The 144,179-nt window shown below is 45.8% G+C and overlaps 1 protein-coding gene across 1 annotated transcript; it reads right to left on the minus strand.

Annotated features, from left to right (window-relative positions):
• Positions 1-22,936: 22,936 nt before the first annotated feature.
• Cdhr3 (cadherin related family member 3) lies at positions 22,937-82,211 on the minus strand. The gene is made up of 20 exons (XM_051175134.1): positions 82,147-82,211; positions 76,031-76,233; positions 72,226-72,391; positions 70,713-70,810; positions 59,950-60,044; positions 59,136-59,240; positions 53,770-53,918; positions 50,773-50,962; positions 43,716-43,887; positions 42,391-42,493; positions 41,392-41,490; positions 38,904-39,130; positions 36,107-36,278; positions 34,003-34,253; positions 30,691-30,872; positions 28,618-28,631; positions 27,283-27,314; positions 25,019-25,067; positions 23,478-23,608; positions 22,937-23,254 (listed from the first exon to the last, which is right to left on the minus strand). Exons 1-19 carry the CDS (start codon positions 82,190-82,192, stop codon positions 23,481-23,483), a joined length of 2,481 nt encoding a protein of 826 aa, XP_051031091.1. The 5' UTR covers positions 82,193-82,211; the 3' UTR covers positions 22,937-23,254; positions 23,478-23,480.
• Between the last annotated feature and the right edge of the window lie 61,968 nt (positions 82,212-144,179).

Below are 144,179 nucleotides of genomic sequence, written 5' to 3' on the forward strand. Positions count from 1 at the left end.
AGCCTTGGTCTCTTTTTGGTTTCCACTTGGTCAGCCCCACACTCTCACTTCTGCCTTCCTGCTGCGTCTTGGCCCACCTCAGCTTCCTGCCCATCATGTATTTCCCTTCCCTAGAGACCATCAGACTTCACGCTCTTCTGTCTCCCCTCTCCCCACAGGCAGTGGTTCTAACCACTTTAAATATAAAGTTTCCCATTTAGCTCAAAATACTTAACAGACTCCATCCCGCCCACTATGTTAGACTTACTATAGACTCCAAGATATATTGTATTTCTAGCAAACTAATTACATAGTTGTACAGAATATCCAGTGAGTAGAAACTTGCCAGTGAACAAAGTGATCATGAATTAGGAACCATATTAAACGCAACAGTGTCTTACACAGGTGCAGCCATATGCTTTGAAAATCACCAGATCTAGAAGTCAAAGGCCTGTCAGCTTCTCAAGGCTGGAGACAATGGAGAGATGGTGGGTGTGTGCTGGCTACCCAAAGCACTCTCTGCCTGAAGGGCACTAGAGTCTTGGCAGGCCTGTCTTCCACCGGGTTTTCCCACTCAGGGCTCCCAGCTCTAGGACCTTAGTGGTCCTGATGTGGCTGTGACCCAGGCTGCCTGCTACTGAGGAAGGCCAAGACCCACCAGAATGGGAACACTGTTTGCAGTTAGAAGGTCCTTCAGCATTGGGGGGGTGGAGAGAAACAAACTCCTGTGAAGGGAAAGCCTTGGAGTCCCTCCCCAAAGGGCATTTGACAGTCAGAGGAGCCACAGAGTTCCAGAGGTGAGACACAGGCACCATGGTCCCACAGGCCATGTCATAGATGACGACATTTTCCAAGTTGTCCCAGTTCTGACTTTTTTTTTCTTTTTTTTTAATGGAGCTATATTTGTCCCCATTCCCCTTCCACCCTTCCCCCTGCCACCCATGCTCCCAATTTACTCAGGAGATCTTGTCTTTTTCCCTTTCCTAGGCCAACCCATGTATGTCTTTCTTAGGGTCCTCTTTGTTACCAAGGCTCTGTGGGGTTATAGTCTGTATGCTGTTTATCCTTTGCTTTATGTCTAATATCCACTTATGAGTGAATACATATTATAATTGTCTTTCTGGGTCTGGGTTACCTCACTCAGCATGGCTTTTTCTAGTTCTGTCCATTTTCCTGCAAGTTTCAAGATGTCATTGTTTTTTACTGCTGAATCATGCTTTGTTGTATAAATGTATCACATTTTCCTTATCTATTCTTCAGCCAAGGGGCATCTAGGTTGTTTCCAGGTTCTGGCTATTACTAATAATGCTCCTATAAGCACAGTTGAGCATAAGTCCTTGTGCTGTGAGTGTCTGTCCTTTGGGTATGAGCCCAAGAGTCATATTGCTGGGTCTTCAGCTAGGTTGATTCCCAATTTTCTGAGAAACCACCATGCTAATTTCCAAAGTGGCTATATAAGTTTGCACTCCCATCAGCAGTGGAGGAGTGTTTACCTTCCTCCATATCCTCTCTAGCATAAGCTGTCATCAGCATTTTTTGATCTTGGCCATTCTGACCAAGATGGTATCTTAGAATTGTTTTGATTCATATTTCTTTGATAACTAAGGATGATGAGTGTTTTCTTAAGTGTCTTGGTCATTTGAGATTCCTTTGTTGAGAGTTCTCTGTTTAGATCTGTATACCATGTTTTATTGAATTATTTGTTCTTTTGACGTCTAGATCCTTGAGTTCTTTGTATATTTTGGAGATCAGTCCTCTGTCAGTTGTGGGGTTGGTGAAGATTCATTTCCCATTCTGGAGGCTGCTGTTTATCTTGTTGACTGTACTTTGCTTTACAGAAGTTTCTCAGTTTCAGGAGGTCCCATTTAGTCATTGTTGCTCTCAGTGTCTGTGCTACTGTTGTTATATTTAGGGGGTGGTCTCCTGTACCAATGTGTTCAAGGATACTTCCAACTTTCTCTTCTATGAGGTTCAGTGTGGTTGGTTTTTATAGTGAAGTCTTTGATCCATTTGGACTTGAGTTTTATGCATGTGGATCTATCTGCAATCTTCTACAAGTAGGCCTCCAGTTATGCCAGCACCATTTGTTGAAGATGCTTTCTTTTTTTCCATTTTATAATTTGAGCTTCTTTGTCAAAAATCAGGTGCTTGTAGGTGTGTGGATTTATATTAGGGTCTTCGATTTGATTCCATTGGTCTACCTGTCTGTTTTATGCCAATACCAAGCTATTTTTGTTAGTATAGCTCTATAATAGGGTTTGAAGTCAGGTATGGTGATGCGTCTGGAAGTTCCTTTATTGTACAGGGTTGTCTTAGCTCTCCTGGGTTTTTTGGTTTTCCATATGAAGTTGAGTATTGTCTGTGAAGAATAGTGCTGGGATTTTGATGGGGATTGCATTGAATCTGTAGATTGCTTTTGTCAAGACTGCCATTTTTACTTTGTTGATTCTACCTATCCAAGAGCATGAGAGATCTTTCCACTTGCTATTGTCCTCTTCAATTTCTTTCTTGAAAGACTTTAAGTTCTGGTCATACCGGTCATTCACTTGTTTGGTTAGAGTTACCCAAGTTATTTTATGATATTTGTGGCTATTATAAAGGGTAATGCTTCTTTGATTTCTTTCTCATCCTGATGTTTATTACTTGTATATAGAAGGTCTGCTTTTTTTTCCCCTTGTGTCCTGTCACATTGCTGAAGGTGTTTATCAGCTGTAGAAGTTCCCTGGCAGAATTTTTGGGATCACTTATGTAAACTATCATATCATCAGCAAATAGCAAAAGTTTGACTTCTTCTTTTCCAATTTATATCCCCTTAATTTCCTTTTGTTGTCCCACTTCTGACTCTTATGGTTTGCTTCACAGACAGACTTCAGAAGTGAGATGTGTCACCCTTAAGTAGTCTTTGTGGGCCTTAATGCCCATGAAGGGTGTCATGGCGCCACCTTCTGCTCCCATCCTGAAATTGCATCTTTACTGGAGCTCTTGCCCCTTGGGGTTGCACCATACCTACCTTTACTCAACCCCGGCTCCTTATATTCTGCCTCTGGGCCTTTGCTTGAACTGTTGCTTTCTTGGAGGTCTAGTTTCAGAGGTATTTATGGAAGCCCAATTTTCACAGCCATATTATGAGTCAAGAAAAACAAGTTTTAATGAAGATGGTTTTATTTTCATTTACCCTAATATTTAGAAAATATCATAGGAGTACATGAAGGATTTCTTTTTAATTTGAGGTGGAGAGTTTGGGGGGAGAGTTTGATGATTACAGGGCATACTAGTCAGCTCTCAAGTTTTGTTGCAGTAACAAGCAACCTCAAAAATCTCAGTAACAAACAGCAACAAAAAGACCTATCATCTGTCACTTTTTCAAGTAGTCAGTGGTGGCTCTGCTTCATTGAAGGATAGAGGACTAATGAATAGTCAGGAAATCTTCTCCCCATCCTTCCCTTAAAGAATAGACAGGCCCTGTCCACTACAGAGAGCCCTGATGGGTGAAAGGAAGTTGAAGACTGCAGACGTTGTAAATTGCCTGTCCTGTCCAGAGCAGGCTAGACTGCAAGTATCATAGTCCCCATGCAGGTGCAGCTCAGCCACTGGGGAGGGGACAGGAGATGATGGGCACTGAGTCCTTGGCCAACACACACATGCAGTCTCTAAAGTCACCTCAGACTCTGCAGGAATCAAATTGCCCCAAACATTCCAATTCCATCTACCTTGGAGGAGGCAAGAGGGCTTCTGGGCTCATGAGACAACTTGAGCTCCTAGTGAAAAGGAGAAAGGGGATTAGGATGGAAATGCAGGAGGAACTGGTAGGGTGTGGCAGCTCACCTGGAACCATTCATGTTGCCTCTCAGCTGAGCCTCCTTCCTCAACACAGAGTGTAACAGCTCAGCTGAGAAACAGGTGATTGGATTCCTTTCTTCAAAAGATCTCTTAACCCTGGGAAACAAGACTCAAAGTTGACTGGGAAAGGGGAAGGTGGGGTTCAGATATGGAAAGAATAAAGAGGGAACAGATGGTGGTTGGTACAGAGACCAGATTCCCACCCCCCACCTTAGTTAATCTGGGAATGGCCTAATTTACATAGTATTTGCATTAATTTCCATTTCAAATTAAAGCTAACTTCAAACATATAGAAGAAAATAAATGAGATAGAGCAATCTTCTGTAACTGAGCTGAAAGGATGTATGACATGCAGTTCTAGCCACTAAGCCCTGATCCCCTAGCAAGAGAGAAGCCTTCTACAGTCTCCCACTACCACCTGAGGGTCCTGGGGCTGGTGGTCTGGAAAGAGTAAGGAAAGGCCAGCTCGCCTATGTCCCACTGGGAGTAGTGCAGAAAGGGCAGGAAGTTTCTATCCCAGAGCCCGCACATCAACATGAGAGCAAGTGGGAAGCCAGCATCAGCTGCAGCCTCTCCACATACACAGCGAGTGAGAGCCAAGTGCCTGGGACACTGGGCACACACTCTTGTGATGGGGATCATTTCTGACTTCTGTCTGCCAACAGCTCTGTCCCCTCATTCTTATCCTCCATCAAGACCCAGATTCCATCACAGCATCTCAAACACATGTGAGCACCCAGCAACATACATGCTGGGAGTTGCCACCAGCCTGGCTGCCCAGGGGCAATCCAGTGATGGGAACTGTGCCAACCTAGGACATGCCGCTCACCATGTTTACTAAACACTCATGCTTTCCCCTACTTCCTGGTCTGATTCAGATCTGGGGAGACCATGGGGGCAGACTAGATGGGCACAGAGCCCCAGCTGGAGGCTAGGAGGTCACCCAGGCAAGTGCTGGCTGTGGGCCTGTCACCCAAGGCGAGCTAGCTTTAGTGAGAGCTGACTGTTCCGTGTCCATCACAGAATGTCTTCCCTGGTAACCATCACCTGTCTTGGAATCGAATCCCTCCCATGTGACTCTCTCACATGTAGCACCCCTCCCCTCACCCCAATTCCTTAGCAGAGAGATGCAGGGGTCAAGAAAGCCTCATTCTGTGCGCTCATGTTCCCTGGAGCAGTTTCTGTTGAGAGTCCTGGGGCATCTCTCCCTATACCTGTAGATAAAGCCAAAAGCTCCCCACTCCCACCCCTCCCCACTCACTCCCCACTCCCGTCCCCCACTCCTTTGCTCCAAGAAAGAAAAGCCTACAACAATATAGCCATTTCCTTAGGTGGGAAGAAATTTGAAGACACATGGGTGTGGGGGAGCCCCACAGATGAGCATGTTCATTAACATTATAAACATTTACTTGTCTTTATACTTTGCTAGAAAATAACAACCCATCTTATCACAAACCAACAAAAAGATGCCTGAGGGAGAAGGGAGATGAGGAAAAAGTTGGTAGCAAGACAGAGGAGGCAAAGATAGGTAATGAGAATCCAGCACTGAGGAAGAGTCCGTTTGTTTGTTTTGTGGGTTTGTTTGTTTTTATTACCTTTTTCATGTGTGTGATTGTTTTCCTTGTATGTATGTCTGTGCAGCAACCCTGTGCCTGGTGCCCAAAGAGGTTAGAAGAGAGAGTCGGGTCCTTTGAAGCTGGAGTCACAGACAATTGTGAACCACATATGGGTACTGGGAATTGAACCCAGGTCCCCTGGAAGGGCAGAGAGTGCTCTTAACACAGAGCCACTTCTCCAGCTCCTGGTGCTGGTGAGTGTTTCCAAGGCTGTACACTGAGTCCTCCTCACCCACTAGTCCCCCCGCCAGGCTTCGTAGTGCTTGAGAGGGGGCAGGAGCCTATGGTCAGATGTTGAAGATCAACTGGCCCATCTTGAGGTTACAGGCATTCACTGTACAGCAGGACCAGTGGATGCTCTTACTGGCCAGAGAGAAGGATCTGGAAAGCCAGATGTTCCCATTGCACCCAACCTCTATATAAGAGCATTTCAAGCCATATCGTTTCTCTTCAGGTCATCTTATCCTGACCTAGGAGACACAGGAAATACAGACACTCCTTCCTTATGTCAGGGGTATGATGACCATCTTAGTATTTGGGGACCACACTACTCAAATGCAACAAGTCTGCTCAACCATTGTGTGATAGCAGCCAGAATATGCAAATGAGGAGGTATGGCTGTAAGCCAGTATGTGAAGACACAGAAATGTGATTTTCCTTCCTTGTAAAAATGACTCCTCTTTGGGGTGGTTTTCATTTAAAATCATTCTTAGCTTACAGGCCACAAAAGAAAGCAAAAAGAACCAGACCGCAAACTTTAAGTGGGCATTGACTTTAAGCCAATTCTAAAGCGGAGGGTGATCTTTCGAATTGGAGGCGGGCTGGAGCAGATGGTCTAGGAGTCGACTCTGGTGATGTGAATGGGCATCCAAGTGCATCTGGAGCAGTTGACTTCTCCTCAAGTGGTTCCTCTCTCCCTTCCCTCTCTTTTCACCTTGCACATTCCCCAAGTGACTTCTTCCATAGTCATGGGTGGGATGTAAATTCACAAACATCATTTTTGACAAAGTGGAATAGAAAGGACTTCAGGGTTCACACGCCAAAGTTGAGTATAGTCTGCATCTTGCCAGGTGCATACTTGTGTGCACAGACATTCTTATATCTAAGAGTGTGCTGAATTCCAGTGTGACAGGTGCGCAATTGTGTGCACAGACACTCATATCGAAGAGTGTGCTATTCCAGTGTGTCAGGCATTCTTACAGTGGTTCATGGTAAAAAGTTGGACAGGCATTGCTGTGGTGAATATTAAGGGAGGAGCTGTGTCTCCAGCCTTTGTTAATTGTCCTCACTCCCATTGCCCTCTAAACCCCGAGCCTCTGAATGTTTCTTTACTGATTGGCCTTGAGAAGCACTGGTTAAATATCTTCATGGTGATACTGAGGCAGAGTGCCAATGAGGGATGGAGAAGGGCCAGGCCATACCCAGTCCTCAATCTCTATATCCCCATACCTATGTCTTTATTTATATCCTAGTAATTAATACTCTTTACTTGATAATACCAGCTCATGCTGCTAACCTGACCACAGATGAAAGCAAAACACACCTCAAGTCTAGAAGGTGATGGCCATGAAAGTTTTCAGTCCCGCCATCCAGCCTGTGCAGTCTACACTGATTTTTTTTCTCTTTTCTGAAACTGCACAGCACTCACAACTTTGTGGCCTGAAGATTTAGAGGCTCTCCCCATATGCGAATCTGCATGGCACAGTGACATTGCTTGAAAAGAACACAGAGGAGGTCCATTTCTGTTAAATTCCACACTTCAGAAAGCTTAGAGCTAACCCCTAGAACTTGGGCATGCTTCTCAGTTTTAAATTTCATGTATGTGGCTGTTTTGCTTGCATACATGCCTAGTGCCCAAGGGGCCAAAAAGGAGTTCAGATTCCCTGGGTCTGGAGGCAGACAGCCATGAGCTGCTGGAGATTGAACCTGGGTCCCCTGAAGAAACAGACAGTGCTCTTAATCACTGAGCCATGTCTTTAGCTCCTAGTTTAGCACAGCTTACTTTGAAGCAATTTTGTGCCATTTACAGACTTCAGGAGCAATGTCTTGATTTCTTTAAATTCCTGTTTTTTCTTTTCAAATGTCTTGAAATATTTTCATTGAAAAATACAAATGTTTTATTGAAAATAATTTTCCCTCCCATGTCTTATTGTCTACTCGGAACCTTGTAATAGCTGATGTGGGAGAAATGCATGACGACAGAGTAAGAGAATCCCAGACACTGGGTTGCAGGTACAAAATCTGAGGGAGTAGAACACAGCTGTGGAATTGGATGAACCCAGCGAGAAGCATATGAGTGTTGGCCTCTAACTACACCAGCCAGCTTAATCTTATATACAATATTCAGTGAGAGCCTGGGAAGATTTTTAGCAAAAGTACTCTCCTGCCCTCTTGGTCAGGTAATAAAAAAGCTTGTTTTACCAGAAATACAAGCTACACACAAATACTAAGAAGCATTCACTTGGTGTTGACATTGCAGCATGGGAATAACAGTTACTCTCCCATCACTGGCTTCTGGAAGACACCGACCTGCTTTAGGGCAAGGCAGCACAGAGACCAACGTCTAGGCAAAGTGGACAGTGATGGCGTGAGTGCTGAGGTCACACGGGGTGGAGTGTGAGAACCACAGTGAGGACTGAGCCGGGGACACAGGCAGAAGAGGATCTCTGGCCGCCTTCCTTGCAAAAGTCCTCTTCCATGGAATGCCCCAGCAGTCCTTCAAGATGCCTATACTTCCATTGGCCTTGCTTCTCGGGGCTGAACGATGCGTAAATGACTATGAAGTGTCCAGTTCCCTGGCTCAGACAGGATGGTTTCAGCACTACTTCTGATCTAGTCTTTCAAGTAGGGTCATTTTGAGTTTCTTTCTAGATGTAAGAAAATGCTACAGAATTATATAATATGGGTTAAGGATTGGGCTTTGGTAGGGTGGGGTGGGAATGTGTTGAGTCACAAGACTAGAGGAGAAGAAAAAGCAAAGCAGGATTTTGAAGAGCTGGGCCCTGAGTGTGGATGACACTTCTCCTGGTTCATGAGAACAGGTAGGATACTTGGCTTCAAGTGGAGGAGCTACACAAGCTCCAGGTAGTGGGATGTCTGGAGAAGGGTGGGTGAGTGAGAAAACTGTGGTCCTATAAGAAGATAAACTTCTGCCAAGCATTGGTGTTGCATGCCTTTAATCCTAGCTCTCCAGAGGTAGAGGCAGTTGGATCTCTGTGAGTTCCAGGCTAGCCTGGTCTACAGAGCAAGTTCCAGAACAGGCTCCAAAGCAATACAGAGAAACCCTGTCTCAAACAAACAAATAGATAAACTTCTAGGCAGCCTTTTCTGCCAGAAGCAAACTGAACTCTGGTGGCTGTAATTCAGACAGATGCTTCTGTTTGCTTGGTAGTCGCACAAGGGCATCTGTCCCTTAGCACTCAAGTCTGCCTCTGACCTAGCTCTGCAATCAGCATGCTAAGCACTCAAGGCCCTCTGAGTGTGAGTCAGTCATTCAAGGTCCATGTTGTGTGTCCACTAATTGCCCTATTCAATGCTAGCTTACTTCAATGAACAGGGATTCCATGGTTATCTAGCCACTCTTGACAAGCAGTAACTTTCCAACTGGAACCCAAGAAAGAAATGAGAGATTCCAGAGTCATCATCTGCCCACCCCCTTTCAGAGATAGAATTTTGTATTTAGCATTTTGTCTCATCACTTTACTTTATTTTATGTAGGTGAGACAAGCATCTGGTACCCAGATCTTCATCCATTTTTCATGCCTTGCTAGCTCCTTCAGGTGTTGTAACCTTCCTCCCCATCCTGCCAGAGTGCAGGCAGCCCCAGAGATCTTGGAGAAAGAGGCCTGAAGCTTCCTCAGAAAATCCAGGAAAATAGTGGCTAATTCCCTATGTACTGGTCATGTACAGAATCTCACTGAATGTACACACTACTTTTTTGAAGGTGCGTTATTATCCTTATTTCCATTTCCCACAGGAGGAAACAGACCCTACCCACTGTTGTCAAGAGTTGGCTTTGACCAAGGAAGGGCAGAGTCCACTCCTTTAGGCAGCCATATCTTCTCCAGAGTGGCAACAGGTCACCTTGGGGTTACTCACCCAGACTAAGACCCATATATTGGGCTATGGAGTTAACCCAACAAATTGCTTGTCTTGAAAACACTGGATCCTGAGTTCAATTTCCAAAACCCACAAAAAAGCCAGATGTGGTGGTGTGTGCAATTAGGAGGTGGTAACAGGTGGCTTCTGGGCTTGTTGGCTTACTCAGCCATTCCTGGTCTTGTGTGAGATCTTGTCTCAAAAACAAAGTGGGTAGTATCTGAGGAAAAAATGTCCTCTGGCATTCACATGCACTTGCACACATGCACACACACACACACACATACACACACTCACATATGAACACACACCCACATGCACACATGTAGTCAGGCGCTCTTAGGCCTGCCAGCTTCTAAATAATGACATGGAGACTTCTTATGAAGTATGAAAGCTTGGCCTTCCCTTAGGCTTGTTCCCAACTAGCTCTTATAACAAATTAACCTGTGTGTATTAATCCACATTCTGGCACGTAGCTCATCACCTCTCCTCCACACTATAGCCAGACTCTTACTTTGCACCTCAATGGTGAATCCCTTCTCTCTTCTTCCCAGAGTTCCTATCTCTTCCTGTCCTACCTATCCTCTCTTGCCTAGTTATAGGCCATACAGCTCTTTATTAAACCAACCAGAAGGTACCTTGACAGAGACACATCTTCACAGTGTAAAAAAAAAGATTATCCCACAACACACACACATACGTATAGAAAAAGAGAGAGACAGAACAGACAGAGAGAGAGAGAGAGAGAGAGAGAGAGAGAGAGAGAGAGCAATGCATCTTTTGTGATACTCCTTTAAAGATTTATTTCATTTTAGGTGTATGTTTGTGAATGTTTTGCCTAAGTGTATATATGTGCACCATATGTGTGCCTGTGGAGGCCAGAAGAGGGCATTGAAAGCTTTGGACTGAAGTTATAAGAGGTTGTGAGCTTCCATGTGGATGATGGGTTTTCTGCGAGAGCAACAAGTGCTCTTAACCATTGAACCATCTCTCCAGCCTCTGTGATACTCCTTAAATGGGGGAGAGGAAACAAGTATCCAGAAGCAAGTGAAATAAAGTGCAAGCTAGGACTCTATAGCTGTGGAGAGAGAAGTCACAGGTTTGCAAAACTGTAACTCTGACTTTATAGGATCCTTTAAGTTTAGGAAGGAGTTGACTTCCATGATTATGCATTCCCCCAGGGGATGAAGTAGCCAGCTGCCTTAATACTGTGTCCATCTGAGGACACTTAGACAAGCAAATAGGACCTTTGATGCAGCCTGTGCTCCTATCAGATTCTCTCCTACTGTCAACAGTGATGGTTAAGGGTTTTATCTTCTAAAGGGGAATTAGCGTGTCTTCCCATTCATTAAGCTCACACACTAGGCTAATAGCAGCGCTTCCCACACCTCCACAGTGATGGGCCCAGACAAGTCTCTCTGGTGGAGCCTCCCAGGAATTTTATAGGCACTTTGGCTTGAGACTGGAGGTCTTGACATTTCTTTTGAGGTCAGGTGCAACACTACAGAATTTACTCAGATCAAGACCAAGGGCAGCAAGTGGATATTCACAGCCCTACCCCAAACCACAGAGGAAGAATATAAGGCAAATATAGCCTTACCCAGTCCTTCAAAAGAAACAGAGACTGCTTGACCCTCACTGCCATGCCGCATGCCCAGCTAGAGACTACTAGTCCCACAGTGAGGACCTTGATGCATGCTCGGTGTTCCAGAGGAGTATTGAGGTCCATGTATGTGTAGCACTTCTTCATCCCTGAAAGGCACTCAGGGATCACAAGCCAGCTCAGCCCTTTGACTTCTGAAACATAAAGTTTGACACCATTCAGAGAGACAGCCAATAAGTGCTGTGCAGGAAGAAGAGAGATGCTGGAAGGGGAAGCCATTCCTCCACCCTCACCTTCCCAAGATCACTACCATGATCTTCTGTTATCAATACACCAGTGAGTGTCCCAGGCCCATTAATCAGGGATGCTGTTGCACCCACCACTCCCCCTGAGGAAAATGGTCATGGCTCCTAAACTTCCCTCACCCAGTTTGTTGTGTTCTCGCCATGTGAGCCTGTGCAGAGACTGGCTGGCTGGTGTTGTCTGCTGGGCTCCAGCTCAGTCAATTCTGCCTAAATGAGAGACTTTAGGTAGAGAAGTCAAATGATCTTTTCCTCTCTGGAAACTGGTTTCAAGAATAAAAAGGGGAAGGGCTTGGTCCTGCCTCAACTTGCTATCCCAGACTTTGGTGACTCCCCAAGGGAGGCCTTATCCCCTCTGAGGAGTGGATGGGGGTGGGGTGGGATAAGGTGGGGGGCAGGGGAAAGGAAGGGAGGAAGAACTGGTGTTGGAATGTAAAATGAAGGAAAAATGTAATTAAATAAAACAAAAAGGAAACGAGTCAATCGGTGGTGTCAGAGAGGAGTCAAGGATCTGTGCTGAGGAGCTAAGTAGAGAATGCAGGCACTGAGGTATGCTAGTTCCCCAGCAGCACCACAGCAGCTGTGAACCCAAGTGCCCATGCCCATGTGCAGCATCGCGTCTGGCAGCCCGCCTGTCACAGGTGGGCCCCACACTGTGCATAAGGAGGGACAGGACCTGCTGCTACAGCGGAAGCACATATTGTTACAACAGTGTTTGTCAGAGAGCTGGGGGAGTGCCGCATGGCAACAGCAGAATCCCCAGTGTTTACACTGCAGGAAGGAGGCAGGCTTACCTGGATGAGTGTATGCCAACGTGGCCACATTTCCCAGGGCCTTAGTACAGAAGAGAGGATGGCTGGGGCCTGTCTCCGTTCTTTTGCTGCCATTGTGAGGTGGGCCGTTGCTGACAGGAGGAAGTTTATGTAGCCCGGAGTCCCAGAGGCAAGAAAATTTAAGAGAAAGGTGCAAGCTGGCAACTGCTTGGCTTCTGGTGAGGCCTCGAGCTTCTTCATTTGGTGGCAGAGAGCAGAAGGGCAAGTGGGTGTATGCAAAAGACAGAGAGCACAGGACAAGCCCCCTCCCTCAGAAGTCAGAGCATGGACCAAACCCCTCAGAAGTCAGAGCATGGACCAAACCCCTCAGTAGTTAGAGCATGGACCAAACCCCTCAGTAGTTAGAACGTCAGTCCATCCAAGAAGTTTCTGTTTCCTATGACCCCAACATCTCCCTGAGGCCCTACCTCCCAAAGTGACATAAGTTCCAACATAAATTTCAGAAGGGACAAACCTCATTCAACCTGGACCAGGTCCATACCAGTTATCTCCCAATGAAGGCATAGGCTGGAAGAGTAGACAAGTGAGTGTTACAGTAAGCCATGCAATTTAATCCCTTTAAACAATTGCCAAAAAAAAAAAAAAAATCTAGTATTTGATCATGTGCCATCATATTCAACAGAACCCTCTGGTTTCAAGTAACAGAAACCAACTCAAGTGAACTGATGTAGGAATTTGGTGACTTCCACAACAGGAAAGTGATCTAAGGCCAGACCCAGCCTCAGTAATGCTGGACACGTGTACTCAGCATCACTCAGGAACCAGCGTTTATCCTTTACTACTCTCCTCCAGCTGTGCCTATTCCACAGCCCACAAAGTCCTCAATACTGACTTTCCAGATTAGCAGTCTGTATCCACGGACTAGTCTCATTGGTCCACCTTGGGAAAAGTATCTACGAGTGAACCAATGATAGAGCTTGGGAGGAACAGCAATCTGAATGGCCTGGTGCAGGTCACACACTTAGTTGTGGGTCCAGCTAATGTCAGCCCCACAAGAACTAATAGAGAAAATGGTTGTTGCCTGAGAGATCCTGAGCATGTAGCAGTCATAACTTTCACCTCAAGCAGGTAGTTGGACAAAGATCCTTGAACTGTCTTTAACCAGCAAGTGATCTTTAATTTAGTGTATGTGTGTGTGTGTGTGTGTGTGTGTGTGTGTATGTGTGTCTATGTGCCTCTGTGTGTGCATCTGTGTGTGTGTCTGTGTGTGTGCATGTGCATACTCATGTGCCCACACAGCACTGGGGTTCAAAAGCCAGAGCTCTGTGCATGCTAGGCACAGCACAGCTTCCTGGTCTCAATCACTATGAAGTTTAACTTTACAGTGAATTTATCAGTTGAGGGTCTTACAGACATGTATGTCTCACTGCAATTGATTTAAAGAGAAGTCATATTTATGACAGCATATTAAGAGCTGACAGGGTCTCCAGGGCTCAGAGTGGGCTCTGAGTCCAGGAGCAAAGCTCAGCTTCCCACCCATTTAGTGACAGGCCTTTGTTGCATACTGCTGTGAGTATCTCTCTCCCTCTGCCACACCCTACCTCCATCACCAAGACTCAATCCCATGTTGAATCTGTCCCTTGCTTTCTTCTCTTCCAGACTGAAGTCTCATGATGCCTTGCTGATGGGTACAGCGTAGATCACATGCCTGAGGCCTCCCCACAACATCATTCATGACAGAGCTCTGATTATCTGCGCCAGTGAGATACCACCTATAACATAGCTGTGTTCACCAGCTTTCTGTTACTGTAATGAAGCACCCGAAGCAATTAATTTACAAAGGAAAAAGGCTTGCTTTGGCTTATAGTTCCAGAAGGCCTGGTCCAAGACTGGGACCATCTACTGCTTTGGGTTCCTGTTGGGGATGCTAGATGGGAATAGCAGGGAAAACTACTTACCCCAGAGGAAAAAATAGAAAGAGGATGTCCCACAATTCCCCTCAAGGACAAACCTCCAAGAACCTAAACACCTCCCACTAGGCCCCACTTCCTAATGGTTCCTCTGCCTCCCAACTGTACCACCCTGGAGGTGGGCATGCCTTTACCATAGCAGTGGTGCATTTCCTTGGTTTAGGAAAGCTATTAAAATGCTGTTGAGCCAGCATCCATAAGACCCATGCCCACTCTACCATCCCTGAAAGGTCAGATTGTCCATCTCTTCCTGGCTCTGGAGACACTGAGCGAGTGAGCCGAGGATCTTTGTTTCCACATGTGGTCCCCCAACTAGCCTGTGAACCTACGTCTAGGGTAAAGAAAGGAGCCTAGTTAACATAATTTGACCAATAAAACTTGAATAAAGTGTGGCTTGCAGCTATTTCTTTTCAGTGAGACTGGCTGACAGAAGCTCACAGTTTCATTATTAAGAAGGTCTCCAGTGGGTTGGTCATCAGAGCACGGCTAGGCCCCCACTCACTCCGGAACCCTGCAAGTTCCTGATAAGTTCTTCTGGGAGGTCTAGCCCGCTCTAGCTCCTCCCAGGAGACTAATTTATTTGGCTTTCCTCTTATGCCCGTGAACTGCTTCATCGGGAGCCAAAGTCCCTCAGCTAAGACATCATCATTTGCATAACAGCAATGTTGCAGACACTGAGCTAATGCTGAACATATCCTGCCCCCAGAAGCCCTCAGATTAGCCAGTGTAAGTGAAGGGAGGGGAGGCAAGGCAGGCACAGACTGATCACCCAGGTATTACTTTGAAAGACACTTCGAGCACGGTCTCTGATGTGATACGGGAGCATAATCACTCTATTTTCTGAACACATAATCCAACCATAAAGCATCTTCTGGTGGAAAATCCACTGGTGTCACCATCAAGTACACTTAGTTACATTTAATAAATGGTAAGAATAAGGCCAGAGGAGATAATGACCACCGCAGAACGTCTCAGCTTGGCCAGGCATAAACAGCTCCTGGTAAATGCCGGGAAAGGCAGTCTTGGACCTTCCCCCCACCCCTGGGAGTGTGTCATGTCCCACGAGGGTGGGGCATGTGCAGAATCCGGGCCTTGCCAGTACATCTATCTCCCTGTGATCCTCTGGCTTCTCCATTTCCAATGAGGTGGCAGGTGCCCCAAGACCACTAGGTGTCGCTGTGAACTTGTGTGAACAGGGCCTTCTGTTGAGACCAGGCATCAGCTAGGTCTGTTTTCAATCAACACGTTGTCAGTTTTTCTCCCCAAGGCCCCAGGGGTGTGCTAGGAATTTTCATTTCTTGAGAAATCCTGTGATTCAGCTGCCCTTTGTTGGCCCTGCTTGAGAGAACAAAGGTTGAGCTTGCTCCTGCAGCCCCACTCTGGGCGGGGGTGGAGTGGGGTGGGGGGAGGATGGGGGTGGTGATGGGTGCATCCTCCAGCAGGAGGCTCCAGGCCACCAACCACAGCCCCTGCCTCAGGTCTCTCCTCCCATCTTTCCTCCCCTTCACTCCCCTTGTATCGATCCTCTGTCTCCTGTCAGTGACACAGTGACCTAGCCCTGCCAAAGACTCCTTCAACCCTTAGGATTTTCAGGGCATCCAAAATAAAGCACGTGGGTCAGTATCCCCACTGCCCCTTCAGATCCTCGGCCACTTACCAGCTGAGAAGCCTCTGGCAGCTCGCTAGGCTAGTGGTTCTCAACCTTCTAATGCGTCGACCCTTTAATATAGTTCCTTTGGTGCTGTGGTGACCCTCCCCAGCCATAAAATTAATTTTTGCTACTTCATAACTGTAGTTTTGTTAGTTATGAATCATAATGTAAATATCTGATATGCAGGTGACCACCAAAGGGGTCATGACCCTCAGGTTAAGAACGGTTGCTAGCCTTCCCAAGCCTCAGTTTTTCACTATATAGTGCCTTCAGGTGCATAGAGTGCGCAGAAGATCAACTCAGAGGCTTCCAGGTATCTCAGCATGTGATTTAGATTATTACCATAGAAACAGTCACATTAACACATTGACACGCACCCCCAGACAACAGCGCAGAGTATGGGACCGTTCTTCATTTTCCTGAATCTGAGTGAGAATCTGAGTGAGCATCCTGTGTGTCCTTAGAGATGCCTGCACTGTTGCTGACTGGAACCCCCTTACTTGTGTCTGTACTGATTGATTAACTTGTGGAGAGCCCAGCTGGGAGCTTGCTTGGCAAAAGGAAATGATAACTGCCTTGAAGCCTTTCTGGAAAAGGCCACTTGTGGGTGGAGCTCCAGGTTTAGATGGCATTTCTGGTTTCCAGCAACCACGTAGCTGCTGCGGTTTCTGGCAGGAGGCACCAAGAAAGATCCTGGCCGAGCGTGCCTGAAACTGCCTTTTGCAGGTGTTGAAGCCTCAGGCCCTGGAACCCCAAAGTGGGGAGTGACCGAGCTGTAAACCAGAAGCACGTCTGGATCTGCTAACCCTGACCCCAACTCCAACCTGGACCCCAACCGAAACCCTAATAGTGGAGGCAACCGGGCAAAAGAATAGTGCCCCCGCTGGCCAACATACGAAACTGCTTCTCTTCAGCCTGAGGAAGAGACTGGGCATGGGAAGAGTCAAGGAGGGAAGTAGTTAGGAAGTAACTACTGTAGTTAGGAAGTAGCAATAACACTGAGGAAAGAACACACGTTTCCTTTCCACACACCAAGGCAAAGTGCTGGGCAGAGCGTGAATCCAAGGCCCCACAGCTGAGCCCTTCCTGTGTGGCAGGGGAGACACAGCTCAGTTGGCTGCCTTGCTCTGCAACTCCTGAGCACTTTCTCCCTTCTTTAATTTCTCATGTGTACTAAAGAGATGGACCTCAGACCCCACTCGGAGAAGGCTGCGAGGGTCAGCAATCAGGTGGTCAGAGGGTAGAGGCCTATCTTGTCAGTCACAGCAATCCAGAGGACTGTGAAGACCAGCCTGCAAAATGCTCTTGATCTTGCCAGGCTGTGGCTAGGACTCTGTTAGACTGAGTAGGGTACTCCAGACCTAGAACTCCAGACCAAGACCAACCCCTCCAGCCTGTGGATGGAGTACTGGAAGAGCTAAACGACACACTCTGAAACTGGGCTGACAACTTCTCACCTATCTGTTCAGAATTCTTACGAACCTCTCATGCTCTGCTGGGAGGTGCTGGCGATGGAGCAGCTACTGTGGATGCAATCTGTCATAAAGGTTCAAGTTACTGTATGACCCATATATATATTAATGAGGACTTTGTATCCACACAAAACCTTATAGGGTGTGTTCATTGCATCAGTATTCACTGTATCCAAAAGATGGAAACAACCAAAATAAATACCCGCCAATTGAAAAATGAATAAATATGTGGTACACACATGCAATGAGCTATTATGTAGCCAGGAGAAGTAATGAAGTACTGATATATCTGAAATGTTCCCAGGTCTCAGAAATATGGTAAGTGAAATATGCAGGATGGAAATGGACAGTGTAGGGTTCCATTTATATGAAATACCTTAATAGAAAAGAAAGGTGATCAGCAGGTGTCAGTGTCCAGGGATGGGACATGACTGTACAAAACTACGAGAAAATATTTGGGAGTTAAATTGTGGTGTTAATTGCACCACCTTGTGAATACAGTGAATCACACTGAATACTATGATATGTGAATTAAACCACAACAAAACTGTTATTTTTCAGAGGTCCTTTAGCATGCCAGCTGGAGTGTGCTCTGACTGGATGAATGAGATGGGCAGTGCAGAGTGGAGCTTTCGTGAGCTTTGCCTACAAACCAGATTAACCAGCTGCCCTGTCAGCTGTGCCAGCTCCAAGGAAGACATGACAACCATGGCTGCCATGGGCTGTTTCACAGCAACCTATGGGCTTGAGTGTGCTGAGGTCCAGGATTCGGATGGTAGGGTGCTCGCTCCATGCTTGGAGCTGCTTCCCCTTCTGGGAACCACACAGGAAAGATGGCAAAGCTTGTGAGCATGCCTTGCTTTCCTTGGTTCTGGGTTTTCCAAACCCCAAGCCAGGAGTGACCATTCTGATCTGTACCCATGGAGACAGGATGGGGAATGCTAGTTTCCAAAGAACCTATGTAGAGACACGTGCAAAGTGAGCTAGTCTCCTTGTAGCTCAGGTCCCTGGTGGGAGGCAGGCAGGCACAACCATTCTTGTCTGTGCTGAGTGGATCCAACACACTGCTTACCTAGGTTGACCAAGGAGCCTGTAGCATTTCTTGCAGCCAGGTACAGAATTCTGACTGAGAAGCAAGCTTGTCTCTCTGCTTATTGGTAGCATTGTTTAGAGTCTTGGCCAGGAATTCAGGGTGGTAAAAGCACTCTGTTCTGCTAATACGTCTCTAAGAGCAATGGCTACAGTGGCTAGATACCAGCTGTTGCCCCCATGGGAAGTGATGTCTAAGCTAAAGTAACCTGGGGAGACTCTACCAAGGGAGTACCAACTCTTCTGGGGATCCAGGAGAACCCAGGACTTGTTCTTATTTGAGATCCTACTGCAAAAAACAGAGTTGCAAGATTTCCAGTGCCCCCTGCCTGGCCAAGCCACCTTGTCTTCTCCATCCTATGTCTCTGTTTTCCTTAAGTCTAGTTCCACATTACATTTGGAATAAAAGCCAGGCAGTTGTGGTTAACACCTTTAATCCCAGCCCTTGGGAAGCAGGGGCATGTGGATCTCTGTGAATTCAAAGCCAGACTGGTCTACAAAGTGAGAGCCAGGAGAGGCTCCAAAGCTACAGAGAACCCTGTCTCCAAAAACAAACAAAAGTTAAAGCCATGAAGCCCTCATCATGAGCACTCCTTTTTGCATACCTATGACATCAGGTCCCCAACACCACAGACAGACAGACAGACAGACATGCCTGTCTTCTCATGCACCCCTCACTTTGCCTTGTCATGTTGCTGTCTGGAAGGTTCTTCTCAGATATCTGAATGGACCAGCCTACACTTCCACTGCTGGATTCTCCTCTCACTGTGTGGGCCTTCCACAGCATCTATTTTAGAGTAGTCCTCTGGATCCACTACAACACTGACGTTATTTTTCTCAAGGGTATTTACTACCATTAATGTATCATGTATACACCGTGTAAATTTTATATCACATTTATATATCAAATGTTTCCTTATCATCTCAGTAGAAATAAACAAAGATTAAGTCTCAAGGGAACATCAAAGACAACAGTAAACCACTCTGTAATGGAAATAGAAAGGTGTTTCTTCAGGTTGCCTTGGTTCAAGTCTGTTGCCCTGGAGAAGCTGGGGGTAAGCCAGCTGAAAGACATCTCACTGGTGAGTCTTTTACTTTTCTCTGATTGGTCCTAAGTTAGAACCATTTAGGGCTCATTGTTCCAGTCAACAGTCTAGACCGAGATGCCAACAGTGATGACCCCACCACTGATACTCAGCAGCCAGATCCCTGGGCTGAGAGCTGTGGCTAACAAGATACTTTCCTGGGAGGGTTGTGGGACAGATCTATTTTTATATATGGCCTGGCCATTATTCACTTAAATGTTCATCCTCTAGTCCCTCCCTAGAATGTAAACACATTCTGCTTCCTTCGCTGCTATGTCTGAGCTATGTCTTCACAGCTCAGAACAGTGTTAAGTACTTTGTACACACTTGCTGGAAGTTATCTGGTTTTGGGGCTAGATCTAGATCTAGACAGAAAAGCTGTGGCTGCCATATGTGGGTTCATGAACATCAGCCTACCTGATTCTGCCTGTGGTAGCCACTTCAGATTGTACAACACAAGTGCAGCCTAAACATGTACTGAAAAGCAGTCTCGGTGCTCTGACCCATGCTCCAAACTTCTCCCCAGTTCTGCTCCTTCCCGCCTTTGACACCCCTTCAGGTCAAACCCTTACTTTCAGCTACTTCTCGGGCCCTTCCCCTAGCCCTCATTAAGTTCTCAAAGAGTATCCATGTGATAAGAAAGGAGTTTGAGGACAGGGAGGACTAGGAAGTGGGAGGGACAAAGGATGGAGAGACCAAAACCAGGGACATTTCAGAAAAGAGGGCCAGAAACAGACTATGGGAACTTCACCCATAACCTGTGCAGACTGGTTCACACCACCCACCCAGTTACAGGAAGAACAGATAACCACACATGGACTTGACTCAGGAAGAACAGATACCCAGGGTTAATCAACAGAGTCGCAAAACAACTTTTATGGGCATGTGTTGCATCAAAGATTAACCTATGGCAATTCCCCAAGTTCCTCTAGATGCCCCAACCAATCAGCTTTGAACCCATACCCCTCACACTGTCCTGTGGTTTTAGTCTTTATAAACCCTTTGCTTATGAGGCTCAGGGCCTTCAACTGCAGCTGGTGTGTCACCCTGTGGGATGAGGTCCGTGCCTAGGCTTGGATTTAATAAAGAAACCTTGTGCTTGCATTTGGGGAGTCAGCTCCTTGGAGGTCTCTCTGGAGGTTGTGTGGACTAGACATAACAGGATAAACTGGTGCAGAGAACAAGGACAGGCATGCACAGAATGTCAGACTCAACTGTGGTTTCTTTGGTTTGCTTTGCTTTTAAGGCAGTTTGGTACTCTAGCTCAGGCTGGTCTGAATTCACTATTTAGCCTAGGCTGGCCTCAACATCAGAGTGTCCTCTTGCGTCACCCTTCCCAGTGCTGAAGCAATTAATTTTTAAATGGTGCAGCAAACATATCGCCACATGTTAAGAGCCTCTCTGTCTCTCACTCCATTTCCTCTTTCTCCACAGTTGCATCATGGCGTTCCAGGTGTTGAGATTACTGCACCTTAATCTCCTGAGGAGTTGGGACACAGGCACTCACAGCAACACCAAGCTCCCTGTGTTTCCTCTGTGAGCTGGTCATCTTCTAAGTTGGCTTATTACCTTAGAGTGTCACAGCTTGTCCCCGATGCAGGTGACACACAGGAAGGTCTATGTACTCAGAGTCCAACTTTCCTCCTCTTTTGACTTTGTATTAGGGTCCAGATTAAAAAGTTCATTAGCCATAGGATTCATCCACAGAAGATCAAGTAGGAATGTAGTTACATCACAATGGTCCAGTTGCCTGAGGCTGGTCCTGAATTTGGGCATCTCCACTACTTTTTTGACAAAGGCTTCTCAGTAAGTACTTGTATACACACACACACACACACACACACACACACACACACACACACAGAGGTTCTGGATTACAAAGGAGATTTTATGCTTGGGTTAATTCACTTCTAATTTTTGGAAACTGGAAATGAGATAGCTTATCAGCAGCCTACAGTCAGTCATGGAAGACTGAAGGGCAGCTCCATGATAGACTGAAGGGTAGCTCTTGGTTCTTAGCCCTAGGCCTCAAACTCACAAGGCTAATATGCAAAAGGAAGTGAAGAGGCAGTGCTCTCTGAAGCTTCTGGCTGCCCCTGCCTGGATCCTTGGGTGCTTCTGGGCTTGCCTGGAGACAATCAGCTCTTTGCACAGCATCCAGTCCTCTCAAAGCCCAGTCTCCTGCCACTCTAGAGAAGGGATGAAAGCTCCCCACACCCAACCTTCCATCATCTTCAATGGGCTTGTGAGCTGCTGTGAATGAAGGTCCCAGCGGCCTTCATGGAACTTCATTTTACTTGTATCGACGCTGAGGACTTCTGAAGATGACATTTTAGTTGGAGCTCCACAGACTTCAAAATTCTGAAATAGGTAATCAGCCACTCCACACACTTTAACCCTTAAGCAAATGGCTCAGCTGTCTTTTGCAAGATTTATACCCATTCAAGGGAGTTCCCTGGCAGCCCAGTGTTATTAATAAACCATGTCTCCAGCTAAGTCAGTTTTACCAATGCCTGCCTTGCTGTGGCTCAGGCACACAGAAAACCAGCCACTGAGCTGTCTGAGGTAATGTGTTCCGTGGGGATTCTGCTGTGGGCCTCCTCAGTGGGGGTGGGGTGCTGCTGTGACGGATCCCTCCTACTCTTCCGGGTAGTTACTGAACTAAGGTCTCAGCAGCTGGGAACAAGACAAAAGGCAACTGAGGCCCATGCTGCTCTTCCAGGCCTCTGCTGTAAAGTTTCTGTTGGGTCCCATTATATCACTTTTAGTTAGGTGCTTAAACTCTAGCAGGGAGTTTAAGGTCTACTGCTAGGAAGCACTTTCCAGTATATATACATTTAGAGCCAAGAGCAGGACATGGGAAAAAGCAGGTGGGAGTTGTGTTATTTCAACTTTGAGAAATGTATTTCATTTCACGGGTCATCTTTATCCAAATGACCAAAATGAAATGGACTGACAACCCCAAGAGTCAGAAAGGAGGCCTCTCAGTCTTTGATACTGGGATGTACACTAGAGCTACCACCTTAAGACACTGTGGTAATGTCCAGCCGTGGCTCTGCCTCCTCCAACTGGTGCAGACTCACACAAGGCCATTACATAGAGGAGAATTGGGTTACTGTTGTGAGTGCAGCACTCTAGTCCTCCAAACAGGACACTAAGCGGGGAAAGCCATTTTCATGAATTTTCAAAAGGCAAAAGTAATCTACAATGATGAAGAGGACTGTGGCTGTCTCTGGAAGAAGCATGAATATTAACAGGGTGAAGGCCTCAGATGCATGGTCTGTCAAAGGCAAGATTCATTCAAATAAAATTAAAGCAAAATAAAAACATAACACCATATTTCTTCTTCCCAAATGAATGGCTCACTTTACCAGCTATGTCTTTTTTTTTAATTTTATTATTTATTTATTATGTATACAGTGTTCTGCCTGTACACCAAAAGAAGGCACCAGATCTCTTTTATAGATAGTTGTGAGCCACCATGTAGTTGCTGGGAATTGAACTCAGGACCCCTGGAAGAACAGCCAGTGTTCTTAACCACTGAGCCATCTTTCCAACCTCCATTTGTGTCTTTGAAAAACGACTCCTCGTCACTCACACAGGTGAATGGTGTTGAGCTATTTTTATAAATGAACACAAGGATGGGTGCATTAGGAGAGACAGAGTATGAGGTTGAGCTGAAGGGGCTTCCTGTCCACCGTTACAAAGAACACACAGGGGCAATTTGGCACGCACACACCAGTACTCCCAGCAGATGAGCACAGATAGTTGTGAGCCTAGAGAGAAAAATTCCCAGTGCCATTTCAGAAAGAGACCGTTGTGTGATCAAATCCCATTTCAGAAATATCTAAAATGTTTGAACTCCTCGAGCACACATTTGTGCACTTGGGCCAAACACCATTACTGTCCCTGTGCAATTTAAGGCAAGGTACCCCACCACCACCACCACCACACAGAGGCTTGCCCCTGTCCCTCACAAGGGGGCTGGCAAACACACACCTGTTATGGTCCTTCTGCAGCTGTGCCTCTGTGCTGGGGACTGGGCTCAGGCCAGTTGGGCAGTTGTGTTACTGGGTTTTTCCACTTCCTGGCACCAGTTTTTGAGTTGAATTCATATATGTTCCCAGTCACTAGGGGCAGATGATACAACAATCATATAACACGGAAAGTTAAACAAGTCTGCTCCTTCCCACTGCTCCCTGTTATATTCTGATGACTGGGGAAAGATGAGGGAGGCTAGATGTGAGCCCCTGAGATGGAAAGCAGTTTGTGAGGCATCCAGTCTTCGGAGGCCTGCGTTTTCCCCAAGCTGTGAAGCTCACACAGTGCCTCCCTGGATAGGAAGGTTGGCAGACTGATACTACTTCCCTTGCAAGATGGGGAGGGGCCATGTAAATTTTGAGTTCCTTGTAGCTACCAGATAAATCGGGTTCAATTTCTAGTGGGGTTACCCAGTAGGATCGGATTTATTCTGTTTTAAAAGGCCCTTGAATCCTGCCATATAAAGGAATTCACTAAGTAAGGGAAGGGACCCTATGATTTATGTCAGCCTGGAAGAGAGTGTAGACACTGATCTGGTCCTGCCGGGATGAGGAGAGGCAGCCATTTTCATTGTGTTGGAGCCAGCAGACACTAATTGATGTGTTTGTTCACATTGGGCCAATTGGCTCCTTTCTTCCCCATTTCTTCTCTCTAGCACATAGGAACTGCACAAGTCTTCCCTGGCTTTTTCCTTGCAAGCTGGCGTTTGAGGCAAGCCCGGCTCCTGCCACTGCTGCAATACAACACAAGTGGCCTCTCTCGGCTCAGGATCCCTCCAGCACTTATGCTAATGTGGGCACATTATGGTAACAAGTACCTAATAATAGAGGGAAATTTAATTCCAACAGCAGCAGCCTCTCACTGGAGAGGAGCCATCCTCCTTCCCACGACTGGGGCTGCCGTTTGCATATGAAGGTGGCTGGGAGCCAGCACACTTGCCTCCTGAATTTGGTTTCCTTCCCTTTATTCACTTCCATAATTGAGCCTTTGTAAGCGCAGGGATGTGGGTAAAGGAGCTAAATTTGGAGCTGATTTCAGGGGCCAATGAGAGCTCTACAGAGCAGCCTCGCCTTATGTTCATCTCAACCAAGAAGGTCTTGGCCCTGATCTGGGGGGTGGGGGGGAGCCAAACTTGCCACTTCACTACTAAGACTGTACTAGAAGCACACAGGAAGGAGGTGAGAGAGGATCAGTGAGCAGGGGAAACTTGAGACTCTTTGGATTCACTAATTTGGATTCCTAAATTGGTTTGTAAACAGGCAGTAAGGGGGAGGAATCACCTTGGAGAGCAGTGGCAGACTAGAGAACTTAAGAACTGGGCCTGCCACCCAGTACCCAGCTCCCAGCTTAGCAATATTAGAGCCTAAGAGGCTCACCCTCACACTACAGACAACACGCCCAAGGTGCTGACCGGTGGTTAAAAGGACACTGGACACTGCTCCAACTCCTCTGTCCCAGAGCACAAAGTGTCCTCATAGGTGGCATTGCCATTTGCTTACCTGGGTCTGTGGCTTCTCCATCAAAGACAGTATTCATCTGGACAGACTCCTAAGGAAAAGAGACTGCTTGGAGCACAATGCTGTGGTTCACCCCAGGCAAGCCACCCATCCTCACAGTGGAACTCCTTACTCAAGGCTTCTTTTGCTACTTCTTTTATTTGTTTATCACTATTATTTCTTAAGACAAGGTTAAGCCCAGGCTAGTCCTGAACCAGGTATGTAGCCAAGTCTGGTCTCAACCCCCTAATCGTTCTGATCCTACCTCCAAAGTGAATGCTGGGTTACAGGCACTTATGCCTGGCTTTCCTTGCTCGAAGCACTGGGCCATATGTTAGGGACACCACGGTGACATAGCTCACCACTGACTAACAAGGGCTACAATGAAGATACATGGCTATGACAGGAGAGGTGTCAGATGCTGTGGGACACAGGTGGTGAGCAATTAATCCAGACCTGTGGATTAGGAAAGAGTCCTGAGAAAATATTATCTAAACTATGTAAAAGCAAGAGTCAAGACATGACGTGGCTGGGCGAAGACTTACCATCATCCCGGTGCTTCACCGGCAGGCACACTTGGAAGTAGGTCCACATGACAACTTACTGTGGGCCCTGGCATCCCTGCCAAGCACTCTTACCCTTAGCTCCCTATCTTGCCCTAGAAGCCAACAGTGCTCCAACTAGCTTCCCTAAGGCCCAACCTCCATGATTGGTATTGTGTGCCATCCTCTAGCTGCAATCTCTTTCAGATGTGTTTGTCCCCAACCTACAGACAGCCTTTCACTACAGGATACTCTAAAAAAGTGATAAAAAACCAAGGTCCTCAGCATGCTAGTGAGAAGCTCTTCAGAGCACTGTGGGTTTTCCCATAAGGCCTTTTCCTTACCAGGCACCTAGTCACTTCCTCACAGCTCCTGGATGCTGAAGAGGAGCAAGAATCACATGTGTTTCACCTACCAGGTCATCTAACTAAGAAGCCTCAAGTTTTATGTCATAAGGGTTTATGTATTTAATAGATCAATATGGCACAGTTTTAAGCCCACCTATGAGTGGCCTCCTTCTGGTACCCTAGGTGCTCCTTTTAGATGGGAAGACCCTGGAGGCCCAAAGCTGCTCCTTCCCAGTTGCAGACTAAGCACTAAGGAGTTGAGTGGAAAGCAAAGACTGCCCCCCCACACACCTTTGGCTGCACTGACATTCACGATACACACTCACCCAAAGTATTCGTCTAACATCATAACAAGGTTATCAGGGGGAAACAAGGAGATCGGGGAAGGTATCAAGTTTTATCTCTATCAGGCTCAGTAAGAGAAAGGAGAAGAGCTAAGATGAGTGTGCTGGTCTCATGAGAATGGCCCCCAAGGCTCCTATGTTTGATGACTTGAACCTCACTTGGCAGAAGTGTTTGAGAAGGACTAGGAGGTGTGGCCTTGTTGGAGGAGATGTGTCGCTCTGTGTGGGCTTTCAGGTTTCAAAAGCCCACTCAGTTCCCGTCCTCCTCCACTCTCCTGGCTGCATCTCTGGATGTAAGCTCACAGCCATCCCTCCAGCGTCATGCATGCTTGTCTGCTGCCATGCTCCCCACCGTGATGGCCACGGACTTGAACTCTCTGGAGCTGTGAGCCACAAATCGGTCACTTTAAGATGCCTTGGTGTTGTATCACAGTGATAGCAAAGTAAGTCAGTGAGGGTGTGGCTCTAGCCAGGATGAGCATTTCATAGAGTGAGACATCTGGTAGTTTTCAAAAGAGTCCCCCCGCCATTGTCTCAGGGTGGGTGTCCTCCATCCCACTTCATGGAGGAACCTAAATCTCCCAAAGACTGGGGGGGGGGGGTCTTCAGGGTCACGTGGCTAAGGGCAGACAGAGTCAAGTTCAGACCCATCTGGCTATCACTTTCTTTGCAAATTTGTGGAAATTAAATCCTGTGGAATGCTGCAGGGCTGCTAGCCTCTAAGCTCTACTCCCCCAGTGCACTTTCGTGGAGAGCTGGTATGGATAATAAACACCACTACTCAGTATTTATGAAACCCAGAGCAAACACATCAGCAGAAATGCTCAGTAAGGGAAGGAATCTGATCAGAGGCTTGCCGTGTAGCAAGTTGTGTCAGTAGTTAAATGTATGTGCCTCTCAGAATGCATAAATATGCCTCCAGAGCCTGGTCTCTGTGTATGTAGCAGAGACAGGCATACTGGCACCCAGCACCCAGCACCCGAGCACCCAGCACCCAGCACCCAGGCAAGGTCCCTGTGAATGACCACACTCACCACTACAACCTCTCTCTTCACATTCTTCATGTCTGCAAGGGAAAGAACAGGGCAGCATTGGAGCCTCTTAAATGCTACCCCAGCCCTGAACAGGCTTTGACTTCACTCTTACACACATAGTAAAGGTTCTTATGCTTTGGTTTTTGTTGTTGTTTGTTTTTTTTTTCCTGCAGCCTAGTTCACTGACAGCTTTCAATTTTCTCAGAAAACATATACATTTATGTATAGCGTACAATCTAATTTTTAAAAACGTTTTCCCAGATTATTTATACTGGCCCTAAGGATCAGCTCCCAAATGAATTTAGACATAAGAAAGGCTATATGTTCATAACCAAGGATTTCTGACATTCATTCCCTATATCCTGGTTAAAACTGAGTTTGGGGCTGCAGAGATGCTCAGTGGTAAACAGCATGTGTTGCTCTTGCAAAGGACACATGTCCAATCCCCAGCACCCACATGGTTGTTCACAAATATCGGTTATTTGAGTTCTAGAAGCCCCAATGTCCTCTTCGGGCCTCTGAGGGCATCAAAGTTGCACATGGCACATCTATACACATGCAGGGCATCTATCACACATAATGAAATGAATAAATCTATTAAAAAAAAAAAACAGGATTGGAGGCAGTCTATGATGTTTCCAAAAGATACTCTCTTCATATGATCAATAGGCATTACAATCAAAATTTGAACCCTACTTTTATGCTTTGTGTGCATAGCACACCCCCACATGTGGAGAGACTTAAGCAAACATTTCTTAAAATGCATAGAATTTCCAATTCTATGTCCTGTCTCTCCCCATAGCTTGGAGTAGCCTTAAAGTGACAACTCTTGGCCAGGATTACGATGAGATATCTCCTTGGGCCTAGGCTCTCAGTAGATCTTGATTAATTTAACAATTAACTAGTTTGACCCAACGAACTCTGTGAAAAATGATCAAATCCATTACAATCATCTGAGAAGGAAGTGCCACTGTTCTTCCAGAAAGTGGCGCTTGTTCAAGGCAGAGCATTCACTGTCCTTGGGAGTTGTCAGCCTGTCTGTGCGCAGCAGTCAGGAAATTCTGGCTGTATGTAACACATGGGGAGGTCCCTATTATAGATGAACTGGCTTCCCTGGAGAGATAGCTAGATGCTAACCCGACTTAACCAGAGATGAATATGGGTAGAAATTAGGCAAGGCCAAAGCGAGAGGGTCAAGTACAGGCACCCTGCACCCTGGTCTTCCCTCCTCTAATACAGATGCCCCCTGCTTCCTCATTCCAGACATGGATACTCTGATTGAACAGAGAAAGCAACGAACAGCAAACACACCACGAGAACATGCACTGTACATACCTCCTTTCTTTCTCCTGTGGGGAAAAGGACGAGCATTAATTGACTGGACAATATCACACATAAATATGCATACATGGTAACACAGGGCCTCTAGGCTATTGGATTCCTTGGGATTTGGGGAGTAGAGTTTGAGAATGAGCTGGAGATAGGGACCAAAAAGTTTTGGTTATTAGTCTTGCTCTAAACCAATTCCAGGCAAGTGATAGCCTGGAATTACAGAGGGTCTGGGTCTAGGAGTTTGAAACTCTTGCTTCCTACAACTCCAGGGAATACAATGACTCTGGGGAAGGAAAAACTAGTCCAGTGGGACCACCAGCCTGTTCTTCTCCCTAGTAGCCCTAGGAGCAGAGACCATGGCTCACAGTAGGGAGGCTGAGGGCGTGATGACAATTAACTTCAGTTTCCTGTAACATGAAAGATCTGGACAAAGTCTCTAATGTCCTTCCTCACTCTTTGATAAGTGTTGGCTGCCGCATGATACAACTAACTTTCAGAGAGTACAAGTCTGAGTCTGAGTCTGAATTTCTAGCTATTTTCTCTTTTAGGTTGGGCTGAAAACTCTATTGAGAATCTGAGTAGGAACAACCAGGTTCGACACATATTTACCATTTAGTTATAATTTTCATGTAAGTTGCAGTCTCTCTCTCTCTCTCTCTCTCTCTCTCTCTCTCTCTCTCTCTCTCTCTCTCTCTCTGGTTGTTTTGTTTTTTTCAAGACAGGTTTCTCTGTGTAGACTTGGCTATCCTGGAACTTACTCTATAACTCTGTAGATCAGGCTGCCTCCAACTCACAAAGATCAGCTTGCCTCTGCCTTCTGAGTGCTGGGATTAAAGGCCTGTGCCAGCACCACCTGGATTACATCTTTTGAAAATGTCTACCCAAATCTCATATGTGATACCATCATCTGTATGTACTTAAATATGACCTTTTCATAAACATGGTGGATTTTTTTTTCTGTCTTTCTCAAAGTCAATTTGTAACTGGAATGCAAACAAAAATGTCTTTTTAAATTTAGCAGCTGCTCAAGGATTTCTTACCTGAAGTCAAGGTTGCCAATAGTACGAACTTCCCCCAGCAAATATGGTGGAATGCAATGTACATCTTTAAGCCATCTTGCATACTGATATTCCAAATTATTTGATAGTTACAGTTAATATTCAGATACTCCTAAGAGTCATTTGGGCCTTACCATTCATCCCTTTTGCCACTGAGAGGTCCTGAAAGTCAGGATCCAGCTCCCAGGACACTTGGGCATGTGGTTAAATTTGTGGTCTAGAATCCTGAGCTCATTGTGTCTTGGCTATGAAGTTAAAACGGCAGCAATTTCAAAATCATTGCTATGGCGATGGAAGCATTTGCTGGTGTCAGGAACACTACCCAGTGCTCTCGTTGTTTAATTGATGTATTTGGTTTACAGAGGACACCGATGTCTAGAGAGTTCTCCTATGTCCAAGTTCAGGTGTCCGGAATGTGACTGAGCTCAGGTTTGAACCTGGAACTTGAGCAATTCTAAAAACCTGGCTCTCAGCCATTGAGCTCTGACTGGAAGAGCCACTGAGGATGAATCTGGTCCTGGGAGACGTGACACAGAGGTACTCATAAGAGTCAGTGCCTGAGCAAGTGAGAGCAGGCATTGTCATTAGTGTGTTTCCAAAAGGATGGGAGATGGGATTTCATGCAAGAAAACAACGATGGTCTAATGACATGGAGACCTAAGGGAGTCACGGGGAACCCAAGGTTTAATTTCCCAATCTGCTTTTGTTGTTGTTGTTTTTGTATTGCTTCCTTTAATTCCATCCCTGCCCAGTGGGGCTTTATCCAGAGCAGAGTCACTGGAAGGGTGCCAACCCACTGTCTCCATATCTCACCAGGCCCACGGTAAGTTGCCAGAGAAAGCCAAAGGGCCAGCCAGTGTTCTGGACCCACAGGTGACAAAGTGGGTACCCCAGGCCAAGGGCAGCTGGAATTCCTTCCCTTTGTCTTCTGTTCTCGCCTTCAAGCCAGGTACCCTGCTCTGTACAAAACAAAAACAAAAACAAAAAACAAGGAAAGCCCCAGTCCACCAGAACTTACAGAGGTTTCTTGTCCTTTTTGGTCATGGAGGAGCAATATCTGTAGATGGCTTTGGCCAGCAGGACCATCAGGGACCCCAGAAGACCCACAAGCATCATGGAGCCCAGAGTGATGATGAATGGCACATACCATGCTGATGGACTGTATGTATTTTCCCTGAGGATCTGGTAAGTGACCCTGGGCTTGAAGGACAGAGAGGGAGGAGAATGAGTGGTGGGAGCATCTTTGACATTTAGCAATCTCTGTGTGTGGTGTTTAGGCCGCTCAGTGCCTGTCCTGCAATCCTGATAGCCGTGTACTCAGAGTCCTGTGATTTCCACCCCTGCCCTTACTTACCCTCTATCCACTGGATCAAAACCCAGAACAATTAGGGGGTTGCAGATCAGCGCCTGACTAGGCACACTGTCTTTTACCTTCCTTGGAGCTGAAAGGTCCACTAGCTATTTCTCTATATAGCACAGCACAATCCAGGGACTAATTTAGGAAGGCAGGAGCCATGAAAGCTGTTTTTTATTGTTTTTTTTTTAACCACCTTGTAGGTTTTTCTGTGTTCACTCGACACAGCTGCCACTGCCAGGTGAGTGGGCTGTGATCACAGGGAAGCTTCAAGTTTGGAATCTGCTTCCTAGAGTGGGAGACAGATAACAAACAAGTCACGGAGATTTCAGAGTTGGAAATGTCACGGTAGGTTACACAGTCATCTTCCTAAGGATAGCCTGCCAGCTTGTCCTGCAGTGGAAGTCCCTAGGGTCTGTTATGATTTGAGTATGAAACCGCCAGGAGTTCAGTGGGTAAAAGGAGCTGGCTGCCAAGCCTAATGGCCTCGGAGTGACTCCTAGAGCCCACCTGGTACAAGGAGAGCATGGACACCTACAAGTTGTCCTCTACATCCACAGGGGAGCTGTGGATACATGTGGAACACAAGTTCCGGCGCGCACACACACACACAGATACACACACTCTCTCACACTCTGTCTCTCACTCTCTTTCACACACACTCACATACTCTCACACCCACACATACTCACACACTCACACAATCTCACACTCACATTCACACACATACTCACACACTCTCACACTCACACTCTCACACACATATTCTCTTTCTCACACACACACTCATCCACACACTCTCTCACAAACACACACACACTCACACACACTCACACTCTCATACTCTCACACACGCTCATACACACATTCACACACTCTCACACACAAACACACTCACATTCTCACACTCTCACACACTCACACACTCTCACACTCACACTCTCACACACTCACATTCTCATACACACACTCTCACATTCTCACACTCTCACACACTCACATTCTCATACACACACACTCTCACATTCTCACAAACTCACATACTCTCACACACTCACACACTCACACTCTCACACACATATTCTCTTTCTCACACACACACTCATCCACACACTCTCTCACAAATACACATATACTCACACACACTCACACTCTCATACTCTCACACACGCTCATACACACATTCACACACTCTCACACACAAACACACTCACATTCTCACACTCTCACACTCTCTCACACACAAAAACACTCACATTCTCATACTCTCACACACTCACACACTCACATACTCTCACACACTCACATACTCTCACACACTCACACACTCACATACTCTCACACACTCACACACTCACATACTCTCACACACTCACACACTCACATACTCTCACACACTCACACACTCACATACTCTCACACTCTCACACACTCACATACTCTTACACACTCATACTCTCACACACTCACCCACTCTCACACTCTCACACACTCACATTCTCATACACACACACTCTCTCACACTCTCACACACTCACATATTCACATACTCTCACACACGCATACTCTCACACAGTCACACACTCTCACACACTCACACACTCACATTCTCATACACACACACTCACACACTCATGAACTCACACACACCAAACACATATGAATGACCTGGAGGTGGTTAATCACTTAAGAGCACTGCTGTAAAGAGGGCCCAGGTTTGGTTCCCAGCATCCACATCAGGTGGCTCACCACCAGTTCCAGGAACCCAGTGCCCTCTTATGGCCTCTATGGGCATCTGCACATATGCTGTGCACATACAGATGTGGAGGCATATACACATTAGCATAAATAAAACACAAAGCTTTACCTGAATAAATTAAAAACAAAGCCCCCACAGGTTCATATGTTGAACTGCTTGCTCCCCAAGCTGGAGGCTATATTTTATGAGGGTTGGAAATTTTAGGAGCTGAGGCCTAGCTACAAGGTCACTGAGAGTACCTGCAAGGTTATACCTGGTTTCGGTCCCCTCCTAACTCTCTGCTTCTTGTGAGTCATGAGGTAAGGGACCTCCTCCACCACGGTCAAATGTATATGTCAAAGCAGCATGGGTGCTTGCAAAATTGTGGGTGGGATTAAGTCTTTTCCTCCTCTTAAGTGGTTCTGTTGGTGTTTTGGTGGCTGCTATGCAAAAGAAAGCCATCCAGGGCTGTCTCTACTCACTGGGGTCTCTATCTCTCCCTCCCTCTCTCTCTCTCCCCATTCCTCCCTCCTTCTCTCTCTCCCTCCATCCCTTCCTCTCCCTTTCCCCTCCCCTCTCCCACAAAGTTACTCTGTGTAGCCCTGGCAGTCCTAGAACTCACTCTGTAGGCCAGACTGACCTCAAACTCACAGAGACCCACCTGCCTCTGCCTCCCGAGTGCTGGGATTAAAGGCGTGCACACCACCCAGCTCCTTGGGGTCTCTTGACTGCAGTACCAGAGAAGTGAACATTACCTGCTATTAGCAAGACTCTGAGAAGCAGGTAGCCTCATTCATAAGTAGTTTTCTAAGAGGGAGATGTGAAAGGAGAAGGACGGGGGGGCGGGGGGGAGAATGGAGGGGGAGAGTACACCTGCCCTGCCCTCCCTCAGCCTCTCTGCCCTGCCCTCCCTTAGTCTCTCTGCCAAGCTCTCCCTCACCTAGGCAGATAGCCTGGACTCTGAGAATTTGGAAACTATGAGCCAACTTTTTGTAGTTGGAGTTGTTCACCTCAAGTGTTTTCCCACAGTGATGCATGGTCAACCTCATGTCCCTTGTGCTGACACGTTCCTCTCTACCCTGAGAAGTCCGTGGCTCTACGCATCCAAGCGCTTACACAGATTTCCACCTACTAATCAATAGCCCTGGCAAACAAATGCCTCACACCTCTGAGTCCAAGTTTCCATTGCTATCATTGCTAAAGCTATGGCTAGAAATTACAGGTCCCTGGATCCTTACCCTAGGAGCTGTGGTGATGATAGAGGTTGGGTGAGGGGTGACTTTAACACTTAGTGTCACTGTCCCTGTTTCAACAAGAGCCTCAGCTTTCGTCCTGCCAGACAGCAAATTGTCATCGGTGATGTAGACAAGCAGCTTGTAGTCCCAGATCTTATCAAGGCCACCAGCATAGTCAAAGCGGGATGCCAGTAGCAGCCGTGTGACATTGGACCCAGCATTGGGAGAGAAGGTGAAGTGACTGTTGATGTTGCCTAAATGAGATTCCACCCAAAAGAGTTGGTAAAAGAAATAAAAAGAACATAAAATAAAGACAAGAAAAAATGGCATTTGTTTTATTTCCTCAAATGTCCACAGTTTATTTTTTTATGTAACAGGGTTGGGTCTGACACCCTACAAGTGAGGATGGACTGTAAAGAGAACCACAGCACTCTTGTCTTGGGGCCACCATGAGGAGAGTTAACCTCCTGGTGCAGCTCCTGACAGTTTAGCAGTCAGCATTTATTTAATTGCAATGCAGGCACATGTAAATAAATGCCTACTGAGGCCAGTAATCTGGCAGCAAGGCTCTAGAATGAACAACACCCCCAACCATGGGCCAAATTCACCCTATGCCTTTTGTGCAGCTGTCTGGACATGCTGGTGACAGGGAACCTTGAAGTCCCCCTAAAGGAAGACACCTTCTTAAGTGGCAAGGACTTCAGGCCCAGGTCCTTAGGAATTCTTCCCTCTTGCCTCCTGCCCACACACAGACACATACACACAGACAGACATACACATAAACAGACACAGACACACATGGACATAAACACACATACACAGACACACACAGAGACATACACACATATACACACACATACATAGACATACATATACACATCACACAGACATAGACATACACACAGAGACATAAAAACACAGACACACAAACACACACAGACATATACACACAGACACATGCACAGACATACACACACAGACACACACACAGACATACACACAGAGGCATTCACACACAGAGACATGCACACACAGACACACAAACACATACACATAGACACAGAGACAGGCATATACACAGAAACAGACATACACACAGACACACACAGACAAACATACATACACACAGATACACATACAGACATACACAGACAGAGATAGACACACAGACACACACAGACAGAGACACACACACACACACACACACACACACACACACACACACAGAGCTGTTGGGGTCCACAACTTGAAGCTCCAGGTGCTGGGGCAGGAAGGATGTGGCCCAATTGTGGCTCTTGCTCCTCCTCTGGAATCTCCAGGCTCATTACTGACTGAAAACCAGTAAATGGAGCAGATGATGCAATTTTTATTTCCTTAGCAGCAAAGTGCTCCGTAAGGCCCCCGGGACTCTCAGTATGGATTATTTCCACCCTCGGCAGCTGTGGTCTCTAGGCAGTGTCTGCCCCTGGGTTTTGTACAGGCACGGTGGCTCAGCGGCCTCCCACTGCTCTGCCAGGCTCAGCAGACATGGATTTTTAGTCTTTCCTGTGGAACTGCTCTGCTTGTTTGGGTTTAAATCTCTGGCCCCAGCACCTCATTAGGTGAGCTATTTTGGTCTCGTTTCCATTGAGAGGTGCTCTTTTCCCCTCCTTCCCACAATGGCATATTTTTAAAGAAAGCAGATGAATGGAGCACCAGTATTGCTGAGGACACATTTCAAAATGCATTTATCTATTCTTATCCTGAAAGAGGCCTAGGACTCCCTTCCCCCGTGCCAGGTTTTCCAGGAAAAGAGATGGTGAGGAGATGAACTTAAAAAAAATTACACTCATTATATTCCGGGAGTTTGGGGAGATTATTCCACTAAAAGGATTCCTCCTTCCTGGGGCCTTGGGTCAGCCATGTGAAGGTGAGTCTGGTTGGGGGGTGGGTCTGGGAGAACTACGTGAGGCAGAAAAGCTGGCAAAGCAGTGGGAAACACAGGAACCCTTGTATCAGCTCCCCTTCCACATGCAAAATATGCCCTCCCATGCCCACACTGTGCCCACATCAGTGTCTGAACAACCACCCACTGCCCGCCCAGAACTCTCGGTACCAAGTACAGTACCTGAACCAATGGAGTATCGAAAAGATCTGGGGCTAGAATCAAGGTCAGTGCACATCAACTTGAAATTCTGAATGTTTGTGCCAACTCTCAGATCCTCTGGGATGACCATGAAGTAAAAGTTTGGGGTACACACTGGCTTTTCATCATTTTCTCCAATGATGTTCACAGTTATCTAGAATGGCAGGCAGGTGGTTAAAGTATTACTACTTTTTTTTCAGTGTGTCTATGTGAGGCAGAAGTCAGAGGACAACCTATTCTTTCACCACGTGGATCCCAGGGATCAAGCTCAAGTTTTCAGGTTTGACAGCAAGTGTCATTACCTACCAAGCCATTTTATCAGCCCAAGACAGTTATTCTTAAAAGCTAAAATGTAGTGAGTGCTCACTGCGTGGAATACACAGTTTGCATGAATTCACTGATCTAACCTCATTTGTAAGAATGTGATACCTCCCATCTACAGATGAGAAAGGGTGGTTGAGAGACAGCAAGTAATTGACATAAAACCACTCAACAGTGAGGTGCTGGCTAAGAGTTCAGTGTAGCTCTATTCCACTTCAAATCCTTTGCTGTTAGCATGTGTGTGTGTGTGTGTGTGTGTGTGTGTGTGCAGATGTATGTGTATACATGTACAGTATGAAGATATGCAAGTATCATCTGCTGTGTGTGTACATGTGTGTGCATGGAGAGTATGCAGATATGTAAATACCATCTGCTGTGTGTGTACAGGTGTACATGTGTGCATGGTATGCAAATGTCATCCCTCAACCCACATGCTCCCCAAAGACAATGCCAGATTCTTCCCACAATGGCTATGAACTTATGGGAACCCATATATTTACTTATGCACTGTCCTGGGTGAACCTGAAATTGGTTTCTAATTTTGGTGTACATCACAATGGTTCTCAACCCTGCATCCATTTTCTTGGGCCCACTTGGAGCCCCTGGAGGGTGGTACCCAGGTACTTTCTGTTATGTTCCTCAGCTGATTGTACTATGCAGCCAGGCCTAAGAAATAAGAGACTAGAGCAAAGTCCTGGTTTTGCCAGAGTCACACCTGTAGCCTGGGTTGTTAGAATTGCAGAGTCCTCAGCTGACCTTCCCCAAGCAGGCCACAGCTCTATCATTGTTATGTCTCGGGCCTGGAGAACTGAGTGGGACCCCTGCCAGTATGGGACTCCACAGTGTCAGTCCTGAAAGGGACTTATGTGATCATTTGGGCTCACCACCCTTTTTAAAGGCTTAAGAACTTTGAGTCCTATCCATTTTACCTTTGAAATTTAGGGAGTTCAGCTATTTCTGAGACTGGGAATAAATTGAAATTTCACTTTAGTTAGCTCCCAGAGTAGAGTCCATTCATTTTTCTCTTTAAAAAAAAATGAAAGAAGGAAAAAAAAATACAGTCTAACAAACACTGCAATTATCTCCAACTTCCCTTGGCCAGCAATTCAGAGCCTCATGCACAGCTAAAAACTTCATCCCATTAATTCAAAGCAAGTCGCCAGAGGAATTGAACTACTCTGGAGCTGGCCTATCACGTGACTTTCCACAGACACAGGGTCATGGAGATAAGCCTTCCCCATACCCTCTCAGAAAATTGGGAGCATGGCTGGGAAATGAATTTATTCTCCTCGCTGCAAGGCAGTTACTGTCCCTACCATCCAGCTGCCAGCTGCCAGCCAGGACACTTCCCTCATATTTTTTCACTTTACTAATGAATCTTTATCGCCATCATGTAGCCCTCAGATCATCCCCACACTCACCCCACAACCCATTAAATACTCAGGGATGCTTGTGTGCAGCGCTGGTGCCCCTGGGAAGCTTGTGGGGTGTGGCATGGGAACTCAGGTCCCACACACATTTGCACTGAGAATCTGCATTTAATGCAAGCCTCGACATGGAACACTGAGCAGCAGTATAGCAGTAGGTATGTGCCAAAGGCTTGTGCCCAATCTGGACGTGCAGAGTGGTAACTATGGGAGGTCGGGCCTCGTGGGTGGTCTACCGGTCATTAAGGGAACCATCTCAAAGGGGCTGAGGGACCCTGGCCTGTCTTCTTGCTTCCTTCCTGACTCTTGAGATGTGAATGAGCATTGTCTAAAACATTGCTGCTGGGCAGGGATACCACACACCCTTAATCCCATCACTTAGGAGGCCAGCCTGATCTACAGAGGAAGTTCTAGGGTAACTAGGGTGCTTACACAGAAAAGCCCTGTCTCAAAAAACCAAAACAACAACAACAACCGAAAGCAAAAACAAAAACACATATTCCACCACATTCCACCCTCACCAAAGGCCCAAACAGACTGGTGTGAATCTTCAGAACCAGGAACTAGGGTACCTCTCTTTACTTCATCAGTAGCCAGAGTCAAATGATTTTATCATCACGGCACAAGGGTGAGTCACAGCATCATGTAATATCTACCCCATCTGGTGAGCATGCCTGTGAGGCAGAAACAAGCAATACTGCCCCATCTGGTGAGCATGGGGTAGGACAACACTGCTTCAGGAAGAGATTAAGAACTACAAAGACTCTGGCAGCTTGCCACTTACCACCAACCCATAGAAAACAAAGCAAGATTTAGAGGCCCTTAGGAAGAACATAGTCCCACAAAGTGGCTTGTGGATTCAGCAGACCTACCAGTGTCTTTCCATCAGTCTTAGCATTTCCCCCAGTCACTCACAAATGTGAGCCTCAAATAAAGCTGTGATCTGTGCATGTACCCACACTGAGGGTGCCAGGGAGGCTCTAGCCAGCCATTCTGGGGTAGGGTGGAGAGACACAAGAGCCCCAACTCACAGTGACTGAGCTTGTGTCCTCGCCATTGGTGGCCTCGACTGTGAGAATGTAGATGGCAGTGGTCTCATGGTCCACTTTAGTTACTAGTCGGAGTTCTCCTGTCTTGGGATTAATCCAAAATATGTTTGGGTACCAGAGGCTGGCCCCTCCACTGGCTATGGAATACGCCACGCTCCTCTGGGGGAGGTCTTCATCCATCGCTCTCACCCGCCCAACTCGGGTCCCAGCTGCAGGAATGGAGAATGGTTAACACTGACTTGGGAGGAGGTGTCCTCACTGCTATGGCCAGACTTTTGGAGGCTTCTATTTGCCAGAAGCCTGGATATTTTAACTAGTCAATTCTATTAAATTCAAATAATGCAAATAAACATCCAGGGAGTGACTGGGCCAGTAGACCAAGCAGTGCTCGAGGAGGGAGAGAGAATTCACACCCTACAGAAGCTCAAAGGCACCCGTTATGTCACCACCATAAATGGTGAGAATCAGCACGCACTCCCCACAACCAACTTTCAGCAGTAATGCAGTCTAAAGTCTCTTACATTTTTCAGATTTTCTATAGGGAGCTCTTGGGGCTGTCTCTGTGGTTAAGAGCACCTGCTGCTCTTCCAGGAGACCCAGGCTTGATTTTAAGCACCCACATTATGGATTACAGCCATTTGTAACTCCAGTGTGGGGAGATCTGACATTCTCTTCTGGCCTCTGTAAGCACCGGGTACTTATACATGTACATACATACCCACAGGCAAAACATCATACACATAAAATAAAAATAGGTAAATCTAAAAAAGGTATACAGCAATTGGTGAATACTGAGTACAGATGTTTAAATTCTGCTATTTCTGCTTAATTTACAAGTGTTGTTAGGGCTGTTGAAGTTCAGGGTTTTCCTTTCTCATAAATTTCACTCCCTTGGGCCAGAGACTGAATTCTACAGGCCAGCACCAAGTATGTGACCCAGGGAAGATGGCCCAAACCGCAGTATATTTGTGAAATGTTTTGGTCCTGTTGAACATACAGAGCATACAGGACAACGTAAAAGAAGCTAACTGTGCTCCCTGTAAGGAGCTAATAGTCCTCCCTGTAATGCACTAACAACTGTGCTCCCTGTAAGAAACTGACAGTGCTCCCTCTAAGGAGCCAACAACTGTGCTCCCTCTAAGGAACTAACAAATGTGCTCCCCTTCTTGTGTTTTGTTTTAAACATAATGTCAGAAAATAGAGACCGTCATGAGAACAAAATAGACAAGAATAATTGGGGTGGGGCACTCTGATTTGGTTTGGTTTTTTCATTATAGAAGAAATACCCATGATGTCAAGGTATATGGCTGGGGAGGATCTGTTAGATCTGAAAAAATACTCTAGATAATAAAAAGTTAACTCTATCTACGTATCATCTGTCTCCTCTCTGTGTGTGTGCATGTGTGTGTATGTGTTTTTTTTGACAGGGACTCATGTAGTCCAGGCTGACTTTGAACTTGCTATATAGTAACAGATGGTCCTGAACTTCTGTTACTCCTGCCTTCACCCCACAAGTTATAGAGGATTACAGGCATGTGCCACTATGTCCATCACTGGACTCTTTTTTTTTTCTTATTTTATTTATTTTTTAATTTTTATTTTACATATCGATCCCAGTTCCCTCTCCCTCCCTCTTTCCCTCTCTCATACCCTTTCTTCTCTCCCCACTACCCTCCCCTCCCACCCCCACCCCCACTCCACAGGGAGGGTGATGCCCTCTAGGAGGGATCATCAAAATCTGTCAAGTCATTTGGAGTAGGGACTAGGACTTCTCTCCTGTCTCTAGGCTTAGGGAGTACCCCTCCATGGGGGATATGCTCCCAAAGTCCTTTTGTGCACCAGGGATACATCCTGGTTCCATTGTTCGAGGTCATGGGACTCTTTTCTTAATGGGAGAATAGACCATAGAAATCAAAGTATCATTGTAACAGCAGAAAATAAGATGGCCAGTGAACTCAAGAAGGGGAAGGCAACTCTTATTTTGTCTTTAAATAAAGGAGTTAGAGAAGTGAGAAATCTTTTTCCTACTTGAAAATTCCAACTCTGAGTGAGCCAATTAAAAATCACACAGGAGACCAAGAAAAAACTTACAACATGGAAGATTGGTAGAAATCAGACAGACAGACAAGCAAGCAATCAGCACATTCAGAACAATGCAATTTAATTAAGTTTTCAAAACCCATGTTTCACCCTGAGGTCTCTGTAGGAAAAAGAGCAATGGCAGGGAGAAGGGAGGGACAGTGGGAGGGAAAGAGATGGGGAGGGAAGGAGGGAGGGAGGTGAGAAAGAGGGAAGCAGGGAGAGAGAAGGGAGGGAGCAGAGGAGGAAAGGAGGGATGCAATAAACACAAATCAACCATGAACCTGGGAAAAACTACTGGTGGTCCCTGCCAGGAGCCATGCCTCTGCAGAGCCTGAAGTCAGATGAAGCCTGGCAAGAGTTTACGGTCTGTGATTTGGCTCCTACCCACCTGGTCTTGTTTCTGACACATCAAACATGTATGATGGTCTTTCAAAGGTGAGAGGAAATTCATTTTCTGGGCTTGTTAGGATGGAAATGTAGATGCTATCTAAAAATGAAAATAGTAACAAATTTACATCACAACCTGCATCCATCTGCTCAGTGGGCAATAGAAAGCATCTTGTAAGTGTGGGCTCAGGTTCAGGTGGAGACCTGCCTTCAGACTCTTAGTGGTAGCTTCCCCACACCACAAATGCAGGCCACTGTGGAACCTGCAGGGGGAGTCTGAGAAAAGTCTAACAAGGATTGACAGGCAAATGGGCCAGTATGAAAATGGGGGCAATGTAAAATAGGGGACAGTGTGGGAGAGGACAGTGTGAGAGGGGACAGTGTAGGAGGGGACAGTGTGGGAGGGGACAGTGTGGGAGGGGACAGTGTGGGAGGGGACAGTGTGGGAGGGGACAGTGTGGGAGGGGACAGTGTGGGAGGGGACAGTGAAGTATAGGGAGCGTATCAAAAGAAGGACATTGTGGAATAGGACTGTGTGAAGGGGGAGTAGTGTGCAATGGAGGGAGAGTTCTAGCCATGTGCAAAAACACTATGATATAAAACTCTGTGATTCTCTCAGGCCAGCTCTAAGTGATTGGCACAGTTGAAAAGAAGGGGTATTTGGATGGGGAGGGATGGGAGGCACAGTAGCCATTTCATGGAAATTGCTTATGTGCCAAACTCAAGAGTTCAAACATTAATGTAACAATTGCAGCACCATTTAAGGTAGTGAGGTGATGGTGTTTGCATTTCCTGAAAATCACTGACAGAAATAGAGAAGCTGTGTGGAAAAGGAGCAAGATGGAAGGCAAAGGGGCCCATTCTAGTGCTGTAATTCAGTCAAAAAAGAGGAAGTGGCTGTCGGGGCCTGATGGTGGGTGCCTCAGGAAACCCTGTGCCGGTGGTTCAATCATCGATGCTCAAGGAAGATGCCGTAGAAGTAAGTCAAAAGGGCACTTACTTTTATAGTATGGAGGGGCGGTATCTTGCACCTGGATTATCACACTGTACTTATTGCCAGCTGCTAGGTTGCTTGGATTTTCATAGTCTAGATCACCAATTAACTAGGTCAAAACAGAGGTAATGATTACACAGGATAAACAGCCATATCATTGGAGTGACAAACCTGTTTTCATACAGTTAGTGGCTGTGTAAATTGCCAGCATCCTTTAGAAAACCACTTGCGGGGCATTTGTGGAGTTCTGAGATATGACCATACTCTAGTGTAGCTAGAGAACTTACTCAGAAGAATTTACCAGAGGAGAAGAATCTATCTCCAAAACGTCCACCTAGCTAGCACCACTGCCCAACAAACAAGGTTCATGCTATCAGATCAGTTGAAGAAAAATACAAAACGAAACCCTTTACACAGGAATAGTTTCTATTATTTAACATACTTATACAAATATATAGAGAGATGCATAAAACCACATAGAAAAGGAAAATATATCAAAATGATGACAGTGTTCACTCATATATGGTGATGTTTATCAGTGTTTTCTACATTTTAAATAGTGGACATAAATCAAGAACCTAAGAAAAATGTGAATTTCCCCACAATCAAAATTAAAATTAGGTTTTTGTTTTCTTTATGACATCATGACTTTCTGTGGGATTGCAGACAGCTTGAGATGGGTGGTAGAAAACGGGGGGGGGGTAGACTGAGAAGAAAGGGGGTGGGCAGCTTGCTCTCATCGCCAAGGTCTGCGGGAAACGCCCCGGGAGACTCTCTCCCTTCTTGCTATTTTCCACACCCTGCAGCAGGAGCCCTGCGTGAACAGAAGCCACACACCTTGCTGAACCCCTTTCATGCCCATCCATCCAGCCCTGCCTCTGCTCCTAAGCGCACTTTCCACCTCCCACCCCCTTGTTTTACTCTCTATGGGGTTCTCTGGTTGACTCTATGATGCAGACTCTATCAAGATGGCTCTGCTGGGCTGTCTTCTCTCCCTCTCACCTCATTTGAGGAACAAGCACTCAAATAGCAGAAGAGCTTGCGCAGAGAGGGCACAGCCACATCTCCAATGGCTCACTAAACAGGAGCACGGGAACGAAAGGCATAAGAAGTCCTTAGCCCCCAGCACAGCTCTGCGTAATGAACGATGCTGAAGCCTGAGTGAAATAAAGAGCTGACAGGAACACACAGCCACCATTAAGTCTTTCAGTTACTGTGGCTCCGAGAGGAGGCTGCCTTGCGAATTTCTCTCTGCAGGGTAGCAAAAGCACCATGCATGTTGGACCAGCTTCCCCAGCGTCGTTTTAATGAGGCAATGACCGTGAACTGACCACAATTCTCCCAGAGCCAGCTGGATGCTGTGAGAATCTGCGGCTGCTCCCCAGTCCAGATGGTGTAGTGAAGTTGAATTTGTTGTTTGGCGCTTCGCTGTCGTCGTCAAAGCAGAACTTGTTCAGGTCCAAAAGCAACGTCCCGTTGGCTGCTCTTTCACTCAACATAATGCTGGCAAAAAGATACAATTCAATATTTTCCCCTAACAAATGGCGACCGAATCGGCCTTCTAACCTAAGCTGAGGCTAGATACCTCAACTTCATATTCAACTCCAGAAGTCCTTGGCTGTCATAGTACCCTCCTCACCACTCTCGTCATTTCTGCCCTTGAGTCCTTCCCCGACTGCGTCTAATTACAGCAGCTAGAGGCACCCTGTCAGTGTCAGATCATGGCAGCCTGCTCCTGAGAACTTCTCAACTTTGGACCACAGGACTCTCCTCTCTTCTCCTACTTTATCTCCCTGCCTCAGCTGCTCCTTACTCATGCTCCTCCCATCAGAGTGGTTATACAGGCCACCAAGGCTCCAGCCCCAGGGCACTGCACCTGCTTCTGGAATGCCCCTCCCCCCCATCTCCAGTGTGTTCCTCGGAGTCCCGTGTACGAAAGCTCGGTGTCTCTCCTTCTACATTCTACAGCCTCTTCTTGTGACTGCTAAAATGATCAGCAACTACATGGAGCAAGGACTGTGTCAAGCTGTGGCAATTAACAGCATCTGCTTGCCAAAGAGAGAGGGACACGTGTCCCTATGTCTCCACAAGGCCCCTCTGGCAGAAAGCACATCTGCCATTTTGTTTCTGCCTCCACTGTGCAATGCTATGGCTCTAGTCCTCAATTCTTCAAAAGGGACCACTTATTAAGTACTAAATACTTTAGGGGAAATCTGCTGTTTCTACCTCCCATCCAATTCTGTTTAATTAGGGAAAACGTTGCCATGATCAGGGAAAACCTCAACGAAAGGAAGGCATAGATCAGGTGATTAGTATCAGTTTCTGGCCACTTGGTCCCCATGGATGAACATACTGTCAATCAGCACTGATTCTCGTCTTGATCTGGCTAACGGGGGGGGGGGGGGTCCTGTTTCCTCACTGCATGACCAACTTAGCGCTGGTCCCTAGGATTAACTGTGCCTCCCTAGAACAGGATGAGTCAATGATTTGACTCAAGCCATAGAACCAGTGGGGAATGTGATGGGGGCAACAGCACAGAGGTTCCTCCATCTTGTATTCTCACTGAGGCCATCCCAGGCTTAACTAGAATTGGTCTCCTTAATAGAGAATCCCATGGAAAATTACCCAACTCTAGAGGAGCTCAAGGTCGGGATGTCCTAGCTAATTTATCTTAGCTTCTGTTAAAATTGCTTGCTTCATAAAGAACAGGTTAACAAGACAAAACCTCTCCCTACAGAATGGGAAAAGAACTTCACTAACCCCACATCTGATAGAGGGTTGATCTCCAAAATATACAAAGAACTCAAGAAACTAGAAGTCAAAGTACCAAATAATCCAGCTAAAAAATGGGGTACAAATCTAAATAGAGAATTCTCAACAGAACAATCTCAAATGATGGAAAGACAGTTAAGGAAATGCTCAACATTCTTAGTCATCAGGGAAATATAAATCAAAACCACTCTGAGATTCCATCTTACACAGATCAGAATGACTAAGATCAAAAACACAATGACAGCTTATGCTGGAGGGAATGTGGAGAGAGGAGAACACTCCTCCATTGCTGACAGGAGTGCAAACTTACACAGCTGCTGTGGAAATCAGTATGGCTATTTCCAGAAAATTAGGGATCAGCCTACCTCAAGACCCTGCAGTACCACTGTTGGGCATATAGCCAAAGGAGGCACATTCACACCACAAGACATTTGCTCAACTATGTCCATAGCAACATTATTCATAATAGCCAGATCTTGGAAACAACTTAGATGCTCCTCAACTGAAGAATGGATAAAGAAAATGTGGCATATTTACACAGTGGTAAGAGACAATAACATCCTAAAATTCACAGGCAAATGGACAGAACTAGAAAAAAACAAAACACCAAACAAAAAACAAAACCAAAAACATCCTAAGTGAGGTAACACAAAACAAGAAAGACAAATAAAGTATGTACTCACTCATAAGTGGATACCAGACATAAAGCGAAAGATAAACAGCCTACAATCCACAACCCCAGAGAAGCTAGAATCTTCTTCCAGAAACAGATGGAAGCAGATGAAGAAATCCACAACTAACCAATGGGCCAAGCTCCTGGAATACAATCGAAGTGAGGGAGGAGTGATAATATGAACAAAGGAGTCAAGACCATGATGGGGAAACTCACAAAATCAGCTGACCCGAGCTAGTGAGAGATCACTGACTCAGGTCTGACAAATGGGGAACCTGCATAAAACCCAACTAGACTCCCTTAATATAGGTGACAGTGGTGTGACTGGGACAATATATGAGGTCACTGGCAGTGTGTCCAAGACCTAACACAAATGTACAAATTGACTTAATGGAGCCCATTCTATATGGAGAGATACCTTGCTCAGCCTAGACACAGGGGTGTGGAAGTGGAGAGGCGTCTTGGTCCTGTCTCAACAAGATGATGGGGCAGACTTAGTAGACTTCCTAGAGGAGGCCTTACCCCCTCTAAGAGGAGGGGAGGGGAACGAGAGGAGAGGAGGGAGATGAAACTTGGATTAGAATGTTTAAAAAAAAGAAAAGAAAAAGAAATTAAGAAAAAGTAAAAGAAAAACCTACTTGCTTCAAACTGCTTACTTTTGTAAAGCTTCCAAGATGCAGGACACGGTTTCTACTTTTAAAATCCCCATGTTCTGGACACTTGGGGCTCTACCCAGGTTTTTGAACACTTGCATGTGATCCCAGTCACTAGAATAAAGACTTTCAATTGTCTGTACACTATGCTCGAATGGTCATCTCTGGTGAACTCCCCAACAACACAATCAATTATATAATTATATCTAGGCCATGGGTGTTTGTGGACTTAAGGTTTGATTACATACTGGACCTAGAAGAATTCAGGGTCCTGGTGCCAAAGTACACACTCACACACACAGTCTCTCTCCTCTCTCTCTCTCTCTCTCTCTCTCTCTCTCTCTCTCTGTTTCTCTGTCTCTGTGTGTGTCTTCCTGTCTCTCTGTCATCTTTCTCTGTCTCTGTGTGTCTGTCTGTCTCTCTCTATCTCTGTCCCTCTGCCTCTGTCTCTCTCTCACTTTCTCTCTCTCTCTCTCTCTCTCTCTCTCTCTCTCTCTCTGTCCCTCTGTCTGTCTCCCTTTTTCTTTCTCTATGCCCATGCTCGGGCTGTGCTGCTGAAGATCTAACCCAGGGCCTACTAGGAAAGAGCTTTAAGCTGCATCAGCAGTTTTGACATGCTCTTTTCATTTTTCTCTGACACTTGGTATTTTCCCCACATGTGTCCTGTTAAGCCACTCCCCCTCATTTATCAATCCCTGACTCTAAAGGGAGCCCCTTCTCTCCTTCACAGTCATTAGATCACGTGCCCTCCCCACTCAAAGGTGACTTGCCCAGCAGCTTTCTGGATCTCCTCCTGTTCATGAACAGCTTGCAAAGCACGTTCAGCCAAGTGATGGACAATTTACAACCTGAGCAGAGGCCACCTCGCTGCCTTTGATGCCTCTACTGGAGCCTGGGCCCCTTTATCATCAACCTGGGAATGCCACAGGCTTTCAGTGCAAAGATGTGGGAGCCTGAAAGGACCTCCCTCCTCCAGGCTGCACTGCCCCATCCACCCACAGCCTCTGGGCCTCCAACTGTCACCCAGATGCTTTTAATGATTGCTGGCACTCAACCCTCCCGCTCTCCAGCCCATCTGCAGAAAGTTGAAGTCATAGTGCTCTAGTGTAAATGTCAGTGACTGTGCAGCTCCTTTTCTTTGTCCTGTGGTTTTGTTTTGCTTTCATGCTTGGCATTGTAATGGATGGGATGGAGAAAGGATCAAGGATGGGAAGGTGGATACATGCACAGACCTTCTCAGTCTCACAGGTCTGTATGTTCAGGATCACACAGGCTGATCCTGATGGACACACAGGCTGAGCTCTTGAAGTGAAGATTTCCACTTTACAGCTCAAGAAAAGTGACCTCTCAAGAACCTTCAACTGTCCAGCTGGGAGTTATTTTCTTTGGAAAAGCCTGGAGGTGATGGCTCCATTGTTTGGAATTATCTTCAGAAATGAATGTAATTAGCACAGTTACTGACTTAGTGTGATGGATTTCAATGCTAATTTGGAGACCATCAAGAGCAGGACTCTCCATGGGCTTGCCTGGAGGACCTATGACATTCAAAATGTGACTTCATCAGGTAGTATTAACACAGTCTGCAAACTGTCCTACCACCCCAGGGAACTATAGACCACAGAAAGCCAGAATATTCGATGAACAGATATGAAAGGTTTGAGACAGCACAATCTGCTCCAGGCACAGATAGCCCTCCATGTAGAGTAACAAAGAGCCAGAAAGCTTGGGTTAAAAAAGTGAATTTCCCAGGATGCACTGGGGCCACTGCAGAGGGCTAGCACAAATGAAGATTCTCAAGAGAAGTGAGTGACTGCCAAAGCATTGTTTCATCTACAGGCCCAGACTTCCTTTAGCAGACTACGGGGTTTAGACTGTGTCTGTGGTGCTGTGGAAATCACATCCTAACTATCCATGACACCCATCCCTGCCCATCGAAGAGACTGAGCATCTGGAATGCTCAAGTTTGGAAAGTGATCTACAACATGGTCCAGCCTGTGACTAGATCAACACCAGGTCTCAGCGGGAAGTAGACAGTCAATGAGAATAATTCCAGCAGATCTAGTAAAGAGATTAATTACAAAGGGGTATTTGGGTATGTGTAGAAATTTTAAGGGCTGAGACATTTCTCAGGGCAAATAAGAGTGGAACAGCTGGTTGTGATGTCACACGCCTTTAATCCCAGCACTCAGGAGGCAGAAGCAAGTGGATCTCTATGAGTTCAAGGCCAGCCTGATCTACAAAGCAAGGTCCATGACAGCCAGAGCTACACAAAGAAACCCTTTGTTCAATCCCCCATCGCACACACACACACAATTGTGGATCATCCTTGCTCTGCAGAGACTGGGAAGTTCCAGTGGAGGAAAACTCCCTGAAACTGGAACCCAGGGCCGGGAGTGCTGTGTGCAGAGGCCCAAGGGACAAGGAGAGCTCGGTGTGAAGGACTGCCTTAGGGACTGACCCTTCAGAAGGTGGAGAAGGCAGCTGTGAAAGGGAGGAAATTGATAAACCCCCAGCATTACTCTCCTTTTTCTCTTTTCTTTTTCTTTTTGAGGGTTCCCCCACTGGTCAGGAGAACATGAATTGCAAGGAAAGTAGTAGGCAGCCTTCTAGGGCATAAGCAAGGTGTGTGGTGAATCTGAGATGTGTCCAGACTCTAAGCCATCACACCAATCCTCGAGCACTGAGTAGATCATGTAAATTGTGAAAATGGGAGGCTGGTCATATACATAACAAATAAACTTAATAGCTGTCACTTACCCTTACAGTCTTTGTTTAGGGCTCTTTATTGTAGCACAATAAATAAAAGACTGATATTGGGGTCCAAACTTCAAACTGAATGTCAGAAAAGCAAAGCAGCTGGCCACTAGCTTCTTATCTCTACTTCAGGCTGAATGGGCTGATCCTGTCTCCTCGGGCTCTCACCAAGCTTCCTCTCCTCAGCATGGCTGGAGAGTGAATGTCTCTACTCACTACTGAAGATCCTGCTTCTATCTTTTACACCCATCTAGTGCTAGGATTAGAGGTGTGCCATCTGTTACTCTTTTAGACTTATCAATCTCGTGTATCCCAGGGTGGCCTTGAACTCAGAGAGATCCATCTATCTCTTGATCTTGAGTCCTAGGATTAAAGTACTACCTCCTAGCTTCTGGATGCTGGAATTAAAGGTGTGTGTCACCAGTGTCTGATCAGCTTAAGGCTGACTTTGCTTTTCTGAATCCTTAGGCAAGCTTTAATAAATCATAAATAATATATCACTTCATCTTTCGCATGGTCATGCTATGTATTGAATCTGTCCAGTCACCTGGAGCAAACTTGAAAACCCAGTCAAGATAACCCAAGAGACTTTGCTTATTGGTCATAGAAACAGAGGCCTGTTCTGATCTCCAGCCTTACTTTAGATGCAGGCACTCTTTCCATGAAGGCCATTGCTGGGATACACTCCACGCCATTCAGGCTTCCAAAGACTGGCTAGCAGGGAAACCATGGAACTGAAGGTGTTCTGAAGGAATTCCCAACCATGTAGCTCAGTTTAAGAAAAGAAAAGGCATAGTAACCCAGAATAAAAAAGGACCCTGAAGGGCTGAAGTGAAGACTTGGAGTTTCCTAGAATTTGCTGGTCTTCTGGAGGACCTGGGTTCAGTTACCAACGTCTGTGTGGAGGCACACAACTAAGTGTTCATACCTTCAGTTCCAGGGGATCTGATTTTGATGCCCTTTCTGACCTCTTCAGGCACCAGGCATTCATATAGTGTACAGACAAACATGCAGGCAAAAAACTAACACACATAAGATAAAAGTGAATAATTATTAAAGGACTTTTTAAAATCATTGTGAGTTAATTGTGAGTCAAAGAACAAGTGAATATATAATAACCAGTGTCCTATGTGTACCTGTGTTTCACTTGTATGCAATTACATTATGGAAGGTGAATTAGATATTTTCTTTTGTTTTACCCAAGTACTTAGTTTGGTTTAGGCATATTATTTATTGTGGGTGTCTTTGAGAGGTCCTAGTTACTAATCCTGACTCCATTACAAGTGCTAACTGCGCTGTCTTACCTCTGGTGGCAATAAATAAAGAAAAGACAATGAAATTTAAAAATAAAGCTAAACACAGAAAGTGGAAAAGAGAAATAATGAAGAGGGAAGAAAATGAAAGAGGAAAGGAAAGAATAACAAAAGGAACTTTGAATCTGCCTGTGGAAAGTTGTTTCGCCGATGCCATCCTATATCAGAGAAGCCCGGTGGTCAAAGGCCACCCAAGAGGGAGCACATTTCAACACATGAGTACCTGAAGGTGAGTTTTCTGCATGTTGCAGGGTTGTCATTGATGTCTTCCACAGTGAAGGTTATCTGGATGCGGTTCTCCTGACCCCCAGAGGGTCTGTCCCTCACCAGAACTTCCAGTGATATTATGGGATTTTGTCTCAGTTCACCTGCATCTCTATCTAGCCTGTGCGCCACTTGGATTGTCCCAGTCACTAAGAAGGCAAAGGTTAGACATCAGATAAAGAATAAAGTCACAGGGAACATGGAGAACACAGCAAAAGACTGTTCTGGAATGATGTTGGTCTTGCTTTGGGAGTAGCCCTATATAAACATTTCTTTCTGTAAAATCATAGGCATTTCTGTGTTTGACATCATCGAATACCTGATCTGACCTTGCTCTAAAGCCACACATTTGACTCCAGGGTTGAGCCCTGGGCAGAACTGACAAAACTGGTGGAGATCTGGCTTCAATTATAAGAGAACCTGTTGCTAAGAAACTCACATTGGAGGACAGTGAGGCTGCCACCAAGCTGCATGTGAAGGCCCAGAGCTTGAGCTGCTGAGAGCCTTAGAGCAGCACTGGTTCACACCCCTCCTCTGCCCTGACCACCAGACTCCTTCCGATGAGATGCACCTCCCCTCTCCCCCATCCTCCACTTCCCTCCTCTCCTTTCTTCATCTCTTCCTTTTCCCAAATCTCATGCTTAGCTTGATTTGCTTTCATTTTTATTACTTGGAACCAGTCTTAATTTAAATACTAAAAAGAGGAGGGTGTGGGAATATAGGTCACATGCAGGGTTGGTCTAGCATTGACAGTTCTGGATTCAATCCCCACCCAGCATTACTGTGTATTTGGGTGTGTGTGTGTGTGTGTGTGTGTGTGTGTGTGTGTGTGTGTGTGTGTACTTGTTAAAAGTTCATTTTTGCAACAACTGAATGAACAGAACTCTCAACTGAGATCATCTATCCCTACACTCTTAGCTGTGTGAGGTTGTCAATGTCAAAAGCCTTTCCAGAGATAGATGCATGCCCAGCATTTCCCCAGGCCCAGACAAGCTATACTCAAAAGTTTATGGGGCCATTGACACATGGTCTTGTTTCCACAAAAGCATTATGTAAAGCGAAGTCCAACATGCTGATGTGGCCTGGATTTACAGAGATGGGACAGTATAGTGGCTAAGAGGACTAGAATCATCGGACTTGGACATTCAAGTCCCCAGCTCTTGATTTTTCCTTTGTAAACTGTGTGTGACGTTAGTTCATTGGGTTGTGCAAGTACCTGGGAAGAAATGCATGCAGCTGCACTGCATAAAGCCTGGGAAGTACCAAGTCTCCAGTGGGTGGGCATTACAGAGGAGAGGAAGCTCATTCTCTGCACTATGCTGCTCATACGGGATCATAGCTGCCAACCACTTAGCAAGCTGATCTACAGAGACACTGTCCAATGCATCACCATTAGCCACAGGTAGCTATTTAACCTCTAAAATGGGGGCTGTCTGATTTGAGATATGCTTTAAGTATAAAATATACAACAAGCTTCCAAACAAAAGAATATAAAGTACCTCAATTACTTTTAAAGATTAATTGTGCTGTAATTACAGTATATTGGATCTTAAGAGTAATTTAATTTTTTAATGGGACTACTGAAGACATTGAAATCACACAGCTGCCTTCATTCTATTTCAGGGTTCATATCATTCTTCGCTTCTGAATCTTTAGAAATGTGTGGCTAGGGCAGGCAACTCAAGCAGCTTTACAGACTCACCTTCCAGAAGGTGATGGGGCACAGGTTACCCTACAACGTGGCACCCTGACATGTGAGATGATAACAAATGCAGGAGAGCCTCTCTGCCCTTATCCTATCCTCCCCTGGAGAAAGCCACCAGGCCTTCCATGGGGGATGTCCTTCTACATACATTGTTTCCCTTATTGGTTGATAAATAAAACACTGATTGGCCAGCAGCCAGGCAGAAAGTATAGGTAGGGATACCAGATGAGGAGAATTCTGGGGAGAAGCAGAGAGGGGCCACGGGAGACACACAGCCATTGAAAGAGTAACATGCTTGAGCATTCTCCGGTAAGCCAAAACCACATGGACCAGATTAGTAGAAATGGGTTAATAATTAAGAGAGAGCTAGCCAGTAAGAAGCCTGAGCCATTGGCCAAACAGTTTCTAACTGATATAAGCCATTGGGTATTTGTTTGGGACTAAAGGGCTGTGGAACCAGATGGAACAAAAACCCTTCATTTAAGAGATTTACCCTTAGATGCTAAGCATCACCATCTAGGACAGAGACACCTGAACACCAGGGTTTGCACAGTTTAGACACTTTGTTCTCCAATTATAATTATCCCTTCACTTTCTCATCAACATTGGTATAAAAAAAATACATTTTCCCAGACAGGTCTGGTGGTTAATGTCTGTAATTCCAATACTCAAGAGGCTGAAGCAGGAGGATTGCCATGAGCTGGTACATAACAAGTTATGGGCCAGCCAGAGTTACATACCAAGACCTTGCCAGAAAGAAAAAAAATTATTGTGCCATGGTGGCTCACACCTTTAATCCCAGCACTCAGGTAGCTCTCTGAGTTCAAGGCCAGTCTGATCCACAGAGCAAGTTCCAGAGCAATCAGAGATACACAGGGAAACCCTGTCTCAAAAAACAAACAAGCAAACAAACAAAAAACCCATAAAATATAATTTCCATGGTGTCCTGGAGTGTTCATTTCCATATAGATAGAGATGCCTGAGTTCTGTCTATAGGGATTTCAACCTTAACCTTAATGGCAGTTAAGAAAAGAAATCCATCCCCCTCCATAAAGGTGACAGGTGACCCAGCTGTTCACACTCAGCCTGCTTCAGGCTCCACAGTCTCAGGTGGTGTCTGTTGCCTTTAATGCATCCTTTCCCTGACAACTAAGTCTGAACCTGGACAGAAAGGCAGGCCAAGTGCCAGAGAGGAAAAAGGCATTACAAAAGCACCGGAGTTGCTGCATTAGAGGGTGCAGGATGACTCACACTGGTCTATCACAAAGTAGCTGTTCTTGGCAGTGATGGAATAGAGTAGGTGGCCAGGAAGGCCCTCGTCATCAGGATCCTCTGCCGTGATGTTCGCCACGATGGTTCCTGGACGCAGTTCCTCTGGAATGGAGTACTCTCTCCTTGGACTGGAACAAGAATACTGCAGACGTGGCTAATTTGCACGGGTAGGGGAGGGTGCAGGCTGGGCGGTAGGTATTCTGGTGTGTGCTAAATATAGCACTGCATTGCTTGGGTTGCATCAACATGCAGAGAACACAGCCCAAAGGAGGGGTAACTGGCATCTGTATTTCCAAAGATCACAGCCTCATGGATGCTGACAGGCATGTCAAGCTGTTCCCACAGTGATTTACAGTGGGCACAGCCACTAACTACCAGCCTGATACCTTTTCCTATCTTTGACAGCCTCGCATAACATACATTTCTTACCTGGTCAGCTTCTCTCCTCTCAGTTTTTGTCTGGATCCTTTTAAAGAACCCACCTAGACCTGATGTTCACAACTGCAGGTTTCCTCATCCTATGGCATCTTCCAGAAGCCCAATACTGTGCATCCTAGCATCTCTGGTCTTTATTTCTCCTTCTTTTGTCTGAAGATATGCTTCCCCATGTAACTTGGGCATGCAGTGTTCATCCAAGGTCAGCTCTCTAAACTGAGAAGCCCTTGGTACAAAGTCCTGGCACTGTCTGTGCTCCAAGGAGCACTGTGAACAACAGAACTCTAAGTGCTCAGCTTACTCACTTTTTCTCAGACCTCCATGCTTTTGTGAAAAACCAGTAATGAGATCATTTCAGGATAGCAGAGCCACCTTTAATTTCCCTACTTCCTAAGGTGCCATTTCCCCAGTGGTCCATCCTTGAAGGGAGGTAGTCTTCATCTCAGCTCTAATTGGTGCCTTTATACTGGGGGCTCAAGCCACCACTACCATCCCACCAAGTAGGCCAGAGGGATCAGACAGACTCAAGACAAGCAGAGACAATCTGAAGTCAGGCCTTCACTCTAGCCTACCCCATAGGCTCTGCCCCAAATTCTGGACCCAATATCATCCATTATAGGAGTTTTCCCACCATCCACCCCATTGCTGGGAAGGAGTAAGTTTGTCTTGTTCAAGACCACTCCAGTGCATGGGCCTTTCTGCTCCGTGTCCCACTAAGCAAGCCCTTTCTTACTTGCAATATCCTTTCATAGTGTGACATTGGTGGGCTGAGCCAGAGGAGCCAGGGGACAGCAGGGACCAGAGACAGAGTCAGATGAAAGAGGCAGCCTTGTCTTCCACAACCAACAGAATCCTGTTTCTAATGCAGGATGGTTTTTCTTGATGGGTTTTCTTCCATCCACTAGATTGGGTCTAGTAACTTCCTAGCCAGGGTTACAAAGATGCTTGTTAGTCTGAAGGACAGAATGTCCCCCATAGTCTCTGGCATTTGAATGTTTGCTCCCCAGTTTGTGCTTTTGGGGAAGGCTCAAGAGGTATGGCATTGCTGGAGGAAGTCTGTGCCTGGGGCAGGCCTTGAGGTTTCAAAATACTCTCCTTCCCAGTTAGATCTCTGTTTCCCGTCTGAGGTTAGAGATGTGCTCACTATGCTGTTGCTCTAACTGCCGTGTCTGTCTGGAGTCCTGCTTCGCTGCAGTGACGGTGATGGATACTTACCCTCTGTAACTGTTAGCCTCAAATACACCCTTCTTTGTGTATGTAGCCTTGGCCATAATGTTTTATCACAGCAACAGAAAGGTGCAATGAAGGTGCCCTGCTGCCTGCAAAGCCTTGACCCATCTTTCTGCATGACTCCCAGCACCAGCATCACCAACAAGCTCAGAAGAAATACAGATGCCAGATCACTGGAGGGACACCAGAGCGTACACTGAGACAGACAGGGATGTACACACACTCTCCAGTGTCAGAGGTGACACTTGGCCCCAGGCTGCCTAGGACAGAAAGAAGATACCATAGGAGGAATTGTCTGGTTCTAAATGGTGTGTGTGTGTGTGTGTGTGTGTGTGTGTGTGTGTGTGTGTGTAGGAGAGAGAGAGAGAGAGAGAGAGAGAGAGAGAGAGAGAGAGAGAGAGAGATATTCTGTGTACACACATCTTTTGGTTGTTGCAACTTAGGGAGGGACTGCTCTTCCCATGTTGAGGGAGATGCTGCTAAACACACCCCTCCCCATGGGACAGCCCTGGTTCTCTATAGTCCACAATGGCTGTGCTAGATCCCCACGAAAGAAAAAGGGCTGGCTGCTGGGGGGGGGGGTGCCTCCTTGCCCTGATGGCAATGTTTTAGCATTTAATTTAAGATTTGTGTATATTAAAAAGATTATCCAACGAAAGGACTAATTTCAGGTCTATGAAAACAGAGAGGGGTTGGAGAGATGGCTCAGCAGTTAAGAGCACTGTCTCTTCCAGAGGTCCAGAGTTCAATTCCCAACAACGTGGTGGCTCACAACCATCAGTAATGAGATCTGGCGCCCTCTTCTGCCCTGCAGACATACATACAGGCAGAACACTGCATACATAATAAATAAATAAACCTTAAAAAGAGAGAGAATAAATATGGTTATCATTCATATTGCCCACTCAGCCTCACCCTATACCTGATTGCCAGAGCTCAGGACTACAACGAGGATGGGGGTAGGTATCAAATTCTCTGTGTTGACTGGGTAACTTCCTCCCTGCTAACGAGTACCCAAGAGGCCACTGCCAGGCACCCCTTACAAGAGGATTTCCAGTGACTACAAAGGGAGCAGGCAGAGGGAGGAAGAGCTACTTGCTGCCAGCTGAAATATAGTGCTCTGCCATCAGCACTGTGCACAGGGAGTAAATATGTCTCGGGTTTTCACCCTTCAGGAGCCGCCACCTCCCAGCATCCACAGCAAACTCACAAAGTGGTCAGACAAACATCCACCTCCACTCAAGGATGAAATGAGGAGACAGTCTCAACAACAGAAACAGCACTTGCTGCGGTGTCCTTAACTAGGCACAAAGATGAAGAGCTGTTTCCACAGCTGCCATGGCTACCTTGTGCTAGGACTTGGCATACCCGGGTCAAGTTGAAAATTTAGTCTCATATGGTTAATGCTGGCAGAGGTTTCAGAGAAGAGAAATCATGAAAACCAAGGAATCAGGCATGCTCTTAGTTTGACATCCAGTATGACTTCAAGTTTATCCTTTCAATCTATGGCTGCTGAGGGACTGAGCCACTTGTAATTGAACAGCCTGAGCAAAATGAGGCAATGTCCTGGCTTCTAGAGTGCAGGCTGCTCCTGCAGACACACCTTGAAACCATTCATGAACACTGAAGCAAAGCCGATTCAGAGACCAAAAGACCCATCTCTAAAACCACAAGTGAGAAAAGGCATCAAAGTCTGAAGCTGCCTCTGGGCGGCCATTTCCCCTCGATGCTAAGTCACTTATTGCTGTATTTTAGATGACATGGCTCAAAGCAGAACAGTTGCCAGAGAAGGTATTTTTTTCCCTCACCATCCTGTCAATGTGCTTCTCATTAGTGCTTGTGGGGAGTGTTTCTGGCTGTATATGTGCCAATCCCACCGCTATCACCTCCCCAGATCTTTTGGTCCACAGAGCCTGAGTCTGAACTGGTGTATCACAACCATGTCTCAACCTACTGGTGTTTTTCTAGGCCATCCCATCTGAAGAAATGTTGAGCTCTGGAACCCAGCACCAGGCATTGATGGAAACGTCCTGAGGAAGATGATTTGCAGCCGCTGGACCACAGCTGGAGCTAATGAAAGAGACCAGGAGTGCCAACATTCTGCTGTGTTTGCAAAGTGGCACAAGATTAGCCTGGGAACAGAGTGGGCTTAATACCACCCAGTCTTAAAACATGTTTGGTTTGGTACATGCTTGCATGTCTTAGGTGTGCAGTACATGTTCATATGGAAGCCAGAGAACATCCTTGGATGTCACTCCTCAGGGATGCCCACCCATTTTCTTTGTTGGGATGGGGCATTTCACCAAGGATGCTGGTCTGACTGGCCCCAGATTTGTCCATCTCCATCTCCCCAGCACTGGAATTGTAAATATGTAAACATACCCAGATTTTTTGCATGGTTCTGGGAATTTATACAATGAGCACTTTACCTAGTTAGCACTCTACCTTGCTCAGCTTGTGGCTGTTTCAAATATTTTCACTTTATTATATACATATATATCATGTCTACAAACATGTATAATACACAAAACATATAAATATATAACATATATTGTATATATATTTGTGTGTGTGTGTGTGTGTGTGTGTGTGTGTGTAATTTCTTTCGAGACAGGACTTCTCTACAAAACCCTGGCTGTCCTGGAACTCATCCTGTAGACTAGCCTGGCCTCGAACTCAGAGATCCACCTGTCTCTGCCTCCTGAGTGCTGGGATTAAAGGTGTGTACAACCACTGCCCAGCTGTTTTCAGTATTTTTAAAGATTTTGTTTTATTATGCCTATGTCTCTCTGTGTGTTGTGAACACATGGGTGCAGGTACCTGGGAAGGCTATTAGAGAGTGTTGGGTCCCTGGGGCTGAAGTTACAGGCTATTGAGCTGCCCAATATAGGTGCAGGATACTGAAAAAGTGAACTCTAGTTTTTCTAACAGCAACAAGTCCTCTTAACTACTGTGCCACCTTTCCAGCCCTAGTTTTAATTGACAAATAATATTTGTCAATTGACAAATCGACAAATAATACCCTGGCTTTGTGTATGGTAGAGTAGCTTGTGCTATGTTTGTTCCCAGTGGTTAAAGCTGCTAACCACAGAGCACGAGATGGTGCTGTTTCCCTGTGGCTGGCGCCTGTGCCCACTGGGGGCAGCAGAGAGCCAGGCGCCTCTGAAAGTCATCTGCGGCCTCTAAAACCCATCTTAGCTTCCTGAATCCTCAGTGCAACAGGCCCTGCATGGAGCCAGGTCCACACTCTTTCCCTCATCTCTGCTGCATGAGGAGCAGCAGACACAGCCAGGTGTCTTTCTGAATCCACCAAGCCAAGAATAAACTCTGGCATGCCAGTGGCCTTATGCTACCAGTATGGACTTCAGGGTTCTATTAATGGCATGGGGCACTCTATTAAACAAGTGCCTGCCTTGTATTCCTCTTCTGTGTTCATAAGCAGCTCACAGGGAGCGCTGTGCTCAGCCCTTGCCCCTCTTTTCTGCCACGCCCACAGTCCCAAAGTGCATGTGAAAGTGGGGGGTCAGGAGGTGAGAGGCATAAAGGACAGTGGAGACTTCTGTTTCTCATCCCTCTTCTAGGCCAGAGCAAAGCACATCTGTCTGCTGTGTCACGAATGTGTCTCAGACAGCTGTGGCAGCAGACTCTTTGAGTCCTGTGCTGTGTACCCACAGGCCTACCTGGTAAAGTGTGGGGTCTCATCGTTGATGTTCACAATGGTCACCTGGAGCACTGTGGAGGCTTCGAGATTCCCACTGTCTCTCACTCCCACGAGGAGATAGAAGCTGTCAGGGAAACAGAGACACTGCTTACACAGCCACAGAGGAAGGGATCACAGTGGACAGAGCAGGGTGAGCAGACCCCTTCTCCAGCCGCCTGTTTCTTGTCCGCCTTTAAAGATCAGTTTGCCCACCTTTGTTCTCTGGCTCACTCCCTCATTTCTCAGTCTGGAGATTTTCTTCGTGGCTACTGCCTCCCTGGACAGATTCCGCTCAAGCCAGCCAACTCATGTCCTCTGCCTTACAACGTCCCTGCAATGGGCCTGTTCCATTCTCAAGGAAATAAGGCCCACATTTTATTCATTCACTTGAGGTACTGGTTGTAGAAATCAGGGTGTCCCATACACAGGGTAAGCAAGCACTTCACCATAGAACTACACCCGTCTTCAGTTCTCTTGACTAGTCTAGAGCCAGGAGCCTCACCTAGCCTCCCCAAGGCCTATGGCTTCCATCTCAAAGCCCAACCTCTCTTGTCATACTTGCTGCCTTTGGGTGCCCCAGATGACAGCCTCCCCACTCAGGCCCCCAGCTCTGGTCACACCCTCCCCTACACCGTGGCTCCATTGCTTTGGGTTTTCAGCTTGCTGACGCTGAACTCCTAGCCATATCCCAGGCTGCTCAGGGACCAACCACCCTGTGTTTGTATCTGGCTGTTCCCTTATTTTCCTTGAGTTCTGGACAGCCACACTTCAGGAAAGGTCACTGGGAAGGTTACCTCTTGTGTCCTGCTTCAAAGTCCAGTTCTGTGGTGGAGAAGAGGGTGCCATTAGCAGACATTTTGAAGTTCTTTGAGGGAGAAATGAGGAAATACTGTAAAACAAGGGAAAGTGAGAATCATGTCGCGTGCCCTCAGGTGTTTGCTCACACCATGTCTGGCAAAGAGTGTCTGTATAAGGTTGTGAATGATTCAGGAAGATAAGCAGCTTTGAGGCTTCATGATTGCCCAGGAGAAAGGCCTTTAGATGCAACTGGTCTGAACCAGTCTCTGACGAATACTCCCTAAAGAACTGTCCCAACTACTGAACATCTACCACAGGGCCCCTGCCTGGGCAAGGGCTGCTGCTAGCACTCGCCTCCCTTGCCGTGTGTCCCAGTTATCTTACTTCTGCTTACCCTAGCTCTGGTGCTATGCCTTGACTTTAATCAACACTGCTTAAACACAAGTACCCCATGTTACATATTAGGACCATGCGAGCACGAATGAGCTCTTATGTTTATGAAAGAGCAGACACTTAGAAACATGTACCCGAGCATCATTCACTGAAATTATAGAAGGGATGGAAAGAGGCAATTATAATGGGAGGATGAGGGAGGGGATATGCTTTTCTTAAATTTTATCCTGACATAATCCAATCCTGGACCAGACCCTCACTCAGATCAGGTGGTGGGTTAACCCCACCCTCTGTTGGATCCCCAAATGGATGGGCAGTTGGGACGTCTCCCAGATCCCCAGGTCTGACCCTCTAGTGTGTCTACCAAGGTCCTTTTGACCTGTCACATACAGATTGTTTCACTGGCAAACCGAAAGCAAAAGACACAGAACTATACAGATACGACAGACGCAGACATGACAAACAAGTTTGAAAGGTATTTACTTTCTGCTTGTCAAATCATAATCTCTTTCTAGCTGTAGTGAACAAACTTTTACACAAAAATTGGGGAACACATAAAAACATTTAAAAGACACTAACTGAAATCCATGCGTGAAATTAAATCATTTGGATGGATTACTTCTCCATCTTTCTGTGCAAACACACACTTTCCAGAATCTCAAGATGATGTGCCAATCAAACGATAATACTGTGTACTTATTTTTATCTCAAGCACTTCCTTATAGTCTTGTGTCTCCCATCACACTGTTTAGTTTCTGAGACCAGAAGAAGAGATCAAGTTGGCCAGGAGGGGATACCCAAAGACTGAGCCATTACATTGACTGACCAGTCTAGTTGGCTAAGGACAGCACAGCCATTTTAGATATGGGGTTTAATCTAACAACAACCTCTTGGTGTTCATTTAGGGGTTTCCTGTCAAGTTTTAAGAGGAGACAGTCGGGCAATGCCAGGGAGCTCTCTTCTGTGAGCTTCTCTCAGGACCATGCCTCCTGTCCATTTGCAAGCTGCCACTATCTCTCCAGCAATAGGTTGGGCCATAAGCTGCCCAAATGCAGCACAATCCTGTGTTTTGGGGCTGCTTCTTCCCTGCAGGAATCCTCCCACTGGGTGTGATGAAAAAACAAGGTTTTAGACACCCTTGAGAACATGTACTACATGCACCAGAAACAGAGTCTTTCTGCATGTGCCTTGTAAAACTCTGGGAGACAAATCTATTTATTTGGTTCTAAGCAGTGGGAATCTTGGGTTACAGACAGGGCAAATAGGCTCTACCTGTAAAAGCTTACAGTCAACTGAGGGAACACAGTGTTGCAGGTGAGAGACTCCCAGAGGGGTCAATATGGACAATGAAAGGGACCAAACACTCTTACATGCCTTTTGTTTATAAGAGTCACAAACTGGGAGAGTGAATTACATTTGTGATTTTGGAGAAGGGCCTCCTGGATTTGACTCCCGGTCCCATCATTTCTAGCTCTTTGAGTGTGTATAGGATAATAGCAATAGAGCCTATCCCACAGAGAAACCTGCAACATGCCTGTCTTAGTCACCGTTCTACTGCTGTGAAGAGACACCATAACCAAGGAAGTCATACAAAAGAAAGCCTGCGCTGCGGGGCAGCTTACAGTGTCAGAGGCTTAGTCCATTATCATTGTGTTAGAGAAGATGCAGCAGGCAGGCGGGAATGGCTTTGGGAGCCGCTGAGAGCTACATACTGCAGAGAAGAGGTGGGGGCTGAACCTATGTGGGCTTTTCAAACCTCAAAGCCTACCCCCAGGAGTATACTTCCTCCAAAAAAGGCCATGCCCACTCCAACAAGGCCAACTCCAACCACTCCTAATCTAATCCTTCCAAACATTTCCATTTCCTAGTGACTAAACATTCACGTATATGAGCCTATGGGAGCCATTCTTATTCAAACCACCACAGTGCTAAGACAGAGCTTGAAACATATTGGACTCACCCTGGATGGTAGTTTCTACTGTTCAACTAAAATGTAAGATCCTGTCGCGTAAAGCTCTTGCCCCACTTATCCAAGGCCCCAAGTTCAACCCCCAGCTCTGCAGCACCCTAAAAATCCTGAGGAGCTTACAGGTTTCCATGTTCCTGGTGTGGAACAAGCTGCCCCACACAGACCCTCTGTGAGTCATTGCTAAATATTCAGTGATAGGCTTTTCTTCTTTCCCGTTTCTCACCAATGAAGGACCAACATTCCCACCTCTGAAAAATCCTAAAACAAACTGAGTATGGTGTTCCGTGCCCGTGATCCCCGCACTGGTGGGGCAGAGCTGGGAGCATCAACACAGATTCCAGGGCAGCCCAAAAGTGACACAGACTGAGACCCTGTCTCAAAAGCCAACCACGGCGGCGATCAACAACAACAACAACAATATCGTGCCAACCATTTTGTGGATCTGTTTAAGTGTAGTAAAGCTATATTTGGTAATGAAATCTTGAGTCTCAACAACAGCTGTAGGAAAGAGAAAGTCAAAGAAACAGCAACGGATAGCATTGGTTTGGGGAACAAAAGTTGGTGGCGTGAGAATTTTCTTAATTTCTATTATGCTGATTTCCTGGGATCTTGATAATCTTTACATATATATGTATGTATGTGAGATTGGTGCTGAGCTAATTCTCTTTCCCTTCAGCCCCACTCTCTGTTCACGGGCACACAGTTTTGTGCCCAGAAAGGAGATAATAATCGCAGACTAGAAATACTGTGTCATGTGGCCCCTTGCCAGCGACTCAGTAAGGCTTTCGGTAAAACCTGGCATTCTTGCCTCCTTTTTAAAGGCTTGTTTAATCAGAGCTCTCCCTTGATATTCATTCCTGGAAAACAGAAAACTAAATAGAATGAAAAGCAACCCCTCTCTGCCCCAGCCCTGGCTGAGAAAAGTCCCCAGTAACCAGATCAATTCAGCTCACAAATGCTCCTTAGACAAGCTCTCCTGCCTCTGGGAATACCCCTTCCTACCTCCCACAGTTCTGTTTGCTGGTTCCTGGTTGCTCTTATTCACAAAAGCTTCCTTTTAGAAGACACAGGGATCATCCTGCCGCCCCCCCCCCCCCACTCACTCTGCAAAGAGTGTTTTTGGTGTAGCCAGGGGGAAGGTAAAGTGGCCTGGTTTTCAGAAATGTCACCTCCCTTGGGGCCAGCTCCCCTCAGCTCCTTGCTACAGTGTGGCAGCAGCTGGCAATATAACCTTGGTATCTTTCCCAGCCGTCCCTGGCTGTCAGGCCTTTGTACAAAAATCAACATGAATTCAGTCTTGTGTCCTGGAGAACAGGGCATCCATGCCACACCGAGCCAGTTTCCAGAGGGAAGCAAGAACCCTCATGCTCCCAAGGCTGGGGATGCCAATGAAACTTCAAGCCTGAATTCAGGCCCCATAGCCTCACCCAGAGGAACACACAGACCAGGGTCTTCCAGTCAGGCCAGGGTGGATTAAAAATACAATACCACACATCAGTTAGATTTCTCTGTTTCAGCTGAATATTTTGAAACAAAAATCCCTACCAATTCCTCCTTCTCTTTTCTCTATGCTACTCCCACCCAGCTCAGGGGTTGGCAGGTGGTAGAGAGGAGAAGAAAGGAACCATTAACTGAAGAAAAAAGGCCAATAAAAAATGCCCATTACAGCTTACCCTGCTTTCTGCCTATGTTGAAAAGCTAAACCTGCATGGCAGTCATTTAACTGCTTCTAGGAGACATTGACAAATTTGTGTATTGGGAGTTTGTTGCTGTTGTTTATTTGTTTTTACAGACAGCATTTCATGGATCCCATGGGCCTCCAACCTGCTATATAACCGGTTTCATGGATTCCTAAGGATTGAACCCAGGGCTCTGGGTATGTTAAGCAAGCACTCTACCAACTGAGCTGCATTACTAATGTTTATCTTACTGCTAAAAAGGCAGCTCCCATCCTGTCCCTTCTGTGGCAGGGATGCCATCATGAATCTGAGTTCTGTCTACATGAGCCAGGGTCTGCCAGTCTTAAGCACAACAATCTCTCTCCACCTAGGGTCTGCCCACAATCATACACAGTCATGAGCCCCTGTGGATGTAGAGCTGCAATCAACCAACCCTGAGGGCTTTTCCTTTTTGAGCCTCACACAAACACCCAGAGTAGAATGGCTTTTGCTGTGACTTCAAGGGGTGACTTCAAAGTTCACAGGCAGGACATTGTAGGGTCCATGTGAGGGTAAAGCCATCAGGAAGGAAAGGGTAGGGCATCATGGCAGAACTTCTGGAAAAGGGTAGAAAGGCCTGGGTACCAAGCTACCAAGCAAAGCCTTACTTCCTATTTTCATTCAGAAGTAAAGGGCTGCTAAGGGACCAGAAAGTTCCAGCCAGAAACTAGATAGTGGGACATCCTTGTGTTGTGTGACATAACTTTCCTTGGGGTGGTGCAACATACATCACATCTACTCTCCCCAGATAGGGAACCCACAGAGACCAAAGCATGGATACCACCAAAGTCCAACTTGGTGAACCAAAGAATTGTTTGGGGGTTACTAACAGGAATGTGGGTGAGGAGTTACAAGAATAGAAATGACTCAAAGACAGCTACATCACCAAGGTCCATCCCAATGTAGGGGACAGCTCACAAAAGCTGAGACCCTGGAGCTCACTGCACAGTCTGCAGGCAGCTCAACAGGGTAGAGGGTGTCCTTTCCAGGTGCCTCAGTTGGTCAACTGGTTTCTACTTCTATCAGGCAGGTGGGCTGGTCCCTAGTCTTTTCAGTTCAGTTTGTCTGTGTCTTCTCGGCAGCTCGGCTTCCTTCTCTCTGAGGGGGACTCTGTTCAGCTTCTATTGCTCTCTCCGGCAGGGAAGGTCCTAAAGAATCTGGTCAGTTTCAGAGACTTCCTGACACTGTTCTGAGTAATTTACCTTCCTGCGTAAGGAATTTCCAGCAGGATGGAATGTTTCCATCTCCGAGGAAACTATTACACAGCTGCCTGTAACCCTAGCATTCACAGGTTAGGGCAGGACAACTAGCATTCCGAAGACCAATCTGGGCTATGTAACAAGACTAAAAGGGTGGTGGCTGTGCCTCTGGCTCAGTGATAGAAAGTAAATGGAGTTCTTAATTGGTCTAGATAATAATAAAAAACTGGAGACAGATATAGAGGGAAATGCTGAGAGATCAGAGAGAAGGAACCAGTCACAGCACACCTTACATCCTTAGTGTCTCAGCACACAAAGAGTACAATTTCCTGTTTCTCCCTGCTTATATCCTGTTCCTGCCTGGCTGCATCACTTCCTGTCTGTCTGTACAGACCTCCAGACCTCTATGGTTAGCTAGTCCCAGTTTCTGACCTCCAGACAGGCTTTCTTTGTACATGAAAGATGTCACTGCAATAGAACAATTGCCTGCCATGTATGAAGGCATCAGTTCAATCACTGAGGTGGGGATGGTAAAAACAGGAAACTCTGGGGACCAGCAAGATGGCTAGGCACTGAGCAGATAATGGTAATGTCCCACACTGTGACAAAGATGCCTAGTGACCTGGGTTTGGTCATCATGGTGGGAGGGAAGAACCAGGTTCACACACAACTCTCCACACACTGATAGTAAACAAACAAACAAATAAATGATGCTGTCTTTTATTGCTCCATTCAGCAGAAAGGATTCCTGAGAAAAAGGATTGATTAGGTTCCTCTCACAGCCACCAGCAAGAATATATAAATGAAGGTGTTCTGTTGCTCTACTAGTAGTGAGCTTACTACTCTTTTAACTCACTCCTTTGTCTTCCCTGCTGAGGAAAAAGCACACTTGATGGAAGGGCCTGAGAACAGCCTCTAATGGAGGGCTATGCACTAGATCATTCTGCCTCCACCTGAAAACTCTATTAGCATCCCCAAAGTCTCCACAGAAACTCTGCTGAAGCCAAACAGCCATTGGCAATGAGAGGGATGGAGCAAAGGTAGGAGCGGGGTCTCTTCCCAAGCCTTCTTCATCAGGTGGAAAAAAGCTGAGTGAGTACCAGAAGAAAGCCAGAGGCCTAGGTATTCACTGGAAGAGCATCTTTCCCTTTGTGCACAGCCTCTGGATCCCAGTCACCTGTATCCTCATCAGAATACAGAAGGAACCCCTGGCTACACAACTTCATCAAGATAAAAAAAAAAAAAAAAAAAAAAAAAAGCCTGAGCGCCCACACCAGCCATCGGCCCGTGTGCATGTCACTACTGAGCATCTGCAATGAGACTGGTCTAATGAGATGTGCCTAAGAGTAGAGTGTACACCATGTTTTAAGATCATATGAAAAGTGAATGTAAAATATTTCATTTGTCATTTAATGGTCTGCTACGCATATTGAACTGAGCTGGAGTATAACTATTATAACTTAGGGAGAAAGAACAGAGGGACAGGTCTGTAGAAAGTAATTAACATGAAATCATCCTACACAACAGTTGTATTAGGAAAGACAGCCATAGTGTGTGTGTATGTGTGGCGGGGAGTGGAAGGGGGTGTTGAAGGGAGGAAGTCTCCCTTCAAGTTCCAAAGAATAGTTTCCTTAGAGAGACTGCTGCTGTGTTTAGCGTGACAGGGTTCCTGAAGGAAAGGATCTTTAAATCCATATAACAAAGTGGCTTTACCCACTCGTGAGTTCCTAGGGAATGGCCGGAAGGTCTCCACTTGTCACTTAACCTACATTCCAGTAGGCAGGTGCTAGCTCAGCCTTGGTCCTGGCCAGCAGAGGGAATGTGAGGGGGCTGGGCTGTGTCACCAGGTTCCTGTCAGTTCTGTCCTAAGGGACAGACTGCAGGGGTATCTGACCTGATTTCTGGGATTAGAGGGTCTGTGATCTAACAATGATTAATACCACCTGGTGTACTTTTAATGTGGCCACTAAAATATAGAAAACAACATACGCCACATTTCTCTCTGGTTGCATAGGACAGTACAACAAAGAACAAAGGTGATTGAAACAACATACAGCTTCATGCCTATCAGGTTCCTTTTAAAAGGATCCAATGAAGGAGCAAAGGTGTGGCTTCTGGATGCATCTCCTTTTTAACATGGTCTGTGACATGCTGTCACTTCTGGAAGTGACAGCAGCCCACTAAAAGGCCTTGTCATTCTGCCCCATTCCCAATACCTTGCAAAAACAAACAAACAAACAACAACAACAACAAACCCACTAGATTGCATTCCTAAAGTTAGCTACCAAGGTCTATTCCATTATTTGGCCACTTCTTCCTCCTGAGCATGACCACCAAAGCACCCTTTGGCTCATCTAGTTAGCATGCCCACTTAAAATTAAACACATCATCCTAAGGCAGGGTTTTCCCCTTTACCTTTATAAACTGCCATTTGCCCATTGGCCATGTCTGTCTCCTCTCTACCCAGAGGCAGACCTTTGTCTCTCTGGGACAAATATCCTTGCTGCCTTTCCCTTGTCCCCTTCCCCTCCTCCCTCATCCCCTATCTCCTTTTCTACCATCTAACACAGACCCCTCCTTCTCTTAAAATTATGCCTGCAAGGTCATTTTCTGCCCTCTATCTCTCACACACACACACACATACACACACACACACACACACACACACACACACACACACACACACACACACACACACACACTCCTTCATCCACACACCATACATTACTTCATTTTCCACAGGGCTCTGAAGCTTCATTTCTGAAGGTTTCTCTCTGTATTCTACAAAACTTTAGTTAAATCATATGCTGTGTTTTCCTCTTGTTTATTTTTTGGGGGGTAGTTTTGAGACAGGGTTTCTCTGTGTAGCCCTAGCAGTCCTGGAACTCACTCTGTAGACCAGGCTGGCCTTAAATTTACAGAGATCTGCCTGTCTCTGCCTCCTGAGTGCTGGGATTGGAAGTGTGTGCTATCACTGCCTGGCTATGGTTTCCTCTTTCAATCAGTCTTTTGTCACAAGAGTGTCAGCTGTGACTATTGTAGGAAAAAGACTGTTATTTTTCTTCCCCATTACTTCCAGACTCAGATTATTCAGATCAGTGTAGTTTCATCTTCTTTGTTCCCAAATGGTCTAACGCTCCTGGATAGCACTCTTGGTTCAAATGAATTAATTAAATAATCAGGAACATTTCAGTATGGTGACTTAATCCCATCTAAGAACTCTTTTCTATTGGTCCCTGTCCAGTAGTGGTGGTCAGAGTTTTGGTCAGTGACAATTAACAGAAATGTTATTACGCTTTCTTGCCCAAAAGCGACATAGTAGGGTGGCCTGTCTTTTTTACCCTAAACCCCATCTTACTTCCTTTTCTTTCTGTACTGGCTTTGGAGCATCATGGCCGGACACGTTCAGCAGCCATCTTTCAACCATGAGGTTAGGAAAGCAGGACAAAGGAAAACATGCTCCAGATGGAAGAGCAGAAAGAGGAAGCATTCAGTCCCCTGATGATGCAGCCCTGCCCTTTGTGGTCTGGCTGCCCCCAGACTTTGGTTATATTTTCTGTTATCTGCCCTCCATGATGAGTATGGTTTTAGTCAATACTCATTTAAAACACTTACAGTTTGCTGCATAACAGTTTCTTCAGAGACTGAAATATTAATCCTGCAGGGAAGCTCCTTAAGCAGGAAGGTAGGCAACTCAAAGCAGCTTCAGGAAGTCCCTGAAACTGACCAGATTCACCAGGGCTCTCTCTCTCTCTCTCTCTCTCTCTCTCTCTCTCTCTCTCTCTCTCTCTCTCTCTCTCTGCCAGTGTAAACAATAAGGCTTCAAAGAGGCCAGACTAGCTTCCTGGAAGGGAATTAGACCAACAGAGGTACCTGGAAAGGACACCCTCCAACCTGTTGAGCTGCCTGCCAGCTGTGCAATGTGCTCCAGGTTCCCAGCCTTTGTGAGCTGTCCCCTACACTGGGATGGGCCTTGGTGATGTAGTTGTCATTGAGTCATTTCTGCTTCTGTAACCCCTTACCCACATTCCTGAAAATAACCCGCAATAAAATACAGTGGTTCACCAAGTTGGACTTTGGTGGTATCCATGCTTCGGTCTGTATGGGTTCCCTATCTTGGGTGAGTAGATGTGTGTGTAATAACATCTCCCTGGGGGAAAAAAATTGTCACAATATTGTTGTGTTCAGCAGAGTGCACACACGCCCATTCCATGTTCTCTTCTTCATGCAAATGTTGACACAAATGACCCTTGAACAAATGGATTAATGGTTTGTTTTGTTTTGATTTTGTGTTTTTGTTTTTGTTTTTTTTATCTGTTAATTTAGAGATGCCTGCAACAACCTTCCAGCAGTTTTTCAGACTCTATGGTGACCTGTATTGGTCCTGGAGGTTATTCCCATGGACCACTTTGTTCTGTTGAAGCTGCAGATGGAGGAAACAGGCCCCGGATGTTGCTGACAGCCTGACTGCTGCATTTCAGAGTACTCTTCACCAGAGAGTGGGGTTGGCAGCTGGGCACCCTGCACCCATGGTAAACCTTCATGTTTTCCTCAAGACTGGTCCAGGCAGCTACAGGGAAAGTTTAGCCTCAGCAAAGCAAAGAAAGGCACCCTGCCCAGTAATGGCTAAGAGGCTTCATCTGGGGGTACTGGGTCTAAAAGCCCAGCTCCAAGAAGAAGTCTGATTTCAAATGGGTGCCAGGAGATCTCAAACTCCTCAGATTGGATGGTGAGGCAACTCTCTGACCCAGTCATTGTCTGCACCAAAAATCCAAGACTTAATTTTCCCCTAAAAAGAAAAACATCTTTGTTGTAGGCTTGCCTCTCTCTAGGAAGGATGTCAGCGCCTGGTTCAGGGGTGTACCTTTTGTGCTCATGTTCAAAATAGCATGGTGTCTTTGCATTTGCTTGAAAGTGAATGCTTCCAGATGGACCTGGCCTGGGCCGGGTGGCTTCACATGCAGCCCTCTCTCATGAGCTAGCCCTGACTGTGCTACTCTCCTGCTTTTGCTGTCACTCAGAAAGCACAGAAGCTCAACAAGGTTAAGAGTTAGTCCAAGATCACAAAATGCCATGCACCTAGATCCCTGACCAGGTCTTGGAAGTGACAGTATGTAGTGAGATATTCACTTTGTCTGCACCTGTGGCACTGACCATGCCCGTTGGGGATGGGAACAGGGGTGGATGTGACCTGGGGGAACTAGGTCTGGGGAAGGGGCCCCAGAGCTCTCTGGCTTGCAGGGCGGGGACAGCATAGTATCAGGAGGCATCCTTGGGACCAAGAACCTGCTGGCGTTCGTCTGTCTCTGTTGTAAGTTATTTCTCCTTGAATAAACATCTATTCAGCCTATCTGTTTTTTCTGATCCTTATTAAACCACAGTAACAATACCACCCCCTGCTGTCCCTGCTACCCATCTGGGGTAGCCATCAAGCTCCCACCCCAAAGCTGGTGTGTACAGCAGCAGCCTAGGATACTTACACTGAGGGGTATGTTTTGGCTTGTGTCCTCTGGGTCAAAGGCCTCCATCTGATAAATGAATCCAGGATTTGTTCTTTCTACTACATAGAGGTTTAAGCCTGTTCCAAGTCAAAGGGGAATAGAACATCTCATCAGACTCTAGGTCATGCAGACACTGCAGATAAAGGGAACCAACTAGGCAGGGAGGATAATGACACTAGAGAAGTGTGGGGGTGGGGTATGGTGGGGTGAGAGTAAAAAGTTTAGTTTGAGAGACTTGCTAAGTTTGAGAAGCCTTTTAGATGTCCAAGAGACATTGGGTAAAACAGATGGATGTCTGAGTTGCAAGTTCAGAGAGATCCCAGAGGAACAATGGATATGGGGTTCTCATTGCACAGAGAGTATACATAACCAGGAGCTTGGCAAGATCTGATGGGAAATGGCCCTAAGTTCTATCTTCTTTATCATTATTAGTATCTTCAAGTTTATTTATTATCAGTGTCTGTGTGTGAGTGTACATGTGCACATGTGTGCATGATGTGTTGTGTGTGTGTGCATGCCGCAGTGTGTGTGTGTGTGTGCATGCCGCAGTGTGTGTGTGTGTGTGTGTGTGTGTGCATGCCGCAGTGTGTGTGTGTGTGTGTGTGTGTGCATGCCGCAGTGTGTGTATGTGTGTGTGTGTGTGTGGGCATGCCGCAGCGTGTGTGTGTGTGTGTGTGCATGCCGCAGTGTGTGTATGTGTGTGTGTGTGTGTGTGCATGCCGCAGTATGTGTATGTGTGTGTGTGTGTGTGTGTGTGCATGCCGCAGTGTGTGTATGTGTGTGTGTGTGTGTGTGTGCATGCCGCAGTGTGTGTATGTGTGTGTGTGTATGTGTGTGTGGGGGGGGGCATGCCGCAGCGTGTGTGTGTGTGTGTGTGTGTGTGTGTGTGTGTGTGTAGATGAAGCTATCTCTCCTTCCGCTTTGACTTATGTGCTGGGTATTGAACTCAGGTTGCCAAGCTTGCATGATAAGAGATGTTACCTTTTACCTGCTGAGCCATCCCATCACCCATTATTTTTATTTTCTGTGATGTTGAGGATTGAACCCATGGCATTGTGCATGTGACGCAAACATTCCCCCACCAAGCTACATCCCCAGATTTCCTGAGATTGTCCCCACTGTCTCTCAAACAGGCCCAGGGCATATCATGCCTACTGAGTCTATGCGGGAGAACAAGACAGCTGGGCAATGGCTGTAGAACAAGGTGACAAACCTATGTTGGGCTGAGCCCAGGCTCTTCTAAAATGTTCCATTTTGAGGTCCCTGCATTCATCATTCTTCCTAGGACTGAAAGGGACTGGAAGAAGCAAAGCTACAAGGCTCTAAAGTTGCTAGGTGTCATGACTGGGCCAGCAGAGGAAGACATTTCATTCTCCCCTGCTCATTAAGCAGCTGCCTCTTCTGAGGAAGCAGCTGCTTGTTCATTTACTTTTTCTGTTTGGCTCTGTCCCTCAGCATCCCTCTCTGATGCCATCGTCTGGGTATGTCTCACCTTGTGCCAAGTTGCCTTGAAACTGAGGTGGCTCATTCACATCTGTCACCTGAACAGTCAGGACTTGCAAGTCTGTGACATGGACATCATCCTTAACATAAATCTGCAAATCAAATATTTTTGGTCCTGTTTCAAAATCAAGTTGTTCCTTCCCAGTGGTGACAACCTAAAATGAAATCCAAGAGTCTCAACATGCACATGGCCAACTTTGTATGCAAGCGCTTCCCAAGGGCTCTGACTAGGGAGCCATTCTTCTCATTATCAGAGGCAGCTGCTCTTCTGCCTCAGTCCTTCCAACATAAGCCCTGCTTCATGACCCTTCTCAGAAGGCACTCCTGTGGGTGCTGCTACTTTTCACAGGAAAGAGAACTGTTCTGGAGACATTCTGGGGTGATTACAGGGAGATGTAAAGCCTCAGAATTTTAAAACCTACCACACTTAGCGCTAGACTGCCAGACAGGCTCCTTAGGTACCCTGGACACAACTCCTACGAGCCCAGGGACATTGCTGTCATTTAATTATCCCCTAAAATGCTCGTGTTGAAATGGAATGACCAGTGTTATACCACTAGCTGGTGTGAGTTTGGCTGGTGTGAGCTAACCAGTAAGAGGTGGTAGGTGCTGAGCAGGCCATTCTACTGAGTCAATCAATGCTTTATCTCAACAGTGGGCTATTACAGAGCTAGGCCTGCTTCCCAGGTTTTCCTTGTTTAGCCAACTCACCCTCTTCCTTGTCGCCTCACCACAGTATGCTAGCCATGCTCTTCTGCAGCTAGAGGGCCCTGGCCAGATACAAGCACATTGACTTTGGACTCTCAGCCTCCAGAATAGGGAAAACCATTGTCTTTTCTTCCTAAGTTACCCAGTCTATGGCATGCTGTTATAGGGGTAGACAGGACAGTGAACAAACATACAAGATTAATCTCCTTCTCTCTTGTCCTCTCCACCCCTCCTTCCCATCTCTCCTCCGCATCTCTCCTCTCCATCTCTCCTCTCATCTCCATCTCTCCATCTCTGTCCTTTCTTTTGCATTAATGGGGACTGAACCCAGAACTTTTCACATATGAGGCTAGCACTCTACTACTGCACTAACCCTAGCTGAAGGAGTGTATTTATTCTAGAACTTTGGCTGCTAATACAGGAAACTCGGCATCAAGTGATGACAGCTCTTAGCTCTGGTCAGTTCCTCTGCTGAGCTTGTGTGTGCCCCCAGGGGAGTTGCTTTCCTTTCTGTTTTTGTCCCCATGTGATATAACTCAGGGAGCCATCCCTGTGCTAGGTGAGCAGCTGATACTTGGTAGTAGAGGTAAGGATCAGGAGAGGAAAGAGTTAGCTGCAAGCTATCTCTGTTTAGAGAGGGTTGCATGGAGGAGGTGGAGGGTATCAGGTTTAACCTTGCAAGATCTAGACTGATTACAAGAAGAGATAGTAGCCACAGGTATGAGTCTGCACAGTGGAGGAAGATGGGATGGATGAGGGTGGAGAGAGAAGAGGTGGTCTGGTGTCTGCAGAGAACCTGTGTTTAAGCCTCGCAGCCACTTATCCAAAGCTGGGCTGTCTATTCCGTCTACAGATGGTGAGGCAGGATAGCACATTACAAGCAGAGACTCTACACCAAAATGAATGACTTCAAAGCTCAGTTCCCCTTTATGTAGCCTCAGTTTCCCCATCTGCAACACAAAGATAAAAATTACACTTCTTCACAAGGTCACTGTGAGGCTTGAGTGAGCTGACTCAAGGGCCAAGCTCAGCACCATATGGCATTAAGAGCCCTGTGCAAAGGCTGACTCCATCCCTGGGCATTGGAAGCTGATTGGGGAGTACACATCCACCTGGTCAGCAGACAATCCGGAGCCTCCTAATGTATACACCAGTTTCCTGCTCAGGCAGGAACTGCCTCTGCCTCCTGTTAGACCATTCTTTTCCTTCCACATCACCTATTGCTGGTTCTTCTCCTTGGGAACTAGCTGGGACTGTCTACAGGAAACAAGCAGACTTCTCACAAGCGTCCAAAGTTCACATCTTAGAACTAAAAGAATCATGCAGCTACCGATACAAAAGGAAAAACTGTCTGGTCTCACCAGTATTTGAAAATGTATATGGATTTGCCTCTTGTCAAGCCATTTTTGGTATTTTGCCATGGCAACTATAGGTCGCATAACATCACTCTACTTCACATACAGGGACTGAGTCAGGGAAGGGCAGGGGCTCTCTCGAAGTGCCAGGAGTGGGTAGGGGGCTTCAGTTTGGCTGTAGAATTCTGGGGTAAGACAGTAAGTTTGGCTTTGTGTATGTGGGCTTTGGCATCATCCTGAACAAAGCTGAGCAAAGATTTAGGTCCATAGCGCTCAGATTTGTTAACCAGAAAAGAGAGGAGTCAGATTAAACCACAGCTGAGAAAGGCACTGGCTACACAGCACCTTGGAGAGCTCCTGGGCTGTTGCTGGGCCCTGGCTGAGTGCTCAGATCTTAGAGATGCCCCTGTAGGAGAAAAGCCCCTGGGCCATGACTAGTCACATAGGGATGGGGGGGAGGGGATCCTCTGCTTGTCAGTACTGGGATCTGTGAATTAACAGCTAAGTAAATAAGTTTTTTGGTTTTGTTTGTTTGTGTGTTTGTTTTTTATGAGAGCTCCAGAGCTAGGGGTCCTGATTTGCAGTCACAGCTCAGCTACACATAGGCTGTGCAAGGTAGGACAAACTACACGGTCTCTCTGTGCTTCATCTTTTCCTCATCTGTGGATAGTGTGATGTCAAAACTACAGCCACAGTGCCTTGCGGATTCCAAGAGCAGGAGTGTGAGAATCCTTTTCAGTGGTGTCCAGACATAGGATGAGCTCTGTAACTGTGAGCAGCTGGCAGGGCGTAGGGGAACAGACTGGTGGTAGCTGCCAAGGGCAGGCCAGATGTCAAGAACAGATAGGCAGGGAAGCTGAAGCCTGGAGTCAGCATCTGGGTCCTGGGAACTTTTGTGAGATGAGAGGTGAAGATTGGCTGAATCCACCCTGAAGTGCAGAGACACTGGGCTCTTGCCTCAGGGCATGGGTTCTACAGGACAGCTGCAGGCCCCTGGTCATCCTGCTTCTTTGAAGTTCCCCTTCAAAGAGGATGAGCTACAGTTAAGAATACCTTAGGAACCTCATGGAAGAAACTAAGTCGAGACCAGACAGGCCTGAGCCCAGTGTGTCCCCCAAGGATGCCAGGGACCCATGGCACAGCTGTCTCCAAGTTCTGGAGGCTGCAGGACCTGTTGAGTAAGGTGACTGAGGGGGACAATGATGAAAGGACAGCAAGTCCAGACCCTGTATCCTAAAGATGTCCTCATGTCGGCTCTCCCTATGGGGAAGTGACAACTTCGGGCAAGACTCAAATGACAAACTAGACACAGAGAAACTGTGGCGTAACACAGGAGTGTGAATGTTTGGCTCTGGGGCAGCCTGCTTACAGATGAGTATGTGTCTTTCATGTCAAATAGGCTTTCTCTTTCAGATTGTCCCCTAAAAGATACCCACAGAGTCACAGCAGAGTAGACTCCCTAGAGTCCAGGTCACCAGGACCCAAAACGCCAAGACTCAAGTCCTCACTTCCAAAGAACAGGGTCAGCCAGTACACACGTACACACTTTCACCCAGGATTGGGTGAGGTCAGAGTGTTCAAGGAGACTGTAGAAATAGAGAAGAAAAGACTGTCGGGGCATTTAGCACAGGAGGCCTGGGGCCCCTTGGTGGAAGGGAAATTCAAGCTGTGGTGGAGGAACAGATTTCTGGAATTCTGTGCGTATCTTTTCTGCAGACATGGGGGTCTTACCTCAAAGTCAGTCCCTGATAGTCTGTTCACCCTGAAGGCTTCAGTGAAGGGTTTTGGGTTGACTACCAGGGGAAATCCTGGCATCAGAGGTGACAATGACACTGATAAATTTACAGAAAAGGCATGCACAAAAGTTGCAGGCGGACTGTTTTCTGCCACATTGCTGGTGGCAGGAAGGTTTATCAGGTGCAATGCGTCCCCTCCTGAAGATAGAAACAGAGACAAGGTGACATAAACACAAAGCTGTTGGCTGGAAACAGGTTTCCTTGCTTGGTCTGTGACTTCATTTCATAGAAACAAAGGGGACTTGTCATTTCCCAAGACTGAATGCTTTCTAAGCACTGGAAGTGAAAATTGAGGTCTTCTGGGAACCAAGGAAACAGCCAGACCAAACAGCAATGACGATGGGGAACAAAAGCTCTGGTTCTCCCTCCTTGGCTTGTTAAGAACCAGGAAAGGAACTACTTAAAGGGCTTAGTGTGGTAATAATGTCCTCTTTCTTGCAGACCTTAGCATGGCAATGATATCCTCTATCTTGCAGGGGCCCAGAAGACTCTGGAAGTTTATTTTCCTTCCCAAGGTAGTGTTGGATTCATGAGATTATCTGAGAATTGAGTGTGTATGACTAGAGAATTCCAGAATTGTGGGAATTTCTCCTCAGCTGTTAGCAATGTCAAGATCAACGACTGGTCTGTTGTTGAGGCTGTATTAAGGCATCCTGTGGAGGACCAGTCAGTACTTGTTTGATGAATACAAGTTTCACAGAGGAGAAAGCAATCCAGTAGGGAGGGCATATGGATTGATTGCTTTGGGCCAGAGACAGGGAATTTTATCATTAAGAGAGCCTATGCTTCTCCCAGGGAAGACTGGGGGCCATTCTAAGGTGCCAGACTTGGCCACTTCAGAGGCCATATTCTCTCATGTTTTTTATAATATTGCTAACTATAGTGGGCTGGAACTGTGTGGTGGTTTGACTAGGAATGGTCCCAAGACTCATGTTTGAATGCTTGGCCATAGGGAGAGGTACTATTAGGAAGTGTGGCCTTGTTAGAGTAGGTGTGGCCCTGTGGGAAGACATGTGTCACTTCAGAGGTGGGCTTTGAGGTCTCATATATGCTCAATCTAGGCCTAGCATGGAAGTCTACTTCATGTAAGATATGCCCTGCACTGCTGGTGACTTCTCAGGTAAGGTCATGTGCCAGGATCATACAAAGGAAGTGGAAAGCTTGTAAGCATCCACAGGAGATACTGACAATAAAGATAACATTGCTATAATCTCAGTGCCCCATTCTCCACATAGCCAGCCAACAAAGAGGCAGCATGATGATTGCAATCATAGATGGCTAGGGTCTGCATGCTAGGGTGGTGCATTAATATGATGCAAAATTCAGAGCATTAACCCATTCATTCCACAGGTAAGATTGGTGGATGTCAAAAGGCACCAGCTGAAAGTCACGTGCCCAGAGGTGACCAGCCATGTCATAGCAAGGAGAAGGTCAGAGGCTCAAGGCCAGCTCTTCTTCCCAAGACACTGTATTTCCATCCTAAGGCTGGTCTTCCAGAAGGTTCTTTTGGAGTCTGGTGAGCAGGCAAGAGGCTTTAATGGAATTTGACTTACACATGTGTCTTAATTAAGAATCAAGTTAGAACTGCTGGCACTATCACATGGACAAAGAAGAGGCATGCGAAGATGGATTAGCAGACACAGAACCAGCTGCAACATCTTGATGCATGAAACACTTGTTTCCCATGAACTGCAGCCTTTCTGGAGCCTCCTGCTGAGATTCAATGTTGAAGTGGTTAAACCCTTCCTAACTTCAGTCACTGGCAGAAAGCTGACCACCCCAGACCCCACAACACTATGTGGTGAGGCACGATCTGTTTGTCTAAATTATAACTCTGCTTTTGAGACACAAAACTGTATCAGTAAATTGTCCTACAGGGACCAGTAAGATGGCTCAGTGGGTAAAGATTCTTGCCAGGCAGGCCTGATAACCTGAACTCAATATGGAGGTGGAAGGTGACGTGTGGAGGTCAGAGGACAACTCTGTGGAATTAGTTCTCTAATGTCCATGAGTGTGCCATGGCACGCTCCCACCATACATGTAGTAATAATAAATAGACAATGAGTCCTTTGTCTTCTCCATTAATCAAAGAGTATAGAGGAAAATGGAGCCTGGGAGCGAGATCTGAAACAGGAAACCTTCAGCTTCACTACTGCTTACCCATGTGACCAGGCCAGACCCTGACCTTCTGTGGGACTGCAGGGTCAACTCTCTTGTGGCACCGGAGCTACCCATGAGGATGAAAGCATTAGAAAGCAGTTGTACGGCTGGAGAGATGGTCCAGCAGGTAAAGCATCTGTTGCACAAGCCTGCTGGCTTGTTCTAGGACCCACACAAAGGTGGAAGGAGAAAACTGACTTCAGAAGCGTTCCTCTGACTTTCATATGTGTGTTGTGTCTCACTCCCCCCAAAACCACACATACACACACACACACACATACACACACTAATAATTAATAAGTAATTATTTTTTAGAGCAGGTGGTGGTAGCACACTCCTTTAATGCCAGCCTCCAGAGGCAGTGGCAGGCAGATCTCTGTGAGTTCAAGGCTACTCTGGTCTACAGGGTAAGTTCCAGGATAGCCAGGAATACACAGAAAAAAAACCTGCCTCAAAATATAATGTAATAATAATAATAACAACAACAACAGTTATGGAGATGTGGCTCAGTGGCTAAGAGAACTGACTGTTCTTCCAGAGGACCCAAGTTTGATTCCCAGCACCCACATGATAGCTAACAATCATCTATAACTCCATTCCAGGGAATCTGACATCTTCTGGCTTCTGTGGGCACTGTGTGCACATAGTATACAGACACACATGCAAGCAACACATACTCAAAAAATATTTTTTGATTTTTCGAGACAGGGTTTCTCTATGTAGCTTTGTAGACTAGGCTGGCCTAGAATTCATAAAGATCTCCCTGAGTGCTGGGATTAAAGGCATGTGCCACCACCGCCTGGCTTCAATTTTTTTTTTTTAAGTGACAGTTATACCTAGTTTCACAAGAGGAGTGAAATACCGAATCTCAGGCCTTTTTGGATTTTCTGACACTATGTATCAGAGGTTCAAGCCCAGTGACAGGATCAGGAAGCTTCCTCAACACATCCGCGATTGCCCCCACCTGGTGCTCATGGAAAAACCCAGGTCCAGGGACCTGGAGCTGATTTATGCTCCCATCAGACTTGTAGACTAGAAGGAAGTCTTTTTCACTCCCGGGTGCCCCTGACATGCTTCATTTCTGAGGGGTAACACAAAAGCTAGTTCCCTGAAGGCTTCCTAAAAGTGGAGACAGCTTCCACATACTGAGGGTTTGAATACCCTCAGTCCTCTGACGGGTTCTCTGTTTTCTGGCTAGGGAAGAACATGTGGTTCTTTGGTGCTTATGGAGTGCAAAGATTTTGGTCTCAACTCGTTCCCATGGATACAATTAAGAGTTTGTCTCATTTCTGTTCTCTGGGGATTTCCTTGGTAAGTCATTGTCAGAGTGGCACATGATCGTTCCCCAAACAGAAACCTTCATTTCCCTCATCTTGGTAGGAGATGGGGAGGACAGAAGCTGAGTCACACACAGATATGAAGTAGGCAGAAGACCTGATGCTCTACATTTGGTGAAGGCTCACCAGTAGATGTGAAAGACACAGACACATGTGCACCAGACTCTGAAAGACGACAATCAACTCAACTAAATACATACTGGATGCCATCATGCTTGTGGCTGCCCACAGAGCACTAAGAGGCATGTAAAGCCTGATGTGGTTGGGCTGACATTGGAGTGGCAGAGGTAGGACACATACTTTAGAGGTGACTTGCGGAGCTCGTGTCACCTTGTTGAGCACTTGGGCATTGTGCTGAGCTGTTGGCATAGAGACCACAAGGAAGCAAGGGCTGTTCGGGGCACTCTGGGAAGAGAGTCTCTGATGAACCGGACAAGTGGGAGGGATCTAGGGAATGGTGGGTCCCAATAGGAGGTTTGAAAGAACTAGGGCATGAGAAATAAAAGAGGGGGCTGTTTTGCTTTCTTCCAGGTTCTGTCCACATTCCTAGCTCCTACTTTCTGAAGGCAGGCACACGCTGTCTGCCCACACACCTAGAATCTCCCAGATCTCTACAGTTCTAGAGTGACCATTATGATCAGGTTCTCATCTTTATTGCAAAAGATGAGCAATAAACAGACCACATCATCAAGAGTAGGGCTTGACTGTAGTAGGAAATGAGTCGTTTAGTGTGTGGTGTGTTAGGCCAGAAGTGATTTATACAGGAAATCTCAAGTACCCCAAGTACTTGCCAACCTGTGCCATTTGTTTCTTCCACACATCTGATGGCAGCATTCCAAATTACAGTGTTTGAGTGAAAGCTACTGTCCACATCTCATCTAACCTCATTCCTCCCCCACTGACAATAAATGTCACCTTTCAACTCAAACTAGCTCGAAAACTCATATTTCTGGGGAACCTTCAGATGTTTGCCTCAAGCAAGCTTCTGGACCATTCGTGGCCTGCTAACTCTGTAGATCTGCTTTTGGCAAGTTAAAGCAGCTCAGTATGAGGAAGCCAAGTTTTTTTTTTATTATTATTATTAATTAGCAGATCAAAAAAGAAAATCAAATGTTCCTTCTTATGGATCTTGAAAAAGCATTTTGATTTAAAAATCCATTTTGATTTAGAACTAATAATCCAGATAAAACCATCTCCTAAGGCAGAAAACATTTTGTCTTACACCAAAAACTAGTGTCCTGCTTTGGGGGTACAGAAACAGGAACATACACTTTTCTCATTAGTTATAAATGGTCAGGAAGGACAGGCTGGCAACTAGATCAGAGAAGGAAATGGCACATAGGACAGTCAGAACAGAGGACTACCAATGTCCACTCTCTTCAACCCTGCAATGTGCATTCAAATTAAAGATGAAAAATTAGAAAGAGTGAGATAAGTCATTAACCAGCATGCATACATTGTATGATAATAAGCTAAAGTATGAAAGAGAAGACAAGATTTTATTTACAAATGTGAAGAAAGAAAAAAATGACTACCCACAAATAACTGAGATCCGAATGTAAATACCCACACGAAGGAAACCAACCTACCCCTCAGGGAAGCAAAGGAGATTTGAGCAAATATCTGGAACTCAGCAGCACAAATCGTCAGTACCACCTCTTACTAAACATTTACTGTGTTCCAGGTCCTTGTCTAAGTATTTCTCCAAATAACTCATCAAAGATGTAAATTATCCCTAAATTAGCCTGCAAATCAACATGAGTGAATTCCATTTATTATATTACTTATTCAAGATACAAAATTTAATTTAAAAAGCTTAATTTCAATAATCCATACTGAAGATATTCTTTAAAAAAATACAATATTCTTGGCAGCTGGAGACATGGCTTAGAGGCTGAACGCTCTGGCTGCTCTTCTAGGGGTCCCAGGTTCAATTCCCAGCACTCACATGGCAGCTTACGGTTCTCTGTAGCTCCAGTTCTATGGGGCCTGACACTCTCACACAGATACACATGCGGGCAAAATGCCAATGCACATAAAAACAAGTAGATCTTTTAAAAATTATAATACAAGATCCTTGAAGCTCTTGAATAAGAGAGAGAGGAGTGGAGAGAAAGAGGACAGGAAACATCAGGTGGAGCCTTGGTCCTTTATCAGAAGGACCAGCCTTTGATCCATAGGAAGACAATTGCCCCCTCCATATCTGTTTCCCTGAAGGATGACTTGCTAAGTTCAATGCCTCAAAGAAGGACAAGTTCTCACAGAGACTGACTTGATATCAAAACATAGCTAGGCTGTAAGAACCAAGCTTAGTTCTCAGGAAGGCTTCTTACACAGGCCAGTCATAGGAGAGTGAGGCCTGGACAAGCCGGGCCTGTGCTCTGTTCTCTAAGTGCATCTGCTCCAGAACCCCTGGCCCCAAACCGGACACCTCTCCCTCCTCACAGCTGAGAAAGGCTCACAATGGCTGTGTTCTTTCTCAGGGCATTCTCACAAAAGGTGTCGACAAAGCAAACAGGCTAAGTAAGAGGCTTCATAGTGCTAGAGCTCCTACCTGAGGTGACCCCCAGGAGAGCAAGGACAATGACTGCCCTCCACATCCCAGAGGGCTCCCTGTGTGTATGGCTATCCAGGATCTTCATCCAGCGCCCCAGCCCACATCTATTTCAGATACCACAGTCTTCCTTCCCTCCTGACTTTGTTGCCAGGCAAGAAAACAAACAGGCTTTGGTGGTAACTAAAGGAGACTCTAAACATTGCAGTCTGTTGGTTTCTTGTTGATTTGTGTGATAACCTGTTACCCAACAGGCCAGCTAGCCCATTGTAATCAGCCTAGGGTCTGTCCCCAAAGTCCTCATCCATATGTCTCCTCCGAGAACTCAAGAGAAGTCAGAAAAGCAATAAGTGACACTCTGAGACGGTGGTCAAAGCTGCTTACCTCTGCATTATGAACATCTCAACTGCCCTGTAACCAACCAGGCCTGTTGTCATTTGCCCAATCAGGGACACAAGTGAGGGGGCCTCCACTAACCTGAATTGAAGAGCAGGACCCAGACTTGGAACTCACTGAAACTCCTTCTCAAGACAGTAGCTAAGAGCTGGGATGAAAGGTCTCCTAGAAGCAGACAGCTGGGAGATGTTGCCCTTGACATTGTATTAGTTACTTTACTTGTTGATGTAATAAACACCTGACAAAAGCAACTCAAGGAAGAAAAGGCTGATTTTATCTTGCAGGTTGACTGAATAGTCTTCTTGGGAGGGGAGGCTTAGGAGCAACCCCAAGCAGCTGCAGTCAGGCAGCAGAGGAAGGATGCTGGTGCCCAGCCTGCTTGCCCCTTTATGTTTAGCTTGTGATTTAGGGTAGATTGTCCCACCTCAGTTAAGCAATTTAGAAACAATGCCACAAACATTCCCAGAGTTGAGCGTCCTAGGTAATTCTAGATTCTGTCAAGTTAGCCATCTCAGACACCATCGACCACCATGGCCCCTCCAGAGCCGAAAGGTTGGCTGAAGAACAGTGGAGTTGGGCTTCTGCCCACTAGGGAGTGGTGTGTCTCTTTTCAACATTTCTATGACTATTGCAGTACTGTGCCAGGCACAAAGAGAGGTGGGTAGAGTATCACAGCCTGAATTCACCTTTAGTCAGAAAAATGGGAAATGGCGGTCTTAGGGAAGATGGCTGAGGAGCATCGAGAAGAGGAATTGGGTCAGTAAAGTACAATCTCCTCCATCCACTCCCCCACAACAGGTGCCTGCCTGCTGTCGGGGAGGGATATCCTAGCAGCCCCAGATGTGGAGGGGTTGGTCAAACCCTCTGTCAGGGATGGAAGTGGTAAGGAGGATCCCAGGCAAACCTGCATGCAGACTTGGGGAGTCATAAGGGGTGACAGGCTGTGGCCAGTCAGTTACAGAGAGGGCCTTGTCCCTTGTCTTTTCTCTCTGCCCCCACCTTCCCTAAACCTGAACAGCAGAGGACACCTGGTAGGTGTAAAGATTCAGGAGTTATCCTGGCCTGCCCCTGTCACCTGGCAGAATGCTCTCAGGCAGCACCCTGGTCAGCACACAGATGCAAAAGACCCTTTAAAAGAAAAACCCTCACTAACACTCTCTTTCCTCCCACTCAATAAAACTTTCAATATGAGTCAGTCTACAGCTCTCCATTTCCCCATCCACCCGCCATCCATCACCTGCCCTGGGAACAAGATCCTCTTTGTCCCAGCAGGGGAATCAAGGCTCAGCAACAGCTGACCCACCCCCTCAGATACACTACCAATCAGCACTTTCCTCAGAAACCCAGGGCAGCAAGGCTGGCTCCTCTGCCCTCACAATCTCTGAGAGGCCTCTGTGTCACTGCCCTAGCTTAAGGTCCTGGCTCCTGACAGCCTCCCCCATGGCCCCAGAGCATCCTACAGGCTTTCAGGCTCATTTCACAAGGGCATGAATCTAACCCTTCACTATGCTGCTAAAATAGCAAACCACTTTGCCCTTTAGCTAACCTTTCCTGGATAAAGCAAGGAGATTTGGAATGGTAGTCTAGAGGCCTCTGTCTCAAGTAGCTAAATAGTAAAAATCATAGGCTTTGCTGTGTGACCTTAGGCAAATTACCTAACCTTTCAGATCTCAATTCTTCTTACGCCTACCTGTAAATCAGAAAATGTAAGATACACTTTCCAATATTACTGCAGCGGTGAATGGGGCAAGGAAGGGAAGGGAACTGCTCATAGCACAACTTCTAACAGAGGTTTATCCCGGGGGACATCTGCAAGGCGAACAAGAGAAGCATAGTGCAGTGTTTCCTGGCTGGGTGGAAAGGAGGGATGCGCAGCAGTTGCCACGTTACCAATCCTCATTCCTCAGTTTTCCCTGTCATATTACTTACTGTAAAGAATCCATTTCATTATGCATAATTAAAGCTGAAGTGATGGCTCAGATTAAGTTATGGAAAACGTCAGAATAATTAAGGCTTTGAATTAAAGAATCTCCCATCTGCTTAATTTTCAGCCTGAATACCCAGTGTTTCAAAGCTGCCCTGTTTTCACTGGGTTTCTGTCAGCTAGGCTTCTGCCCCCTCCACCCAGCTTCCTTAAGCACTGGGGGGGGGGAGGTAGGGGGGAGGTAGGGGGAGGGAGTGTAGCGGGAGCACACATTTTGGAAGCTGCTGTGTGTTCATTTGTTTTCTCTTGCAAACAGTTTCTGTTTCCAGTCCCAGAGTGGGTGCATCACCAGGGTCTATCACTTCTAAAAGCACAAGGTTGGGATGGAGGAACCCTACCCTGAGGGGCTTGCTGGCAGTCTCCACCATCTGTCTCCACAGGAAGATAAAAGGGACCTCACAACCTGGACCACAACTTTTAGACTTCTGTGTAGTCCGTCCTCGGAGTACTTCAAGGGACTTCCCTGGGAGGAGCTGCATTGCCCTTGTCTGCTGTGTTAGTGGTGTTGCCTTGTGGTATCTGTTGACTTAGAAGCTGGAACACACTTTTCTCCTGTAATCTATATGTACTTGAAAGAAATGGATAGGTAAGAAATCGAAGCTATGCGGTGAATGCTCAGGCGTTCTGCTCCTTTAACAGTTTTAAGTTCCAGCATGGCAGTGGACCTCCTCACCTTTTTATATGTGGGGCAGCACTTGCCTATCTGTCCAGCTTGGAACTCTGGCTTCCAGTAATGTAGACCCTACTACAGGACATAAGAGATTTGCCATTCCAGCATGTTGAATCCCCTGTCCCCCAGGCCCATACTCATAATGGAGCCAGCATGGGAATGACACATAGCCTCTCTGTGCTAACACCCATGCCACATCAGCGGCATTTGCTTTCCAGCCTCCAACCAGTCTCTTTAAACTCTTCCAGGCAAGGAGAACTTGACATTGCTTTCTTTTTCTTTAGTCTCTATTTAATAAGTTTAACCTTTTTAAATATATAATTTATTTTTATTTTATGTTCATTGGTGTTTTGCCTGCATATATGTCTGTGTGTGGGTGTTACAGGCCCCAGAATTGGAGAGATGGCTCAGTGGTTAAAAGCTCTGGCTGCTCTTCCAGAGGACTCTTGTTCAATTCCCAGCACCCACATGGAACCTGGCATTTATTTGTTCCCAATTTCTTCCTATTTAACATAGCTCCCGGTGCATAGTTAGTTCTCAGACAACCGTGGAGTTAATGATTCACTCTCTAGTCTTCTTCTCCATACCTTTCTCTCTTTCTTCCCTACCCCAAATGCATGCTCAGTAGCATTCTGTGAGAGGTTTCATGCAGCTGGGAGGAAAGAAACCCTGCAGCATTTCTCCCCACAAACCCAAGAACAGCCCCCTCCCACTTGGGCCCTGAGGATGGTGGGAGAAGCCAATGCACTGGCAGCCCCTGTTAGGCCCCAGCCCTGGCTCAGGGTGGGAGAGTGAAGGGATTGGCCTCCTGAGGCTCAGCGCTGCCTGAGCACAGGGAGGGAACCAGTGTTTCTAGAGCTCTGTGGTCTTCTTGGGTCACACCTCCTTGGAACCCATCCAAGTCATTCCTATTTGATTTTTAGAATGGTTTGGTGAAGACCCATTTCACAGATGATGAAATGCACCCAGCTGAAGTGTTCAACCCTCTGGCTTTTATTATGTTCACAGGTCTGTGTAGCCATCATTACAGTCAACCTTAAAACACTTCCATTGCCCTAAAAAGAAGCTTTTCACCCCTTACTTAGTAAGCTACTCATCTTCCCCCAGCTTCTCCTGCCCCCAAACTCTGCAATCACCAATCTATTATGGTTCCTGAGATTTTCCTTATTCTGGACATTTCATACTGAGCCATACAACATGTAAGTTCTGGGATTGGCTTTTTTCACATAGTATCATGTCCTTAGGGGCCGTCCAGCTTGTAGCCTGCCCAGTATTTCATCCCCCCTTTTTTCTGCCAATCATTCTGCTTTATGAATGAGCCATGTGCAATTTGTTCACTTACCCACAGATAGATAGGCATTTGGCTTATTTCTACCTCATGAAAGGTGCCATGAACTGTAACACAAATAAATGAAAGACCCAGAGACTGATATTAGGGTTCAAAATTTAAGCTGTAGGTCAGAAAAGCAAAGTAGCTGGTCACTAGCTCTCACCCCTACCTCTGGCTGAATGGGCTGACCCTGCTGCCTCTCCTCATCGTGGCTGGAGAGTGAATGCCTCCTACTGAATACTGAAGACCCTGCTTCTATCTTATATACTATTTTAGACTGATTCAATCTTGTATATCCTGGGTGGCCTTGAACTCAGAGAGATCCTTCTACCTCTTAATCCTAAATCCAAGAATTAAACGTGTGGACCACTACCTCCTAGCTTCTGGCTTCTGGGATTAGAGGTGTGTGCCTATCTTCTATAGCTTGTGGCTGACTTTGCTTTCCGAATCCTTAGGCAAGCTTTAATAAATCATAAATAATATATCACACAATGAACATTCACACACAAGCCCCCGCCCCAGGGAAATATGTCTTCATTTCTGTTGGGGAAATATCATGAGCACAAATGTCAGGTCATATAGCAACTAAGGGATTATTCTTGTGCACAAATATCTAACTTGTTTTGGAGCCAAGCCCTTCCCCCCTTCTCCGGTGTCCTTTGTTGTGGGTCCCCACATAGGCAGCCTCTCTGATAACTTTTTTTTAAAAAAATATCTTTATACAGCTAATCATTTCTCCCTTCTTCCTCTCTGTGATGTTCATTAGTTCATTCACCAAAAGTTGATTGCCTACTGTGTGCCCTCTATGCACAATAAGGTTAAAGCAACAATAAAAAAAACAACAAAAACAAAACAAACAAACAAAAAAAAAAAGACGAAATTTCCTTGGCCGGCCCAGCCAACTCCATAAGCACTGCTCTTCTAATTTATCTATCACCCATGCATCCATCCATCCATGCATCCACCCATTGGAGCATGCATGCATCCATCCACTCATCCATGCATCCATCCATCAGTGCATATATCCATCCATGCAGGCAGCCATCCATCACTGTGTATAAGCAACTGAGCTGGGTACCAGGTCTGCCATTAGTTACTTTCAAATCAATGTGACCAAGAGAACTGGAAGAAACAAGTAGAAAAGGACAGTTTATTTTAGTGCCATCTCAGTGTGATTTCAGTCTTTCCTAACAGGGGAGACATGGCAGAGGGTCTCAGCTTCTGTCCGTAGGGGCATGCAGGGCAACTCAGACCTGGAAACAAAGAAAGTGTGCAGAACCAGCTGCAGGGGTGGCCTTCAAACCACACCCTCAAGCTACTACCACCTGCCAATGCCCACTTTCTGAAGACTTCACAGCCTGCAGAATAGCACCACTAGCTGCAGACCAAGTGTTCACATGAGCTGTGGAGGACATTTAGATCTAAGCCCGTTGTGACGCAAGTGTCCCACCAAGGTCCTCAGACCTACTACAGAGCAAACTTATCCTAAGCCCACAATTATAGTTAAGGAGGCCAAGTACTGTATTCAAGGATGCCTGAGGCTGTGAGAGCATGGATGAGTGGGGGAAAGAGGATCAAATTCGAATTGAAAGTACAACTGTAAGAAAAAGCTTCCAGACCCAGAAGTGAGCAGAAGAAATGCAAGGTAAAAGCTGTTGAAGACAGAGAAAGGGCAGCAGAAAGGCCTGGATAGTATGATGGCCTTGTGATTCTCTGCCAATTTACTTATCTCTAGTGATTGTAATTTTTAAGAAATAAATTATTTTTGCAGGCTACTATATGCATACAATATAAAATTCCAAGTGTTCAGAAGAAGGAACAATGAAAAAAGTCATCTAGTCTTCGCCTGTTACTTGGAGGCAGCCAGTGTTAGTCTTGTGAACCTCCTAGAAACAACCCAAGCATGAACACATACTCATTTGCGTAGTCATTACTATTGTAGAAACTTGGCCTATCTGGGGGGAGGGAACCTCAGTTGCGAAAATGACTGGTGTAGCAGGAGGGGAACTGGCTTTCTTTATTGATGTTTGATGTGGGAGGATGCACTGTGGGTGGCACCACCCCTGTGCAGGTGGTACTGAGTTATTCAAGGAAGCAGATTGAGCAAGCCAGTAAGCAGCACTCTTCTGTGACCTCTGTTTGAGTTTCTACCTTCAGGTTCCTGGCCTGCTTGAATTCCTGCCCTGGCTTCTCTTCATGATGGACTGTGACCATGACTGGGACAAATAAGTTAAATAAACCCTCTCTTCCCCAAGCTGCATTTGGTTTTTTGTTTGTTCTTTAAATTTCAAATTATTTTATTAGATGAATTGCGTTGGATTTTTTTTATCCATGCTGCTTTTTGTGCCATTGGAACAACTATTCTAATGCTCAGTGCATTAGAGATGCTTGTTCTTTTTAAACAGTAGGACAGAAGTTTTTATCTTTTAAAATACAGGGTAGAAACTGTACAGCAGTGTCCTATACTCTGCAGTTTCCTATGGGGCAAAGTTTACTGTGTCTCCAGTTCATCAATTACAAATGATAATGCAATAACTATTCTTGAATATATGGAATGAATATGAGAGCATGCTTGCAGATGAAATCCCTAAAAATGAAATTGTTGAATGGAAGGAAATGTGCATTTAACTTTTTGATATATGCTATCAAAGTATTCCTTAAAGGTGTTGTTCCAACATTTATTCCCACTAATGGCATGTACAAGCATGGACGAGGCCTCCAGAACTCTGCCATAATATGGTACCATGATACCATATTATCAAATACTGTACTTATTTGTTAGGTAAAGAAATATCGCCAAAGAGAAAGAAATATCTTGTTGTCAGTTGCATTGCTTCTCAAAAGTGAAATTAAGCCTTGCTTTCCAATAAGTAAGAGGCGCTGGGCTTGATTTTAGCACGAACGAAAGAAGGGAAAGAAAAGGAAAGGAAAAGAGAAAGAAAGAAAGAAAAGAAAGAAAAGGAACACAGGAAGAATAAGATGGCTGCAGATGGAGTTCTCCTGTCCCAGCTGAGTTCCCAAATAACCATTCAGAAACTTAATATTAATGTAAATGCTCACCTGATAGCTCGGGCTTCTTACTAGCTAGCTCTTACACTTTAAATTTACCCATATTTCCTGTCTACCCTCTGCCACGTGGCTCATGGCTTGTTGCCCCATTTTCTACACATCCTGCTTCCTCAGCATCTGCTGGCGTCTCCACTGACTGTCCTTCCCCTTCTTCCTCCTGCTTTCTCAGTTTGATTGTCCCACCTACATACACTTCCTACCTGGCTGCCAATGAGAGTAACATACGTCACAATGTACAGAAAGATTACAATCTCCTCTGCCACTGTGTCCTCCCAGACATGTCAAATCGGGCCCCTTGTCACTAAACAAATGACTTTCATAGGACTAAGAAATCAGGCGAGAGGCCACAGTGTCTGCTCATTGTGAATTAAAGCATAAAGTTGAAAAGTCACATGGTGAAGGTAGGCAGGAGGGAGTTGCCCGTGTCGCTCCTTCCCCAACCATAAGAGGCCCAACATGGAGACTTTAGACCTGCTATGTACTACCAGAATTAATATAAAAATGGACATGGTACTGAAAGTGAGTCACAGGTTCAAGGCTATCACCATCAAAACCCCAATTCTTCATAAAACTGGGAAAGAACAAAGCTGTCAGAGAGAAGGGTTTGCTAGTTTTTAGCATAAAGAAATGTTAAATGTTTTCGGAGACAAATACACTTAGTGCTGTTAGGTCCCGCAGAAACCGCAGACAAGGCTCACTGAGTACCTGTAGCTCCTCCCAGCCCATCTCACCCACCCACAGCCTAAGCCTCTCTAGCACAGGAGCAGGGCTTCCCTTTCCTATATAACTCAGCCGGTTTGCCTGTTGGCACTGCTCTTCACCTCTTGGCTCCTGACTGACTCACTCTTGGCTCCTCTCTTGGTCTGCCTGTCCTCTCTCCACTCTCTTCTCTGACCCATTCATTCTACTCCCACCTCATCCCCATGGCCTGCTTCAGTCTGGACCCTTCCAGACACCTGTGGCTGAACTCTTCCTCATATACACAATGAAACCTCAACCATAACTAGGAGTGATCATGTTCACATTTTCATTCAACTGCAACTTACAATACATTATACAATATATATGCATGTCAAAAATTGCATGCTACTCTACTAGCATGATATATATATATGCATGTATATATGTATGTATATATATATATATGCATGTTAAGGATAAATTACAAATATTAATGCATCAGTACAAAAGTGAAAGGAAGAAGGAAATGCCACTAGACAAAATAAAAGAGATATTTAAAAATAAACTTTTTCTCTATTCTTTTGTATGTAAGTTTTTGCCTGTGTGATGTGTTCCACACAGTGGTGCCAACAGAGGTCAGAAGACAGTATTGGATTCCCTGGAGTTGGAGTTACAGACAGTTGTCAGTGGCCATGTGGGTGCTGGAAACCTTTGGGTTCTCAGCAAGAGAAACTGTTGGTCAAAAGAGAACCACCCACCTTCCAGATGCAGGCGATCCCCCACCCTCGAGCCCACCTTCAGTGACTCAGCACCAGCAGCCTCATCACTAGCAGCTGATGTGACACATTTCTATTGTGTCCACAGTCTCTCACTTTCCCTATGTGCATGCTCCATACCCCTAAGACCCCACAATATGAGGCATCCCATGACCCCTCACATGAGTCCCTTCTCATACCCATTACCAGGCCCTTTCAGAAGCTCCAAAAGGCCCTCCTCCAGGGCCTGGTACTACACCTCCCTGACCTAACACATCCCTTCTTCCTCTATGTAACAGAAAAAGGGGGATATGCCCTCAGGGTCCTAGGTCAGCATCTGGGACTTTATTTGCACCTGTGGCAAAGAACATTAGACCTTACCACTCAGGGGTAAACACCCTGGTGTGCACTTCAGTGGCTGCCCACCTCCTTGTTTGTGAATCCACCGCTACCTTCTCCTAAGAAGATATACATGTATAAAGGCTTACAAACTCTACCTGCATTCTGGGTTCTTTCTCTCCAGGTAGCACTAGTAGATGTCACACTTACTTTCCAATCATGCCCACCCTTCAATAGCTTGTTCTTGCATTGAAACCATAGAGAAACTACTGTCCCATCCCTTGAACATACAGGAGGGCAAATTGCCTCAGGCCAACTACACCTGGCACAAGGTCAGAAGCTCCTTTTTACATGAGGGGCCCAAAAAGCAGTCTGTGGCATAGTGTCAGATAGTGAGGTGGTTGAGGCATAGGCCCCACCTGCCCACACCACTAACCAATAGGCTGAACTAAAAACTCTGGCCCATGCCTTCCAATCAACACAAGGACAATCCCTAAATGTCCACACAGACTCCAAACATGCCTTCCACACCCTCCTGTCCCATGCTGCTATTTGGAAAGAGGGTGGACTACTTACAGCCTTTTGTGTCCCTCCATCCCAATAAATCTCTTGTATGAGCTCTGTTTGTTTCATGGTGTGATTTTTTGTGGCATATCCTGATAGCCAGGATATCCTTTTGCTGAAAAACACAGAAACAAGTGCTCTTTGCCACAGAGCCATCCTCCCCAGCCCCCTACAATAATAATTTTTTACTCAAGGACCATTGATAAAGCTAAAATTAATAGGTAAAATACATAAAGAAAAAGATCAGTTTTGACATAGTACTTTTTGTAACTATTCTGTATCTAAAATTATTTCAAAACTCTGAGGGGGGAAAGGAACAAGTATTTCTGTGAATGTTCTGGTCACTTCTATGAGCTTATTGGTATTTTTACTGCCTTGTCAGAACCTCAGTCTGTTAAGAAAATTAGGACTTATTAATACACATTTCATTACTGGTTCCCAGATTACTGTTGAATTCTTTCCCTAACTTTATTTCTAGAGATTTCTGCTACTGAATTTTTCAAACTTCTGATACAATCAAATTTACTGTGTTGTGAGTTTTTTAAAAAGGACTTTTGTTTCTGAGAGATTTTTTTCCTGTATTTTTCTTGTTCCTTCATGATTTTGCCATCTAATAATGTTTAATGTCAGCTTTGGTTTCTTTGGAACTGTTCCTTCAGGTTCCAGGTGACATCCACAGGAAACAAGTTGCTAACAACTGCCTTAGAGTTTGCTTCAAATCACAGGAATCACAATTTCCTGATTTGCTCTGAGTTGGAGTCATTAACAATACTTTTTCCTCTTACCCAGAGAGTAGTTAAGCTTCAGATAGAACTATTGAGCAGGAAAAAGAAAAGAAAAACAAACAAACAAAACAACAAAACCCTATCTCATTCCCTCTAATAACTAAAAGAAGAAGGAAGATTCCCCTGCCCAGAGCAAGCCACTTAAGAGAGTTGTCCCAGCCAGGACTTGCTCCTGGGTACTTCAGGCAACTCATTTGCATGCCTGTGGGTGACTCTTCCTTCCACAAAGCTTTGGACCAAAGATGGAGGAATGATTTAAGTCACCTTGTCCTGTACAAGAGTGTTAGTCAGGATGAGGTAGTTGGTGCCCCCCCCACTTCCCTTTAGCTTTGTATTTCTCATCTGACCTCACAAGACATGATTAAAAGAGGCTGGTGGCAGGCTAAGGATCCTTTTGACATACACAAGCATCTATTTAGGCTTTTCCCCCCATGTTTTCTTTCTTTACAAATAAAGACCTTAGTCAATTTCCAGTTTCCATCTTTATGTCTGACTTCCATTTTTTGCATTCTGTTATTTAGAATTAACTACTTGTTTGTACAAGAAGACACATTTCATTGTAGTTGTCTTTGGTTGTGTGTGTGTGTGTGTGTGTGTGTGTGTGTGTGTGTGTGTGTGTGTGTATGAATGCACATATACCTGGCCCACAAATGGAAGTCAAGTTAACTTGCTGGAGTCAGTTTTCTCTCCTCCCAGTGGACCCAGGAGTTGAACTCAGGCCACTAGGACCGTAGATGTTTTAACCCATCAATGGTCTCAGTGATTGTATTTAAAAAGACATTTTTATAGATTTCTTTGCATGTTTTTGCTTCTTGCATTGCAGGCTTTGTTTTTTAAAAGATTTTTCTTATTACTTATGTAATCCCACTGGCAAGACTACTACAACATTTTTGAGCTGGATTTGAAGCAAGCTTTATTTTATTCAGGTGCACCAGAGAGCTGGTCAGCTACTGACTCCTTGTAAGAAGAAAATCAGAGTAGCTGCAAAGCAGGTTTACAGAAGCAAGACAATGGGGCAGGTAGGAAGAACAGAAAAGTCTCAAAAACCAACAGTTATCATCGTATAGTCACTGATTGGGGAGGGTCAGGGTGTTCTTTAAAAAAAAAAAAAAAAAAAAGACAAGTCAAAGTCAAGAACAGGTCAGGTTCCAGGAAAAAGAAATTCAGTTCTTACAGTAAACTGGAACTTATTTTTAACAATAAAACAAAATGGCCCCTGCTTTCAAAACGGACTCAGACAGGTTCTTCTTTAACTTGTCTTGTTTGATTGTTACTTCAGCCAGAATCTGTGAGCAATAAGTACTTTTCATAGACGTTTGGAAACAACTTTATTTCATTCTCACTTAGAACTTGTGATAGTTTAGCTGGGAATAAACGTTTGAGTTGATTCTCCTTGAAGCTATTTTTCTTCTTGTCTTTGTATCCTTATTCTTAAATAGTTTACTATTAGTTTGACATTGGTTTTGGTTTTGAGGAATCTTTCTTTCTGGTAGTTATTAAGTCTGCAAGTGTGGACTTTGAGGACTTAATATTTCCTCCTTTAAAAACAAAACTAGCATGTCACCATGGTGACAGTGAACTAAACTCTGAGCTGTAAGCTCGCCCCCATTAAACGCTTTCCTTTATAGGAGTTACTATAGTGTCTTTCACAGCAATAGAATTGTGACTAAGGCAATACCTATAGATAATTTCCACTCAGCCCTAATCAAAAAGCCTTTCCTTCCAGTAACTTTGATGGAGGCACACTTACAAGGGACTGAAAATCAGTGACAGTTGAGTCCTGCAACAGTCAGGGAACATTTCAGAAGAGGGAGCAGAAAGAGTATAAAAGCCAGAATACAGGGAGAAGGGCTGAGAGATGTCATCTTCTGGACAATACGGATGTTGCAAACTCTCAGAAACTACAGATACATGATAAGAATGGTACGTAGGCATGTAGGGAAGGATGGGGAAGGGACATGAAGGGACATAGGGGCTCTGTTCCTCATTGCTTAACTATTTTTTATTGATAGTGTCAAAGAAAGTAAGGGTGCCATCAGGGTACCTATTGGAGACCCCACCAGCCTCCAATAAACATGTCTCAATCCAGCTGTCACATCCGTTAAATTAAAGGGTCATAAAATAAAACCTAAAACTTTGAAAGGGTCAGGTAGAAAGAAAAGGTTATTGATGGGGTGGGATGGAGATTACAAAACCTGGAAGCCAAGCAACCAGAATGCATTATACACATGTATGGAATTGTCAAAGCACTAAATAAAATATACAAAACCTAGAATCCTTTCATGTGATTAAAATTACTTTGGCTCACAAATAAATAAATAAATGTTTTACCCATCTTTTCAGAAGCACAATATAATTTAATGTGATAGTCTTTGTTTAATTATGTCCTTGTGTATATATGTTTAATGTGTTCACATTAAAAAGTAAGTTTTAACTCAAGTATTTCAGTTTCAACAACCCTGTGTTCCTGTATGTCCTCTAGATCCTGTGTTTAAAGTCCTCGCTGTAATTCTTTCTTGAATAAGAAAGAATTGTACCAGAGAATAGCTTTGAATGTGAGCTGCAACAATGGCTCCTGTCTGTCTGTCTATCCATCCATGTATCTCTATGTATGTAGCTCTATGAATACCTATGATATGCTTCCATGTATTCATTTTTCTTCCTCCCATGCATCCGTCTACCTATATATCTATTTTTGTGTTTGCATCTGCTTACCCATCTCTATCTTCTGTATCTATCTATCTATAATCTATCTCCATGTACCCACTCACCTACCTATATATTTATATCTTTATATTTTTCCCTTTATCCCTATCTAGCTATATATCTGTCTGTCTGTACACTTAGTTTTGTGTTATTTCTATTTCTCTGAAGCCCTGACTATTATAGTCATATTCTAAAGTGAAGCACAGAGCTGTTAGGACTTCAATGTATCTTTTGTAGCCATGGAAGAAGCTTATCACCCTGATAGGGACAACTTAAATGCCCTCAGTTAGAGACCAGGTAACCAAACACATGAGTCTGTGGAACACCTTAAAGTGTCTGAGCACATGTATATGTATGATGGGTGTGGGGATGGTATGTGTGGAGAATCTATGCCCTTTAAGAGAGCGCAGTTGTCCCGTAATGCTGTCAGTGCCAACAAACACCATCTTACATTGCTGTTAAAATGCATGATGGCTCCAATTCCTCCACATCCTTGGGATGACTTCTCAGTTCTCATCTGCAGGTTTCCCTCTGTTTATCACTTGTCAAGTGCTACTTATATATTTGTTGTTGATGATGTTAAACTGGATCATTTTTCCTGTGACTGTTTTCTCATAGTCTGTATTTTACATCTCCCCCAAACACAGACACTTCCTCTTGCTCCTATGACCTGTATCTCTCCGAGAATTCTAAGATCTTCCTAGCCCAGACCTTTGACTTGCTGTTGTCCCTTTGTCTGGACCATGTCCTCCATCCCCTCACACACACACACTTCCTGGGGCTCACTTCTTTCCATCTTGCCTTCCTCAAACAGGCCTTCCTTGACTTCCCATTCCTAAGCACCCACACACATCCTTTCCCCTTCACTCCTGGTTCTTACCACACATTTTTTTCCTTTGTGGAGTACTTGTTTTCAGTCCCCTGACTGAATGCCATGAAGGCAGGGTTCACATGTATCTTGTTTGTGTGTGGAGCGTCAGCAGTGTTAAGTGAGTGAAAAAAATCAGTGCTGGCCCTGAGCTGTGCAGCCACCCAGCCTGGCCCAGATGGAGCCCATGGCAGTGAAGACATTAACAAGTGAGCCACCAATCACAAGCCATGAATCAGCACTGTATTTACATTCCTTTGCCAAATACCATCACTTAGGGTTTGAAGCTCCCTCATTGTTTACAGTCTCTGCTGCTTGTTAAAAATTGATACAAACCCCACATCCTTAAATGGTGTGATAAGTGGGTTAGCATCACAGTAGTCCTCAAAGAGCCAAGCCTTCCTGTCCAGATATGGCGGCTGGAAGGGTCCCGTTGCTCTCACTATTCTCTGAAGAATAGGGCAGGCTCTGAGGACCAGGTCCAAGGATGGCAAAGGCGGAGCAGGAAGCTCGTGCCTTGTATTAGGCCTCCCCCAGACCCTGCTCCTGCAAGCACTTGCACTGTGACTCTGGGCAGATTGTTTAATGGCTCTGCATTTGAACAAATGTGAAAACTGGTGTCTCTCCATTGAAGAACAGGTGAAAGGGACCAAAGGCAATCCTTTGTGTAAGTTCTCTGCGTGACAGATGTTTTGAACAGCTTTTCATTCTGCACAGAGACACTGAGCCCAGAACAGTCAAGGTCTCCTTTTTCAAAGCTTGGTCTTTTTCAGTGGCTGCAAGTGAAAACAAACATGGAAAAAGGCAGTTTTCTCTCTGCATTAAAAATTGTCATTTCAGTCAGACGGTGGTTGTACATGCCTGTAATTCTAGCACTCAGAGGCAGGGGCAGGTGGATTGCTATGAGTTTGAGGCCAGCTTGACTTACAGAGGGAGTTCCAGGATGGCCAGGACCACACAGAGAAATCCTGTCTTGATGGTGTTCCCAGTTCTCTCTTTGTTCATTCACTCTCACTCATCTTCTTTGGAAGTGGCTGAGGATTCATTATAAATTAGCTATAAATTAGATGCATGCCTTACATATCCTCCCGCATTATGGAAACCAAGTACACAGTGATAGCAATAGTGCTTCAACTATGTTGAATGAAAACAGGCATCTACTCCATGCTGTCCAGGTGCCGGACATTATATTACATGCTTAATACTGTTCAACTCCCCCACAATAACACTATGCGACACTTGTAGTAATTTTATCTATTCATATTCATTTGCTGATGGGGAAACTGAGACACAAAGTTGCAGAATACTTGCCCAACATGACTAGTCTGGGAACTGGCAATGTCTGGCAGTGTCTGGCTTCTCAGTCTCGCCATGTCAGAGCCTCTGTGCTGTCTGAGGCTGTAGCCCTGTCCTTGGTTCATGGTGGTGTGGAATGAAGTGAAAACAATTATAGCCTAAAGGGCCCCTCTGAACCAGACCCGTGTTGTTTTTGCTTGGGTAGTAGGAGGGATTCAGTTTCCAGGAAGGAGTTGAGGGCTATTTATGGGGTCCAGGCACTCCTGAGTCTCAGGGGGTCTGGGATTGTTGTGTTATACTTTTACGGTCACTCAGCATCTTCTGATGAACCACCCACCACAACATGAGAGGGGCAGAATGAGCTAACGGTTTGTTAAAGGAGAAAGGAGGGTCTAGGTGCACAATGAGTCCCCAGGAAAGGAGAGGGAGGAGAGATGGTAAAGGTGGTGCTGATGTAGACTTCCTGAGCTGCCTCCAGAGGGAGATAGCCCTTGCCTATGTGGGGAGCTCACTGGTACGGTTGGAAGTTGGAACCTGGAATCACTCTACAGAGACACCTGAAAGCAGCAGGAGCAGTGGCCTGGAGCCCTGGAACTCTGTCTATGAGACTGTGTGGGCTCCTTTCTTCCTCGGCTCTGTGACAGACATCCCAGGGTTCTTGAGAAAAAAATGGATTGGGGAGCAGCAGGAGTGGATGCCTTATCTTACTTGGAGGGGTTGGCTCAAGCCAGTTCTAGGTGACATTAAAACCCCAGATATCACTGAGATAGTCAGTCACCCTTGGTTCACTGGCCACTTTCTGACTCTCTTGCCTTTGACCAGTAGAAAGACCAAAGAATGAAGCCATACATCACCGTGCTGTGTGCCCTCCTCAGATGAGCACAGGCCACCAATGTCCCTACAAAGAGTGAGGGGTCAGAAGTCATCAACACACAAGGTCCTCTCCAAGCCAGCCTTGTGTCTCCTGTGAAAAACAACCCTGGGGCCATTTTCCTGACCCTCCTGACAGAGGAGCTCTCCAGCCAGGAGCTCAGGCTACCCACTGCTTGCAGAATTAACCCCTCTTCTTGCCTGGGCCCAAGTGAGGGGTTCCCATTTCAGTTTGCTTTCCTGTGCTTCTGAATTCCCACATGTGGGAGGGAAGGTCTGCTGGTGGAGCCTGTGTTGGGTGACCAGTATCAGGGCAGGTGAGAGGGTAGAGGATGGAAGGAGAGTGGGCTGAGCACGAGCCCAGCACCTTTGGAATGTAAACTTGCTGAATACTATAGATGACCGGCTGGGCACCAGGGTGGACAGAGTGAGTGAGGCAAATAAGAGCCAGAGACTAGCGAGGCGGAGGCTGGAGCAGTGTTGGTGTCCAGACTCGGGATGCAGGGAGGGACTGTTGGCCTGAAGAATTCTTGCCAGGTGGCTAGAAAGAGGCAAACGAAAACAAGGGCATTTGCATTCTGTGCTTCAGTTCTGGACACTTCCCTGGCAGGCTCTCGGGAGGGCATTCAAGCTTACATGCTGTCATTACTCACTGATGTTTGCAGTTCTCTAAACACATGAACTTTACCGGGGAGGTCTGGGGGTGGGGGTGCAGGGAAGCAGGGAAGCCTAGCTTTTTACTTGGACTTCCCACCCTCCCCATCCCCTATAGAGGGGTCCTCTGGGACAATAGTGGCCTTTTTATCTCTGCATGCATTTCTGAGGTGGGCTGTCCAGCCATATCCTCTGCCTGTGGTGAATTCACTCTCTGCCTTTCTTCCAACTGGGGAAGGGTGGGCAGAGGGAAAGACTGGAGGGGTCACCGGGCCTGGGTGAAGCTGACCTTCGTCCACCCTGGGCAACAGTTGGCAGCTCTAGCAGGGTTATTGAATTCATTGTCATGACTGCCTAAGAATGCCTGCTGAGCGATCTGTTGACACAAACCCATGTACCGGGGAAATCGCAAGTGATGCAAACAAGTGTAGAAGGAAACACTGAGCACAGAGTGAGACCTCTGTGTCCTTGAGCTGGAGGACAGATTCCCCACTGCCTCATACTGCAGGCTAGCTGTTAGCTGGAACAGAGGTGCCTTCGCTGTAGAGTATGTTTGGCCAAGAGCTAAGTGGATTCCTTCTACAGTATGTGGTCTATGAGAGAGATAACTGTGGCTCCTGGCTTCAAGATGGTGTCCACATTGGTGAAGCTGCCACCTGATATTATTTAATTTCTTGTTGCTCTTCCTTCCTTCTTTCCTTCCTTCCTTCCTTCCTTCCTTCCTTCCTTCCTTCCTTCCTTCCTTCCTTCTTTTTCTTTTCTATTTTTTGAGTCAGGCTCTTCTAGCCTGAAGCTCGCCAACTAGGCTTTTCTTGTATGGGTTCTGGAGATTGTGTTCAGGTCCTTATCTTTACAAGACAGTTTACGGACACCAATCCAAGAAGATGTTTCTTTAAGGAGCTGATTCAGAGAAGGAACATTGTATAGTCATTTCAATACCACATTGTAATAATACAGCTTTATCAATAGCTCTTGAATTGGCTTGATCGCTTATGTGTGGTGTGCAAATATGTAATTGTATGCATATGTACAAACACTGAAGAATTTTCTAGAAGATTCTGTACAGCCAGTGAATAGACCAGGGTGTGATGCTGTGCCCCTTCTTAAGGGATTTGGCCTCCCACAGCCACAGCCTCATTTACCCTCCACATACCACACCCCTGGCCACACGTCCTTTGTGCTCACCTAACCCAAGGACCCCAGGCTAAGGCAGAATTTCACTCATTGTATTTTCTGCAGGGAACCACTTGCCTGTTGCCTTTATCCAGTGACTGAACCAGGTGAAAGATAAAAAGCCACCATATGTACCTTGTGCAAAACAACCAAAGGGTAAAGTTTGCTCAGCATCGTCTCAATTATTGGCACTTCTGTCAGCTTCACCGTGTTGTTCCTTTCCTCAGCCCAGGGTTGATGCTTCCCTTTTTCTTAAGTTTGCCTTAAACTTCAATGAACTTAAATTATTCTAGCAAAAGCAGATTTGAATTTAGCAACTATTTACCATTACTATAACCTTCAGGCTATAGATTTTAAAGCTCTGACAATAAGAAAATAAGTTACTAGCCACATACTGCTTTGGGTACACTAGCAAGAGAAAACACACACAGACATATAGTAAGCATAAGAGAAGTCTGAAGATCATCTCTATGGGGTAACAATTCTTTTTAGCTAGTTTTTTTTTTTTTTTAGCAGAACCAGCTGGCCATGCATATTAACTGCTTTTGTGCCATTCACATCTGTTTCTGATAATGTTCCTTTCCCCTTCCAATCACATGGTTTGATAAACTTTTTTTTAAGTGGAAATTCTGCTTCAGCACCTGTTTTTATAGACCATCACTGACTAGGCAGGGCAAAAGCAAGGCCCTCGAAGATTCATTATCTAGTAGGGTCACTCTACTTTTGGGAATGCGGACTTTCTTGCTGATTCCTCAACATAGCAGATCGGATAGGAGGCACAGACAGATTTCTGAAGCCTCCTTTATCAGGCCATTAATTCTGATCATGAAGGTAGAGTCCCTTTAACTCAAGCACATCCACAAATGCCCTGCATCTTAATGCCACCTGGAGGTTCAAATTTCAACACATGAATCTTGGAAGGGCACATCTGTTCAAACCATAGCACGCTGTCACCCCAATCTTCCTTGTGTAACTGTAGCCAACTAGAAAGAAACTAAGTAGATGAAGTGTGTGACTTAGTAGGTGCTTGACTGCAAGAAGCCTGGTTCCGTTCATCAAGTTGGTCAGTCTACAGTGATGGTGACATGTGCTTTAGTCTTAGCTCGGGGACACAGGCACGTACACATGCACACACATACATACCAAATATACCCTGAGCATTACCTCTCACTGTATCTGAATCCTGCTTCACTTCTGTACTGAATTATACTTACTAACTCTTTATCCACTTTTCTTCTTCGCCAGTGTGGAAGCATCATTAGGACAGATGTCTTATTTACTGTTGTAACCCTGGAAACCGAAACTACGCTGAGAAATGTTAGAAATTAGCTTGTTTGGTTGGATACGTGACGGCGAGTATGGCTGAAAAATCTACTCTGTCACGTGGCAGCTGCGGAGCACACAGCTTTGCAGTACAAAAAGGTAGTTAGGCAGCCAGCCACCAGCTTCCAGCCCATGGCTCACCCTTGGCCCCCTCTTCCCTGCCACTGTCGCCATCACAAACACCTTGATTGAGTTCTTTCACTTCAGTTCAACTTCTGGTCCACAGGAAACAGTTCACTTGATCAACCCAATTAAATGGGAAGGTTAACACTATTTGTCTGTGTCAAGTGCTATACTTCGACTCTTCTCCGTGGGTCAGCTGGTGTACCTCCTTGGGAATGCTGAAATACAGTGACAGGTGACTAATTGAAGGGACAGGGACTAGGAAGTGAGGGTGGGTGCTAAGCAGAGAGTGTGCTAACTACTTTGATATTGCAAACATAACTCCAGAAGGGCTTTTTAATCTGCACAGAACACTGGTTTCCAAATACTGTTGGGCTGGCTAGTTTAATGTCAACTTGACACAGACTATAGTCATTATCTGAGATGGGGGAACCTCAACTGAGAAAATGCCTCCACAATATCTGGCTATAGGCAATCCTGTATGGCATTTTCTTAATTCGTAATTTATGTGGGAGGGTCCAGCCAATGTGGGTGGTGCTACTCCCAGTCTGGTGGTCGGGTTCTAAAAGAAAGCAGGCTGAGCAAGCTATAAGGAAGAAAGCCAGTAAGTAGCACCTCTCCATGGCCTCTGTATGAGCTCCTGCCTCCAGGTTTCTGCCTTGTTTGAGTTCATGCTGGACTATGATGGAAGTGTAATCCAAACAAACCCCTTCTTCCTTGACTTGCTTTTGGTCATGGTGTCTCATCAAAACAATAGCATGCTTAACTGGACAATTGCTTAAACAGCAACTACGAACTGCAAATAGAAACCATTCTTATCTATTCATTAAAGCGGCCCCCCAAAAAATTTCTATTAGTTTATCAATCTAATTGTAGCATATAATTGGGAAAAGAATAACCAGATCTCAGATCTCTCTTCCCAGTCTAAATGAAGTTTCCTTTATATTTTAAAACCATTTTAATTGTTACTTATTTGTGTGTGTGTGTGTGTGTGTGTGAGAGAGAGAGAGAGAGAGAGAGAGAGAGAGAGAGAGAGAGAGAGAGTGTGCAGGAGAAGGAGGAGGTCACAGGGGTATCAGATCACCTGTAGGTAGAGTTATAGGCAGTTATGAACTCCCTGATATGGGTGCTGGGAATGAAACATGGGTCCTCTGCAAGAACAGCGTGTGCTCTTAACCACTGAGCCATCATTCCAGCCCCTCCATTTTAAGTATACAAAACAAAACAAACAAAAAACCCAATAGAGCACAAGAGACTTGGTAGTAGTCATGGTAATGATGATCACTGTGGTGATGGGTACAGTGGCTGCGTTGGTAGTGGTGGTGATAATAGTGATGACGGTGATCATGATGATAGTAACAACAGTGATGGTGGCGGTGCTAGCGATGTTGATGGTAAGAGTGGTAGGATGGTGGTGGAAATGATGTGGCGGTATTGGGCTTGACCATGGCAGTAGTGTGGTAGTAGTGATGGTGGTAGTTGTAATGGTTGGTGGCCATGGGAAGAGTGGTGATAATAATAGTGGTGATGGTGGATTGGTCGTGATGATGTTAGTGTTATGGTGGTGGTGTGATAGTATTAATAGCGGACAATTAACAAGACTCCAGTGATGAGCTATTAGGCTCTGCTTTACATCAGCTCTTCTCTCATTAGCCTTGGGTGTCCTATTATGTGTGTGCTGGGACTGGCAGCTGTGCGGCTTGACCTGCCCACAGGGTCCTGCCTCTGCTGTGCTTAGATTTAGGGAAATGTTGCCATCTAGTGCCCCACAAGAGTCTTAACTCTTTAAGTAGATGCACAGCCTCCCTCTCTCCCAGGTACATCCTAGGGCAAATCACTTCCTCAGTTGCAACCATGGAAACATCTTCCTGAGGTGTTTTGGTTTTGGCTTCATTCATTTTCTCTTTACAAAATGGATGGAGAGAGAAGGATCCAGCAGTCATAGGATGAATGTTTAGCCATGAGTTTACATTTACTATGGATGGCATACTGGGCGAGGCAAGGAAAAGGAATTAAGAGCAACTGAATATGTATGCGGAAGTGATGTGAGTGGAGAGGCAGTGGCCTGGCCGTTACTGGCTCGTCTAGTTGTCCCTGGCATCACCCCTCGGCCCATCAATCCATATACCTCCCCACACCCATGTGGAGTCAATAGGTCGACCTTCAGTCCGGTCCTGCCTTTTGTGGTGTTTGCGTCATGATTTGGATTTACATGCCCATGCCTTTCATGCCCATCTTCCCTGCTCTATGGTGGCAAGGACGACATCTGCTTTGTCCATCGCTGTTTGCTCAGAGCTGAGCAGAGGTCCTGGCACCTCTGGTGATTGTCAGAGAAAACTGGTACACGGTTTGGGGGGAACCTGTGAGTGGGCAAGAGGACAGGAGTCACAGACAGCTCAGGTGCTATGGAGTTAAGGAATGTGAGACTTGGTTCAGACTCCAGGTTTTGAAACTGCTCAATGCTACAGCCCTTGATTCTTTAAGTCTTGTGCTGGTGCCTCTAGCATTTTAAAGTATTCTTCTGTTGTTCAGTGTTTTTGCTCTTTTGACTTTTTTAGGCTCCTGTGGGGGGCCTGCCACCCAGCTCCCAAGTAAATCACACACACAGCCTTATTATTACTTATGAATGCCCAGCCTTAGCTTGGCTTGTTGCTAGACAGCTTTTCTTAAATTAACCCATCTATCTTTTCCCTCTGGGCTTTTATCTTCCTTACTCCTGTAAGTCTTACTTCTGCTCTTACTTCATGGTTGGCTGGGTGGCTGGGTAGCTGGGTGACTAGGTGGCTGGGTGGCTGGGTGGCTGGGTGGCTGTGTAGCTGGGTGGCTGGGTGGCTGGGTAGCTGGGTGACTAGGTGGCTGGGTGGCTGGGTGGCTGTGTAGCTGGGTGGCTGGGTGACTGGGTGGCTGGGTGGCTGGGTGGCTGGGTGGCTGTGTAGCTGGGTGGCTGGGTGGCTGGGTAGCTGGGTGACTGGGTGGCTGTGTAGCTGGGTGGCTGGGTGACTGGGTGGCTGGGTGGCTGTATAGCTGGGTAGCTGGGTGACTGGGTGGCTGTGTAGCTGGGTGGCTGGGTGACTGGGTGGCTGGGTAGCTGGGTGGCTGGGTGGCTGGGTGGCTGGGTGACTGGGTGGCTGGGTGGCTGGGTGACTGGGTAGCTGGGTGGCTGGGTGGCTGGGTGGCTGTATAGCTGGGTAGCTGGGTGGCTGTGTAGCTGGGTGGCTGGGTGGCTGGGTAGCTGGGTGACTGGGTGGCTGTGTAGCTGGGTGGCTGGGTGACTGGGTGGCTGGGTAGCTGGGTGGCTGGGTGGCTGGGTGGCTGTATAGCTGGGTAGCTGGGTGGCTGTGTAGCTGGGTGGCTGGATGGCTGGATAGCTGGGTGGCTGTGTAGCCGGGTGACTGGGTGGCTGGGTGGCCGGGCCCTGATGCCCTCCTCTCCTTGTTCTCTTCTTGTTCCTCTCCTCCTTGTTTCTCCTCCTATTTATACTCTCAGCCTATCCTTGCTCCTGTCTCTATATTGGCCATTTAGCTCTTAGGCCATCAGGTGTGTTAGACAGTCAAAGAACCACAGCTTCACAGAGGGAAACAAATGCAGCATAAACAAAAGTCACACACCTTAAAATAATATTCTACCACATTCCTGTCTCACTATAATCTCACACATATCTACCTTTCACTGGGCTGGTTCTAACAAAGAAACACATAGAAGGCAGACTGTTCTGGAAGATGACAAGGGTAAAAGGGGGGAGGGGAGCTCACACTGGAGAAGGAAACCGAGTCATGCTGACCCACAGTTCTCCACTGTAACTCAAGAACACCCATCAAGATTTGTTCCCCTTATCCAGGAATTCAGAGGATGCCGAGCACTTGCTAGAGATGAGCAGTAGTGTGGCTAGAGGATGCTGATGGCTAAGAGGCTGGACTGGTCCAGCTGGGCACCAGCAACCTTGTTGAGATGTTGAGAACAAAGGGGTTTTTGTCCTCAGCTACTTGTGAGGCCATGCTTTTTGGAGTAACTCTAATTATAAATCCTTGTGTTGCAAAGATGGGTAAACTTGGCAGCATTAGAGATCTGCCTTGTGTCCTAACGATTTCTCAGTTGGTTTCGGCCTGGCAAAACCCCAAATGCATTTTTGCCAAGCACTCTTTTCCTAATTCCTAATCCCTGGAGTGGCTGCAGGGACATTTTATCCATATGTTTCCGAGTCATTTACAGTGAACTCATCTTCTGCGTTCTCAAGTCAGCAGAGTCCAGAGCACAGCATGTTTTCAGGCAGAAACAGATCTTTTTTTTTTTTTATTAAACTTTCTAGTTTCAGGGTGGGAAAGAGCGTGGTATTTCCTTCCCATCATATCTCCCTGCATGCTTCCTTGAGCATGCTCGAAAGCCTTCACCATTGTTTATGAAGGTGGTAAATGTCATATTTGTGTTTGGATTTAAACAAGCTGTGGATTTGAGGGGGGTTTGGTTTTGTTTACAATCCCCCATTTTTAACAGAAGTGGGAAAAGAAAGGAACAATTGTTGAATTCACTGCATGGCAGGTACATTTCAGTACCCACTAACAGAGACACCGTCCTCCTCTGTATGGAGACAGACATGGGTTTGGAGAAAAGGTGTGTGTTTAACAGCATTAAGGCTGGATTCAAATCAGAAGCCAGCTGGCTCCTAGATTCACATGGCTTCCCATTAGGTTCACTTGTTTACAGACACCAAGGAAGCACATTCTAGCTTATGGCCACCATGAGGCTAGGGTGGCAGGCAGTGTTCTGCTGGGTTTGTTTTAAGTGAACAGACTCCAAGAGGGTCGATCTTTCTTTGTTACTGTTGCCTGCTAGGTGTGATCCCTGTCTCCTTGGTGTCGGGCTGGGAAGAAAAGTGCTCACCATAAGCCTACACATGAGCTCTCACCTGAGCAGAGTATCACCTGAGAGATACGAACGGGGCACAGCCAGTGTTTCCAGTTCTGTAATACAAAAGGCCTAGTTTCTTCTGCAAATAAGTGGCAGGGAAAATAAAAGCAATGAGGCCCAGAGATGACAGAGCAAAAGCAAGAGTCATTCCCAACATCCGAAGTGCTCCAGCGTTGCTTGAATCTTGGTCTGGAGAAACCAACAAAACAAAAGAGCTGTGAGATAAGTAGGAAAATTATTGTTTGTTACATATGATGACAATCTAATGATCACATCTAAAAAGAAAAAGGCAGGCCTTGCTCCGGTGGTGTAGCTCTATGCTAGGGTGCACGTGCATGGGCCTGAGTGCCATCAATCAACTGTACACAAAAGGCAGACCAGAGAGAGAAGGAAGAAAGAAAGAGGGGGTAATTATGCTGGTTCTTCCCCTTCCTTTTTTTTTTTCCAGGTTTTTTTTGTTTTTGTTTTTGTTTTTTTTGTTTGTTTGTTTGTTTGTTTTTTGTTTTTTGTCTGTTTTGCTTTTTGAGATAGTCTTAAATGCCCAGGTTACCCTTGAACTTGCTATGAGCTAAGTTTGTTCTTAAATTCATGATCCTCTTGCCTCAGTCTCTCAGATGTTGAAATTACAGGGTTTGCCACTACACTGGTTAGGAGTTAACTTAAAAGAAAAATAAAAGAAGGGAGGATCAAGGGATGGAGGAGATGGGGAGAAGGATAGAGGAGAAGAAGGAAGAAAAGAAGGAAGGAAGGGAGGGAGGGAGGGGGTGGGAAGGAAAGAAGGAAGTACCAAGGGAGGAAGAAAGAGGAGAAGAGAAGGAATGTAAATTCTCATCTCAGAGATCTGGGGTCCTATAGAATCATGTCCACACATGTGCAGAGTTCATGTGGGCCCAGCCTCTATCTCTCTCTTCCCTAACATCCTGACTCAAGAGCTGGACTGTAGGCAGGGTCTGGGGCTGGGGCCTGGGATCTGGGGCCTGAGATCTAGGGTCTGGGGCCTGGAGCCTGGGATCTGGGGTCTGGGACTGGGGCCTGGGCCTGGGACTGGGACTGGGGCCTGGGGCCTGGGTCACGGGCCTTGGACTGGGGTCTGGGACTGGGGTCTGGGGCCTGGGATCTGGGGTCTGGGACTGGGGCCTGGGCCTGGGCCTGGGCCTGGGACTGGGACTGGGACTGGGGCCTGGGGCCTGGGGCCTGGGACTGGGGCCTGGGTCACGGGCCTTGGACTGGGGTCTGGGACTGGGGTCTGGGACTGGGGTCTGGGGCTTGGGATCTGGGGTCTGGGACTGGGGCCTGGGCCTGGGACTGGGATCTGGGGCCTGGGGCCTGGGACTGGGGCCTGGGTCACGGGCCTTGGACTGGGGTCTGGGACTGGGGTCTGGGGCCTGGGATCTGGGGCCTGGGATCTGGGGTCTGGGGCCTGGGACTGGGGCCTGGGTCTGGGGCCTTGGACTGGGGTCTGGGGCCTGGGATCTGGGGTCTGGGGCCTGGGGCCTGGGACTGGGATCTGGGGCCTGGGGCCTGGGACTGGGGCCTGGGATCTGGGGTCTGGGGTCTGGGACTGGGGCCTGGGTCTGGGGCCTTGGACTGGGGTCTGGGGCCTGGGATCTGGGGTCTGGGACTGGGGCCTGGGGCCTGGGACTGGGGCCTTGGTCTGGGGCCTTGGACTGGGGTCTGGGACTGGGGTCTGGGGCCTGGGATCTGGGGTCTGGGACTGGGGCCTGGGATCTGGGGTCTGGGGCCTTGGACTGGGATCTGGGGCCTGGGACTGGGGCCTGGGACTTGGACCTGAGCCCTGGGTTCTTCACAGGTAAAGAACCCCTTTGTCTTGATTTCTGTCCTGACTCCACAGGATGGCCTTTGATACTTTAATGTTGAAACTTTAAACCCATTCTGATGAGTCTACACCATAACATACACGAAGCAGCAGAAGGCAAATAGTGTGTGAGATTATTTTGCAAAAAATAAATTCACAGAAGCCAGATGCAATGGTACATACATTTAATCCCAGCACTCAGGAGGCAGAGACAGGCAGATCTTTGTGAGTTTGAGACCAGTCTGGTTTACATAGAGAGTTCCAGGCCATCCAGAGTTACAGGTTATCCTGACAAAATAATAATAATTATTATTATTCACAGATTTTATTTCCTAGTGAAGTATTTGAGGATACTATTTTAAGAGAAATTAAATAATAGTGAAGTAAATATACAATTGCCAATAAGAAATTTTAAATAAAGTAGCTACATGTCATTTTTTCTTTATAGTCTGTTTAGTGGCACACTCTAACATAAGCAAAGAAACACATACACTGTGGATCCCATGACACTCACTGCTCAGGCCCTATGATTGTCAGTAATCTGCTTTTGTCTTTCTTTTGTTGTTGTTTGCTTGTCTATTTTTGAGACAGAGTTTCTCTGTAGGCCTGGCTGTTTCAGAACTCACTTTGCAGACCAGGCTGGCCTCTAACTCAGAGATATGCCTGTCTTTGCCTCTGCTGGGACTAAAGGCTGCCTGGATACTTTTGTTTTTCTTTCCCCATCCCTGATGGATTATTTCAAAACACTTTCCAAATATCACTAGCATCTCATATGTACATCCCTGTTTACACATGCCTTTAAAAGTTTTAGATTCATGGAATTGAGAGCCAAACCTTCAACCATTCTGTAGAGTGAAGGTCTCAGGAGGAAATAAACAGATATATAGTCAGAGAGAGGGGGAGAAGGTAGGCTGGGGTGGCTGTGGGTAGAAGCTTTGGGAAAGAACTAAGCAGGCTGGGTGAACACAGAGCTCAGAATGGAGGACCAGCCTCACACACCAGCCTGCAGTTACAATGTGAGGACTCCCCTATTCGTAGAAGGGGGGCAGTTCCAGAATAAAGCAGAGATGGTTGCTACTGTTCTTATGATTGCCACCTAGGAGGCATCTCTTCATCGCCCCACGGTTGTCCTCAAGACACCACGGAGTCAAAATTGAGTACTACAGCTCACTTGAACTGTCAGACTTCATTTCTGTCCATTTGACAGGAGCCCTTCTAAGGCTTTTATACAATTTCTGTACTTGGATAGGGACAGTGACACACTGTTTGAAGGCATTGCCAGCAATAACAGTTTTATGTTAGCCTCCAAAGTGAACATGCCTCTAAGAAACAAGAATGACTGCCATGCAACCTCATGAAGCCTGTGGCCACTGGGCTTTTCTACTTGTTTGTCAGTTTAATAGACAGCGTGATGACGGGAGGGGATCTCTTTTCTCTCCCTGTACGCCACCCTTTTGCAGCTCTCAGCACGTCTTCTGATTGTAGGATCCCCTTGTGTTCTGGATTCTGTCTTGGTGCCCCTAACCAGGCTGTGAAAGCATTAGACCTGTGCCCAGGTGAGAGCATACTGGCTATGTTGCCTCCGAGGGACAGGAATATCATCTTGTTTTGTGTTTTCTGAGTGTCCTCTTGTCTTACTCTCGGCCACTAGCTGACTCTAGACAGCTAAGGCTGCAGACTAAGAGATGGATAACCTCTATGCTGCTCATGGATGTCTGACCTGAACTCTTGAAAACCCAGGCAAAATCAGATCTTAGAATCTTCCAGACTATAAAAATAAACTAAAGCATAGGAGATGGGCAATAAGCAGCCTGAAAATGCAGACACCTCGTGGCTATGCATTCTGCTAGATATCTAATTTAGAATGGAAAAAAATATTCATTTATTAATTTATTTGTTTATTTAATCTCTCATTTATCCATTTCTTTCTTTTGGATTTTGTTTTGTTTTTTGTCCTAGTTGCAAAGGTTATGCTGGAACTCAGTATGTAGCCTGGATTGGCCTCAAACCCTCTGTGATCCTCCTTCCTCAGCCTCCCAAAGGCTGGGATCATAGGTATGAACAACCATGCCCACCTCAATAGTAACTTTTAAAGTCATGTCTTATTTTTTAAAGTGTGTCTAATAAAAAGAAACACAGAACTTCATTTTTAAAAAGAACATACTTGACTACATCAAAACCAGGAAGTCACAGGCAGATGATGAAGTGGATGGAAGATGTTTCCCACAGAAACAAAGGGTGGGGCCAGGCCTTCCACACAGAGCTGATGGCTCTCCTTGCTGGGAAAGGAGACCCAGTGCTGTTCAGCTGTGTTGTGCTCCACAGAGGTTTGGAAGCTCACTCAGGTAACTGGAGCTCTGATCATAAGCCATCAGGTAGCAGAATGCTGAGATAGAGCCTGGATGGTGATGCAGGGTAGTGTGAGGGTGTTTCAAACTTCAAGGTAAAGATGCTTCACAACAGCAACTTCAGGACTTTTCCAAATTCAGACTTCCTTATTGCTTTATAATTTATATAAGTTGAGCTGGGTGGTGGTGGTGTACGCCTTCAATCCCAGCACTCAGGATGCAGAGGCAAGTAAATCTCTGTGAGGCCAGCCTGGCCTACAAAGTCAGTCCTAGGACAGCCAGGGCTGTTACACAGAGGAATCCTGTTTTGAAATATCAAAAACAAAAACAATATATTTATATAAGTTGAATGCATGGAGTTTAAATGTATGGTTATTTACTGTCCCGCTTTAAAAATTAGCTTTGATGTACACATATGCTTAATGATCCACACCATAATCAAGACATAGGACAGACCCACGCCTCTAGAAAGTTCTCTCCTGGGCCTGCCAACCATTGAGGCTCTTTGTTGTTTGACTCCCTTCTCTGGGTTTTAGTTTGCCTATCCGCACTTGACATAAATGAAACACACAGTAGGTACTCTGTGCACATTCTCTTTAACACAGCACCATATTTTCAAGGGTCATTCACGTTGTCATATGATATAGTTCACTCTTTTTCTGTTGTGAAATAGTGTTCATTGTCTGGCTATGACATGATTTGTGTATCTATGTGATGCATTTATCCAAATTATTATATTATTAATAAAAACTCAGGAGTCAGAAATTGGGATTAAAAACCTGATAAATCCAAAGAGTGATGGATTAACAAGCAGCTGATAAACTGACCTACTCTCCACATTTCCCAAATCACAAACACCTGAGAATCTCTCCCTGCCCACTACTTCTGTGCACCTCTCTACCCAGCTCCCTGGATCCTCCGTCTCTATGGCTAATTTTGTTCAGCTGAACATTGACTCCTCCCTCTGACTCACGGTTTGACTTTGTTGGCAGTCTCAGAGTGTGGGTGCAAACAAATTTCCCACAACTTCACTTTTCTAACTGAAGGGCATTTGAATTGCTTCTACTTTGGGCTATTATTAAAATTAATAAGTCTCCTAGCAGGTGTCTGTTTTAATTTCCCTTTGGTAAAAGCCTAGAGCCAGGAGCTGGAGAGATGGCTCAGCGGTTAAGAGCACTGGCTGCTCTTCCAGAGGACCTGGGTTCAATTCCTGGCACCCACATGGTGGCTCACACCATTAGTGGAGTCAGATGCCTTCTTCTGACATAAAGTTATACATGCAGATAGAGCACTCATACACATAAAATAAATAAATAAAGAACTTTAAAAACAAACCTAGAATTGATATTTTGGTCATTGGTAGGTATATGTTTCATTTCATGAGAACCTCTCAGACCAGTTTCTGAAGTGTTTAGTACCATCCCCTACTGCTGTCAGAAGGAGCCCAGCCAATCTGCATCCTTGCTACTGTAGGTGTCACCTATATTTAACTTCAGCCACTTCATAGGTCCTCATGGCTGGTTTTAATTTCAACTTCCTTCTTGAGCATGATTATTAAAGTCTTTTGTGTGTGTGTATTTTTGGCCATTATTTTTCCCTTATGTGGTCCTTAGCCAAGTTTTGTGGCCAATTTTTTAATTGGGCTAATTGTCATTTTATTATAGAATTGTATGAATTGCTGAGATACATTGGTTGTGAGTTCTCTGTCAGATACAGATGGAGCAGAAAGCTCTCTCTAGTCTGTAAGCAGCTTTTCACTTAGCTAGATGTGGCTTGACCATATAGCATAGATTTAAGCATGCACAGGACCTGGGTTTGATCCCCAGCACAAGAAGGAGAAGGACAGAGAGCAGTAGACTGTGCAGGGATGGGAGAAGGAAGGGGAAGGGGGAGAGGAGGAGAAAGTGGGGCAGAGTATCTTACGGTTTTATTGCCGTGAAGAGACACAATAACAATACCAACTCTTATAAAGGAAAGCATTTAGTTGGGGCTGGATTATAATTTTAGGGGTTTAGTCCACTGTCGTCATCACTATGGGAAACATGGCAGCATGCAGGCAGACATGGTGCCGGAGAAGGAGCTGAGAGTTCTCCATCTGGATCTGCAGAGGGAAAAACTGTGACATCCTGGGTGTAGCCTGAGCATGTGAGACCTCAAAGCTACCTCCACAGTGACACACTTCCTGTAATAACAAGGCCACACCTCCTACGGTGTCACTCCTATGGGCCAGGCACTCAAACACATGAATCTATGGGGGCCATTCCTATGCTTTTGACTTTTCTGATACCATTTGCTACTTCTGTCATTAATGGCAATCTGTGGAACTCTTCCCACAGGTTAGGCTACCAGAGTCATCCTGAAGTATAGCCTGGAGTGAAAACTCATACACAGGTGTTTCAGAAGTCAGACTCCAAAACTAGAGGGCTCAAGAATATGAACGGTTGAAATTACAGAAAGGCACCTGTAAACATGTCCTGTCCCGCCCACCCAGTCCCAAATAACCTGCTGAATATGAATTTTAAATGCTTGGCCAATAGCTTCAACTTATTAATGACTAGCTCTTACATTTTAAGTTAACCATATTTCTAATTTACGCTCTGCAACATGGTGGTACCTTTATTAACATGGCACATTCATCTCCTGATCCCTCTGTGTCTGGCCGCCATTTCCTCTGATTCTACCCTACCAAACCATCATTCTCAGTTTGGTTTTCCCACCTACCTATATCTTGTTTATCTATGGCACAGTCAGCTCGTTTATTAAACCAATCACAGCGACACTCACACAGTGTAAAGGAATATCCCATATCAGTCACCCCCTTGACGAACACACAAAAAAGTACTGAAAACCCACTTGTGTCCACAGGGAACACTTTTACTCATAGGCAAAGAGAAGGGCATGTGAGGGCCAGCCTGCGCAGTCCTGAAAAGTCCTGCTTGGAACAAGGAACAGTGAGCGAACAAAGGCGGTGGCCTGCAGTTGACTGTGGGACAGATGATGGGATGCCCAGCTCGAATTTCACCCTGCCTTGGCCATCTAGGAGTGAAGTCTCCAACAAGGCCGAAGCAGAACACAGATGCAGAGGGGGAAGCTAAAGGCAGATGCAGGAGTCCTTAGGGAGCCCCTGCAGCTCGGGTTTCCCTGTGAAACCCTTGCTCCAGGGAGCAAGAAGGTCTCACAGAGGACCACACGGTTCTTTGAAAGCTACAGCACAAGGGAGTAGTCACTAAAAGGGAGTAGCTAAGATGACAACATGGTCCAAGTTCCAAAAACAGGGCTGTCAGAGATTGTCAGATCACGGCAGTGGGAAGCACCTGCCCCAGAGGCACAGTGTGTGCAGCTGCCTAGGAAGCATGGATCTGTCCCACATGCCAAAGGCAGCTTGGCTGGCAGTGCTGGTTGACAAAATTGTCCTCTCTGAGATAATCCAATGGGCACAGGCCTCAGCCCAGCCAGCTCCACTGGACCTACTAGCTTCTCTCTCTCTTCTCTCTCTCTCTCTCTTTAGCATAATTCTGTCACTAATTAATACATTTATTGAGCACCTACTATATGCTAAGACATTTCTTAATTCTAAAATTCCTTTAAAAATTTAAACTGTGTGATGTGCAAGTGTGTGTGTGCGTGTGCATGTGTGTGTGTGTGTGTGTGTGTGTGTGTGCACAGTGAAGTCTGAGGTCAATGCTGAATGTCTTCCTCAATCACTTCTCAAATTATTTTTTTAATACTTATTTATTCATTTTGTATCTCTCCGTGTATATATACATGAAGTACATGTAAGTATGTACTTGGACATGAATGTATGCCACAGAACCTGTGTAGGGGTCAGAAGACAATCAGGAGGCTCCATTCTCTTTCTAGAATATGGGTTCTGGGGTCTGAACCCAGGTTATTAGGCTTGGCGGCAAGTACCTTTACTGGTAAACCATTTTGTTGGCCACTGAGCCTTGCCTTTTTGAGATAAGGTCTCTCAATGGAACCTGGGGCTTCACTGATTGAGCTAATGCCAGTGAGCTCCATGGACCCATCTGCCTTGCTTCTTCAGCACGGGGATTACAGCCTGTACCGCCATGGCTTTGACATGGTTACGGGAGATTAAACGACAGTCCTTATTCTTGCCATTTTCCCAGCCAAAATTCTAAAACTCTTGAGCTCTCAGGAATTCATGCTCAGCTCAGAGATCCAAAACCACAGTTTCAAAAGCAGTGGACCGGCGAATGGGTGAAAGTGTGTGACACATCCCAACAATGGAGTATTATTCAAGGCTAAAAAGGAGTGAGCTGCCAGATGATAAAACACATGGAACAAGCTTGAGCACTACAAGAAAGCAGCCCTGTGAGAAGGCTTCAGACAGTGAATAGGATTCCAAGTGGAAGACATTCTGAGAGAGGCAAGCTGAAGCTAGGAAAACTCAGTGGTTGCCAGGATATAAAGGGATGAGTGGGCAGAACACAGACATCTGTATCGGTGAAGCTATATGCCTGGTACTAGAACAATGGACATGGGTCATTACACTAAGCCCATGGGACTTAGATATTGTGATGGTTTGAAAGAAAATGGCCCCCAAAGGGGGTGGCACTATTAGAAGGTGTGGCCTTGTTGAAGTTGGTGTGGACTTGTTGGAGGAAGTGTGGCACTGTGGGGGTGGGCTTTGAGGTCTCTCAGTGTGACACACAGAGTACTTCCTGTTGCCTGTAAGTCAAGATGTAGGGACACATGGCTACTTCTCCAGAACCATGTCTACCTGCCTGCCATCATGATGATGATAGACTGAAGCTCTGAACTGTAAGCCAGCCACCACAATGAAATGTTTTCCATTATAACAATTGCTGTGGTCATGGTGTCTCTTCACAGCAATAGAAACCCTAATTAATATCATGGGTAAATCCCAATGTGAACTGGGCTCTGAGTGACAATGTGTTAAAATAGGCTTGGACTTGGTGGCAAATGTACTGGTTTAGTGTGGGATGTCAGAAGTGGGAAAGAACATGTAGGAACTCTCAAATTTCTGCTTGGACATGCTGTGTGTGGGTGTGGTGTTGGGTGTTGAACCCAGGCCCTCATACATAGTAAGCATGATCAGCCCCCAGCCCCTAGTCAGATCCTAGGTATATAACCCAGGCTGGTCCTGCTGCCTCTGAGTGCTGTGATTACAGACTTAGCCTACAGCATTTTGGGAAAGGGAAACTACGAATAAAAACTTTTATGATCTTTTAAATATTTTTCACATCAAAAATGACTATCTAGATGAAAATCCAATCTACACATGTTCAGAGCAGGGCACTCTGAGGAAGGTTTGAAACTGAGGAGAAACCCTGGGAAGAAACATAAGTGTCTCTGAATGTTTCAGAAGTCACAGGGAAAAGAATAACTGTGCTCTTAAACATGCAATTGAGACCAGTAAATGGACACTGTTGTGGTAGAAGCTGCAGGAGGGAGGTCTCAACTCCGGGTGACTCGTGAAGTGCTCTGTGGGCAGAGGCTACTGTCGGTGGCACATGGCACATGTGCCTGTCAGAGACGCAGGGAGCCTGGGTTGCTTAATGCTTCAGAAACCAGACTGAGCTCTGAAGCACAGAAGAGCATCTCCAAGTGCAGGATTCCTGTCAGGTGTGATCCCAGCACTCTGGAGGCAGAGGCAGGAGGACAACTTTGAGACTTGCTTGGGCTAAATAATAAGACCTTAGTTTTTATTGTTGTTCTTGTTTGTTTGTTTAGACATGCATGTAAGCCCACACACATGTGCACATGAACACACACACATAAACATAAAAAATGCAGATTTCATGGTAATATATAGTCCTAAAGAATCTTAACAAAAATATCTACTTTGTAAATTCCTCCAAAAAATTCTGCTGGAAAGCCAGTCTTGAAAGCCACTCTTGTGAGCTCTCTGCTCCCATAGTTTAAACACCTATGACTATATGCTAAGTTCAATTTAAAAAGCAAATATGTGCCAGATGGTGTCATGTGCCTTTTATCCCAGCACTTGGGAGGCAGAGGCAGATGGATCTCTAAGTTCAAGGCCAGCCTGGTCTACAGGGTGAGTTCCAGGACAGCCAGGGCTACACAGAGAAACTTGCCTCAAAAAACAAGAACAAAACAAAACAAGAAGCAAAGATGGGGTCATAAAGTTAGAGTAATTTAGTAGGAAATAGGGACATTGTAAGTTTACATAAATGGGTGACCCCGTCCTAGAATCACTACACATGACCTGGGCACAAGGACTGCATCTGGGGAACCTTTGAGAATGTCAGTGTCTAAAAAGCACAGGCCCAAAGTTTCCTTGAAAGTGGAAGTCACTCAATCTGTCCCTAATAGAAACATATGACCTATAGAATTTGAGATAAACTTGGTCTTCGGCAAAGCTGGAGACAGAGGCAGATGTCAAGATGTTGCGGCCAGTGAAAGGAATAGGAGAAGCAAGGCTTCTGTTGCTTCTTAACTAGAAGGTGTTATTTCAGGCAGCGAGACATTTAGAAAATGTCATTAATTGTTTGTTGCTGTCACTGATAAGAGGTGAACAGGCAGGAAGCCAGCTTGAAATCAACCAAAGTTGAAAATTAAGGATGAGTCCAAAGGGCCTGGATTAAGAGGCAGGCTACAGTGTTGCATACCAGTGAAGGGGCCTGTGAGGTGACTCAGTGGGAAAGGCAGGTGTCTACCAAGCCTGGTGAGCTGAAGTCCATATCCAGGACCACAGGATAGAAGGAAAGAACCAACTCCCTTAGGTTATTCTCTGCCCCTCTATAGGTACCATGTCATACATGTGCCATCCATACACAAATATACATATAAATTAACATAATTTAAAATTTTATTAATTATTTGAATATTTCATACAATGTACTTTGATAATATTTACCCCCCTCACAACTCCTCCTAGATCCATCCTCCCTTACCTACCCAATTTTGGGTTTCTCTCTTAAAAAAAAATAAAAACAAAACTTTGAGTTCAATTTATGTTGCCCAACTACTCTTGGGTGTCCTGTCAATCTACCAGAGGTCATGACTGCCTTGTCCTTGCAAGGTTTGGGACCCAAAACTCTGATTAGGGACAAACGAGGGAATGAAGAAATGTATGGGCAAAGGGATCACGAAAGCAGATTTAGTTAATCTCAGTAGAAACAGTCTCTGTAGGTGTGCAGTCTGCAAGCTATATCCATTGGGGGAAAAGAGCATTTTCTGCTTACAGACAACATTTTCATTTAGACCCAAAGAAAACTTTGCCAACCCTCTGAACCTTACCTGGAGAAGGCTTTGAGACATTGGGGTCCTTGCCATGGCCATGGCCATGCTAACAGTACACATTCACTCAGGACTTCACTGTATTCCTACAGGCTCTTTATCCCTACACAAACCTAGCAGCTATCAGATGCCAGTAGCTCCTCAGCTAAGGGTGGTACTTCATACACTCTTTCCCCCATCCCTTGAGATTTTGTAATAAAACAAAACAAAACAAACATCAGTGGAGAATTGGATCAGCAGTTATGAACACTGCTCTTCCAGAAACCAAAGTTTGGTTCCCACATTGAGTAAGCCACAATTTCCTGAGACTTCTGGTAATCATCTGGTCTCCATAGACAGACAGACACACACACACACAGATACACACACACACACACACACACACACACACACACACACACACACACACACACACCTTTAAAAAAAACCTAGTGAAGTAGGGGTTATAGTACTTCCAGAGCTTCCTTAATTGGTTAAGCACCTGTCAGTCATAAGACGCTGGTTTATTTTGAGGGCAGCATCTTCATGGCTTTGCAGAAAAGCATACAAGGAATCTGAGAGTGCAAGTATACACCAAGCCAGATGCATTCATTTCATTATCTCATTTTTACTAATGCTTTTTAAATGTATGTACTGTTGAAATTAATGAGATGCAGGGTTGCTTTGAAAGCATTACTGGATTCACAGCATCTTTTTGCTGTCACACACTGTCCCAACAAGTGGGTACCATTGTGCATGTATATCACATGGGCACATGCAACCAACCCTTCCCCTGCTGGGAAGATTGCACACAAAGCTACATCCACTCAGGAAGGGACATTTAGCATTTCTTTTCCTCCAAAGGCACACTACAAATAGCTTTTCCTTAGATCTTGAGTTGGCTCTTCAGGCATAGACAGGAAATAAGATGGAGTTTCAGAGAGACACTGCAGGAGAAGAGTGATGATTTTGTAATGTAGGGAAATGTCTTCCTACCCACTGAAATCTTTACTCATCTCTCCTGCAAACACATCCCCCCCTGCGGTAGCCAGCATAAGTGAAATAAAATATTATTTAGTTATTTTGAAAACAAACCTTCTGCTGTTAGAAAAAGAGAAAATTATTGGAAAGTAGGATTGCTTGGATTATTCATTGCTTCAAAAAGTAAGTACTGATTTCTGCAATGTGCCCTCAAGCAGCTTACAAAATAGCAGGGGTCTGGCACCAAAAAAGGAATGAGGAAAGGGGTAGAGTTTGTGTCTCAAAATTGGGCAGCGTCACTTACTGGTTTATGTCAAGCTAGAGTATGCGCAGTTTGTAGGGCTTTTCGGACTCTGGAATTTAGCATCAACAAGTTGTTGAAAATGGTGCCAAACTGGGTGCTTGCAACTCAACATGTAAGTGAAGCAATTAAACAATGTAGTCAAAAGCCTGCAGAGTTCACATACCAGAAACTCGGGGGAAATTTACCTTAAGGAAGCAAGTCAAAGAAAGCTAAAAGTCAAGATGAAATGCTTCTTCCCGGCACGGTTTTGGTTTCTAATACTGAAAACTCGAAAGCAGGCTAAGACTTAATACATCGTCAAAGGAAACTGCAGTTAAGCCATCAATGAAATATCACTCCCAGCACTCAGGAGGCAAAGGCAAGCAGATCTTTGTGAGTTCGAGGCCAGCCTGGTGTACAGAGTGAGTTCCGGGACAGCCAGAGCTACATAGCATAGCCCTAGAACAACAAGAAGAACAAAATGTCAGTACTGAACTACTGACGCCTGACAAGTGCTGAATACATGCTGCCAAGAGAGAATGCTGCAGAATATAAAATTGTGTCTATGTCATATGTGGTTGAATAAATATACATCGCAATATGAACTGTGAATAAGGACTGAACTAACTCATGGTAAGATTCAGACTATATCTTATTAGAAATCATGAGTGGATTTTTAACTTTAGTTTGGTCTTGACAGACAAAAGAAAATCTGAGTTTAGGGCAGAAAAATCCTCATGGGCCTCAATCTCTCACTAAAGTCTACCTCAACATGCTTTTTTCCTGTGGAAGGGAGCAAGCTGGCCTTGATGGTGAGATGCTGTAATGTAGGACTTCCACATACACACAGCACTGTGCTCTCCTTCCCGTCTGGAAGAGATGGGTAATGCAGACTGGAAGTTGTCCCGTCCCTCCCTGCATATATCACAAAAACTCTACCAAATGGTGTTTTTTGCATGCTCAATTTGTCTGAGATGATAAATCTGATTTCCAAGGCCTGAGCTGAACTCATCCTAAGCACCTCCTCCTTCAACTCCTCTCCCTGTCCCCAAGCAAGTCTGGAAGAAGATGACAAGGGTTGTTTGTGTGAGCCCCTAGGGCCGATTAGCTTCCAGGCCCCTGTCCCCTGTCCTGCATGCACACAAGAATCTTTGGAGGAGTGCCTTAAACTTGCTGAACCTTCACCTCCAGAGAGTGTGGTCCTGAGGGCGACTGAGAGCTACGGTGTGATCACTCTCTGGGTGTTTGTTTAGGTGAGTCCTTTAGGTCCCTTGCATTCTCAGCTGTTACCCTGTGGCCACCTGGCCACCTACATGGAGTTGGACCAAGACTTCATTCACACTTTTAATACTTTATTGTGGTAAAAAACTCATGTCATAAAACTGACCTTTTAGCCACTTTAAGATGTTTGGCTCAGCAGTATAAAATATATTACGAAGGTGTGCAACCACCACACATACCTAGTTTCGGGACATTTTTATCATCCCGAAGGGAAAGCCAGTAAGCAGTCACTTCCCATCCCTCCTTGCTCCCAGGGCTGAGCAGCCATTCCTCTGCTTCCTGACTCTGTGAATTGGCCTGTTTGAGACATAGAATTAGATCCATATAACATGTGAACATTTGTTGCCACTGGATTTCTTTTAGTGGCTTTCAAGGCTTGTCCACACTGCAGGTACGTTTATATGTATTCATTCCTTCTCTAACCCACAGGTATAGATTACAACTTGCCCGTTTTCCATCGGTTGTTGGCACATGTGTTGTTCTCTCTCCTTTCATTTCCATGCACGCTGTCCTCAAATCTGAAGACTCTTTTCAGGATGACGAATTTGAGTTCTACGAGTTAACAATGGGACCCTGGAGAAGAGGGCTGTCTTCCCTGTGCGGTCTGGAACATCCCTGTCTACACCACTGGAGATGTGATAGTCACATTCTCAGGCCTCCCTGACACCTCATAAGTCAGAAATTCTGGAGCATCCTGTGTTTGAACAAGTTCTGGGTGACAAGGACCCAAAATTAACTTGACAGCCTCTGGGTCGTTGAAGACACGGACTTGAGCACACATACATACACTACCCTCAACACACACATGTAAATAAACAAACAAACAGTCCTAGAGGGCCCTATTCAGTCTTGATCTATGCCCTAGGGTAAAATCAGGAAGAAGCCAGGAGACCTTGAAGTACAAGTGAATTCTGTTGCTGAGGTGGAAACTGGATGCCTCCTTCTACCTCATAAGCACCGGCCTCCCTTCCATCCAGGTCCCAGAAAAAACTCCAAGATTTGTGTACAATCAAGTCAGGCTAGGCCGTTAGTTGCTGCAGGCTAGCCATATCATCCCTTGTGGGCCAGCTGGCTTGTGAATAACAAATGGACTTGTTCCAAACAAGGTGGAAGGAAAGGACAGACACCCAGGCTGTCCTCTGACCTTCAAAGGAAAGTATGTGCTCCCTGTCAACCTGCCATCGTGGTCATTACTTATAAATGTCCACTTAGTACGATGTGGATCACCTCCTTATAACGTGAACTCTCTGGCCTGGCAGGCCCTGCCGCTGCTCCAGTCCCAAGTAAACATGCAGATGCTATATTAATTATGAAACTGTTGGCTGATGGCTTGAGCTTCTTATTGGCTAGCTCTGTGTCAATTATTAACCCATAACTACTAATGCGTGTATTTCCATATGGTCTTGGCTTACTGGGGAATGCTGGACTTTGCCTGCTACATGGTGACTGCTCAGCATCTCCACAGAGAAGAGAGCAATTCCTGTTTGTCCCTGCTTATATCCTGATTCTGCTTAGCTATGTCACTTCCTGTCTGGCCATTCATCAATCTGGTTTACTCATTAACCAATAAGAGAAACATATACAGAAGAACATTCCCCATCACCTCTCCATCAATGAGGACTGTCTAGGTTAAGTTGACTGTGGGGAAAGCCTGTGAGAAATTTTCTCTAATGGGTTCATTGAGGTGGGAAGGCCCACACTGAATGTGGGCAGCACCATTTCAGGTCTAGAACCAGAACTGAAAAGGGGGAGACTACTGAGAAGTATAACGATGTGTCTGTTCTCTCCACTGACTCTGCCATGACTCCTGCTAAGATGAACTGATACCTGGAACTGTGAGCCAGATAAACCTCCCTGTTTGGGGCTGTTCTGTCAGGGAATTTTATCACAACAATAGAAAGGCACATGAGGATGTGCGCGCACACACACACACACACACACACACACACACACACACACACACACTTTCAAAAAATAGCACACAGATAACTTGAATTCAGGCTCTCATCGCCTGCTGTGAATTATTTAGAGAGCTCTAGCCCAGACCTTCCTCAGCAAACTCAGAGTGGTCGATGACAGCTGTCGATGATAGTTGATACTCAGGGGTATAAAAGCATAAAATAAATTTCTAGGTTTAAACTAATTTTAACTATGCCTGAAACTGAATAATCACCATATTGAGTGCTATCTGTTGTTGTTATTATACATGCAAGGTACTTACAGCGACTGGCACTTGAAGAAAGCTATTATATCCACCCCATTAACAGGACAAGTGGACACCCCTGGGAACCTTGATTTCCAGAAGGGATTCTTTGAACAGCTCTTTGCATGAGAAACTAAGAGCAGACCTTGCCAGCCCCTCCGTCCATCCATGCTGATGCAGGGTGTCCAGACGGATGCAGACGGTGAACACAAGCCTTCCTAGCTAGATACATCCAGGGGGCATTTCACCGAGATCCACAGACTTGAGTTTCCCAGCTCTGATGTGCTCCAGCTCAACTCTTAGCTTCTCACGGATGAACTGGCTCTGTTGCATACTGGCTGAGCCAAGATAGATTTTTCTCTTGCCCATTCCCATGAGCAACAGAAAAGCTCACTGAGAGGCTGGAGGCTGAAATCCCTGCGGGAGGCGGCCCTTGCCTTCCTTCCACTTGCCCCTTGCACTTCCTCTTCCATCACTGGCCCTCCCCAGTCATTTTCTCTTATTTTCTTGCCTTTGGGGACTAAAAACCACCCTGGCAATGAGAAAGGCAGGTCAGAAATTGACTCAGAGGTATTTACTAAACGGAACTTCTAAAAGGAAGGGGAAAGGCAGATATTGAGGCTGGCAGAGCAAGAATTGCTTGGGGAAAGAAGCAAACATAACAGAAAAAGGAGTAGCAGACAGGAGTCAGGAGTGGAGAAGTGTGTCTTATTCAATGCTTGCAGCACCAGGCACTTGGGTGTCTTTGCTTAATCTTTGGAGCGGAGTAGGCAGCTCTGATGAGTCTGGGACTAAAGCTTAGTGGAGGAGTTTCTCTGCTTATCGCTTGGCACCTAGAATTGACTTTCATGAAGAGTGCACTAACCCTAGGATTGTTCAGCCTATGGAAAAGGGTCCTGAGGTGGCTTAGGGACTTGGCTGACACCCACTGACCCCCTTTATCATCTTGTCAGCTCTCTGAATGTTCTAGGCACAAGCTGCGGAGTTCATTTTGCTGTCCAAACAGGTTCAGGTTCTAATGTGCTAATCCAGTCAGCATCAGCACTTCCTACACCCCCTGCAATGATTGGTTCTGGGATGCAGAACCAAACCTGGTCTGAGCCAATGAGGTGGCAGGTGTTCTTTCTGGAGCCTTTCGGCAATATGTCTTCCTTCCAATGAAGCAACCCAAAGGACTGCCACTGTCTCCTGATCCAAATCAGTAGTCCTCACCTGCTTAGGAGTAGGGATAACTTAATTCCTAAATGTGTACATGTAAGTCCAACAAAACAGACTCTCTTGTAATGACCCTATGTGACTAGGTACCTGCCAGTGAGATGTGGGGGAAAAAATGTTCTGTGATGCTCCTAATGAGTCACTCTCAAAGTGAATGTAGATGTAATGATTGGAGCTCTAGCAGTCATTTGACCATGCTCCAAGATGTGGAGCTTCAAGCTAGACAACTGAATGGTGAAATCACTGTACCAACCCAGACCATCTCTTTCTTGATGTCTTTCTTTATGAGGAAGAAATGGACTTCTTTCTTGTGATAGCTGTTATCACGAAGAGTTTCCCTATCACATGCAAAAAAAATCTTAATAGACTCAGATTTCTGCTAACTGCCATCGTGTGCAGCTAAAGGAGGCCAGACTTGGGGAATGCCCACACCTTAGAAGCAGAACTGAAACAAAGAGAAACCAGGTCTGAGCCAGGCATAATGCTGTCTGTGCTCTCAAGGGCCAGAGAGGCTGAAGCAGAAAGCTAGCTTGAGCTGGTTCAGAACCAGCCTGGGTAATATAGACAGACCCTGGAGAAAGGGGAGGGAGAACAAAGAGGAAGGAGAGGAGGGAAGAGGAGGCGGGGCAAGATGGTGGGTGAGGTAAGGGGGGGAGGGGAGGGGAGCAGAAGGGGGAGGGGCAGAGAATAAGCTAGGTCTTTGAACACATCCTGGGGCTGCTGAGTCAAGCTAAAGCTGGCTTGGGAAGAACTTTCCAGTAACACAAACCAATCGTACACTGCCATTTTCAAGCGAGCTTTTGTTGGCAGTTTTGCTATTGAGCACAGAAGCCCACTCTCCTGGCTGTGGCAAGAATGAATAAGGATGAATATTTTGATGTCCTGGTATTTGTGGAGTCCCTACTACATGCCAGATAGTGGTTTGTGAGTTCTCTTCCAACACTGCTGAGTTGCAGAAGTTGTTAGCATTAGCATTCAGTTACACCTGGCCCCACTCCTGGAGACCTGGAAGAGTGTGTCACCCCTACACACATGCTCAGCACACAGGCCTGGCCTGCTGTGTGGTCTCTGTACCCATGTACTGTTCCCCTCCCTTAAAAAGTTGGAAGCATGCTTGCTTTCTCTCTCTTCTTCCTCTTCCTCTCCCCTGCCTCTTTCTCTCTCTCTAGATCTCTTCTCTGTACCTCTCTCTCTCTCTTTCCCCTTCTTCCCACAATGTTGGTCTGTGTTCCCACTCCCCCTACCCCCAATAAACTCTTCATGTGAGATCTGTCTGCATGGCATGTCTGTCTCTCACCACCGTAGGTCCTCCTGGCTCCTACCCACCGAAGTCCCTCTCTCGCACCTGCTGTATTATAGTAGTTGTATTCCTGCATCTCCAGTGCAGAGACTGAGGCTGGAGGTGCACTTCTGGAGACCATTTGTGGCAATCTCCCCAAAAAGAATGACAGGTGATCCAGAAATTCTTCCTGGATAGAGACAAGACTGTGCTCTCTGGCCTTACTCATCTACTCTCTGTGTCTTAGACCTTCTTGGTTGTCAGAGGAATGGTATCTCTGGGACCCATGAGGCCAGGCACGGTGTTAAATGCATGGGGCCTGGGTGGCATCTCCAGCTTGTCAGCTAAAAACTGATACTGTCTTAACACATGCTTGCTCCTCTGCTGCTTGGCTCAGCTTTATGGTTCAACATTACATCCCCAATGACTCCTGGCCCCTGTTGATCAGGTGGCTTGGATGTGTACAATTGCAGGAGTCTGACCTCGTTCTGGGTTGTAGAGTCCTGTTTTCTACCTACACACTAAAATAGCTCTTCATGCATCACTGGAAGGTCAGTGTGTCATGTCCATTCACCCACAGATGACCCAGCATGAGTGAATCCTGACTTCTTCACATGAACCATGCTGCCTGGGACTCCATGCTGCTTAGAAATACTCAAGCTAGGCAAATGAAAGAATGATGATTTGTGCCTTAGTCCACCTCATTTGGTTAAGTCAATCACTACTTCACTTAGCCATAGAGGTGACGCCAGGGAACATGGACTACTCTGAAAGATTTTGTAAGCACCAGTCATTGGTTGTCTTAGAAAGAAGCAGCATGCTGTCTCCCAGTGGAGTCGGTCTCAGTACACAAGCCAGGAGAATTTGGCTTATTAGAAAACTTTTCCTGAGTAAGACAGTTTCCCAACAAGGCAGATCTCCCTAACAGCTTCACTCATAGCCAATAAAAAGAATCACTTCTGTATCCAGGAAGTAGGCTTTCCCCTGTAAGGATAAAAGCAACTTAAAAGGAAACAATTCTCTTAAGTTATAAATTATAAAATGTGTATAACCTCTACCACATATAACAGAACACTGATGTGTGTTCAGGAAAACAGGACAAGACAAAGATTAGGAGGTTATCCTGGCAAAAGATATACCCAATGAAGTACTGTTCTCCAGGCTACACAGGGCCCTCTTAAAACCCAACAGGAATATGAGCAACATAATTTTACAATGGGCAAAATACCTGAGCAGACACTTTATCAAAGAAGACATAGATCTAGAGGAAGCACTGGGCATTTGGGAGTAGAAACGGGAGCAAAAGGGAGATGCCATCACAGAGCCATTAGTGTGGCTAATGTCTAAAATCCCTGGCAGCACCAATCGCTGCTAAGGTGAGGGAGCAGGGATTTTCCTACACTGTTGTTGGGGTTGCAAAAGGGTCCTGCCACATTGGAAGACAGTTTGGCAGACTCACAAAACTAAATATATTCTTACCATATGTTCTGGTAATCATGCTCCTTGGGTATTTACCCAAAAGACTAAAAAGTTATGTCCACACAAAAAGATCTGTACACAGGTGTTTATAGCAGCTTTATTCATAATTGCTAAAACTGAAGCAGCCAAGACATCCTTCAACAGGAGGACAGAAGAAAAATCTGTGGTACATCTAGACAAATGAAGTATTATTCAGCACTGAAAAGAAATGATTTTCCAAGCCATGATATGACATGGAAGAACCTTATGTGTATATTAATTGAGAAGAAAAAGAGCAGATCTGAAAAGAACAAATACTGTATGACTTCAATGTTATACTATTCTGGAAAAGGGAAGCCACTGGGACTGTCAAGACAAAGCTATGTGGCTTTACAGGGGTTAGCAGAGAGAGGAGCAAACCAAGTTAGACTTCCTTAGGACAATGAAAGGGCTACAATAACAGATATACATGGGTGATGGTGATGTCAGCGTCAGGTATGCATTTCTGACACATGTGCCCTTTGGTGGGGGATGTTGAAGTTACATGAGTTGGAGGGACAAAGGGTGTGTGGAAGCTGTACTTCCTGCTCAGTTTTGCTGGGAATCAAACACTGCTCCCCCACCAAAAATCTATTAAAATAACAGATTAGATAGAGTCCAAGCTAACCAGAGCTACATAGTGAGACCTTGTCTCAAAAAAAAAAAAAAAAACAAAAACAAAAACAAAATAATGTTGGGCGATGGTGCACGCCTTTATTTCCAGCATCCTGGAGGCGGAGTCAAGCCGATCTCTGTGAGTTTGAGGCCAGCCTGGTCTACAAAGAGAATCCCAGGACAGGTAGGACTGTTACACAGGGAAACCCTTTCTCGAAAAACAAACAAACAAATAAGCAAATAAGCACACACACAAAAAGTTATTCAACAAATTAAATTCAATTAACATCTTAAACTACCTGTACATGTGATAGCAAATTAAGCTAAGCATGGAACAATTTGTAAGCTTCAACATTTAGTTAAAATAGTATTAAGAGACTATAAGAACTACAACACCCTGAAGGGACCAGACCCTCACCCAGCCCCCTGCTTTAGCAACCTTGACAGGCTGCAGAAAAGACCAAGCAAGATGTAGGCCTTTGACTCAGCACATGTGTAACCTTGCTGGACCTGTCCCAGTCACTAGAAGGCTAATACCCTCCACCACATGGCAAGGAACCAATCATAAGTTAGCTGGAGGGCTCTGGATCGCTTTATGGAAAAAAAAAAGTGGTATAACAGCAGTGTGCAGAGCACAGCAACTGCCCTGGGTGGGCCTATAGGCCATAGCAACCAGTTGATCAATCAACACAAGACAGGTCACCCAAGCCAGGAAGTGCACCAATCCTGACACTATTGTGTACTCCTAGACACTCCCCTTGCTCACCCCAATAAATTTTTTGCCTCTCGGCACCTCTGGGTCCTTCTTGCGCCAACCACTGTGGTGGACTGAGGAGGGAAATGAGTTAAGACAGTTAACTCGTTAAACAATAAAAGACTCTTTGCAAAAGCAAAGAGTCAATTGGAATGGGTCAATTGGTGATTTGGGGGTTCACCTTTGGCCGCAATAACACAACCTGGCTGTGTTATTCTGCCCATGCCAGGGTTTGTTTCCATCCCCAGGTCAGATGACCAGCTACAGCCAAGACAGTTTTGCCAAGTCATGGCAAAGGTTTAATGGAAGCCAGTTCCAAAGTTAGCAAGTCCCCAAGGGCAGAGACACACAGTCTCTGAACCAAGGAGGCAAGGTGTCTGACCAGTCATGGATAGACCACAAAAGCTTAAGACCCTGGAAACAAAAACAGAAGACAGATTGTAAAGTATCCAATGCAGCCAACTGTCATTGACAACGCCTGTACACACTGCATGCGGCATGCAGTCTGTTCACCTGAGGCATGGCGGGAAGGATGCCACAGAAAGATGTGGCATTAGGGCTGGGTGTTTGTTTTTAATTCCAGTTAGAGGGTCTGTGCAACTGTTATCTGTGGTAAACAGCCCCACGGGAACAGTCTCTGTCCTGGTTGGGATGCACCTACAGGTGATGAGAAAAGAGAACTTGCATAGGTGTGGCAGCATGTACTGGGATTCTGGAGGTTTAGTTTAAAAAAGCTGAAAACCCAGCGCCTATCAGAAGCTCTGCTGAGACCTGAACTTTCCATGTTGGCTTCGTTCAAGTTCTCGAAAGCCATTTCCTCTTGCCACATGGGGAGAAAGCTCCCAAGCCATTCAAGTTGCCAGGGTCTCACTAAATTCCACTCTGGGTCAGTTTGTTGAGGAATTCCTGAATTGTTAGCAAAATCTTCACGCATGTAACCCCCAAGCCTTTGGGCCACTACCACCATGACCACCCACCCCACTCCAGTCCTTCCCCTGGAACCAAGTGCTAAGGGAGATCCTTTTAGGTTCTGGCACTTGCTGGCAGTATGACCTTCTGAATACTCCTGCATACCTCTGTGTCTCAGCATGGCTACTGAGATGTAAATAATGATGGCTTCAGTCCCTTGTCTGCTTGTGAGGAACAGAGCTACTAATCAGATCATCTGATATTATCTCTTCAGTGACTATGACATAGGCTTGGAAGGAAGACACATTTCTATATACCCTGAAATGTGTGGACTAAAGATGTAGGCTTCATCTGGCCCTGTTAATCCCAAATATAGGAAGAAAATGACCACTGATCCAAATCATTGAGGCCAAGTTAATTAAAGCAAGCTTTTTCAGGGACTGCCTCTGCCTAAGGCAGGGCTTGAGAGGTCAGCATTGGATGTGAGGAAGACAAGGTTTTTAAAGCTCCAGGGTGGGGGTTTCCAAATGGGGGATTTGGTGGGCAAAAGAGGCAGGGTTATAGGAGCAGGATATAAGCAAAACAAGTTAGTCATAAGGACCTCCTGAAACAAAGACATGGCTGCAAGGTGGGTACAACAAGGTGGTCATCAGTGGTCATAGAAACTTTAGAAACAAAAAGACATGGCTGCCATTTGTAGTTAAGGTTACAGTTGGGGCATAGCCCAGTCCATGAGAAACAGAGTTTTAATCATAAACAGGAACGAACCTAGTTTGTCCTTACTGCCTCATGTTGCTTTTTGAGTTTGTCTTTCTGACTCACAGGCCCCTTTCCCTCCAGCCTCCTTTCTTCTTTCCTGTTTGTTGTTTTTGTGTTTTGTTTTGTCGGAGGCAGCGTTTCATGGATCCCAAGCTGGCTACAAACCGAGGACAGCTGAGAATCACCTTAAACTTCTGACCCTCTGCCTCCACCTCCAGATTGCCATAGCCAACTCAGTTCCCTTTTTCTTTAGCACCAGCTTGCATTGGGTTCCATCTTGACCTCCGACTTCCAGCAGGCAGGACTCGGTCCCCAGAATGCACACATGCTATTCATCTTAGCAACCTAGTTTTGGGGAATTGGGTGAAAACAGGAAAGCTTGCTTATTTATTTATTTATTTACTTACTTACTTAACTTACTTATTTATTTACTTACTTATTTAATTTCAGTTTTCCACATTGTCATGCTCTGACAGCACACACGAGGAGTATATGAGGCGGTGAAATACACCACGCCTTCCACTGGCAAAGCCCTGCCTGTCACTAGCAGGTCTCACTTGGGGTCGCCCTGGGAAACAAAGTCTGGAATGTGAGCCTCAAAGCTAGGCTTCATGGAGACAATGCTCACCCAGGAGATGCTGGGAGGTTGCTTAGGAGACGAGGCGGCTCTAACAACCGAGTTAGAACAGTAAATAAAATTGCCATCTGTTGAGTTCTTAATATGGGCCAGGCACCGTGCCAAGCATTTTACAAGTGTTAGCTATCTCCTTTCTAAACCTGCTTAAAATGTGGAATAAAATACTCCTCGATTAAAGTATTCAAAACAAATGCAAGGTATAACGAACAATCACAGGGCAAACATGTGCTATTACCCCCAGGGTCAAGACAGACCATCCCAAGCACTGGAGAATGGCCGGCTGGGGGAGGGTCCCTGTGGGCCCCGCCCTTTCCTCTCTGAGAGGCCCTGCTGTGATTTCATGTCAGTCCCATGGGGTTACTCTGTGTAGCCTTGGCTGTTCTGGAACTCGTGTGTAGATGGCTGGCCTAGAACTCCCAGAGATTCACCTGCCTCTGCCTCCTGGGTGCTGGGATTAAAGGCGTGTGCCACTGGTGCACCAGCATCCAGCTCTTCTCTTTGGACCTTTCTCAAATGTGTGACTGCTGGAATCCAGGCAAAGCAGGCCGTGCCTCTCACCCACCTGCACATGGCAGGTGTATGTAAGAGAAAAAGTCCACCCACTTCTCTTCTCTTTCCCCCTCTGTTTCTGTAGAGGGCAGACAGGACCTTTCCTGTCCACCCCTTCTCTTCTGTCCTGTCTCTGTGTCTCTTTACCTTATTTTCTTACCTCCCCACCAATAAAACTTTCAATATGAGTCACGTCTACTGGTCTGTTTCCCCATCTGCCCACCATCCATCACCCGCCTTAGGACAGCGATCCCTGAGCTTCCAGTGATGGAAAATGAGAGCTAAATCGTTGGTAGCTTAGTTTTGCATCCAGATGCTACATCTTCTTGGAGGTTGCTGGGGATTGAACCCATAGTCTTGCACATTCCAGGCAAGCCCAGGCTCTACAATTGAACTATCACTGCATAGTTGGTTGTTCTGTAGTTAATGACTATTTGCTTGTTTCCGGGTTGGGGTCACCACCAGCAGTAAAGTCACTGGTAGACTGCTTATTCTGTCATACCTGAGAAGTTCCTCTAGGCACTCAGTCCAAACAAAATAGAATGTACATTGTGTTATTAGATGGTGCTTGCTCAGTGGGCTCACAGCTCTCCATTCCATCAGCAGCACCTAACTCCCCATTGCTGACCCCCACACTGGCATCATCAGATTTTGCAAAGCTGATGAATATGGGTCCTATTTAGCTATAGCTTCAATATTTGACTATTGCTTTTAAATATACCTATGCTATTAGTAAGTTATTAATATGAGCCATATTTCACACATTCAAACCTATTTGTGCCTCTTTTGCTTGGTGTTGTACAGATGGCTACAGGTGAATGGCTCTGTATTTTCCTTCATTGATGAGGCTGTGTTAACCCTTTTTCCGTCAGGTTGGGTTATCCACCTGTTCCTTTTACGGTTTGGCCTTTTCCTTTCTACTTGGTAAGAGGTTCTTCTAGTTTCCATTCTGGACACCCATTCTCTATGGTTTTGTAATACAGATAGTTTCTTCCATTTTCATGCAACGCCTTGATTCTCACAACAGATCCAAGAAGCAAATATGGTCAATATGGCAGTGTCTCTGACAGAACAGCCTTAGTGAGAACAAGGTACCTGTGAGCACTTTCCAGTCTGCAACACTCAGGAGTGAGGCATCCACCCTTGCCAGTGCCCCCTGACCCTCAACCCCACAGAAGCGTCCCAGGAAGCACTTCTCTTCCTCTTTCTCCTTCCTGTATCTTTGGTTTCTCTCATTTACCTGCCCACCTCTGGACCCTATGACTCCCAGCTTCAAATGTCACCCTGTTGAATTCTCCTCTCAACCTCACAAAGGAGTTCTGTGGAGCAATGTTCCTTCCAGGTCACAGGACACCATGGCTCAGATGTTCTGTGTGATCAGCTGCAAATGGGTGGCAGTCCCTTGGTCAGAGTCCTTTGGATGCGGCTGTAGGCACCAGGTTTGACAGCGGTCTCAGAGCAGGTCCCCACTGAGAGCTCTGCCTTTGCCCAGAACCTTCTCAGCTCCTCTGCTGTCTCCTCATTGTCCCAGTGACAGCTCCTCTCTGCCCTGCTTTCCACCATCACCTCATGTCCTGCCAAGCCCACTCAAGAATTCGGGCAGTGTAGATAACTCTGCAGTGTTCCCACTTCTTCCTATGACTGATCTTATGCTGGTCCAGCCATCTCCATCTCTCTCTTGGAACTCCCAAGATGACTGCCTAAGTTGACATTGAATCCATCTTCCCTTCTTCCTGGTCTAGAGGGTAAGTTAAAAAGGCCAGCTGGCTAGGTTGGATTTATTTCATGTATCCTTCAGGAATGAACCTTGGAAAGTACTGGGATCTATAGCCTCCTCCCTCTCATTCCTGCCTTACTCTCTGCTCAGTCTTGCTGCAATGTCGGCTCTTTCCCACGGGGACTTTGCACTGTCTGCACACACAGGCCTGGAACGCCCTGGCCACCCTCACCAGGGCTCAGCAGTTCTAGCCTCTAATTAGAGCCAAGTCTTTACAACTTTCCACACTCACAATCCCTGTTTGCCCAGGAAATTTGTACACAGCTCATAGTATATGGGTCTATAAAATCTGTATACAAACCAAACATTATGGATAATAAACCATAAATTTGTTTTAAAGCAATTCTTTAGTGTAAATGTAATTTTATAATTTATTAATAACAGAAACAAATTTGCACATCAATCCAACACTGTACTTGCTTATTTGTACAGAAATGAATCAAATCTTGGCTGAATGTTTGATATGTGGGACCTACATCATCTCTAACATCTTTCAGGATCGGTCAATATTTTGATTTTATAACTGTCAATACTGAGAATGCTGCTTCTCATAAATAAATAGTATAAAATATTAGGAGTATGACTAAGGTCATTTGAGAATTATTAGATATTCTGTCCTAATCCCACACCAGAATTCACTGAGTGATTTCTATGAAACTCAAATTAGCAACTCAAGCAGCAGTTCTTAAAACCAAACAAAAAGATCAGTCACGGCACTTCATACCCATGTGCTGAGGGATGATGGCATGGAAATATCTTGGTTTTCCACAATTCGACCCTGATGTGTCTGTTAGAGCAGAAACACTATCATTTACAGCAATCAAAGCTCAAATCTGAGCCTAGCAGATCCCGGCAGGAACCTTCAGAGTTGTGTGACATCACAAACATGTAAAGTATGGGTGTCACGTTCAGAATGAGGGCTTGTGATGCAGCACCTGTGGGTGCTGTCAGAAGCACCTTTGTTGTGTGGTAGAATTACTTTTTGGTTGTTGTACATTCAGTGACATTTTACTGTGGCCAAAGTCTCTGAGGCTTTCAAATGTAGTCACATGACCCCATATGGCTCACAGTGCACTCTCAGTGAGGGCTTGGGATCGTTCACAGGAGGCTGGTTAATGTTGGCGGACGGAGGTAAAAACGACTCATTTAAACAAGCTGTCATTCTCATCAGATGGACACAGATAACAATCGCTGACACCGTGTAGCTGAGGCTAAGGACCATGTGCTCACCTCAGTTCCTCACTCAGCTACTGTCTTTATTAAACTACTCAACCCTTTTTGACCCACATTCAATTCTATGAACTTGTCCTTTAAAAATGTACTCACAGGCTACATAAAGACAGAGTAATTTTCTTTACATATTGTTTACAGCACAGGCAAATGGAAGTTATATCCAGACCTACCAAGACGACCATAGTTATGCCATAGTTATTCCATACTATAGCATGGAATATTACTCAGCCATCAAAAAGAAATTTGTGTTTGTGTAAGGAGGATAGTCATGCTACATTGAACTAAAAAATAAATTCAGAAGACAATGATTTTATATTCTAGTTACATTTCTAAAAGTTGAAGAAACAAAAAATCTGTTGACAGTGGCTTCTCTGGAACAGTTTTCTATACTTTTCTTTCTATTTGTTTTGTAAGACCCTCAGAATGAGGAGTCTCCCAGTTTCGGTGGGTATCCCCAAGAACTCAATGTCCAGTCCAGTTGCTGCAACATGTAAGAGGCTTTAATGAACAGGAATCGTTTGCGCAAACGGGCTCCTCCAGCATGCAGGCTAGAGAGAAGCCCGCTTCTCCGGTCACAGGTGTCTTTAAAGGCAAACCCCACAAGCTTAGGGAGGGGGTGGGACCCTCTGTCCATTGAGTATGTGACCCTTTGAGGCCGGAAGGTCTCGCTAATAGGGTCAACAGACCTTAGCACCTCAGGGTGTGCTAATTAATATTGTCTGGGCAAACCGGAGGTCCAGTTATCTCTTTGTTTCTTAAGAACCCTATTCACCACCTTCTGACTCATGAGAAAGGAGGGCCAGTGTAAATTCTTGTTGTTCTGTTATCTCAGGGCCTTGTGAGGGGAAGTTAGCAAATTCCAAGGAACTGATATTGGTCTGGGTTAGCTTTCCGGGTCAGTCTGTCCTTCATTTCAAGTGGGAGGTTTCTTTAACTTTACTTTTTTGTCTTTCAGTTTGAGACAGGATTTCTCTGTGCTGCCATGGCTGTCCTGGAGCCTAGCCTCAAACCTAGAGATCTGCCTGCCTCAGCCTTCTGAATACTGGGATTAAAGTTGTGTGCCACCATCACCCAGCTACTATATGTCTCTATAATGGTTTTTTGCTCTGTTATTACTAAAAATTCATAACCTAAAACTTTTAATATAGTGAAAAGTAATAATTACACAGTACACCTGCTGTGTCCCCCCCCCCCCCCCCGAGGACGTTCAGTACCATCTGCAGCCTGTTCACTGCTATTTTCCCAGCACCTACGTGGTGTTGGGAACTTGATAGGTATTCATCAAGCATTTATTAATGAATGAATAAGTGAACAGACTATGTGTTTCTACGATGAACTGCTACCCAGTCAGTCACAGCTCTGGAAGCAGCACGCTGGCCACCCCCTTTGAGGTGTACTCTGTTCTTGACAGCAGTTTCAGGTTCAAGTCACTGTTGATGGCAGCTCCATTATATCATACTTTCTGCGGACGTTGAGGTCTGGGACCTGCACACAATTATTACACTCAATGTGGGTTCTGTTTCTGGCTTTGGAAATAATTCTGTTCAGAGTTGTCAGCATAGTTTAAAGCCGAAGCCATGATTCTAAGTTCCAAATAGATCTCCCAGCTTTCTGCCTCCCACACCTTAGCCTCATGGCAGGATATAAGACAGGCAGGCAGGCAGGCAGGCAGGCAGGCAGGCAGGCAGACGGAGGCTCTCCTCTCCAGAAGAGTGTGTGTCCAGCTATACCACTCCAGCACAGGGCCTTTGCACTGATAGCTCCTTCCCGTGAGAAAATTCTCTCTGGCTGGCAAGGCTGTCTTGAGACAAGGGTTTGGATCTCGGGACAGCCCATCTGAAATCTGTCCTCCCCTTCGGTTCCTTAATTCCCCTCACTCTCCCACCCTCTTGAAAACATTATTAAGACAAAGGGCACATGTTAATACTTCCTATGTGGTTTGAATAAGAATGGCCCTCACAAGCTCACAGATTTTTGAATGCTTAGTCACCGGGGAGTAGAACCTTTGAAAAGATTAGAAGGATTAGGAGGTGTGGCTTTGTTGGATGAAGTACATCACTTGCGGGGGTGGGGGGGTGGGGGTGGGCTTTGAGGTTTCAAAAGTCCACACCAGGCCCAGGCTTGCATGCTTGCCTTCTCTCTCTCCATCCCTCTCAGCCTAGGATCAGCTACTCTCAGCTACTGCTATGCATGCTGCATGATCCCCACCATGACACCATGATGATAATGGGTTAAACCTCTGAAACTGTAAACCACCTAAAATTAAATGCTATTCCTTTGTAAGAGTTTCCTTGGTCAGGGTGTCTCTTCACAGCAATGGAAGAGTGACTAAGACACTTTCCAATATTACCTGCTCCCCACTCCCTTCCCAGGTTTATCAGACATTCTGCCTTCCTTGTTCACAGCTCCTGGGCCTAGACTAGTGCTGTCACTCCATACATATGTATTTCCCAAGGAAACAAAAGTGGCTCTATTCACACGAATTATTTTCAGACTCAGGTTTCTGCTGCACTTGCAAGGCTGGCCCTGGGGCTACTGTAACAAATTACCATGAGTCTAGAGGCACAAAGCAACACAGACATTGTTCTCTAAATGTCTAGGTTCTCAGAAGTAAGAAGGCTAACATGTTTCTTTTTTAATAGTTCTCGGAAGTGAGAAGGCCAAAATGTTTCTTTTTAAACTGGGCCAATCAAGGCCACACTCCCACCACAGAAGAGAGCATGGCCCTTGCCTCTCCAGCTCCTGCTGGTTGCCAGAGCTCCTGGGCTTGTGGCTGTCTCTCAGCACCAGCAACTTCAAGTGTTTCTGTATGTCATTTTTACATGCCTCTTGTCCTGTGCATGTGCCCTTATAAAATCCCCCTCAGCTCTGCCACTGAATGCACAGGACAACAGTCGATGCCTCCCAGGACAGCTACCTGAATCACCCTGCAAAGACTTCCTTGTGAAATGTAACAGTTAACCATGAGAGGGCCAATTGATTGCACCTGATGTCTTCAGGTCACCAGAGATGTCACCCGTAGCTCTGGAAATCCCTTTGCAGGATGAAGACATGTGCTTTGAGCTTCTGTTTGCCCCTCTCTGGCAAACAGGGCCAGCCTTACAGTGTGACAAACACTTTGTCACTGAGTGTGCAGAGAGGGTGCTGTTGTCTGCCCCCCCCCCCAACCTCAAGAAGGGAAAGTTCAGGGAAGTTCCAAATGAGAGGCTGTTACTCCACATGCTGCCAGCATCTCCCAGGGGCTCTGATGAGTGCCAGGCGAAAGGAGGCTTACAGGGCCGTCCCCCTGTTGCAGAGCATGCAGTGCTGTCTGGGAGTTAAAGCAGGCTGGTCTACAGAGTGGTCACTCCTTCCACTTCCATGGTTTCCAATAGGAAGATGTGGAGGGAGAGACTGAATTAGCTTGTTTCTCCCAAACAGTACACAGTGTGCAGGAGAGAGGGGCTGATAGAAGTGGATGGTGTCTGTGATTATCATGGGATCTGGAGGTGGGATGAATTTCCCTATGCCTAAGGGTAGACAGGGAGGCCCAAACAAGGAGCAGGATGCCCATGAATGGCTTATCCCAGAGTCCAGATGCAAGATTGGCACTGGTCATTTGCCCCACTTATCCCCTTCTGCAGAAACTGCCACAAGGCCCGGAGTTGCCATGCCACGTGGGGGGCTACAGTAAGCTGAGGCTATTTGTGAGTTGGGTTATTGCTGGTGGTGGTTTTGCGAGCATATAAAAGCCTATATAAAACTCATCGATGGACAACAGGTTCACAAAACCTAACACATGCTATCCTTGCCAGTTTCCATGCTGGCCCTCCCTAAGGAAGGCACACAGCTTTTTGGTAGAGAGAAAAAGAATGTACACGACTCATTCTTACTTGCAATTGATGTCTCTGTGTGCTTGCAAAGTGACTAAATGTCTTCAGAGAGATTTACTGACCCACAGAAATAGGGAAAAAAACGAAGCCTCACCTAGCCATGATGTCCAGACTGTGACATTTGAAAATGGAGCTCTAGGGTTTGAATGCATCAGGCAAGACTCTGACGATTCCACGGGTTACTTTTGTTAAAACTGTGGTCCTCTAAAAAAAGGATATAACTAGGCTAAGTGGTGGTGATGCATTCCTTTAAGCCTAGCACCTGGAAGGGAGAGGCAGGTTGTTTGGGGCCAGCATGGTCTACAGAGCAAGTTCCAGGATGGCCAGGACTACACAGAGAAACCTTATCTTGAACTCCCTGGCCCACAAAGTAGATGACTAGTCCACTTGTGGTGCCCACATGTAATCCCAGCCCTTGGGAGACTGAGGCAGGAGGATTAGTTTCAAGGCCAGCCTGGGCAATTTAGTGAGACTCTGCAGACACACAGAGAGAGCTCAGTGATAGAGCATTTGCCTGGAATGTGTGGGTCCTGAGCTCAATCCCCAGCACTACAAAACAAAAACAAAACATTAAAAAGATTGATATAGCCCAGATCATGGGAAAACAGGAATTCTGACATATTTCAGCAAAGTTTAGCAATTTCAAAAACTTAAATTCATATTCCCTTGATTTGGTAATTTCATTTGCAGGAAAACCTTTAAAAAACAATCAGGGAGGGGGGCAGGTGTGGTGACTCACACCTGTAATCCCAACAAAAGGATTGCTACATAGGCTGAGGCCAGCCTAGGGCCACTTAGTGAATTTCAGGCCATCTTAGACTATAGATTATGACTATCAAAAAGAAAATAAATGAATTAAAAAATCAAGGATATTTTTAAAAAGCTTAGCTACACAAAACATTCATTATAACTGTTAATAACACATTTCAAAATTCAACCCTAAACACTCATAATTGGGGAGTAAAGATGTATAGTTCAACAACAAACACTAGAATGCTGTGTTGTGATTGTTTTAAAAGCCATTTATTAGCCTATATTAACTATGATGGTATATAGATTTAAATACATGAAATATATATAGTATGTTTGTATACATGGTCATATATGTAGCTATGGATTGTCACAATAAGAAAAGTGTCTTGGTTTGCAGAACGGTGATCTAAACATCTATAAACACGATCGACAGGTAGATGGTAGAGAGATATTGTGTGGACAGCAATTCATTACCAACTCATCAAAATTCTAACATTTATCTCTAGGTTGATGATCATTTGCATGTTTGCCTTTTTTTCTTATGGAATTTCCTTTTGCAATAATTGCTGTCTATGCAAGAGGGAAGAGCCAACCACCTCAGAAAGGTAGGAAGTGACTCTGGCAAATGCTCATTGGTCAGGGCATTTCCGTGGCCAACACCATCTACAGAATAAACAAAAGAGTTATCACTCAGAATTGGGGTTGCCGGTAAAATTGCCCTGTGAACTAAAATGCTTCTGGGTTTTCAAGCAGAAACTGTTAATTTTGCCATTGGTTTGACTAGCATAGTCCTCTCTGGCATCTGAGACTCTTGGTTACTTACCCTGAGTGAATGTTGCCTTTGCTCTGTCTAGGGATGCCCCCAGGAACGCTTACATGGGACCACCAAGATGTAAGGGTTCTGTTACTGTAATGTGGCTGTTACTTAGTATGAGAGTCTTGAAAAACCTATCTTTCTCACCTTGGATCAGCACAGCCCTAGCTTTAAGATTTCTTCTTGAAAGAAGTGTTAGTTGTTTTGAGACAGGGTCTCATGCATCCCAGGCTGACCTTGAACTCCTGTGTGTTTAAGGATGACCCTGAACTTCAGGTGTCACTAAATCTGGTCCATGCAGTGTTGGGGTTCCAGCCCATGGCCTTTGCATGCAGGAGAGGCATTAAACTGAGTGGGCCTCATCTGCATACCCTTGAAGGCAGTACTGAACAGGGAATCTTGTGCCCAGATGAAAGCACTGTGTTCCCACCCACATCACATTACTTTACAGTGAAACTGTCATCAAGACCCCATAGAACTCTCTCACCTCCATCTGGCTCTCACTAAGGGCTAAATTTGGGGGACCCACCACCTTTGTGTCTCCAGCTCTTTGTTAAGGTAGCCACTGCCCTCATCTGTAGTTCTGGGCCACCTCTATTTATATCAGTCAGGCATGGCTGTTCACAGCAGGTTTCTTCTCCCCAGCCTTGGCTGTCCAGGGTGGCCACTGTCCCACTCAGGCCCCTGGGTCATTTATCTTCTGTGTATCAGGCAAGGTGAGCCAGCCTATTTTTCTGGTTCTAGAAAATGAGGTTGTTATTCCCCGAGATACCACAGGCCAATCTAACTGTGGTAGTCCCTGACATGACATTAAGTGCGGCAATTCCTTCAGTGTCTGAATCCCAGAATACTTACTTAGGAAAAAAAGAAAAAGAAAAAAAAAAAAAAAAAAAAAAAAAAGATATGTATGCCTGTTTTTTTTTTTTTCTTCCATTTATCTTTGCGTAAAGCAAGGTCTTGCTAGCCCAGGGTGACCTTGAACTTGTGATCTTTCTGGAATTTCAGGCAAACCTTTCCATGCTGGTAAGTAAGGTCTTCTTCACAGAAGCAGTCATTGTGGTATTTTCCCCTAAAATGCCATGAGGCGAGTCACACTAAAGACAGATAACACGGTGAGATGAGAGCGGGACAGCAGGGGCAGGTTTGTGTAGAGGGGGACGTACAGGTGCAAGGCACAAAAGGTAGGGCAGGCTGCATCAACCTCGCAATGACATTTTACTCGTAATTTGATTCTCTCTGAATACAAAGGGACATGGAGCCCATGAGCGGATTGATTCTCCAACACCCGCCTCTCATGAGGGACCAGCCCCTGCCAATCCTTGGGCTCCATCACTGCTGGAGCAATGCAGACTGTTCAATCAATCTTGGGTCAATCTGTAATTGAAACCACATGTTGACCCTCCCCATTGTCGAATTTATTAAGCTGATGTAGATGTCACTGTCTCCTCCTAGCCTGGTATCAGGAGAATCAAGCAGCATTAGAACCAAGGCCATCATATTCCATGACCCAAGACACCGTATCTCTCATGCGTGAGAGAGCTCTTGGGAAATCGCCAACTGAAATGCTTTCCTGGCACTGCCCTGTGGTGATGGTCAGAGGGTTGTAGTCATAGGGAGGTTGACTCCTGTTCTAGCAAAGCATCAGTATCAGGACGGATGCACAGCCAACATTCCTTCTGCTGGCCTATCTAGTCCATTATGAGCCTCAGGAACATCTTCCATCTGGTAGAAGACAGTGTGCACATTCCTGATGTCACCCCACCGCCACCCGCCAGGCAGGTTGTGGTAAGAAATCTACGATGCCTGTCATGTGAACAGTGAGGAGAAGAGGCACAGCTGTGCAGAGCGTTGCAGCGGCATTGGGCAGGTGCTTGGCAACTAGGGGACTGGGGAAAACAGTGGGAAGGAGTGTCCTTTGTAGATTCAATTTCATCATCCATGAGCTGGAGATAAGAGCTGTCTGCAGTGTTGTTCTTAAGCACCGAGCAGCTCTCCATTTGGAATAGGAAAGCAGCTGTCTAGAGTGATGTCATATTTACAGGGCTGTGTTCCCTTTTATTCCACAGCTCCCTTCCAACCCACTGTCCCATTTGGCTCTTCAAATGCTGTCCAAGAGAAGGGTTTGGGTCTCCCTAGTAATGATGGGGTGTGATCAAAGATGCTCACAGTCACAAAGCCATTGATGAAAGTTGCACCCTACATGGCTCTCTCCATCTCACCTCCATCATTTTGGCTCATGGAGGCTGCCTTGAGTTCAGGGAAAAATGTTTATCCAGTTTATGCGGGCTTCTACTAGAAAGCTCCCCTCCCCTCCACACTCTTGTCACAGTACCCCAACAGTTTCCAGACACAGTGACAGGCACTTCCAGGAGAAAGACCATGAAAAACCATGGCCTACAAGAGGATTGAAATGCCTGATAGCAGCACTATGCAGGGATGAGCTTAGCCACACCCAATTACTGGAGACCTGGACCAGCTCCCTGCTCTGACTGCTTTGTGGTCTTAACATCTTCAGGATTTTGTTCCCTGTCCAGTGACTAAGACCCCAAATTCCACTGCCTGTGCTCAGGGCCTGCTCCTAGAGAGTGTGTGGAGCAGACTTGAGGGAAAGGTGTCAGGAGGTGCTGGCCGCTGGGTAGCAGCTGCCTCTGGCACCCTGGCAGAGCCTTTTCTCACCACGATGGTGCTGTCTCTGTATAGGGCTACATAGCTTTCTACCCTTCCTAAGCATCAGCTCTAGACTTAATGTCCAGTGGCACAGTTGTGGCTAGGACTTTCCATGAAAAGGAAATGAAATGGCAAGCAGAAAGCCTTCCAACTGGGCCCTGGGTGTGAATGACTCCAGAGCTACCTGGAGGTGGCCCCAGCAGCCCCTCTCCTGGCTGCTGAAGGCCTGACTAGAAGCCACAGGTTCACTTGCATCTCTCCATTCCCTGTCCCCTCTTAGAGCCCAAGGACTCAGCCCCACCCAGGTCTACTTCTTTCTCTCCTTTAGCCACGGCCCAACTTCTTCCATGTGAGATGACTGGCAGGTAGGGCATGGCCACATCCCACCCCCCCTACCATCTAATATCCAGGCCATAGATATTTACTTAGGAAACTTACCTTGAGAGAACATTTGAGCAGACTTAAGTTGGCTGTGGCTACTGGGCCTGTCTTTATGGGATACATTCACTGGAGGTAGGGCACATTTCCCAAGAAGATCCTTGACCTCCACAATGACAGCTGTCACAGGTCACATACTACATTGACATACGGATAGAAGCATCCGAGTCCATGCCATGAAAGCAAGGCACTGGCACAAACAGGCGCAAGGAGAAAGTATGTGGAAAATTACCAGGAAGAAAGACTCATGTGATGGACATAGATGAGAGCACAAACCTCATAGTTCTGTTCTGAGCATGTGGTGCTAAGGGCAACTGGGAAGGACCAGAAAGCAAACTTTTTGTGGTAGTTTGAAAGTAATAGGTCCCATAATCCTATAATCTCATAGGGAGTGGCACTGTTAGGAGGTGTAGCTTTGGTGGAGGAAGTGTGTCACTAGGGGGTAGGCTTTGAGGTACCCAAAGCTCTTCAGTTCATTTCCTGTTGCCTGGGGATTAAGATATAGAACTCTCAGCTCCTCCAGCACCATGTCTGCCAGCATGCTGCCGTGTTTCCCATCATGATGATAGTGGACTAAAGCTCTGAACTGTAAGCCAGCCCCAATTAAACGTCTTCCTTTATAAGAGTTGCCGTGGTCATGGTGTCTCTTCTCGGTAATAAAACCTTAACTGAGATACTTTTAAATTTCGTTTGAGACAGAATCTTGCTATGTAGCTCAGGCTGTCCTGGAACTCACAATCCTGTTGCCTCAGTCTCCCAAGGGCCCAAGTAAAATTAATGTTTTGCCTTACATTATTCATCAAAAGAATTTGGATATCTAAATGTGAGACAAAAACCTGCCAAGCATAAAGAGAAACTGTAAGACTCATGGTCTTGAGGATGGGCAGTTTCTTTAATCAAGACACAAAGCAGAAGGCTGCAAGAAGTCCCACATATCTAAGTTCTTTGGAAAAGACAATTAAAAGGAGAAAAGTGACAAGCTGAAAAGTGGCACCATTTCCAAGCAGGCAGAAGTGCTGAATGTCTGGAAGGCATAGAAAATTCCTTCAAATCAATACAAAGGCCTCAAAATGCCAAAAACAAATCAGACATAGTACTTCAAAGAGTGGCCTAAAATGCACATTAAAAAAATATCCCAAAACACCCAAACTGAGGGAAATGCAAGCATTTAAGACATGTTCCCCTCATATTGCCAGGAGCTAGCAATTTGAAAATGTTGAGCATTAATGAGGGTGTGATGAGAAGGGCAGGCACACTTCTACACAGCTACAGGGAGTCTGGACTAGTCACAGCTACTGGCAAGGCTATTAAAATGGAAAGTGCATGTACCTGGCAATTCTTATCCTGGGTACAAATGCTCCCTCCTGTGCCCAGTGGATGGCATTCACAACTGTCTAGGAGGCAAGCCTCCAGATTTACTTGAGGTGGAAAGACCCACCCTGAATGTGGGCAGCACCATGGATGGGTGTGGGGAGGTCCCTACTCATAAACGGAACAAAGCCAGCTGAGGACCAGTAATAGCCTCGCTCTTTTTTCCTGAGTTTGGACAGAATGTGATCAGCTGCCCTATTTTCCTATTACCACGTCTTCTCTGCCCTGAGAAACTAGTGCCCCCTTAGATTGTGAGCCACAGAA

The sequence above is a fragment of the Phodopus roborovskii genome, unplaced genomic scaffold, assembly GCF_943737965.1.
Source record: "Phodopus roborovskii unplaced genomic scaffold, PHOROB, whole genome shotgun sequence".
Taxonomy (NCBI): Eukaryota; Metazoa; Chordata; class Mammalia; order Rodentia; family Cricetidae; genus Phodopus; species Phodopus roborovskii.

Excerpts from the sequence above, each read along its gene's own strand:
- Cdhr3 (XM_051175134.1), bottom strand. The coding sequence starts at position 82,192 with ATGTGGAGGGCAGTCATTGTCCTTGCTCTCCTGGGGGTCACCTCAG. Across the intron at positions 76,234-82,146 it reads TCTCCTGGGGGTCACCTCAG|GAGGGGACGCATTGCACCTG; the intron begins GTAGGAGCTCTA and ends TTCTATCTTCAG. Across the intron at positions 42,494-43,715 it reads CTGGCTCTGGGAGAATTGTG|TTAATTGGTGATCTAGACTA; the intron begins GTCAGTTCACGG and ends GTTTTGACCTAG.